The sequence below is a fragment of the Gymnoscopelus microlampas genome (assembly GCF_963454915.1).
Source record: "Gymnoscopelus microlampas genome assembly, chromosome: 6".
Taxonomy (NCBI): Eukaryota; Metazoa; Chordata; class Actinopteri; order Myctophiformes; family Myctophidae; genus Gymnoscopelus; species Gymnoscopelus microlampas.
Genome location: NC_139943.1, coordinates 50,618,754 through 50,762,932, shown reverse-complemented (window position 1 = coordinate 50,762,932; position 144,179 = coordinate 50,618,754). Strand labels below are relative to the sequence as shown.

Sequence of the window (144,179 nt, the reverse complement as noted above, 5' to 3'; positions counted from 1 at the left end):
TCCCCGTCGTGAGAAGCAGGTGAAGCTGACTAACAGGGCTCTGGTAACACTGTGTAGTAATAATAATAGTTATTATTATTAAAGTTACATAACTTTACATTAAGGGTCTAAAACAACAACCAAACATAAAAAAAGTCAAAAAATGTCTAATCGTGAGGGAGGAACGCACCAGAAAAAGAGGAAGAGAGGCAAAAATATAAAAGAGAGACGATACGTGACTTTTCCTCAGTGTGTGTAAAGAAGTGGATCGTATCACTTTAGAAACTAAGTCATAAAGGTAGAAATGGCCGTGGCTTTCCACTCTGGAAACATTGAGATGGAAGAGGAAGATGATCCGATCTATGATAATGTGGACCACCCTCCATCTCAGCCACAGCCACACAAGATACTGCAGCCTGGTAAGATATTAAAACCATCCATATATATGTAGCATTAAATGTGACGTTATGTCATCAACGATGGGATTGATTGATCGCTCGCTTGCTTGATAAACATTTTGTATCGACAAAAGCACATGTGAATACATGTGCATAAACGGTCAAAAGAATAGACAATGTAGTAGTATCGGCCAAGGTATGGACATAAGAAAGCTAATTAAAATGATTTTCGGTTGTCATAACCAAATGGACCCCTTGGCTCATCTTCTCCCACCCCCCCCCTTTTCATCCAGAGGGAACACAGATTCCCTGAGGATACAACAGGCTTTGAGATAAGGAGAGACCTTTATTGCTCAATTGAATGTCTGCAAAGACACACTTCCTAGTTGGTTCTCTCTCTCCCTCGCTCTCTGTCCTGAACCTTCAAGATAAGGATGTAACCTGCAACTTTTATGACCTGGAAGAATGTCTTGGCAAGCGCTCACAATATCATACACACAGACCCACGGAACACACAAGTATCAGTGAGCAAAAGAAATGTGAATAAACTGATTACGTGTTATGTTCTGTGACGTTAAAATATATATAATTATTGTCCTGTATTGTGACCACAACAATAATATGTACTTTGGTGTTTTAAAGGGATGCTTTCCTTGTTAATTACACTTTGATGCTTATCCTGCTTTCTATTTGACGTAAAGCCTTCACGTCTAGTACCTAGACAATTCTAAATTCATCGTGATTTCCAATATCCGGCCGAATGTAGTAGTAGAAGGTCCCCAAGAAAGTTAGCAGAGAAATGTAGTTTTCATACTGTAATAAGGGAAGTGGCCACCCGCACAGCTGCCTCTAACACGCCCCCCCCAATGGGCCAAGAAGGATGGAGACTCCTCCTTCTAACTATAAGAAGCACTGGTCAGCCAGTTCTCTCTCTCTTCCTGCTTCTCCTCGCTGCTACTCCTCAACCCAGGCTGACTTGATCCCAAAGGCCCAGGGGGGGGGGGGGAGAGGGTGAGGGCCGCAGCGCCCGGACACTCTAGCTCTCTCAACGTACCCCTGGCAGACATTGACCGCTCATTGGACTCTGGAAAAAAGACTGTCACAAAAGGACTCCCAGGTCGTATGACTCTGAACACATGACGTTATGGCAAACAATTGATGATAGGCTGTATGTATGTGTCGGTCTCTTTCTTCCTAAAGGGCCCCATGATATGTCATTTTTCCAGGCAGCGTGGTAGTTAATTTCTGTTCAATTCTTTCCTCTCCCACACGATATCCTATGTTACACTTTATCTACTAAAACTTAAGCCCTCATTTCAGTGGGTGAACTAATACTTTGCTTTTGGTTCTAAGTTATCTAACTGGTCCTCTAGTTGACATATATTGATGGAGAAGGTGTTACATACCGGCCTCTCTCAAAATATGGTCTACAATAGGTCTAAGTCATGACCTTTGATGACAGCACCAGCCTGTCATTAAACGTTGAATGAAAGAACACATAGATCACTTAGTTATGACGTACAAGGAAATGCATTGGCATTTTGGATCAATTTTGTGTAGTTATTTACCTTAATAAATTTGGAGACTACGGTTATTAAGAAGGCGTGTGTCATTTCTTATTTCTCTGTTTACAGTAATACTATTGGGATATTTATTGCAAGTCTGACAAGAATTCACGTTACTATTACAGTGACGTAAGTTTCAATATATTATATATATTGTAATAATTCATAAATGATATTTATATGATTTATGGATTATTACGTCCTGTACCATGCTGAAGTTACGACCAGTAAGTAGGCATATTTGCTACAGGTGGTGCCCCGCGGTTCGGCAGACTCTTATCCCAATACTGTAAACACTGAGATATCAAAAATAATATTTTTGATAAAAAAAATAATAATAAAAAAAAAAAAAAAAAAACTTTTTTTTTTCCGGGTAAAAAAAATAATAATAATAGGCCAATTATTGTTGTTGTTTTCCTTTTTTTTTTTCTTTTTTGTTCATAATCAAGTTTAGTGAATTAAGTTGATCATAACTATATCTGTGCTGAAACAATCCGGTCTGCTGTCCCCAGTAGACGGACAGCTGAGTTGAGTAGCATTTAGCAGAAGTAAGAGCCTCAAGATTCCTAAGAACTGTTTTTAAGCAGTTGTTGGAAATATTGAGTTAAACCGCATGCTGATAACATCTGTGTGCAAGTTGATCCGCCCTTTTAAAACTGACGTCACCCACGTTTCGGCAGGAGCGAATGCGAGACACAGTAAAAAGAGTTTTTTTCTCCCCCGGGAAACAAATTAAGTTTTGCTTAATGTGGGTTCAGCACTCTGAAGGTTGTTCAAACTTTTCTAAACTAGCTACTTAGATAAAGAGATCCCTTCTAATCCTGACAAATTTTGTAATGGTTTATAAGCATAACCAAGTGCGAAATTAGGTCTAAACTGAACTGAGTTAATAAACCATAGTAAGCGGGTTGTTAGCTCTAGTAAACCTCTCAAGCTGTTTAATACAGTCTTAAGGGACGGGGAAATTCGAGTGAATCATTATGATAATGCTTAATTATCACTTGGAATCCCAATAATAGCTTACAGATCAGACTGAGTTAATAAATCATAGTAAGCGGTTTTTAGCTCTAGTAAACCTCTTAAGCTGTTTAAATACAGTCTAAAGGGACGGGGAAATTCGAGTGAATCATTATGATAATGCGTAATTCTCACTTGGAATCCCAGTAATAGCTTACAGACCAGAAGGAAAAATAAAAAATAATTAGTTGCTTTATTTTTCCAACTGGCCCGTGATTTCATCTTGACTGGCGGACCAAGTCTACAGGGTGAAATCTCAGTCACATGGGCTCCAATAAGACACCTACTCATTTCCAAACAATTCAAGACAAAGAGTAAACAGCCCTCTTGAATTTTATGGACTAATAGGTAAAGCCCACTGTGATTTAAGCACTTTGGACGGTGAGTGAAGCCCCTACCTTTAATCTGAGGGAATGAAAAGGCTTCCTTCCTCATGAGATGTTGTCCCTCAAAGTGCATTTGTGTAGCAATTACAGGCTACTATTTCCGGAGGTAGGGGGTGTTTGTGTCCCATTCAAAATACCTCTGATGTTTTTCTAACTGAATGCAAAATGGCATCTCCTATGTGAGTAGCAAGAAATGGTGCAAGACCAGCTTGCGAAACTAAAACAGAGTACCAGTCATCAGTCATCCGGGGGGGGGGAAGTTTTACAACTTCATGTGAGTGCTCTGCCACCCAAACCCAAATGTTTATTCAGGCGTGGAAATGAATGACAAGAAACCACCCCTCCTCCTTCCCTGCTTGTGTTTGACATAAGCATGTCTGTTGAATGTCGTGATACTGTGATACTTGTGGCGTAGAGTACTAGGACTGAGACAATCAGTACCGATCAGCTTAAATGTTGTTGACTTACTCCTAAATTGAAGACAAGCATAGGAACTTTGATCATTTATTGAATAAAAGTTTCAAGATGGTTGTAGCCAATCTATTCCCGCAGACAAAACTTCTATTCGAGTTCCCATTTGATCTCAATCAATCTCAGCCTCTGATCCCCAACACAGCTGAGTTAGTAAACGTTGATCAGGACAATCTTTAATTTATACTAGCCTACGGTGGCTACATGGCTTTCAAATGAGCCCAAAATTCTGAAATGAATGACATGCAACTACTGGGTGCGATTGTTTGATTATTCCAAAGTTTACCTTTGAGTTAATTTAATTTGATTTTGAATTCATGGTCGTTATTCTGTCGATCTAAAGCCATGATTTGTTAATTGTTAAGAGAACAACTACATACGATGGTTTAATTATGACAAAGTTCTGACTTAATCGAATTGAGTTTCAACGTGAAGTCATCATTTTATGGGGTTAATTCAAAAATGTGTAGATTTTAAACAATTACATGCTAAATTGCTGTTAACATTTTTAACTTTTCGAATAAGGATTCAAATTGTAATGTACTTTAAGTTCTCTAATTTTTATCCTGATGATTTCAAAGTTGTATTCGTCTATTTAGGAAACAATCTTAGGCTATTAAATGATGAGAGTCTGTTGCCAGACGATTAAAACTAGAGGTTACGTATGTGGCCCCAGTTTCTTATCTTCAAAGTAATATACTTGCATATGGGATAACATATGTAAGTGTATTATGAAGAGGAGACAGAATAACTGGAGGATATATATGTAAGCCCAGTTTTCTTATCTTCGAAGTATTATACTTGCATATGTTATCCCATATGGTAGGTATATTACAAAGAAGAGACAGAATAACTATAAGTACCGGATGTAACCCGGGAGAAATTACAGGCCCTATCATTTAAAAAAAATGTAGGTGACCACTGCTAATTTCACCATGATTTGATGGGAGCCTAAGTATAATTGGTTTAATGTTTCCACCTTAATTCAAATTAAGGACTAAACAATGTTATAGGTCAAACCTTGCCCAAGTCCTGATCAAAATGTGGAGTCGAGATAGAAACTATTTAAAAGTCAGAAGGCAAGGAACGGACAATTGATTTAGAGTAACGCTTGCACTCACGTGTGGTGTTGATTCAATCTGTAGAGTTTTAACACTAATAGTGCTTGTCTGGACTTTTGGAGTAAGCTCGAACATTTTGCCTTTTTCCCTAAGAAACCACGTTTCTCTGAGATTACCATTCTTAACTAGGCCCATAGTCCTAAATTTGTATGAGATGTAGTTCCATGCTGTTGTTTCGGTTATTCCGGGTCTCTGATTCTCTGGGAAGATGAGAGTGAAATTGCATTCCACTTCAACCCTGTTTACTACCAGTTAAATGAGAAAACAATGTCACTGCACACTACTGCATACTCAAAGCCCAAACGTTTCTGAAATATGTTAATAGGAAGTGAAATCTAAGTTCATGATTAACCTATTTCATGTCAACCAGGGCTTAGTTTCTCTAAGTAAAAATAAATTGCTAAAACTATAATTGATCAAACCTCTAACTTTAAGTTTGTTTGTATAAATATAAATAGGGTCTGAGAATGCTTATCTAGGGTAAAGTGATCTCAAACCCAAATTAAATATTTTAATTAACTAAAAGTACTTGGTCGTATGCCACTCGTACGCAATTTTTGCAACCTAGCCATGCTCACCAAGCGCTCAAGTGTTAAAAATCCAGTAACAGTATCACGATCATTCAATAGAATTCCGTATACGCTAGTGTATCCTTTCAGTGATACAGTGTTTACGTTGCCTGCCCATGCAGTAGATTGAGCTATCAATTTTGTTTGTTTTGACCACTCCAAAAAAAAAAAGGAGAGTGCCCAAAACACAGACATTTGTCCAGCACAAGGTGATTAATGCACTGAGAAAAGACTAGGTGAGTTGTATTGAGTAGAGTTGAGAGCCATGACTCCACCACTTCAACAAGGTGTAGATATCAGGTTACTCCAACTGACCTGTACAATTGGAGCTATAATAAGTCCCCTCCTGTCACAAGAGAAATAGAGTCATGCCCTACACTCTGTCACAGCCAGAACAGTTGGTATGGCGATTTTTATAAACAGCCATAGTTCAAGGGACGTAGTTTACCTGTTTTTGGGTATCAGTCAAGAATGACAGTTAGACCACAAACTACCGTGTTGGAAACTGTTGTTCAGTCATTGTCTCCTCTTTGCTTTCCTAATAATGGGGGACAAGCAGTTTTGATCTGCTAGTTTCCCCCGGACAAATGATGATGATAGAGTTGTGGGAGATATATACAGATAGTTTTGTTGTCTCCACCAAAAATCACAACACATTACAAATTTCATAACGGTGACCTACTATACTTTATGAGTGTATGTTGTTTCATATGGTTAGCGCTAACCGTATCTTAGCACCTCCCTACATAGCAGTATAGTCAGATTCCCCAGAATCAAGGTCGCGTCACGGTTTGATAGACAGACCGCACGGAAAACCAATGCGCGTCCTCCCGTGACCCAACACCAAAAATCCTACCCTAGCCAAATGCTTTGAGGGGGGACTCTTAATTCTGTGTACATTCCAAGCAAGCTATGCTAAACAACTTTTGTCTATTCCAAAAGGTCATGCCATGAGACATATGGGCCATGTTTTTGTGTGAGGCGCACAATGCACCCTCTCCATGGGACGCCATGGAAAGAAACCGGTCCTGTCCATGACGCATGACTGGTAGTCATAGCAACCAACGTGAGGTTGACGCTTGTAGTATATTTTCACACAGATGTGACGTTACCGCCCCATGATGGCTATCTAACTAAGACACACCTTTGGGTCAGTTAATGATGTGCATAGTCTTTAAACTCATGTAAGCCACGGCGGCTGAACTGACCATGATCATTGGTGTTGGTTAAACAATTCCTAGTACCTTTTGGTTTATGCAAGTCTATAAGTCTCCCGGACGGAACTTATAAGTGTTGGAATTGTATGATATATTTTTGGGCACTGCCTAAAATTTAAAAAAAAAAAAAAATCAATAACTTATGTGGTCTGCTATATTTTGTGCTTGTAAGGCGGGCATATGGTTTGCACGCGTGGTATGAGAACGCACACTTCGAACGTGTATGAAACCGCCCCATACAAACCAATATAGTGGTCACCCAAAACCCATAGGAGTTAATAAGTTAACTGCTTGATTCAACTTCAGGCCCATGCGGTGTTAAAAGGTCTTTCTTTCTTCTTTAGAACGACACAATAAGTTTGGACTGTTGTAAAAGGCTCTCGGCTAATGGAAGGTTTTTTTTTTTTTTTAATTGCCTGCTCTCCAAGGGAATTTTGCAGACTGATCACGCTTATTCTGTGGTTTCATAATTGATTGAAACACGTTGTAATCCCTATACACCCAAGGTCGTAACAGGGCCCATTGACGCCAAAACAGTGTTTCCCACCTTCCTCACAGCATGAAGGTGGCATTGCTTTTCCAGCCACTTTCTGGCTATCTGTCCCAAAACGCAGCTGTAAGATGTACATTTTGTCTATATTGTTTGCCCCTGGCTGCTTAATCAAAGCTGCTAAGCTGACCATGGTGTTAGTTTAAAACACATGTTTTCTACCTGTTCCTGACTGACAGGCCGAAGGCCACAGTGTGTTTAATCTGAGTGTCTCCCGAACGAAGGGATTGAAACCGAATCTAACAGACAATCTAGTTTAAATAGTACCTCTGCTGCTTGTATAATTTTGATACTGGACTATGATGTGGTGGGAACAGTTTTGAACATTACCTATCATTATTATTATAATCCATTGAATGAAAACATTCAATCAGGTAATGCCATGGACTCTGACTATAAATTGAATTTAAGACATTTTGAATGTCAAATAGTACTATTTCCGCATGTTGTATAATCCAACCAAATTTATCGTTGACTAAAGTTAATACAAATTTATGTGTACAAAAATAAATTTTAAGCAGGATGGAAGTCTATTCTCCTGTTTATTTGTTGTAATCCCAAATGAACAACATTCTTATTATATACAATATATTATACTTTACCAAATATTTATGGTTGGGCTTCCAATTTGAGAATACAATTATGTCAGTCCTAAACAAATTGTCAAAGAATGATCCGGCCAGGATTAATATACTTGCATTCGATTTGTTGAACTTTACATAATTTGATTACAACATTATAGTCAACTATGGTATCTTGGCTTGAGCCAAAATGAATCCTCTATTGTGAGTCGAATTGAACAATTTATGGAATCCAATTCATACCTTCCCATATGCATCTGGTAATGCAACTGTTCAGTATCAATATTATTCAGATTAGGCGCTGTACGATGATACTGATGACCTATGCTAAGGCTAACAGGTTTAATCAAAGTGTTACTATGTCCAATTAAGATTGAACCCATGCATTAGTGCTATATATATTTATTTATTTTTCTTTGTAGCTCCTGTCAATAAAGCTCTTCTCCTTATTGGTCATAAGCTTAATGAATGGTTGAAGCTCAGAATAACTTAAGCACATTTGACATTTTCCACGTGGCATCTTAAGCCCGTGCCATTTGCTATTAGTAACTTAAAATGTGGGCCCTCAGGGGACCAACCACGTCTACACAGACACCCTGACCACTGGTACTCTGTTTCCCACCCATGTAGTCTTCCTAGTGGCTCGCTATGCTAAGCCACTTCACAGACCCCACCCTTTAGGTGATACAAAACTTGGCAATTTCAGGCGTGACATTATAATGCGGCGCTGATAAATCACTCCGTCAGGCCTCCGTGACTCATCAACTCCGCATCAAGGGGGTCAGTCATAAACAATGATATCACCCTAAGATTGCCAACTGTTGACCAAGTCTGTTAGACACAATTCAGGGACAGCAGTGCTGAATGCTGTCACAAGGTGCTCATCTCTGCCTATCTAATGATAGCTTAAGGGACCCCCAGGGTGACCCTAAGACCACGTGTAAGTTATTTTCTAACTAAACCTATTTGACAATGGACCAAGGCTCAACAGCCATAACAGCATGGTGCCCAAATAGACATATTGACTTTAGGTAACTAATTAGAGGTCGCCATGTTTGTAGTTCTTTACTGTAGTATGGTTGCAGTTAACACACTGAAACAAAATCTCCGATCTCTCCCTAAACGAGTGACAATGTGCTATATAAGTAACAGCTACTTAGTGCCCGTGCCCACCTAGGCCATTGGTTAAGACAAACCTGACAAAGGTTGCTGAAACCATAACTTAAGACACCAGTGTCTAAATTAAACCATCGCCACATCACTGTTAGTACTACTCTGGCAGAAATAGCTGAAGGCATGTGTTGATTCAGAAACTGACACGAATCGGATCGGAAACTAACAACATCCTTTAGACATTCAGAGAAGACCACCCTTGCATGGCAAGTCAAGTGTTAGGACTCATTCAATGACTTCAATAATGCTTCGAAGGTTTCTTTTGTTTTGTTTATTTGTTTTGCTTGTCTGTTTTTCTACATAGATCCAAGACAAATACCAATAGGGTATTAAAAACCGAAACTCTCTCCCACACATATTAGGAATGGGATAAGAGCCGTTATGTTTTTGATGGTTTTATTTTTTATTTTCTTTCAAAGAAAAAACTCATTGAAGTAGGCCCACTTTCACAAAAAGCCACTCTGACTGCATGCTACCCCCTGCCCTTTTTCCATAAAAGTCAGGGAAGGTCATTTAGTCCTCTAGTGTAGAAGTTGATAGGCGTAGACATCTGTTTTGCTTCATCCTTCCACTACAAGTTTAATGTTTCTCTCAGAGGCAACACCATAGACACGAGTACTATGCATGCCCCTTTATATGTGTCCCCCCTAGTATAATGTACCATTATCATGGCCCTTGATTCAGCTGCTCCCCACACAAAGAGCAGCCTGTACTCTGAATAAGGAAAGTAGAAAGGTATACAATAGATATTAGGTATAGGTATAGACCCCTAAATTCTAGACATCCTCTTGCTTTTCACCTCTGTGCTTCTCAACCTTGGTATGTGTGACTTTATGTGTGAAGTGTTGCCATAATGACATGTACAGATGATTACGGATCACAGAGGCCGGAAGATCTCTGGGCCGCGTCCCATATTGGGTTTTTGCCCTGCTGCTTTTTCTTTTTCTTTGTCTTCATAGACTGATGAATCCTTGATGATATCACAGATCCAGCAACCATGATGATGGATTTCTGTAGTGATCACAGCAATATCAGACCATCCCAGAATTGGACTTATGCAGAAGGGTGCATGTTTGGATGCTGAAGAGATGTATCGGGCTCCCGCCCCCACACGCTGACACAGCATAAAGACTAGAAGCAAGGCTCAGGACCCCTGTTGACCTCTGATCACAGTGACCGGTTTCACCCCAGCGGTCCCCGGAACACTGAGCCCCCACAGGGCCGTAGAGATAAGGAAGGAATGTCAGCCAGATCTCCTGTTACCAGTCTACTAAAGCTCTCTCCTTCTGCCTCCAGCTTCCCCACTCCTTGGACGTAAATGGGAGGGAGGCCTGTGTTATTCATGACATACAGGAAATGGATGTAAGAGACAGCCATGCCATCTCACACACACCCACACTCTCTCTCTCCCTCTCCTCCCCACTAGGACAATGGGACAAAGACATTGTGAAAATACTATTTCCTTAACCAAATGCCAACAAGCCTAGCCCCAGTTGGGTGAAGAAAGGAACCATTGCATATGTTGTGTGTGTCATCTAGAAATGGGTAATAGAACCCATATCATCATATGTGCTGTGACTTGTCCTCTAACCTTTTATTTTGTGTTATCGAAGGTCGTGACGTCAACGTTTTGTTTCGTCTGAGCTTGATAACAAAGGGGTGTTCTGTAGTAGTATCGGCCAAGGTATGGACATAAGAAAGCTAATTAAAATGATTTTCGGTTGTCATAACCAAATGGACCCCTTGGCTCATCTTCTCCCACCCCCCCCCTTTTCATCCAGAGGGAACACAGATTCCCTGAGGATACAACAGGCTTTGAGATAAGGAGAGACCTTTATTGCTCAATTGAATGTCTGCAAAGACACACTTCCTAGTTGGTTCTCTCTCTCCCTCGCTCTCTGTCCTGAACCTTCAAGATAAGGATGTAACCTGCAACTTTTATGACCTGGAAGAATGTCTTGGCAAGCGCTCACAATATCATACACACAGACCCACGGAACACACAAGTATCAGTGAGCAAAAGAAATGTGAATAAACTGATTACGTGTTATGTTCTGTGACGTTAAAATATATATAATTATTGTCCTGTATTGTGACCACAACAATAATATGTACTTTGGTGTTTTAAAGGGATGCTTTCCTTGTTAATTACACTTTGATGCTTATCCTGCTTTCTATTTGACGTAAAGCCTTCACGTCTAGTACCTAGACAATTCTAAATTCATCGTGATTTCCAATATCCGGCCGAATGTAGTAGTAGAAGGTCCCCAAGAAAGTTAGCAGAGAAATGTAGTTTTCATACTGTAATAAGGGAAGTGGCCACCCGCACAGCTGCCTCTAACACGCCCCCCCCAATGGGCCAAGAAGGATGGAGACTCCTCCTTCTAACTATAAGAAGCACTGGTCAGCCAGTTCTCTCTCTCTTCCTGCTTCTCCTCGCTGCTACTCCTCAACCCAGGCTGACTTGATCCCAAAGGCCCAGGGGGGGGGGGGGGAGAGGGTGAGGGCCGCAGCGCCCGGACACTCTAGCTCTCTCACCGTACCCCTGGCAGACATTGACCGCTCATTGGACTCTGGAAAAAAGACTGTCACAAAAGGACTCCCAGGTCGTATGACTCTGAACACATGACGTTATGGCAAACAATTGATGATAGGCTGTATGTATGTGTCGGTCTCTTTCTTCCTAAAGGGCCCCATGATATGTCATTTTTCCAGGCAGCGTGGTAGTTAATTTCTGTTCAATTCTTTCCTCTCCCACACGATATCCTATGTTACACTTTATCTACTAAAACTTAAGCCCTCATTTCAGTGGGTGAACTAATACTTTGCTTTTGGTTCTAAGTTATCTAACTGGTCCTCTAGTTGACATATATTGATGGAGAAGGTGTTACATACCGGCCTCTCTCAAAATATGGTCTACAATAGGTCTAAGTCATGACCTTTGATGACAGCACCAGCCTGTCATTAAACGTTGAATGAAAGAACACATAGATCACTTAGTTATGACGTACAAGGAAATGCATTGGCATTTTGGATCAATTTTGTGTAGTTATTTACCTTAATAAATTTGGAGACTACGGTTATTAAGAAGGCGTGTGTCATTTCTTATTTCTCTGTTTACAGTAATACTATTGGGATATTTATTGCAAGTCTGACAAGAATTCACGTTACTATTACAGTGACGTAAGTTTCAATATATTATATATATTGTAATAATTCATAAATGATATTTATATGATTTATGGATTATTACGTCCTGTACCATGCTGAAGTTACGACCAGTAAGTAGGCATATTTGCTACAACAAGAAAGTTTGAAAGCTTGTTTCCATTGTGGTTCGTTTGAGGAAAGACTATCCACCATCTTACCTGGCTATTGTTTATGATGCACCTGCTCTATGGGCAGTTTAATGTGTGTCTGTGTTTATGATGTACTTGCTCTATGGGCAGTTTAATGTGTGTCTGTATTTACGATGCACCTGCTCTATGGGCAGTTTAATGTGTGTCTGTGTTTATGAAGCACCTGCTCTATGGGCAGTTTAATGTGTGTCTGTGTTTACGATGCACCTGCTCTATGGGCAGTTTAATGTGTGTCTGTGTTTATGAAGCACCTGCTCTATGGGCAGTTTAATGTGTGTCTGTGTTTATGATGCACCTGCTCTATGGGCAGTTTAATGTGTGTCTGTGTTTACGATGCACCTGCTCTATGGGCAGTTTAATGCGTGTCTGTGTTTATGATGTACCTGCTCTATGGGCAGTTTAATGTGTATCTGTGTTTATGATGTACCTGCTCTATGGGCAGTTTAATGTGTGTCTGTGTTTATGATGTACCTGCTCTATGGACAGTTTAATGTGTGTCTGTGTTTATGATGTACCTGCTCTATGGGCAGTTTGTGTGTCTGTGCAACACATAACTGTTTGGCTGGTATTCATTTACATGTATAGAACAGAGCGTTTTTCAGGCCATGTACATACATGAAGCAGGGACCCCCATTATATTGTATTGTATATATTGTATAAAACCATGTTGTTTTGTTTTTACTTTTAGAGAAAGCCTTCCGTGCAACTTGATAAGAGGCCTCAAAGCAGCTCATCATATTTAACTGATAGCTAATAGCTATAGCTTGGAAGAATGACATGTTTTATTTTAAGTGACTATGAGTTTTATTTTAAGTGACTATGAGTTGAGAGATTTGAGACTATAGTTTGGAAGAATTACATGTTTTATTCTAAGTGACTATGAGTTTTATTTTAAGTGACTATAAGTTGAGAGATTTGAGACTATAGTTTGGAAGAATTACATGTTTTATTTTAAGTGACTATGAGTTGATAGATTTGAGACTATAGTTTGGAAGAATTACATGTTGTATTTTAAGTGACTATGAGTTGAGAGATTTGAGACTATAGTTTGGAAGAATTACATGTTTTATTCTAAGTGACTATGAGTTGAGAGATTTGAGACTATAGTTTGGAAGAATTACATGTTTTATTCTAAGTGACTATGAGTTTTATTTTAAGTGACTATAAGTTGAGAGATTTGAGACTATAGTTTGGAAGAATGACATGTTTTATTCTAAGTGACTATGAGTTGATAGACGTGAGACTATAGTTTGGAAGAATTACAGGTTTTATTTTAAGTGACTATGAGTTTCCTCCACATCATGCTGCAGCTTAGATAGCTTCATAGATCCATGTGACAGCATATCATCAGTGTTGTGGAAATTACATGTTTTTTTTGTTTTTTTTTACACTATATTTTTGCTAATATGTCGGATTCATGGTAATGTGTATTTTCAGACATTCACATTATTATTATTTTAAATAAAAAAAAAGGAATAATAGAACAACGTTTCTATAACAGAAAAACTCTGAGGACCCCTTGGGGGTCCCGGACCCCCTGTTGAAGATTCAATAGAGAACAATGCTGTTACTGCAGTACAGAGCAGCTACACACGCCTCACTTTGGCCGCTTTTCCACCGGGTTTGAACCGGTTCTGTTATTTTTTCCTGCCTAATTTTGAACCAGTTCTACAGGTTAGAAGATGAACCAAAGTGGGCCTGTCACTATTCTACAGGTTAGAAGATGAACCAAAGTGGGCCTGTCACTATTCTACTAGTCTGGGAGGGTTAGCGTCGGATCTTGGACAGCAGGGGCGCGGCCACTGCGTTGTGATTCAAATCAACAGGCAATGAAGAAAAGGGGGCGGGATCCACATGCAGTGGGTGTTGCATCTAAATAGGATCGACGGGAAGCAATTTCCCCTTGAGAAATTTCGGCCGCCATTGTTGTGTACTGCTGTTTGCCTCTCGTCGGACTTTTTAGACGAGTTGCACAGCTCTCAGACCGGTAAGAGGCGTGTCCGCTCAGATTCAGAGCGTAAGGTACATCCCGCCCACAAATACCAGGGCTCTGGCCCAGAAGTTCCTCGCCGAGCCGGCGAAAACTTCTGGGAACTCAGATTACTATTCTACAGGTTAGAAGATGAACCAAAGTGGGCCTGTCACTATTCTACAGGTTAGAAGATGAACCAAAGTGGGCCTGTCACTATTCTACAGGTTAGAAGATGAACCAAAGTGGGCCTGTCACTATTCTACAGGTTAGAAGATTCAGATGATATAAAAAATGACAAAAGCAAGCAAAAAAAAATACATTAAAAAGAAAAGAAAAGGGAATGTGTAACTGATGACGATTGAAAAATTGACATTTTGAATGTCATTTTTGACACATTGCTGGTCTGGCCTGCAATCAAACGTGGGGACTCCTGCCCCTCATTACTATGCTGCTCTAAACTGGTGGAAACACAAGCCGGTTCTGTGAAAGAACCAGGGTTCCAAGACACTAGAACAGAACCAGTTCTAGAACCAAAGTTCTTTTGGTGGAAAAGAGGCCTTTAATGGCATATAGTTGTTTGTTGCTTTGTTTGATTGACATTCAAGCTATTATTATTATTATCATTATTATTATATATTATATATTTAATATGGACAGTTCAGAAACCTGCCTACCAGTGACATCATCAATGTCATTATCCAAGCTAATAGAAACTACAGCCGTTCTCTTCATTGAAAGTTATCATGATGAATTACAAGACATATATATATATATATATATATATATATATATATATATATATATATATATATATATATATATATATATATATATATATATATATATATATATATATATATATATACAATATATTTATTTAAATGTATTTTATTGTCTCCGCCAGTATGGTGGAGAGTATGTTTTCGTCTCCGTTCGTCCGTGTGTGTGTGTCCGTCTCAGCCAAGCTAACATTGGTCAAGCTTCACGTGACACGTGACAACAATATGTTGTCCACAATGCTTTGATTGGCTAGCGAGACGCATGATGAAATAAAAACCTATGAATAGCACCACGCACTTCAAAAAATCATTTATATTTTTTGAAGTGAGCTTCCATCACTGTGATGACCACTGTTGTTTCTAAATATGGGGGGGGTGATTTGGGGTGTGATTTTTTGTCTCCGCCAGGAGAGTTTTACCCACTGTGTGTGTGTCCGTCTCAGCCAAGCTAACATTGGTCAAGTGACACGTGACAATATTAAGACAAGATATCAGGAACAGTACTGGCGGAGACCTGTGCTCCGAGGAGCTAAGATATTATGTTTGGCTTTTTCTGACTTTAGTTGATATCATACAGTAGACTTAGAGGAAATGGGGAGAGAGAGATGGGGAGTGACACACACACACACACACACACACACACACACACACACACACACACACACACACACACACACAGACACACAGACACACAGACACACAGACACACAGACAGACAGACAGACACACAGCTTACTACACTGTGCTTGGTGTCCACAGTCACTTCAGTTTCTCCAGAGAGGAAGTGCAGCTCCAGGCTTCCTGTGGTCGCTGTGGCTCTAGGTCTAGGTCTCCTCCTATTGGCTGGAATCACAGTTGCAGTTCACTGTAAGTATTTAATCACCAATCACCATCAATGTCCTCTGTCTCTGTAACCTGGCAACATGGATCACATCTGTGACATCTGAGGGCCAGTACATAATTGTAACATCCATGGCCATGAGGTCAGCACTTTATGTTTGAAATATGAACGCTTACGTAGATGTACGGACCAAAAAGGGAGAAACACCTTGTTGACGATCATCCATGACTGTCATATAATATATGACAGTAATGTATCAGGGCTACATGTATGTCATCAATGTCCTCTATCTGTAGAACATGGCAACATAACATGTTTATAAGTCATCAATGTCCTCTGTCTGTGGAACCTGGCAACATAACATGTCATATTAGTAGGGTTGGCTAGTGGAGGAAGGTAATTTAAACATATTATATTCAAAATAGATAATGTTTTGAAAATGCAATTTGATCCACATAAGTGTAATTAAATATTTGTTCAACTAAATTAACCACTCGAATATTAGTTATTTTAAAAGTATACTGCATGAGTATTTATGATGATTTAATGCTAATGCTGGGATGATTTCAGCCCTCCTTGCTCAGCGGTCCATCCTAGAAATGAGGCTCAACGACACTGAGAGACACAATGCAGGTATTATAACTTCATGTTTAGTCATTAGATGTTCTAACTTTATCCTTCAATTAACTACTTCTCCTTTGAAGTGAGGAAAATAATAAATAAGTAAGTTTCCCATTGTAGATTATGCTGATATTGTCTATCAGAACGCCACAGATACTCATCTCAAGCCTCTTAATGTATTATGTAGATTTGTACTGAGGTGTCCATACAGAACACATCATTGTTCTTTGTATAGTTGTCTGCAGCCTTAAAGCAAGAAGGAAACTTCACTGATATCTATTCCTTTTAAAATGTGTTTTAACTGTCCTTCTTGTCTTCTGAACTGCCTTCTTGTCCAAGACCTTCAGACTAGACTGGACACTAGTGAGAACCATGTCCAAGACCTTCAGACCAGACTGAACACTAGCGTCAAAGGTAATTAGAACAGAAGGATGTTCAGTGGATGCAGGTACGAGAGGACAGAGTTGAATAATGACATAATTGTACTTAAGTGTTAATTTATGTTAATTACTTAATTTGAGCTCAGAGAATAGTTTTGATGACGTAATGTACTGTATGTTTGATCCATATAATCCACAAGGGAAAACTCTAAGGATTTAGGACAGTGGTTTAGAACAGTGGTTCTAAAAAATAGCAGATGTACAAGCTCACAGCGCTGGGAGCTTGTAGATCTGCCATTTCTGGAAAAGAAAAAATCTAGAAAGTGTTTCAAAATGTTTGAATAATTTTGATTTTTTTTACACAAATTGATTGATTGAATACCTTTTAATGCAGTTTGCAAAAACAAGGCACGGAGGCACAGATTTATACAAAACAATGCTGAAAGGATTAAACTCAGATAGGCCCTCAGGGCTGGTTTCCATTGAGGGCCTGTAAAGAAATTCTTCTCTTCTGGGGGTCCCTGGCACAAAGCATTTTCAGATGGGGGGGGACCTCAGATCATGTGTTAAAATATCACTGATGAGAGTCTGACCAATGAGGTGAATGAAACCTGACCTTTTATTGAAAGTTAAATTGATGTTTTTACCAGTAGATTAAAGTATTACAATATCTGTATACTGGTTCTCCTATCATGACAGTTGAGAGATAACAACTACTTCTATATATGTTTTTTATGTCATTTTTCTCTGCAGTGTCTGTCAAGATGAACACCAGCCAGACCAAGATGGAGGAAGGTAATTTAAACATACTATATATTATATTGAGAATGGATAATGTTTTGAAAATGCAATTTATATTTGATCCACATAAGTGACAAGGGAAAGATTAAAGATTTGTTCAAATAAATTAACCACTCAAATCTATGTTATGTTTAAATGTAAACTGCATGATAATTTATGATTGATTTAATTCTAATGCTGGGATGATTTCAGCCCTCCTTGCTCAACTGTCCATCCTAGAAATGAGGCTCAACGCCACTGAGAGTCAACTGGAGGAGGTCAAGAGAAACAACTCAGGTATTATACAGTAACTTCATGTTTAGTCATTACATGTTCAAACACCTTTTTTTTTTACAACGTACATTATAGGATGAACTATATATTTTTTTATGTTTCACATTTTAACATAACCTTCTCTGTAATATTTGACCGTATTTAGACCTTCAGACCAGACTGAAGAGCAGTGAGACCAACATGGAGGCCTTGAAGAAGGACATTGAAGGTAATTAGAACAGAAGGATGTTCAGTGGAGTGTGACTGACAGTTTGAGGATCCAATGGAGTTAGGAGGTTTAGTCAGAAGCGCTTTTTAATACTTTTCATTGGTTCAATATTTGTAAAACCCACACACAGAGTAAAGGGTGTTCAATAGCACTGATTTATTAAAGAAAATAATTAAAGTTAAATGGAGATAGCTGGTTTCTGCCCGACAGCGACGTATTGACCAGGGTCCCCCAGGGGTCTGTACTTGGCCTCCAAAATGTTTCCCTCCTCAACAAAACTCTTCGCCAAAAATAGCCATTGTAAAAGCTCACAACATGTTGCAATGCAGCGTGTTGTGAAGTTGTAAATCGGCTATTTTCAACCAATATTTGCCGAAAACGTTTGAACTGCTGATTTAGAAGGCATTTGTAGAATGGGCCTCTTAATGGGTTAAAATATCTCTGATTAAAGTCTGACCAATGAGGTGAATGGAACCGCCTGGCCTTTTATTGAAAGTTAAATTGATGTTTTTACAAGTAGATTAAAGCATTACAATGATCTTTATACTGGTTCTCCTATCATGACAGTTGAGAGATAACAACTACTTCTAAATGCTGCAGCTAGACCTTTAGAAAGCTTCCTCTTTTATTTAAACATCAAAACATTCAAAGACAGCTTTGAATGTTCTAGCCTCCTCCTGTACCTCAGAATGTCTGTCCCACTCTAACTGAATTTAGTCAACTAAGATCCTACTGTAGACTTAGTGAATATTCACATCCTCACACCAATACCACTAGGCACTACAATGTTCTATGATGGAGCCACTGTTTACTTTTACCAGTGGTACTCAAATGTTTTACTTAAGTAAAAGTATCAATACTGCAATGTAGAAATACTCTGTTAAAAGTAGAAGCCGGAATTCAAAATTCAATTTGACTTGAGTAAAAGTACAAAAGTATTGGTATCTAAATATACTTAAAGTACAAAGTAAAAGTACTCATTATGCAGAATGTCCCATTTCCAGTTTTAAAAACGTATAAAAAACGTTTGAAAATAGCAGATCTACAAGCTCACAATACGTTGCGATGCGACCCATTGTGAGCTTGTAGATCTGCTATTTTCAAATAGCCAGAATATATATAGGGCTGAAGTGGTTAATGTATGTTTTGAAATAATAATCAAAATCTACAAAGTAACTAGTAACTGAAGTTTTCAAATAATTGTAGTGGAGTAAAAGTATAATATTTGCCTCTGAGATGTAGTGGAGTAGAAGTAAAAGTACTGAAAATTGGAAATACTCCAGTACTTAAATACTTAAATACGTAAATGTACTTAGTTACTTTCCATAACTGAGTGTTACTACTTTGTCTTGTTGAAGCTGATAGTTGGATGTAAGCTGCTGCACTGCAAGACAATATATTCAATACATTTGATTGTTGTATTGAATTAATAGTATAATATATGCTTTTATTAATATTATAAACAATGTGATAATGTTCCTGTGTTGACAGACAAACCAAAGGTGGCCTTTTCTGTTGGTTTGGGTCATGGAGAAGTTGGACCATCTAGTTCTGACACCACTCTGATCTACAAGAAAGTCATCACTAACATCGGCAACGCATACAAACAAACTACAGGTAGGTTATGATTAATTCATGCTAATTCACTTTATAGAATCAATTAGTTTCCTCAACTTACATTTATCAGACATTAAATAAATAATACAGTAATGTACATAAATCTTCAAGGTATGTTTCCTATTTAAACCAATAGACAGGATGAGATGAGAGAAGTTTAATGTCATTGGTTTGAATTATTAATGATAATAATGATTTATCATTAATTAACAATAAAAACTGTTAAAAGTGAAAACCACCATCTTGTTTTCCACAATATGGTGGGATGGTTTATTCACACAGTTGTATTCTGTGTGTGTGTGTGTGTGTGTGTGTGTGTGTGTGTGTGTGTGTGTGTGTGTGTGTGTGTGTGTGTGTGTGTGTGTGTGTGTGTGCGTGCGTGCGTGCGTGCGTGCGTGCGTGCGTGCGTGCGTGCGTGCGTGCGTGCGTGCGTGCGTGCAGGTATCTTTGCAGCACCCGTGAAAGGAGTTTATCACTTCAGATTTACTGCATCTCTCATTTACCAATCAACGTGGCTGCATATCCAGATGTTTAAAAATGAGCAGAGTCTCATTTATAACGATTTATGGAATAGTAACGACGGCGGTCGGGGATATGTATCTAATGGAATGATCGTAGCGCTGGAGCAGGGAGACAGAGTTTACATGAGTTTACCTGCAGGGCACAAGCTCTCTGAAAGCAGAGACCACCAGAACATGTTCAGTGGTTTTCTGCTCTATCCTATGTAACACTGCTACTCAGGCCCGCCGACAGGATTCTTGGGTGGGGGCCTGGGGGACAAGATCGGGGCCCCCCCTTCAATTGGATTCCCCTCAATTTGCGGGATTATTAGGAAGAAAACCCGGTACTTATGTACTTATGCTCCATTGTGAGCTTGTAGATCTGCTATTTTCAAATAACCAAAGTATATATATATAGGGTTGAAGTGGTTAATGTATGTTTTGTTGGCTTTACAATCTATGTAAAGCTATTTGGATAAAAGCGCTATATAAATGCACCATTTACCTTTTTAGTAGAAGTAAAAGTATTGAACATTGGAAATACTCCAGTAAAGTAAAAAATACCTCAAAATTGTACATAAGTACAGTACTTGAGTAAATGTACTTAGTTACTTTACTGTTACTGCTACCATTACATTAAAGAGATGAGTGTTTGTTGGCCTCCATAAAGTTCTTATGCATTCTGTCAATAAACACATATTCAAGCATTTATGTTTGTCTTCTTGTATGTTTTACTGATTATCTTTAAGACTAGAATACATCTAGGTCAACATGCGGCCCGGGGGCCGGACCCCGCCCTTTGACCATCTCAATCCGGCCCTCGAAGTCCTCAAAGAAAAACTAAATGAAACCCAAAAATCTACACGTTAAAAGGCAGCATTATGTTAATGTTTTTTGGGGAACTTAATTTAACTACTTTAACTCCAATTAATTATTAGTAATTAGTATTATTATCTAGTGGTATCGGCACAAGGAACCATCACGCCAGAATGAAATGTTTGGATTTGGATGGTGCAGAGGATCTGGTACAGCGCTCAGGTCCTGGACCTGATGAGACGAAGGAGGAGCCCGGCCAGGAGACAACCCACAGAGCCTAGTCCCTCCACGTGCCAGAGCCTCCCCGAGTTCCGGCAGAGTACTTCCGGAGAAGCGGACTGCCCTGTCTTTCCCTATAGGACTGACCGTGGGTGCTACTGGGACGTAAGTCGGGGCTTGATCAACCCTGGCTGGGTCACCTGGGCGAGGGTGTATGTTGTATGTTGCGAGACCCGAAACACCCTATGACCCCAGGCTACAACACTGATGATACGTCCCAGTTGCATCCATGTGATGTTTTTCTTTATCAGTAATTAATACGTATGTACCATTTGAGTACATACCTGCATTCCATATTCCATCTGTATGTACTCAAATATTAAATGCTTATAATGTGACAATGAAACAATATGCCATGGATCCATATTTATAACATGCAATGGGACCTATTTTGTGCGGCGCCTTATGACTAATCTTATTAGGCTTTTTATTTTATTTTGAAAAACATATAAAAATAGTGAAAATACAGGGGCGTCAACAAGCAGGCAATGGAGTAGGTCTTTTGACAGGCTCCGCTAAAAAACATTTCAGTTTTTTCAAGGCACAACTCGCCCACAAAATAGTGAAAATACAGCTGATCTACTTAAGTAGTCTGTCGTGTCTATCAAATTCATGCAGTTTGAACATAATTCAGCACTATGTGTTTCAACTTTCAATTCAAAAATGTGTGGCCCCTCACTCACTTTATCCAAGTCAGTCGGGCCCCTGGAAAACAATGCTGCCCACCCTGCTCTAGGCCAGTGGGTCTCAAATGTTCTTCATGTCAAGGACGCCCAAAATGATATGTTTTTGGCCGCGGACCCCCATCTGAAAATGATTTCTGCCAGGGACCCCCAGGAGAGAAAATTTGAGTTAATAAAACTACAAATTATTCAACATTTTCCAAACATATTCGAGATTTTTCAAAATGTTTCCAAAAATAGCAGATCCACAAGCTCACAGTGCGGCACGAAGTGACACACTGTGAGCTTGTAGATCTGCTATTTTTGAATTGCCACCGTATAAATGGATGAAGCGGTTAAAATGATTGTGATGCACATTTGGCTGGGGACCCCCTAGAACCCCCTCAAGGACCCCTGGGGGGTCCCTGGACTCCACTTTGAGAACCACTGCTCTGGGTAATTGTAATGATAATGATTTTAATGGTGGGTCATGAGTAATTATACATTCATATCCACTCCATCCCCAGCAGGGGGCGCCACCATCACATAATGTAGGTCACTACAATAAAACATCAGACAATAAATGATGGATTTCAGATCAATAGTCAATGAACAAAGCATTGTTTAAATGAATTGAATACATGGGACCACAATGGAAACAAGTCCCCAGGACCTTTTTTGTGTTATCCTTTTATCCTTAATGTCTGACTGTACCTCATGATGTTTACATTTATGAATAATAAAGTATTCAATCGATCAATGTCCATTTTTTATTCAGTATCAGTCTAGACCCTCCTAATAAAATATACAGAATTCATGAAATATTTTAATATATATTTACAAATGGTCATCTGATACATATTGGCTGCAGAGTTTTTGAATGTATTTTTATTGTACATTTGTGCTGGGATTTATATTATATGAATCACTACTTAAACCAAGTATCAAGTACTAAGTAATCAAGTATCCTCAACATTGAAAATGTGTCCTCAAATATACGTTTTGTGATGTTTAGAATGATTTAAGAACCTTCCTGTTACACAATGTTGCCTTTACTGTGTTTTCTTCTGGTTCCTGTTGTTGAGCTGTCAAACAGGACCTTATCTTCATCATCATCATCATACTTCATTGGCCGGGCTCCCCCAGGGGTCTGTACTTGGTCCCCTCCCTTTTTAACTCACCAAATCTCTTTGCAGAAATTAGACGATCTACAAGCTCACAATGCGCCGCATGTCTTATTAAATGTTCATAATGTTTTTCAATGAACAAAAGCTATAAAAGTAGGTTGTGTTAAATCAGTTTATTACAGAAAAACCTCAGCATTGAGTACAAAAAAAGGCAATTTGATAAGGAACTCACCATTTGAGAGAATATGACATTTATTGTACACTTTTTTTCCCCTTTCAATGAATTTGATCCCTTTTCAATTAAGTTAAGATTGTTATAGAGTCAGCTCTGTTTATTATCATATGGATCTTTATGTAGTAATCTCTATGTTTATTATGAAAATGATCTTTATATAGAGTCATCTCTATGTTTATGATGAAAATGATATTTATATAGTCAGCTCTGTTTATTATCATAATGATCTTTATATAGAGTCATCTCTATGTTTATTATCATATTATGATCTTTATATAGAGTCATCTCTATGTTTATTATCATAATGATCTTTATATAGAGTCATCTCTATGTTCAGGAATTAAAAAATGGAATTAATTCAGCGGCGGTAACGTCAGCGTTTTCTCACCGTCAGTTGATGCTTCATATCCATAAGAGTCAAACCACCGGGTCATTTGTTTAATTCTGGAACACAGTTCTTATATGACGCAATATTAAACACGTCTATGGGGATTCAGAAGGGGAGAAAAAAAACATGTGACCCAGTTAGGATCAATAGGATGTGTAAATTAGGCCAGACCTCGGTGCTCTATACATTCACTCCACAGAGATCGCAGCGCCCCCTCCAGGCTGGGACACAAACAGACTGTGTTTTTCCTGGGTGGTCCTCTGGGGGTCCGTGAGGTAGAAGGCTTCTCTCACCGCCTGTAAGAACGACTCTGCCTTCTCCCTGGTCACCATGGAGACGGCACAGCCCCCCCAACCGGCTCCGGTCAGCCGGGAGCCCAGCGCCCCGGACTGCCTGGAACACAAGGAGTTAATCCAATTAATCAATGAACTCTATTAAGTATCCAACTAATCCATACATGGGCAACTGGCGGCCCGGGGGCCACATGCGGCCCCCTCCTTCACTTAATGCGGCCCGCAGGTTAATATCAGAATACTGATATATTATTGATTTCAGCTGTTACAATTCCAAACATGTAAACATGACCCACTTTAATTACTTCAGTCTATATTAGTAGCTTAATGACTACTATTAACATTCTATCTTTTTTATGTCCAATGTATTTGTATTTAAGTTCATAAAGTTAACTTTTCACTTTTCAGGATTCCAATTCAAAAATAGCCAAAACAAATCAGGATTCCAATTCAAAAATAGCCTTGTAGATCGGCTATTTTTGCTACTTTTGTGTGACATAGAATGGCGAAGTACAGCATTCATTTACGAAAAAAGTAAAAATACGGAGATAAGAGGTGTCTGCCCGACAGTATATGCAATGTGTCCCTCTGGAGTGAGTGTGGAAATATAGTGGCCCTCTGCATCATCGAAGTTGCATCACCGCTGAACTAATCAATGATCAAAGATATTGTCTCTACTACTTACAGACATATGTCCACCAGGCGGTCCAGCTGTGGACAGCTGCACTCGTACAGGTCCCTGCAGGAGGCGTGGCTCTGGTTCATCAGATCTCCAAGCACCGCCAGGCCGTCGCTGCGTCCGGACTCACACACGCTCTTAAAGCGCAGAACCCGCGCCGCCTCGCCGTACACGTGTCTGGCTCTCTGGTACAGCTTGAAGTGAGTGACTGTGTGTCAGGGAGAAGGAACCAGATGAGATCTAATAGTTATGTCACATCTCTGCTGTCAGAAATACACCAACTATGTCCAAAATATTAACTTTTCAGGAAATGAAAAAAAAAACATGTTTTTAACACATTAACTGCCAGAATTTATTCATAATGTACTCATTCCTGTGCCAGCAATTTGCGTTTTATAACCCTTTTCAACTGGTCACAGCATTTTTTCTCGTTTGTTGATCGTTTGTCTGGCTGTGTTTATAAACACACACGACAGATAGAGAAGCACTCAAAGAGTTAAGTATTCTCTCTACGTCTCCATTCTCTCGCTCCCCTCCTCCCAAACAGGCTGCAAACGTCATATCCGGGTCGCTGACGACGTATTTCCGCCCCACTTCCGCTAGGCGGAAATAGCTTAGCTTAGATCTGATCGGGCTTCAGATCGTTGGTATACACAACGACGATAACTGATCATCATCCAGACTGAAGAAAATAGAACCGGAGCTCTCCGTTCGTTTATTATACCGTGTGAAAAAACATGTTTTTCCCTATTTTGGCCTAAAAATCGCATTTTCAAGCTAAAAACCGGAAACCGGAAACGGAAGTCGCTGATTTTTCTTCCGGGTGAGGCAGAGGTGAGTGGAAAACGAAACTGATCTCGGAATGTAAATAAAACAGCGTTATCGTCTATTAAACCTCAATTAATCAATAGATCGCATTAATGCGATCATGGCGGACAAGTGCGCTATTTACTAGATCGCATTTAGGGCAGAGGTTCTGAATTGGCATCCATGGATCTCTCTCTCTCTCTCTCTCTCTCTCTCTCTCTCTCTCTCTCTCTCTCTCTCTCTCTCTCTCTCTCTCTCTCTCTCTCTCTCTCTCTCTCTCTCTCTCTCTCTCTCTCTCTCTCTCTCTCTCTCTCTCTCTCTCTCTCTCTCTCTCTCTCTCTCTCTCTCTCTCTCTCTCTCTCTCTCTCTCACACTCTCTCTCTCTCACACTCTCAATGCTGTGTGGGTGTCTCTCTCTCACTCACCATGCTGTGTGTTGTCAGTGAGCAGCCTATCACAGAGCTCGATGGAGGAGAGCCCCAGGGCCTCACACACCTCCTCTCTGCTGTAGGCCTCAGGGTGCAGCACCTCGTCCACCAGGCCCAGCATCTCCTCCAGGGAGGCGTGGAGCTCCTTCTGCACATCCACCAGCTTCACCAGCCTGGAGGAGTCCAGACCCAGAGCCTGAGCTAGTACCTGCACACACACACACACACACACACACACACACACACACACACACACACACACACACACACACACACACACACACACACACACACACACACACACACACACACACACACACACCTCCCATTGTAAAACATTTTCTCATTTTTTACATTTTGAACAGGCTATTTTGGAAAACAGTAACGTTTATAACGTTTTTGAACAAGCCATTAAAATATTTCTGTAAATAATTGAATTCAAACAATAATACGACAATAAATAAAATAAACAATTTTCTATTTCTATTTTTAGAACCGATAGCAAAACCTATGCAGACTGGTCTGGCCCAAATGCCGTTTTCGTTCCGGCAGTCTGGCAGACCTCCGGCAGAATATCACTCCGGCAAGTGGTATGTGGACCGGATGTGAGCCAGGTCTGGCAATGACGGCACCGGTTACATGATGGCAAGCCGCATATGGGCCGAGTATAGATTGGGTTCATTTGGCCCACATTAGGCATTTTTGTATCTGGCCCACAGGTGTTTTGGGTTAATTTGGCCCACGTTAGGCATTTTTGTATCTGGCCCACACTTGTTTTGGGTTCATTTGGCCCACGTTAGACATTTTTGTATCTGGCACACATGTGTTTTGGGTTCATTTGGCCCACATTGGGCATTTTTGTATCTGGCCCACAGGTGTTTTGGGTTCATTTGGCCCACGTTAGGCATTTTACAATCTGGCCCACAGGTGTTTTGGGTTCATTTGGCCCACGTTAGGCATTTTTGTATCTGGCCCACATGTATTTTGTGTTCATTTGGCCCACATTGGGCATTTTTGTATCTGGTCCACAGGTGTTTTGGGTTCATTTGGCCCACATTAGACATTTTTGTATCTGGCCCACAGGTGTTCTGGGTTCATTTGGCCCACATTGGGCATTTTTGTATCTGGCCCACAGGTGTTTTGGGTTAATTTGGCCCACGTTAGGCATTTTTGTATCTGGCCCACACTTGTTTTGGGTTCATTTGGCCCACGTTAGACATTTTTGTATCTGGCACACATGTGTTTTGGGTTCATTTGGCCCACATTGGGCATTTTTGTATCTGGCCCACAGGTGTTTTGGGTTCATTTGGCCCACGTTAGGCATTTTACAATCTGGCCCACAGGTGTTTTGGGTTCATTTGGCCCACGTTAGGCATTTTTGTATCTGGCCCACATGTATTTTGTGTTCATTTGGCCCACATTGGGCATTTTTGTATCTGGTCCACAGGTGTTTTGGGTTCATTTGGCCCACATTAGACATTTTTGTATCTGGCCCACATGTGTTCTGGGTTCATTTGGCCCACATTGGGCATTTTTGTATCTGGCCCACAGGTGTTTTGGGTTCATTTGGCCCACGTTATGCATTTTTGTATCTGGACCACATGTGTTTTGGGTTCATTTCATTTATCATTTTTGTATCTGGCACACAGGTTATCCTTACTTCTATCTGGCCTGCATGTGTTTATGGGCTTATTTGGCCCAGATTAGCCTTATAATTAACAAGCCCTAAAGGGCGATCTCGCGCACATGGGTGCATGCACATGAGCCCTTGCACATGGGCGTTTTGGCATGTATACCCTTCTGCTGAGCTGGTTGAGTCACACTGTGATGTCAAAACAGGTCAGCTATATCCATATATGGGGTCTCTTTGGCTTGGATGTGTTGAATCCTAAATGGTAAATGGTGCATTTATATGGCACCTTTTTTATCCAAGTCCCTTGGATTAAAAAGGCTGCAAGGCAGCAACCTGCGTACCAGGAGCAATAAGGTTCAGAGTCTTGCTCAAGGACTCTTCGACATGTGGACCTTGAAAGTGTATTCTCCGGGGTGGGTAACCTCTCAGCACCCCACCCACACTGTAAAATAGACTATTTTGAGCAGAAAACAAACCATGCCATGTCGGAACTACCATGTCATGTCGGAACTCAGCACACTACCACTGAAAGTCAATGGGGATGTGCTAAGAGTTCTGACACTTTCCGACATTGAAGGACGCATAAGAACCTTTGTTTATGTGAGTAGCGACGTAGTTTAGTTTATTTTGACTACAGTTTAGCGCCCGTAGCACGGTGCCTCGCACGGTCCGTTTTTTTGTCATGCCGGAACCGGCTTGCCATAAGTGAGCCAGATCTGGGCCAGATCTGTTTGCCAGATTTGGCTGTGTTTTGGATGTGGATGTCTTTGCTCTTCGCACCATGGCAACCTCTTCCACCCCCTCCTGGGGGGCACCCACGATCCTGCCCGCCCCCCCAAACCCTCTGAGCCTTCTGAGTGAAAAGAGCTTGCTCTTTCTTCTGCTGTGCAGTGCATTGGCATCATCGGACCAGTCAAGCGAGCTGTTTAGGTGCACGCCCAGGAATTTGTAGCTGTCCACCAGCTCCACCGACTCTCCTTTGATGATGCTGGGTACTGGTGGGACCTTTCCTGCTTCTTCGGGGATCCACCGGCATCTCCTTAGTCTTGCCGGGGTTGAGTGGGAGGTGGCCCACCTCGCTCCATTGCACAAAGCCGTTCACCACGAATGTAACGTGGATAATGCAGCAAAGTGAATGGCAGTGATGACAAACACTCCTGAAGAAGAAACAGTAGTGCAGACACTCTCCAATGGAACTGTACGTGGAACTGATACTCACATGCACTTGCCAGTATCCTGAACATCAGCTGTACATGAGCTAAGCAACAAAGTCCTTATGAAAATATGTAATTCTTATACTCCAAAACGGCACTGCAACACGGCTGTCTCTGTAAAAAATGACACATGACTCAGAGTTTGAACACCTGTTCCATAACAGGCTTTGAGAACTGTCAACTATGAATAAATCAAAACTCAAAACCCTCCTTTGAGGGGTTTCCACATGGGTCTGTAACTCAGACAGACTCCAGCATGTAATGGTTTGACATCCTGTAATATTGTTTTAAATACCGGGGTCCCACAGGGTGTCTTGCCACATTCTCTTCTCCATAAACACAAACAAAATCACATGCAATAACAATGGACTGTCATTCTTTAAATATGCAGGTGACAAGCGCTCTCTGACCACTTGTGGACATGCATGGTTCTCCCTGAAGCTGAGTGTCAGTATAAGACCCAAAAGCGCATGTTCCTCCTGAGGAGTCTGAATGATTTTAATAACAAGGACAGTTTAACAGTATTGAATCAGTTCTCACATTCAACACATCACAAAAAAAGTTAAAAACAACAACTCACAAGAATCATTAAACAATAAAGCTACCGAAATCACCCACCACACCAATATGTGTCTCTACATGCAGTAAAAAGTAAGGCAGATCATCAAGGACCCTTCAAACTGGGTTGAGGGGGTTCCAGGGGTCCCCAGTTAAATGACATGACAGAGCCTTTTACTCTGTTATAAGTAAAAGGCCTGTGTTCAAATTGTTACTTGAGTAAAAGTACAAAAGTATTGGCATCAAAATACTTAAAGTATCAATAGTAAAAGTACTAAAATGTTTGAAAATAGCAGATCTAGAAGCTCACAACACGGCGCCAATGCAACACGTTGTGAGCTTGTAGATCTGCTATTTTCATTATAATTTATATCTGCAAAGTAACTAAGTATAAAGTTTTCAAATAATTGTAGTGGAGTAAAAGTACATTATTTGTCTCTAAGTTGTAGTGGAGTAGAAGTAAAAGTATTGAGAATGGGAAATACTCCAGTAAAAAAAAATACCTAAAAATGTTACTTTAGTACAGTGAGTAAATACACTTATTAACTTTACACCACTGTGATCTACAAGCTCACAACACATCGCTTTGTGACGCGTTGTGAGCTTGTAGATCTGCTATTTCCAAAGGATTTTATACACATGATAACTTGTAAAATGGGACATTGTGCATAATGAGTACTTTTACTTTGAGTACTGAAGTATATTTTGATGCCAAAAAATGAAAACCCTCCTACTCTATTCCCATTGCCTGAGAGACAAGAGCCTGCGGTGATTGGTCGTGATGGTTTCCCTGACAACCGATAAAACCTGCGCTCATTGGTCGTCCCTCAGAACACACCCCTGTGTCCTGTGCTCTCATTGGTTGCATGACTCCAGCGCATGGGATAACCAGCTCAGCTGGAAAACCAGCGGGCAAATTGATTACTGTCTAATCAGCAGCAGCTGTGACTGAGATTGTCTGTGGGAGACGTCGACAGAACACAGAACAGCAAAAAGAGGTATGTTTATGCATTTATAATTATTTAGATCACGTCTGAACATTAATGGTTGAGAAATAACGTTGTGACTCAACATATGCTGCACATAATGTAAGATTCTGTTGGTTAGTTAGCCTGTAGTGTAACAGGTATTTCCTTGTAAACACAAACCGTTTGTTTGGACGTTTTAAAAGACAACATGCTATTAAAACCAAAGTATCTTGCCTTTTGTATATAGAATACATAGGTGTGTGGCCTTTTCTACTGTTTATCATGAAGTTGCCTCAATAATCTATATTTATTTTACTTATATTGCAGGGCTTTGTAGGCCACGGGGGACTTTTAATAAGCAAGTCAAAGGTAAGGTTCCATTGGTACACTCTTGAGTTACTGACACGTAAGGGTCCATTTGGTTCCATTTGTACACTGTGAGTGTACACATGTAACCAAATGGACCCTGACAGGTCTGTAACTGACAGTATACATGGAACCAAATGGACCCTTACAGGTCTGTAAGAGTTACAGACCTGTACGGGTCCATTTGGTTCCATTTGTACACTCACAGTTACAGATATGTAAGGGTCCATTTGGTTACATGTGTACACAGTTACAGATATGTAAGGGTCCATTTGGTTACATGTGTACACTCACAGTTACAGATATGTAAGGGTCCATTTGGTTCCATTGGTACTCTCAGAGTTAAAGGCCTGTAAGGGTCCATTTGGAATCTTGAGGGTCCCTGCTGAACCCCACCTGAGAACCACTGTACATTTAATGTGTTGGTTCTTAAAGTGGGTTTCTAGAGATGGTTCCTCCAGGTGTAAATACACTTCTCTTGTGGGGTTCCTTGGCGCACAACCTTTTAAAATCTGAAGCCAAATACAATTAACCAAAGAACCACTGATATGATATAGCTACTTATAACTTATTTTAAGGTGAATTGTAATATGACAACTGTAAACATAATTAGAGTTTGAATATACTGTATTGTTAGTTAATCAAACATTTCTTTCCTTGCAGGGCTGTGATTGTCATTGGTTGTATGACTCCAGCGCATGGGAGAAGTTCATTACTGTCTGATCAGCAGCTGTTATTTTCACAGCAAGTAAGTTCAATCTGGTTGATTCTGTTGCATCTCTGCGCTATCTTTTTCCTTGGTGTGCTAATAATCGTTCAAACAAGGCATATATATCATCAAAGACGTATTTGACTATCTGTCAGGACTTATCTAACTTGACTGCGTGACTCATTTACGCTGCACCGCACACACACCGCGTTTAGATGCGAGTGAGCAACAGGCATGCTGTCACTGAAATATGGACCGTGGTGACAAACGCTCTAAAGTGTGGCTTCACTATAGCCTTAGATCAAGACTATCGTATTATGTATTTTATCAAATCTGACTTTTACTTTCGTATCTACGAGAGTCTTAGTGACCACACCCCCAGTTTGCCCTGAAATGTCACCGGTAAAACCTGGAGCTGTATGTCTCCAAACATGTAGAAATGCAAAACATAAGGTGCTTGCCCCAAATGTTAAGTAGGTGTCCAGAGTATTTGTGCAATGTATTAGTTCATATTTTTCAATAAAGAAGTGCTTTAATCCCATCTGTGGCCGAACGCCATTCCCCCCCCTCGTTTACTTCCTATTTACATGTAAATTGTGTAATTCCGGATTTCACTAGATGCGCCACGTCACTACCGCCGATCTACAAGCTCACTGCCTTTTTAAAAAGGAGGAAAAAAATTAAAACGTGCAGCTCACTGTATAATCCACAAATGAATCGACTGTTGGAATAAAGGCGAGGATGTTACTCTATTCATTAAATGTCTTAAATTGACTAAGGCTTAAAAGAATAAAGTTACTTTATTCTTGTGTAAATATGTAGATGCATTGTTGTTTTTTAAAATGTATCTTCTCTCTCTTCCCCTTGCTCCATCTTCTTCCCTTTCTTTATGGAAATACACCCACTGTTTTACACCTGCAAACCTGTGATGTGATAAAGCTTTTCTCATTCTCATAGGTGTTGAACCAAATCTGCTGCCATTAGCTGATACCCAATCCCTAGAAAACCTGGAGGAGCGCCTACAAAATAGCCCCGACCTCAAAATCCAACTGGTAAGAATTTCAGTTCTACTCGGGGAAGACACACACACAAAACCCTTTTTGTTTGTTGTTTAATGCTAACCCTTATCTTAAATTGGCTTCTAACAGCTTTGCTGGGACATACAATATAGAATTGAGAAGCCAATTTAGTCAATCATGAAGGAACACTGCTATTCTATAGCTACTGCTATTTTTTAAAGAATTGTGCAGTAAGTGATTTTGTTTATTAAAAGATAAACATATCTATATTCGGATGGCAATAATTACTATGAAGTGTTCAGTAACAGGGGTCTCCCTGTCTCTCCAGGTGTTTAGTAAACAGAACATGCATGTTATGGTCAGATACCAATGTTATCCAATCAGAGATGACTCATACAGGATAAACAAGTGAAATTGGAAATGATGACACAAAGAAGTGAGCAGTAGCAGTACTCCAAGTCTTTCGGGTGACTGAACTCATTTCGGCTGCTTGTACCTGTGACCTTATGCTTTTGGTCATGACCCACACTTCAGCACAGAGCACATCATCCTTAGTTCCAAATTCTTGTTCTAAACAAAATTGATTTATTTTCCCTTACTGTTTTATTTACCGTTGCACTGAGAATTAAGACACATTACTAAAGAAACATTCTCATGATTGCTTTGATTTCAGGTCTCCAGCGTCAGGTGGAGGTGGGGGCAGAAGAGGCCGAGACAGGGGGTTCTCAAACAGCTCCAATGCAGAGTGAGTCTTGTCTAGAAAGATGGTGTGTTTACATTGATACAGTTCATTCTGGAATAGGGGTCTTGTCTGGCCATTAATAACTGAGCTTAAATTATCTTAAATTCCAAGTTCTTCTTCTAAACAATATGGATTTGTTTTTTCTTTTTTTTCCCTCCAGTTTTCCTTACTGCATTTTATTTTTTATTTTATTTTTTTTACCGTTGCACCGAGAATCAAGCCCCATGACTAAAGAAACATTCTGATGTTTGCTTTGATTTCAGGTCTCCAGCGTCAGGTGGAGGTGGGGGCAGAAGAGACCGAGACAGGGGGTTCTCAAACAGCTCCAATGCAGAGTGAGTCTTGTCTAGAAAGATGGGGTGTTTACGTACAGTCAGTCCGGAAAGTATTCAGAATGCTTCACTTTTCCTACATTTTCTTATGTTACAGCCCTATTGAATAAAGTATTTTTGAATATGTTTCCACAAGTTTGGCTCACATATTTTTGGGTAGTTTTGACCATTCCTTTTTGCAGAACAGCTGCAATATATGCCAGCTTATGTTCAGCTAAACAAAGTAACGTTTTAATTCAAATATCAACTTTAACGATCGGACCAACATCTAGGCTAAACATGTCACGTTTGATCTCTTCGCAGAGCATCAGTAGAATAATGATAAGTGGCTGAGCTCATCAGTATTAGTGTTGGGTCGATAGTCAAACTAGGCTATAGATTTTAAGATATAATGTCAAATGATTGAATAAATCTAAGATAGTCTAATTGATACTGTACAGTATCAGCGGCGCTATAGACAAATTGTTTCAAACAGGCTGTTTTAGAAACAATTTTACATCAAGTTGTGCAGATGTGAAGGCGAAATATATTGAACTTGCAACGAAAATGAGAAAATCAGATTGATCAGAATAAGAGTAATTAGAGGGGTGTGTTCTAAAATAATAGCCTACTCTACACTGAAGGTATGATAATGACTGTGCGTGCATGAGGACTCCAGTCTTTGAGCTCATGACAAAACACAAAGGTTGCATTCGTTCAGAAAATAATGTTTGATACGAGCTGTCCAGAAGGCTCTCATCCACTGCAATGTATTCACTGAACTTCTGGTAGACGTTATGCCACCGAAAGTGTCATGGCGCATCTCTATGGACGCAACCACGTGATGTATGACACTTCCTTATGAGATTTTCCTTGACGGCTACAAGGAAGTAACACGGAAGTATCCATTATTGTTTTACAATGGGCGGCGACACTACAGGCCAATCAAAGCCTTGTTTTTCCAGGGACTTCTGGGGTTGTTTCTTCAGTGCACTCAGGGCATGGTGCTGCAGCACATCAAGCGCACCGTAGATTCTGTCATGTGACGGGAAAGACCCGCGGTGATTGGCCAGTTTCTCCAAGAAACAAAAATGCCGACCATGTATGCTAATTACTGAGAATGTCCATCGGCCATTGCCGGATGAGGCATCTAGGTATTTATATCTATGCTTGTACCTGTGACCTTGTGCTTTTGGTCATGACCACATCTCATCTTTAGTTCCAAATTCTTGTTCTAAACAAAATGGATTTATTTTTCCTTACTGCGGTTTTATTTACCGTTGCACTGATAATTAAGACACATTACTGAAGAAACATTCTTATGATTGCTTTGATTTCAGGGCTTCAGCGTCAGGTGGAGGTGGGGGCAGAAGAGACAGAGACAGGCGCATGTGAAGGAGCTCCAATGCAGAGTGAGTCTTGTCTAGAAAGACATGGTGTGTTTACGTAGATACAGTTAGTTCTGGGATGGGGTCACGGCTCCAGACGTAACTTTTTCACTGGTGCCACTTAACTTTTCAGTAGGTAGCGCCACCAAAAATTACTTACCCCCCCCCCCCCCCCATATAGCCTAGGAATTGTGTTTTAATATACTACTTAAGATGTCTGCCAATATTGATAATATGGTGTACCATCACTAGCTTAAGTTTTTAAGTGCTTTATTTATAAAGTACATACAAAGTTCTTTTTACATAGAAAAATAAATACTCCTGGGAAGAGGAAGAAATCGTTATTTACCCAGGGTTTGGACTAAGTTGCAGTAACTTATTTCTTGCCAGACCCTGCAGGATTGTTAATCACCCGGTGATTTTCATACCTAGTGTCGTGTTGGGGAGTCGAACTGGGAACCTCTCGATAACAAGCCTGACCCTCTTAACCACTAGGTCACCGCATCCCTTGGGTATACAAGCCTAAATAATAAATTAACTTTGATGCTGCGTTTTCCCCCCTCTTTTCTTACACAGGTTTTTATTTATTTACTATTTTACCAATAATTAAGCCACTTGACTAAAGAACAACATTCTTATGTTTGCTTTGATTTCAGGACTCGGATCTCATCAGTTCTGTTCTGGCAATGGCCAGAACAGCATCTACAACAGCCTCGTGGAGGAGGTCTGCCATCTCTGCGTGAACCTTGGTTCTGAGGGAGGTGCGAGCTACGTGGATGAGGGTCTCCTGGTACAGTTCTTTGTGACTCACTGTTGTCACATCGGAAATGTATAATGGACATGATGAGATTTGTTGACTCGGAACGTCAAATTCTGTGAGTTAAATTTTGGCGAGGGAGGACCGTCACTTCAGCAAAAAAGCACTACTTTTTTTTTCAGTTTACAGTTTCTTGTTAACTGCATTGTTCACATATTCCAAATGTTGACTGCATTGTTCATACACGCATTTGCCTCACATGGTTTGCAGTTTAATAATTAAAAAGCAGAAAACTTTTATGCTTGTTTTTATTTTATCTTAGTCAATTATAGCCTGTGTATGGCATTTAGTATGGCTTGATTAAAGGAGAGAGCCTGACTAAAGCACAACCCCCCCTAAATAAGACCTTTGTCACACCCCATCTTAACTTCTACAGTTGACTTTTTTCATAGGTGCTCCTGTTCTGAGATCTTGCCACACCTTCACCCCTAAAATGGGGCATTTGCCCTCCGCTAGTGTGTGCTTAATTCTCGATCTCCAAACTTTTTTTTTTTCCTTCATGGATCATCTATTTACCACTTACTGACATGTTAGGATCTGTTTTTTTGGCCCTTCATACCTGCCATTGATGCAGAATGGATCAGTATTTGCTGCTTTCTACAGGGCGATCCTTCTTCAATCACCGATTATTCTACTGATCCATTCTGCATCAATGGCAGTTCAGTTGGGACAAAAACGGATCCTGACATGTCAGCAGGTGGTAAATAAATGATCTGTGAAGAAAAAAATAAGTTTGGAGAAAGAGAAATAGGCACAATAGCTGATGGCAATTGTCTCATTTTAGGGTTGAAGGTATGGCAAGATCTCAGAACAGGAGCATCTATGAAAAGTCAACTGTAGAATGGGGTGTGACAAAGGTCTAATTTGGGGGGGGGGGGGGGGGTAGTCAGGATCTCTCCTTTAAGGATTGACAGCTTTGGGCCAGAACATTATGTCCACAGCTGGCCCTGTCCTGGCAAATGTATGGGCCAGCTGTGGGCACAGTGTTCTGGCCCTATGCTGGTGACCCATATCTGGGCCAATTATGGACACATTGTTCTGGGCTAGTTCTGGCCAACCATGCCTAGGCCAAGTATGGACACAGTGCTCTGGCCCTGTGCTGGCCAACCATGTCTGGGCCAGCTGTGGAAACACTATTCAGGCCCTGTGCTGGTGACCCATGTCTGGGCCAGCTGTGGAAACACTGTTCAGGCCCTGTTCTGGCGACCCATGTTTGGGCCAGCAGTGGAAACACTGTTCTGGCTCATCACTGGGTCAGCACAGTGTGGCCCTTTACAGCTGGCCCATGCACGGTTCATGTATGTCTGAGCTTCTGGCAAACCGATCTGGCGCCAGACCAGGGGGTATAGACCATTGCTCCGAGTGGGCCATGACAAAGAGCATGATCCGGGCCATAACTTTGCCAGGTCTTTTTTGCTATGTTCTGGCTCATCACTGGGTCAGCACAGTGTGGCCCTTTACAGCTGGCCCATATACGGTTCATGTATGTCTGAGCTTCTGGCAAACCAATCTGGCGCCAGACCAGGGGGTATAGACCATTGCTCCGAGTGGGCCATGACAAACAGCATGATCCGGGCCATAACTTTGCCAGGTCTTTTTTGCTATGTGGGGAGTGGAGCAACGACTCAAAATTCTTTTTTTGGCCCATCCCTATTTTACACAGGTTCAGTTTCCTTGACAGATCGTCCATGTACATATTAAACGGAGATAAAACCTGGTCTGACCCCATTACCAACATAAACATGTTCACTCACAATACTGCCCCACTTCACCTGCATAGTCTGATGTGCACACAAGCTTTTGTGTGTACATGTGTGTAGATGTTGTGTATACATGTGTGTAGACAGAAGTGTGTACCTTGGTGGCTATGCGACACTCCACCACGCGGATGTTGAAGTGGTTGGACGCAGCCTTGTTCATCTCCACACAGCAGTTAGAGATCACAAACACTGCATCGTCAGGGAGGCTGACGTCAGTGGACCGCAAGGGGTTAAACTCAATCAGTTTGGCCTGAGAACACAGAATATAGTGTTTTAGTTTTAAGCATATTTTGATTATGGCGATAATATCGTTAATCACAATTATTTTTGCCACAATAATCGTAACGATTCACTCAACTCACAATACGATTCAATTCACAATACACAATTTTTTAATTTCCAGGGGCACAAAATGTATTTCCAGACAAATGACTGAAAAATCTGTCAATTTTTTTTTTTCTCGTCCTGTATTTTCTTATTTTTTGTCTCATCTCGGTTGCTGCTGTTTGCAATGCGCTACATTTTTTATTAAATCGATTTAAATTGTTTGAATTGATTTTAATGGATTTAAGATACATTGTTTGTATGCCTGGTAATTTTTACAGTGTAAATGCTGAAATGAGTGATTTTTCCAGAACTTACGGTTCCTTTCTCTGCCAGGAATGAGATGGATTGGTCCATGCCGCCGCCCTCCGTACCGATGTAGCGTTCACATTTAGCACAAATCTCTGCTAACTCCACCTGAGTGGAAAATGAAACATTTACTCTGGTGAACATATTGTGGGGCTCGTCATTGAAGGATAAATAAAATAAAAAGCAAAGATTTTCTTTTGTTTCTTCTCAAACTGTGGGTTGGGGTCCCCAGATGATTATCTTAATGTACAACATAGTTTTCTCAGTTCTCACTCAACAGTAAACAAACCAATATAAGTGTATAAAGGGTATCTGCACATTTATAAAGTTACAATGTAGGACTTTTAAGACCTTTTTAGTAGCTCTAAAAAGAAAAAGAAAGCCATCACTGCATCACAAGTAATCAAACTATAATATAAAATGGCCAAATATTGGCCAAATTGTCAAATATCTAAGAAAGAGGCAAATATTTCGAAAATAGCTGATCAACAAGTTCACAGCGCCTTGCAATGCAATGCGTTGTGAACACAATATTTATTGTGAGCACAATATTTATCTGTGGAACCGAGTCAAACTAAATGTAATGCCTCAACTCCTACAATTCCAAATGCTTGTCAGGGTTGGGGGTCTGTAGTTAAATATGATTATTTAGGGGGGTACCTAGTTCAAATATGATTATTTAGGGGGGTACCTAGTTCAAATATGATTATTTTGGGGGGTCCCAGTTCAAATATGATTATTTTGGGGGTCCCAGTTCAAATATGATTATTTTGGGGGGGGGTCACGGCCTGAAACGATTGAGAACCACTGGTCTTAATAATCAAATACACCCCACTTTGAGAACCAAGGACTCCTGGGGGTCCCTGGACCGCACTTTGAGACCCTGGGGTCCGTGGACCCCACATTGAGAAGCACAGCCATAACAGATGGAGTAATACCCAAGAGGGAAATGGCAACAGTCACCATCAGTCACTGTAGGATTTGTGTACTATTTCGCCTCTAGTGGCTCCTATTGAGATCGTGTATCTTCCTATATTAATAATCTTTGGTAATACCTTAGAGAGCATCTTGTGGTTGGCCTCCATGGTAGCCAGTCCTGCACAGCAGACCAGAGCACTGGAGCTGGAGAGACCTGAGCTGGCTGGGATGGATCCGTCTACCATGACCTTCATCCCAGACAGAACACTGAGACCACAATGCTCCTGATAGAGGAGAAACAGGGTTTTGATTGATTGATAGATTGAATACTTTATCAGTCAGAAATGTAAACAGCACTAAGTACAGTCAGACATTAATGCTAAAAGGATAACACAAAAACGTCCTGGGGTCTTGTTTCCATTGTGGTCCTATGGATAACATAGCAAAAAATAACACAAATACATGTCATCAACAATTACAAAACACTATAATGTACAAAGGTAGAAACCATTGTGACATTCTTTTGGACGATTAACTGTCACTCAAATAATTCAGACAAAAATGTAATTGTGTTTCTGTCGTTGGAACATTATGAATGACATTTCTGTGTGGCTTTTTAGGCATCGTAAACTAAAGTTGCACAGGACAGATATGACAAATAACATGATTACGCATCTAATAGCTTTATACTTTCAAAAAAGATGATCCAAAAAGTGATAATCTCTAATAACTGTGAGGAGGCGATGATGCAATAATGGTGAGTGACCTGAACTCACCTCCACTTTATGGTCACATGATCACAGGTTTAACAGCAGGTATAAAAATGTTATTTTATACAAGCTCCCCCCCCCCCCCCCCCCCCCCATCAGTATAACTGAAGGTATTTACCTGAATGCCTTTGACGCCACAGAGGAAATAATAAAACCAGTGTGGATTGTCTCTGTCTATGTGGATGTCAGCAGAACACGACACACTGAAGTCCCTGTAAGATACAACACAACACACGTCATGATGATAATAATAATAATGATAATAAAAATGGAGGGGGGGGGGACAGGGCTTACCAATCAAAATAGAGTGATTAATGGTGTCAAAAGCCTTTTGGAGGTCCAGCATGACCATGCCGCAGAATTTGCCCTGGTCCACCTCTTGTTTGATGTGGTCGTTCAAATAGAGAAGGCATGTGTCAGTGGAGTGGGCCTTTTCTGAAGCCAGATTGGAGTTTGTAAATGAGGTATTTTTTCAGCAAGATACTTTTCAACCTAGTCATAAACTATTTTTTCCATGACTTTCGAGATGGAACTTAGAATAGAAAATAATTTGTTCCTTTTTTGTACAGAGGGGATACTCTCGCCATTTTGAAATCATGGGGAACCCGTCCCTGTTTGATGGAGATGTTTACTATGTGGGTGATGATTGGAGCAATAGAGGCGGAGGGGATTTTGTCGAGGCCAGTGGCCTTGTGTGGTTGAAGTGCGCTCAATGTTTTAAACACCTCATCTGTTGTCACCGTGGTGACAACAGATGATTTAAAATCATCTTTGCGTACACCTAGGTTTTTGTAGAATGCTTTGATGTGCTCTACACCAAAATGCCCAGAGTGGGAGGGCATTTTGTTTACCAGTGTTGTGGCTATGATTGTAAAGAAGATGTTTAAGTGTTTAAGAACTACTGATGTACATCTACTGTGAGTGTTCAGTCTTACTTGTAGAGTGGGTTAGTGTTCAGTCTTGTACAGTGGGTTAGTGTTCAGTCTTGTACAGTGGCTTAGTGTTCAGTCTTGTACAGTGGCTTAGTGTTCAGTCTTGTACAGTGGCTTAGTGTTCAGTCTTGTACAGTGGCTTAGTGTTCAGTCTTGTACAGTGGCTTAGTGTTCAGTCTTGTACAGTGGCTTAGTGTTCAGTCTTGTACAGTGGGTTAGTGTTCAGTCTTACTTGTACAGTGGGTTGGTGTTGGCTAGCTCGATGGTCCCTGATTGGTTGACTGAGACGGCAGCGAGAATACTCTGCTCAATGGCCATGGGAAGAACCGAGTATCCACAGTAATCAATGTGTTCTCCTATAAGTAAAATACATGATAACACACAGTAATCAATGTGTTCTCCTATAAATAAATACATGATAACACACAGTTATCAATGTGTTCTCCTATAAATAAATACATAACACACAGTAATCAATGTGTTCTCCTATAAGTAAATACATGATAACACACAGTAATAAATGTGTTCTACAAATACATAAACACACAGTGATCAATATGTTCTCCTATAAATACATAAACACACAGTAATGAATATATTATGCTATAGTATAAACGAATAACACACTAATAGTCGATGTTTCCCTGTAGGCCTAAATATGAAGATAATGTAAACATTTTTATATCAACAAATCAACACATTAATAAAAAGATAATCTAGTAAAAGGATTAGTGTGATTAACCACGTAAACCACATTTATATACAGTCATACAGCATGTAAACATAGCAGATCTACAAGCGCACAGTGTGTTGAGCTTATATATTGGCTTTTTTCTTTGTTGCTATATTTGAGAATCATTAATTGATTATTTTATTTTACAATGGATTAGTTACTTATATTAACAATTGCATCCATAGGAAACACACAGTAGCCTATTTAATATGCCCAGCCTGTAAAATACATACTAAATAAAAAATAAAAACAGACCGGTAATGTAAATGACATCATGATGGTAATAAGTTAGCCTTATCAAGACCTCCCCAATTTTCCCTGCAATGTTACCAGTAAAGCCCGTATTTCTCCAAACATGTACACAAGTAAAATATAAGGTGCTTACCCGGTTGCCCCAAATGTTAACTAGGTGTCCGAAGTATTTGTCTTATTAGTCTATGTTTATCAATAAAGAAGTGTTTTAATCCCGTTTGTGGCCGAACGCCATTTGCCCTCCTCGTTTATTTCTTGTTTACATTGAGTGTAATTCCAGCTTTCAACAGATGCGCCCCATCAGTACCACCCATTGGGAACTTCCGACAGAATCGGCCACAGACGGGATTGAAACACTTCTTTATTGAAGAATATGAACTAATAGAGTACACAAAGACTCCGGGCACCTAGTTAACATTTGGAGCAAGTGGTTAAGTGCCTTATATTTAGCATTTGTACATGTTTGGAGAAATACGGGCTTTACTGGTGACATTCCAGGGCAAACTGGGGGGGTGGAGCTAAGACTCTCGTAAAAATGTCAAAATTGATACAAAACAATACATCTCGAGAGTCTTGATCTAAGGCTAGTAATAAAGTAACATTATGAATAGATCATTACCTATTAGATTGACTCTTCCTGGGGCAGAAGCATAGAACAGAGGAGATTCTCCAAACTTATTTTCAAACGTATTCTTCAACTTCTGCAGCCTAATAAAATAAAATAATAATAATAATAAACCAAGTGAAATAAAGAGATGTTTATTATCTTATTGTTTAATATTATTATTATAATGTTTAATACTCACCTCTCATCTGCAGAAACCACAGCCTTCAACTTCGGAGGGTTTGTTGCCATGTTTGTAGTTTTTGATTATAAATATAAGTTAAAAAATATAAATGTATGAATGTAATCGTATTGACAGTTAGTCTGTCAGATCTGTTGTTTCCACACAGAATGATCTGATCAGCTGATCTGTCACAAGGAGGACAGGATCCCGGAACTGATCTATAGGATCAGTTCTTTAATAGCTTGTAGATCTGTAGATCTATGTGTGGCTCTATAAACACAATATCTATATCTATATATCTGTGTGTAGATCTATAGATCATCTATACTCAGCAGCCTCTCAGATCACACTTTATTTATTGACGCGTGTCTTCCTCTCGAAGCCCCGCCCCCCCCAGCCGTGCTGCGAATCAAAACAAAGGAGTATATTGAACAAGGAAAGGTAATCTACGTCACGTTCTACAAACACGGGGGAGGCTAGTAGTAGTCCATAGCGTTAGGAGGAAACATGAACTATTACGAGCGTTAGAAGAAAACATGTCTTATTTTATTTGACAAAGGTGCATGTATTATCTATGAAGGTCCCCATCATTCATAAAACAAATACATTGTTTTGTTTATTAGCCTCACGGTGCTCAGAATGTGTCGTATGTGTCCTCTCCTTCTCTACACAGCTTTGAATGAAATGCGGAAGTCTCTAGTAATAATAATGTAACATTTATAAGAATCACCACAGGTTGCCGTTGTAGGGTGGCTGTTACCATGGTTACAGGTTCCTAAAAACACACATAAAATGTACAAATAAATGGGTTTTTGCTTCTAAAAGAAACAAGAGTGTTCTTAAAACTAAAGCCCGTTTGAAGTTAAAACTATTATCTTGTTGACCTTACTGTGGGAAGCCTGGTTTCTATTACCATTCAACCAGTGTGTTCCGGTCTAGAGCCCGCCTACTGTATCCTTGTACCTACAGATTTAAACGCAACAAACGTTTCCGTATCCGGTACCCAAACCCAGACCGGAACAGCAACTTTGCAAAAGCGACTTGATCCCCAGTCTATTGGCTCGTTAGGAGGAGCGCTTCCCTCCCTGGGAGCCAATCACAAGGGCCCCCACTCCGGACATGGGGTCCAGCGGGCCGCCGAGCTACGTGATTGGACGGTAGCCCCCTCCGGCCGATGGGATGGGCCTTTGGCGCTGTCGGCGCGCGCGAGCTTTCAAAAAGGGGAGGGACGTAGTGTGTGTATTTGAGGCTAACGTTAGCATGTAGCTGACCGCTAGTTTAACAACAAGAAGACAACCAACTGTCTTTATTATTATTTACATTATTCACTAGTTGTTTGGTTTAAACGGCTGTTTGTCCGACATGTTTATTGATTATTTATAAACAAACTAACGGCTTATTTTAAACATTCTAAACTATCCTCGCCGTTAAAAAGGTGAGTTTGAGTTGAACCTATTGGTTAGGGTACATATTAGTACATTATTTGTACTTTGTTGTTGTTTTATTATATCATTCAATAATAGATGAATAAGCTGCTAACTTGTAGAGAAGTGTTCTTTACCAACACTACTGTGGAACCTCTTGATCTAACCTTGTTTATTTATTATTATTATTATTATTATTATTATTATTATTATGTTTCCAGTGCATCATCAGGTCAGTTTATTATTATTTATAGTGAAACATCACCTCAAGACTCTCTGTGCTTCACCACAACAAGCCACAACTAAACACTGTAGCATAGAATTGATTGATTGAATACTTTATTTGCAGTTAAAGGATTTTGATGGTACTGTAGAAGAGAGCATTAGTCTATTCTTGAAGTGAATTTCCAGTGCATCATGTCCATGGATATTATGTTTCCAGATCATCATCATGTCCATGGACTTTGATGCCGCCGCCCTTCAGACCCAACATGAAGAGGAAGACGATGATGAAGAGGACTATGAGAGACAACAAGAGGTTAATTACACTCACACACAACACTAATGCACACAATACACTAATACATACACACAATACACTATAATACATACACACAACTCACTGTAGAGACACTAATAAATACACACGGTGCTCTGTAGACAATAAGTGTTATCCTCCTATACAAGGCTTATATTCCATAATACCAGTTGGATCAGAACCTGCTATAATAGAACCACATTACATCTCTTTACATTAAAACACTCATGTTTTGTCTTTAGTCCATCATTTTCAGTCATCAGTGATCAGAGGAAATCACAGGTTTTATGTTTATCTTTTCCAGTGAAGTGCTATAAGCTTGTAGATCTGCTATTTTTTGAATAGAGAAGGAAATCTAAAGTGACACAGATGCGTTCCCGGATTGAATGGGTTAAAATTGTCCATCTCTGGATGCACAATGTGTTTAGGGCCTGTCTGGCACGCTGGGCAAGACCTGGACTGTTGGTTGTCTCGGCGGCAATGGTTGAATTTGGCGGAAGTACCGCCTGTTACCCTCACCCTGTTACTGTTACCCTGTTACTATCACATAACACCGCCCAAGGAAATGACGTTGATGCTTTACAAATCTGTTCACATTTTCCGTGAATGAAACGAGTGCTGTGATTGGTCAAAAAAGATTGTTTCCGGGTGAAACACGTACGACAGAAGTCCTGTCCCTATAGACACTCTCTGCTTCAGGTCGTGACCAGGCTCTTCTCTTGGCAGATGAGTGAGGCTGGGAAAGAGGCTAGTCTGGTCATGACACTTGTTCTTGACACTGTGCTGTCATTGGTCCAGGTTGGGGAAGGTGTGTCACAGTGAAACTGGTCCTGCTGTGTTCTAACTCAATCTCTCATAGTGAATATAATATAATATAATAATCACTTACAGTTCAGTCAGTGATCAGAGCCGTCTGGCAGAGACATCAGAGATGGGAAACTATATCCAGCATTACAGCTATGTAGCATTAGCATCAGTGGTGGAAAAAGTACTCGAATTTTTTACTTAAGTAAAAGTATCAATACTGCAATGTAGAAATACTCTGTTACTACAAGTGAATGTCCGGAATTCTTAATTTACTTGAGTAAAAGTACAAAAGTATTGGTATCAAAATGCACTTAAAGTACCAAAAGTGGAAAGTAGACTACTCATTATGCATAATGTCCCATTTCACAAGTTTTCAAATCTTTTGAAAATAACAGATCTACAAGACGCATTGTGAGCTTGTAGATCTGCTATTTTCAAATGGCCGACATGTATAAAAGGGCTGAAGTGGTTAATGTATGTTTTGTAATAATAATCAAAATTATTGTAACTAGTAACTAAAGTTTTAAAATAAATGTAGTGGAATAAAAAGTACAATATTTGCCCCTGAGATGTAGTGGAGTAGAAGTAAAAGTATAGACACTTGGAAATACTCAGTAAAGTAAAAGTACCTCAAAATGTTATTTAAGTACAGTACTTGAGTAAATGTACTTAGTTACTTTACACCACTGATTAGCATACATAAAGGTCAGTGGTAATTGAAATGTTTCTGCTCCAGTTAACAGCCTTAAACCTTCTGTCTGAACAATCACATTCTTTAGGAGCCATTCATCATGTTTTACATACTGTAGTTCTCACACAAGGTTGTAGTCTGGCAGTGAGAGACAAGAGAGGGGTGTGTGTGTGTGTGTGTGGCATGGAGACATTGAAGGATGTCAGGAATATTCAGCGCTGCTTGTGGGAAGTAAGTGTGTCTTGTTAAATATGTGTTATGATGCAGAAAAAGTGTGTGTGTGTGTGTGTGTGTGTGTGTGTTTGTTTTATAAATAAAATATTGAACCAATGAAAAATTATAACTACAGACAGCTACTATACATCATGAGGCTGTTCACCGAGCTTTATTGACAGCAGACGTGAATCTGTTAAGCCACTTTCAACCTCACTTCCCTACGTTGGGCATGTCATCATTATAGTTGAACATAGTTCAGATCTACAAGCCCACAACGTGTTAACGATGTGTTTTGAGCTCGTAGAATGGCTATTTATAGAAAAGATGTTTGAATAGAGCTTTTAAATTAAAATAATTAAACACAATGACTCAAAGCATTGTAGCTTATATGTGATGTGGGGACCTAAAAAATCGACATCACTGCAATTTCAGATGTTCCTTCCTCCCCCCCCCCCCCCAGGCCATGCTGGTTAAGGATTCTTCTTTGTTTACTGTGTAATAACGTCGCTGCTCAGCAACCGTGGTGACTCATTGCCATGTGTTCATTTTGTGTGACAGTTACACAAGCTGCTGACAGACCTGCCTGATGACATGCTGGAGGACAGCCGAGAATGCTCCTCCCCCGAACCTGAAGAATACCCCGCCCACAGCAGGTAAGCTCCTCCCCCGAACCCGAAGAATACACGGCAGGTAACATTTTTTATACACAATACCATTTTATTTGTGTAATGATCAGTGGTGGAAAAAGTACTCAATTGTTTTACTTAAGTAAAAATATCAGTACTGCAATGTAGAAATACTCTAAAATGACTCGCATGCTTTAAGATGGGTCGGCAATCCTGCTAATGAAGTATTCAATCAGTCAACATTATTCTAATTGTCTTTCACTGATCTTACAGACCTCAGCCTGCGTGGACTCAACAGATGCAGTGGTCTGATCATCATGAAGAGGTAAGATCACTGTAGATCTGTTCCAGGATCACTGTAGACCTGTAGATCTGTTCCAGATCACTGTAGACCTGTAGATCTGTTCCAGGATCACTGTACATCTGTTCCAGATCTCATATCTCTACAGCTTTTTACTAAACACTACATATTATGTTCACGTCAGGATACCGATTTCGTCCAATCAGGAGAGCGAACTCAAGCAGGATAAACAAGTGAATTTGTAAGAGATGAAACGACTGGGTGAGCAGACATTGGAACTGGAACACTATAACATTGAAGCTGATAAATGGGTTCTGTCTCTGGATTGGATGAAATTGGTGACCCACCTGGAAATGTATTTTCTGTTTACTACACAATATAGAGCTTTAAAGGAGAATTGTGGACTAGCCTTGTCCTTACATTTTTATATGATATTATGATATACTAGGACGAGTAGTACAGTAGAACATGTTCTACTGACTCCACCCCGAGTCCACCAAGGCAAAAAAAACAGAGTGTACGGTCCGTGCGCTAGATCACATATTTTTATCGCGATTTTACATATACATTTTTGTTGATATCTGACGTTCATATTGACAGAAAACTGTCCACAGTGTTAGTGTTAGATGCTCCCCTCCCTCCGGAAGTCTCGCAAGACGAGATTTCACCCGTGATATCATCCAAGTCAGCTTGTAAACACTACGGCGGCCCATTTGGGACAAAAACACTGCCTAGGTTTCTGTCAATATGAACGTCGGATATAAAAACATAAAAATAAAATCAATCGCGATCTAGCGCACGGATCTTCCACTCTGGGGTTTTAGCTGTGGTGGACTCAGGATGGAGTTATGAATTCTTTCTACCGTACCACTCTTCCTAGGATATAATGTAATATCATATAAAGGTAAGAAAAAGGCTAGTCCGGAATTCTCCTTTAACCTTTTATCAAACTTTTTTTAAACAAAACCTTATATCACCTTCCCATTAAGACCTGGGACGCATCTGTGTCATTTTTTGATTTGAGCTAAAAAGCATTATTTTACACCTTGGCTATTCAAAAATAGCAGATATACAAGCTCATAGCGCGGCACCGAGTGCAGCGCTACGAGCTTGTAGATCTGCTATTTTTGAAAAATCGAGAAAATGTGTGCAAATTAATATTTATATTCTTTTAAAGCGAACATTTTTAACTAAAATCTTTGCTTCTGGTGGTCCCTGGAACTAAATATTTTGAGATTGCGGTCCGCGGGCAAATTGATACAGTTTTGGGGGTCCTTGACATGACAAAGTTTGACCATCACTGACATGAAATGTACGTTTTTCAGAAAACTGTTAGGATTTAGAAGACATTAATAAGAATCGGCCTCAGGTCTTAATGGGTTGATATTGAATAAATCTCTGCGTGTGTCTTTTTGAAGAACTACAAAGATGTCTCTGATCGTGGTGGTCAGTTCTCTGTCCCTGGCTCCCAGTCCCAGCCCTGGGAGCAGCAGTCTGTGGACGGCCAGTACAGCCAGCAGGAAGGGTATTCCTATGCCAGCGTGGGCACAGAGGAGGCCAACCACCAGGGCACAGAGCTGGGGTACCCGCACGGCACCCATAACCCGGGCACAGAGCTGGGGTACCCGCACGGCACCCATAACCCGGGCACAGAGCTGGGGTACCCGCACGGCACCCATAACCCAGTGGAATACGCTTCGGACGGACAAGAAGGAGACCAACATCACCGGAGAAACCATGACCATGTGAGTAGTGATTTAAAGCTGTGTTTTTCAACCTTTTTCATGCCAAGGAGTAAGGACCCCTAAATTGATATACATTTGGCCGCGGACCCCCACCTGAAAATGTTGTGCCAGGGACCCCCAGAAGCAAAGATTTGAGTTAAAAATGTTTTCTTTAAAAAAATATGCACACATTTTCAAGATTTTTCAAAAATAGCAGATGAGCTTGTAGATCTGCTATTTTTGAATAGCCAAAGCTAAGTGGTTAAAATGATTGTGACGCTGTGTTAACTCATTTTGCTGGGGACCCCCTGGAACCCCCTCAAGGACCACTGGTGGTCCCCGTACCACTGGTTGAGAACCACTGATTTAAAGGGATAGTTCACCTCCAATATGATGAGAATTTGATGACCAGCGGACCGGTAGGCAGCGGTTCCGGTAGGAGACACAAAGGTTGTGTCTCCTAACGGAACCGCTGCCGGTCATGAAATTATTGGCTTAGGAATCAGACAAAAACTAAAAAAATATCCATGAGTTCAAGTCTCCATGGGGTGACTAATCCATAGAAAAAAAGTCATTTCGGGGGTGAACTATCCCTTTAACTGCAGACCTGCAGGATGGCATAGTGGGTTCAGTTCAGCTCTAACATTATGATTATTTGATTTGATTTATTAGACGTCATGGTTAAAAGAGAAACACACGCTACATGCTTGTAGATTATGTTATTAATACAATATAAGTAACATCTGTATGGTAGATTATGTTATTAATGCAATATAACTAACATCTGTACGGTAGATTATGTTATTAATACAATATAACTGGTACATGTGCAGTGGTTGGTCGTTGGTCTTTCTGCTCTTCCACTGAGAAATGTAGATCCTGTGGTCTGGTAGGACACCTACTGGCTGACAAGAGGTACTGCCTGAATGTCAACATTGAAAGAAAGCAGCCATGCTCTACTGTGTAAAACAATCAAAGTTCTTGCAGCACAACCCAAAGTTATAGTCTCTTTAGCCCTAAATGTATATATATATATATATATATTAGGGCTGGGACTCGATTAAAAAAAATAATCTTCTAATTAATTAGAGGCTTTGTAATTAATTTATCGCAATTAATCGCATTTTAATCGCATATCAATATTTGACCTGAGAACAGTGAAAAGCATTTTTTTCAAATGGATTTTGGCATACGTCTTTAAGTACATGTACTCAAGAACTGTACTTTTGAGGTATTTGCATTGACTTGAGTATTTCCAATTTCTAATAGTTTTACTTCTACTCCAGTAACTCCACTATATCTCAGAGGCAAATATTGTACTTTTACTCCACTACAATTATTTGAAAACTTTAGTTACTAGTTACTTTGTAGATTTCGATTATTATTATAAAACTTTACAGTAGCCATGTGAAAATAGCAGATCTACAAGCGCAAGGCATTGTGAGCTTGTAGATCAGCTATTTTCCACCACTGGAGGCTGGTAGAGTGTTGTTACTGTTGTTTTATAGTAGATTCATTAATTATTATGATTATGAATAAAAATCGCGCGCATGTGATCCGCACCGCATCGTGGAACCCCCCCACCAGCGCACCCCCCCCCCCCCCCCCCCCAAACGGGACAAACGCGCGCGTAGGCGGGGGCTTCCATTACAGATTCTGACTTGCCCAGGCAACATTATCAAGCAGGCATCATGTTTTCATGCACTGTGCTGTCTGCAGTAGACTTTGTTGTTGTCTGTCATGCCTGAGAAGTGAGAATTACCGTCTGTTGGTGCACTGCAACTCGTCCAGTGAGAAACGTTCCGCGGTGCAAAAATAGGTGCGATTTAAAATGCGTTAATTTTTTTAACGCGATAATTTTTCTGTAATTAATTGATCTAAATTAACGCGATAAAGTCCCGGCCCTAATATATATATATATATTATGATTGAGAGGAAAAACTCTGGACTATTAAAATACAGACTAATTTATGAAAAACACACATCCCCATCTTAGACAGAGTCCAGTGACTCTGATTGGTCCAGGGCTGAACATGTATGAACTTTAAACTCGGTACTTTATACTGATATTCCATGGACTTAACTTAAAATCATTGTTTTAATTGATGGCCTTCCTGCCCTGGCATTTAGCCTTTTGCCCTCAAAATGTACAACAACGAAGGCCAAGTGACCCTGACCCTTAAATGAGGAAATTTCAGGCTTGATTGGGGGTAGATATTGGTGGGGGTATGTATATACAGTTGGGTGGGTATATATTGAGGGAATATATTGGGCTGTTAACACCTGTTTTTAATCCCAGTTAGCAGTTAGGACATCAGAGTTATGGATTGCAGCTACAACCAGTTTAGTGAAAGTGTAGTGTCAAGCTGTACTTTGTCTTGGTGTTCCTCAGGGTGTAGTGTTAAGCTGTACTTTGTCTTGGTGTTCCTCAGGGTTTAGTGTTAAAGTTGTGCCTGTGTTCCTCATAGTGTAGTGTTAAGTTGTACCTGTGTTCCTTATAGTGTAGTGTTAAGTTGTACCTGTGTTCCTCATAGTGTAGTGTTAAGTTGTACCTGTGTTCCTCAGGGTTTAGTGTTAAAGTTGTGCCTGTGTTCCTCATAGTGTAGTGTTAAGTTGTACCTGTGTTCCTCAGGGTTTAGTGTTAAAGTTGTACCTGTATTCCTCATAGTGTAGTGTTAAAGTTGTCTTGGTGTTCCTCAGAGTGTTAAAGTTGTACCTGTGTTCTTCAGGGTGTTGTGTTTAAGCTGTTCCTCAGAGTGTTAAAGTTGTACCTGTGTTCCTCAGAGTTTTAAAGTTGTACCTGTGTTCCTCAGAGGTCAGAGGGTCCTGGAGCAGAGCAGAAGAGGACGGACCACCTCCACCACGTCAACTACAACCCTCAGCAGACACACATGTTCTCCTCCCAAAGCCAGAGCCCTCCTCCTCCAGAGGGTCCTCTGGACGTCCTCCAGAGACACTTCCTCCATTCAACACAGAGTCAGTGTTCATCACTTCATCTAACGTCTAATACACTGGGGGGGTGGGGTCCGGGGACCCCCAGGGGTCCTTGAGGGGCTTCCTGGGGGTCCCTACATGATAAATAGTTACTTAGTGGTTCCTAACTAAGTGCATTAACAGGGGTGCACATAACTTTTTAGGTCTGGTACGCAGAAGAGCACCTGGACATGTGACTTGGTGCGCATGGCGCCCGTCCCGTTTTGTCAACGGGGGGGGGGGGGGTTCAGCCCGGACAGTTTTGTCAACGGGGGGGGGGGGAGAGAAAAAAAGGACGCTCTACTTCTAAATTCCGCCGATTTTCGCCGTTTTTTCTTTCTCACGCTGTTAGATAAAGCCCCCAAGGTTGGTGCCCTGTGCTGCTGCGCTGATTTTATCCGCCAGATTGGGACGTTCATGGCATATTTTGCACCATTACATTACGGTGCGTTCATCATCGGTGACGAGTGCCTCTAACAGCCGCTGCTGGCTGCGTGCACGCAGCGAGGCAATGCGAGGCGATGCGAGGCGACGCGAGTCATATCTCTACCCCTGTGCCTAATGGCTGTACATGGGGGCGACGGGTGCTTTAGAGTGATTGTGTGAGTGTAGCTTCAGGAAGTAAATTCCTAGCCTCGATCTCCAGGCTTTTATTTTTTATTTTTGCTAAAAAATAAAAGCTTGGAAATTCCTGTCCCAGCTGTTGGTGCGCAAAAGCGCCTCGCGTCGCCTGATGTGGTGCGCATTTTTTATTTTGGGTGCGCATGCGCACCTGCGCACCAGTTATGTGCACCCCTGTGCATTAACTCAAGTACTGTACTTAAGTACAATTTTGAGGTATTTGTTACTTTACTGGAGTATTTCCAATTTTCAGTACCTTTTACTTCTACTCCACTACATCTCAGAGGCATATATTGTGCTTTTACTCCACTACAATTATTTGAAAAATGTAGTTATTAGTTACTTTGCAGATATACATCATTATATTATAAAACATACATTAACCACTTTAGCTCTATTTTATACACAGGCTATTTTCCAAACATTTTAGTACTTTTACTTTTGGTATATTTTGATGCCAATACTTACATATGTGATTTTACTCAAGTAACATTTTGAGCACAGGCCGTTTACCTGTAACAGAGTATTTTCATATTGTGGTATTGCTACTTTTACTTAAGAAAAGTATCTGAGTACTTCTTCCACCACTGGGAACCACATGGACCCTGACATGTGAGTGAGTCATGTGAGTACACATGGAACCAAACGGATCCATTTGGTTCCTAATTCCTACACTCTTCAGAGTTCTGGGGTCCGTGGACCAACGCTTAGTGATCTGGGAGTTCTTGAAATTAAAAAAGTTTGAGATTCCCTTATCTAATGTGTACTCAGAGGTCTAATGTGTACTCTGAGGTGTAATTTGTACTCAGAGGTGTATTTTGTACTCCGTAGAAAGACGGAGTCGCTTAAGATTATTTATCATAATCTCAGTGTGTGTATTAGTGTAATGACTGTGTATTAGTGTAACTAGAAGCTCAAGGGCGGCCGAGCGTCTAGCCCTTCGGGTTGCCGAGGGTCTAGTCGGGGACCGGCCTACACAGGAACGATGTAAATAGGGAATGAATGCTCCACCCTTTAAATCAAACCCCATTATACCTGTTGTCATAGGACCCGTTTTGGCCATCTGTTTGCCTGTGTCCATTTATGCCCATCTGTGTGTGCATTTATGCCCATATATGGAGCTATCTGTGTCTGTGATATATGGACATCTCTGTATGTGTCTGGGTGTGTCCCTTTTATGCCCGTATATGGAGATCTCTGTGTCTGTCTGTGTCCATTTATGCCCATTATCCTAAAGGAGTTCGCTATAAACAATGTTGTCAGTAATGCCCTTGTCATTATCCACAATGACAACTTTTACAGCGCTGGCTCTCTTTCCTCTAGAGAAGGCTGTGTAGAGTTGGCCATGAGCGAACACAGGTTTAGGCAAGTAGATGCCAACTCGTTCATTCTCTTGGCCCTGACCCTTATTGATTGGTATGCTAAGCGGATAGGGAACTGTCGTCTAATGAAGGTGAAGGGAAGCTCACCTCTGTCATAGTGAGGTATTCTTGGTAGGAAGATTGTTTCACCCCTGTTTGTGCCTACTGCAATCTCACACTCAATGACTCTGTCCATCATTTGCATTACCACCATTCTGGTGCCATTCTTGAGAGTGCGGTCAGGACCTGATTGCAGGTTTCTAAGCAGCTTGACTGGTGCGCCTACTTTCAATTTGAGGTTATGATCAGGGATTCAACATAACACTGGCATTGATGAATCTGGAGATCTCATCCCTGTCTTCAATATCGAGAGTGCCAACATCAACTCCTTTGTGGACGTATTTGTACAGGTACTTGATGGTACGGAAGGAGCCAACAAATTCAACATTGATGTGGCATTTATATTTAAGTAGGACCCAAGCGTTGTAAGGAACGACCCACCTGCTGTCAAACAGAAAGTCATTCTTCTTATGGGTGTGACCGACAATGGGCCGTCTGTACTCTGGGTAGCCATGACCATCATGAGGCAGTCGTGTGTTGGCACAGAAGTTTTTAGGGAATTTCTTAGTACAGATACCATTGACCATGCAGGGGCTGTTAGGGTAGGCCGGGCCACAGGGTCCATGTAGCATGAATCGACACACCAGCTCATACAGCTCTGGCTCCTTTTGTTTGTCAGGTATGTCTGCTCTAATTATTTGATCAATGTCATCGACAGTCAAAATCTCATGTAGGAGTAGCAGTATGTGGGCATGTTTCAGTCCTCTCATCTGTCCTTCAATAGTGTGTATTCTAGCCTTCATCTTCCCAAAGACGCCGAGCTTTGTGTCGTGGAGGAGCTCATCCAAACTCCTTTTGAAAACTTTGTTAACAATGTCTGGTCTGTCAGTGGGCTGCTGTCCTGGAAAGATGTTACTCAGTACACCTTCACTCCTTGCGTTTGACGTCATGGTAATGAAGAGGTCAAACCTTCTATATCTGGCTGCTATGGCAAGGGCATCTTGAAAGCGCTTGAATTGGTATCTGGGGCTACCAGTGTGTGAGCCTGGAAGAATTATCTGTTGACCAATCCTGGTGGCCTCAGTCTGTCCTGGCTGTGCTTGCTGTGCAGTTAGGGCGGGAGGCATGCGTTAATCCGACAGACCTTTTCTCCGACTATGTGGCATCCGCGTGCGGTTAGGGTTAGGGTGCGGGTTTGGTTCGGGTTTACTGTTTAATGTCGGAGCACTGCGCTGTCGGAGGAATGCGCTGTCGGACTAACATATTGCACCCGTTAGGGCATCATCCAGACCTGAATACTGGTGGGCCCTGTACTTGTCTTGTTGTTCCCTACTCCTGTAGAATTTCATCCGGCAACTTTCAATTTTGGAGTATTGATCACAGAAGTATTCTTGAGTAAGTCTCCCTGACTTCAGAAGGGTGTTGAAAGAATTAGTTCTTTGTTGTAGATGGAATCTGAAGAACTCCTGAAGAGTGACTTTGCCTCTGGCTGAATTTGCATTAACCTTGAGGATGGGATTGTCGATGCTGAAGCCAGCATCTCCATATGGCAAGATCAAGGGATAGGCTGCTGGGTCATACATAGGGTGGAGTGAATTGATATGTGTAGTTTGTCTGTGATTAGGTGCATCAGCTGGAGTTCTGTACAGAACAATGTCTCGAGGTTGTGTCTGGTCTCCTGGTGCAAAAATAACAACGTCAGGGACATCAGGAACACTGTCTCCTCCTCCGTCTGCTCCTCCTGTCTGGCCAGCAGATGTTGACTGTCCCATCTGATCCCCTGTCATAGTTTTATGCCCATATATGGAGATCTCTGTATCTGGTTGTCTGTGTCCCTTTATGCCCATAATGGAGATCTCTGTATCTGTCTGTGCCTTCGACTGTGTTGCAGACACAGTGCCGGTTCCCCCTTTAATGCAAACCCCATTATACCTGTTGTCATTGGACCCGCTTTGTTGCTCTTTTCTTTTTTGTAGCGGGAGAGTTCAGCTTGAGTTTTTTTGGAGAACTTGTTTTTTGTTGGTCTTGTGCTGAAGTACCAAGTTGTTACGAATTATTTCTCCTTCACCGGGGTTTAGCTTTGGTAGCTTTTCTGGAGTACTCATTTTTTTGAGAGCTGCTTATAGACTATATGCAGAGGTCTGTCAAGAGTGCTGGACTTAGCTTAGAAGCCGGCTTATATACTTTCATCTGACACGTATGCCACGTGATGTCAGAGCCCTTTATGGTGTGATGTCACAATGAGTCAGCGCTTGCGCGAGAAGTGATTGGCAGGTGAGATTGACCACCCGGAAGTAAATTTGTCATATGGAGATTCCGAACCTTTCGCGTTGGTTCCGGAAAACCCTGAAGTACCAAGTTGTTACGAATTATTTCTCCTTCACCGGGGTTTAGCTTTGGTAGCTTTTCTGGAGTACTCATTTTTTTGAGAGCTGCTTATAGACTATATGCAGAGGTCTGTCAAGAGTGCTGGACTTAGCTTAGAAGCCGGCTTATATACTTTCATCTGACACGTATGCCACGTGATGTCAGAGCCCTTTATGGTGTGATGTCACAATGAGTCAGCGCTTGCGCGAGAAGTGATTGGCAGGTGAGATTGACCACCCGGAAGTAAATTTGTCATATGGAGATTCCGAACCTTTCGCGTTGGTTCCGGAAAACCGCATATCGGGTCGGGTCGAGGCCTAGCTAAGATCGTAGGCAAAGGTCTGAGCTAGGCCTAGTCTTGACGACCTTGTCTTATGCAAAGATTAAAATCTAATTTAGATAGGATGTTATGTAGACAGATGCCAGGTTCATTTGTAGATCTGGCATCCTATAGTGTGTATAGCTTCTATGTACAGATTATACATGTTTTTATATTGTACTGTTTAGATTGATGATAGGTTCTTGGTTTACCCTAGATTACTATTGCTATGCATCGATGCATTTGATGTATTACCTGGTGTTTACCTTGCTTACTGTAAATCACTCTGGATTAAGAGTGTCTGCTAAATGCCTACATTGTAACATTGTGTAAATATTCTCTATGCTGTGAGATGATTTCTCTTATTCTAATGTTGTGATTCAGTTTTTGATCTTTGATGAAATTGTGTTTTTAGATGTTTCATTGCTGTTGTTTTTTTCCAGACGGTGCTGACAGCCAGCAGCTGGTCCAGCTCCAGATTTTACACCAAGCCCAGCAGAGACAGATGGAAGACCTGGAGAAGAAGCTGGAGGATTCACAGAGGAACATGAGATGTCTTCACCATCAGTTTGCCATCGTCAAAGGTTTGCTGAGCAGAGACATGTTTTCATTCTGTCCAGAGTAGGAGCTGTGATCCAACATTAACCACATGAACCCCAGCATCTATATTCAGGGGGGAACCTCAAAATAAAATAGTTGACGCTTTGTCGGCTTGTGGAGTTCAGTTTGGTGTAGATGGAAAAAAGCGATCCAAGTATAGTTGTAACTCAGATCTTGGTCACTAAGTCTATAAGGGTTTAAGTGGTTAATTTAATCCAACTTCAGCATCATGTGTGTGATTTATTACAGTAGAATATATTGTTTATTTGATGTGATGATGTTTTCCATGAACACACTTCATCATCAGATGAAAAGGACGGCCTGGCTGTGAGCCTGAAGGAATCCAGCAGAATGATTGAAGAGGCTAAAGGCAGAGAGCTTCACCTGAAGAACAGCGTCCAGAGTCTGGAGCAGCAGGTCCACAGTCTGACTGACCGAGAGCACCAGGTAAGTGATACCTTTTATTATTATTATTAAAGATCTTTTGGGGATAGCCTTAACTCATTCACAGCCATTTTTTATTTTTTTATTTTAAATTTTGCACACAGAACCAGGAGATAACGTGTTCCAAAGATTTACTGCTCCATTCACTTCCGTTCGCGCTACAGTTTCCCCTAGATCTTAATTATTAGATCAGAGACTTTTTTTTTACTTTTTCTATGCTAGTGTTTTTAATGCGTTTATTATTTCTGTTCATGTGTAGTATTTTTGTTCATGTTTAGTATTTCTGTTCATGTGTAGTATTTCCTGATACTGTGTTTTTTTCTTCGGTTGTGATGTGTACAGAGACTCCTCGGGGGGGACCATGCACCATAAACTAATAACATTGAATTAAAATGGTGTGTGTGTGCGCGTGCGTCTGTGTGTGTGTGTAGAACCTCCAGAAGCTGCAGGCAGCAGAGGCCTCTATGGACAGCATGAAGCTTCAGATCACAGATATGTGCGGTTCAGAGACTCTGTCTCGCGCCCGTCAGCAACACGACCACCAGCTGACTGCCATGAAGGAGCAACACGATGCCAAGGTGTTGGCACTGAGCCAGAGGGTCGATGCCACCTCACAGGCTCTGAAGGAACAGGTACCGTTTTTATGTTTATCTTCAACTCATTCACTGCCAGGAATTAATTAATTAATTTGTCTCCGGTTCCCTTGCCAGCGAAAACGCCGTTTTTACTGTACCTTTTGAAAAAGTCATAAAATATTCTCTGTGTCCTCCTTCCTCACGGACATCGGTTCGTTACACGCACAGGGTCCGGTAGCGTCGGGTAAAACAAATTGGCCGGCCGCCATCCTCCATTCCTCCACTCCATTTGACTTTTATAAATCATTTAACATGGAAGATGCCTAGTTTTTTTTGCTGTGATCACGTGATCTGTGGGTGTACTCTTCTTCGGTTGTGCTTGGATCATTCACAGTCTGCAGCACCCCCCCACCCCACCCCACCAAAAAAAAAAGAAGCTGTCATAAGTCGCCCTTAGCAGCAAATGAGTTAACATGTTCTCAAACAGAGAGGAACCAGAGTTTTGTTTTTGTCCTTTTTCAGACAGAGGTCAGTCAGAGGTTCAGAGACCACGTTCATCAGTTGGAGCTGCAGAGAGAAGAGGAGCGAGTGGAGAGGTCAAAGGTCATCAACACCCTCAACCAGCGCCTTGAGGAGAGCCAGAGGCAGTGTGCCAACCTGCTGCAGTCAGGTGACTCCCTCTATATGACACCCTCTGGGTGACTCCCTCTAAATGACACCGCGCTGCGTCCAGCCAGGGAACCTCCCCCCTGTCAGGTGACAAGAAGGTCAGTTGGCTCTCATTGAAGGAGGCATGAGCTCGGCTCTGGCCTCCCTAGGCTGGCGGGGGGAGTGTAGCGCCCAGGATCACTTTGACATATAATTGGCACCGGCCGCAAAAAAGCGTTGGGATAAAAAACGTTTAAAAGAAAAAAAGAGTGAAGGGTTACACTGTGACAAGAGGAGTCAGTTCTTTATGTCTCCATGAGCCTTAACACAAGAAACACAAACAAACCTTTCTGCTATCCAGCCACAACACTGATGAGGGCTGGCCGGCCCAAAGGTTTGATTCTGTTTGTTGCGTAAGAGGGTTATAGAGACATAAATAACTGACTGATCTTGTCAGGGTTATGGAGACATAAAGAACTGACTGATCTTGTCAGGGTTATGGAGACATAAAGAACTGACTGATCTTGTCAGAATCACTCTGAGGAAGACCTTTCACTCTCTGCCAACTGGAACACTATAACATTGAAACTGATCAATTATCTTTGAGGGGTTTAGTTCTCTCACCTGTGAACTAGTTGTGGTTTGATTGGTTGGTTGATAGATGATGTTGTTTGTTCTCTTCAGGTTCTGTTCAGGAGATGAACCAGATGCAGGCCAAGCTACACCAAGCACAGAAAGACAAGACTCTGAGTGACAACATGTCCCTCTCATTACAGGTACCAGTTCTACCAGTTCTAATTATTATATCATTACAGGTACCAATTCTATGTGCCAGAACATTACATGATATTACAGATCATGTGACAGACAGACAGACACGACGCACGTTGTGAGGTTGTAGATCAGGTATTCTCGGCATGCCACACTACAGCTCAACTAAGTACAATTCAGACATTACAGATCTCCAAGTAGAGTTATCTAAGGGGACCCTCTGATTCTAGGAGGGCTTTTAGATCTTTTTAGCCTTGTTTATGAAATTATATTTCACTTTCAGTTACCTGGCAAATTGTCATTCAAATCTAAACATTCCTCCATAATTAAGCTAACTAATTTGACATAATTAAGTGTGGGAATAGGTATTATAGGTAAATACCATAATATCCCAAACCTTTTGTACAATTTTCATTTAGGGAAGATTCCAAATAATGATGAATTACACATTAATAAAAGGAAACATATTGACATACTGTACTGTACACACGTGGGCTGCATCTCCCATCTCTCTGATAACTGCTATGTTTACATTTAATACGCATGGATTTCCATATTATAATAATAATAATACACTTTATTTGTAAACTCACTTTATATTTGAACCAAATCTCAATGTGCCATATGTTTACACCTTTGAATATTCCTGTGAATATTCCCGAAATGTTGCAACGCTAACTTGTCAATATAATGAATATCTATCTGCTGTAATGAACCTCTTTCTTCCATTTGATTATTATTATGACTCAGTCCTACTCAGGATTCTCGCCACAAGGTGGTGCTGTTGTGTAACTCTGTAGCATTGGAACACCCTTTTTTTTTTTTTTTAATACTTTTTTGAAATCACGTTCGAAGTCTCGTCTCGCGATACTTCCGCCCTCCAGGCTCCAGAATGGTGGGCGGTAGTATCGCGAGACGAGACTTCAAACGTGATTTCATTCCATGCGGTTTGGGGGGTTCCCGAAATGGAGAACTTCGCTCGCTATGAACTGGGGGTCCCGGACCACTATCATCATGACTTAACAACCTCAAATCAAAGTAGGAAAACGCTTAGGGCAAAATTCTCCTTTTAAATGAAAAAGGTTTCAGAAGTGTTGTTCTAAATGTGTTTCTACAGGAGGATCTGTGTGAGCTGAAGGATCACTCTGTTCTAAAGTATTAAAAGGGGTTTCTACAGGAGGATCTGTGTGAGCTGAAGGATCAGATCACTCTGTTCTAAAGTATTCCATGTGTTTCTCCAGGAGGATCTCTCTGAGCTGAAGGAGCAGATCACTCTGTTCTAAAGTATTAAATGTGTTTCTACAGGAGGATCTGTGTGAGCTGAAGGAGCAGATCACGCTGTATGAATCTGCTATGAAGATGGGGGTTCTGTCTCTGGAGCTGAACGGAGGAGACTGGGAGAAGCAGCTCTCAGAGTCCTATGTGGATCTAGGGATCAAGAAGAGCAACTGGAAGAACAACACCATCCACAGGTATGTCTGTCTGGAGCTCATAGTCCTTGTAGCTGAAGAACAACACCATCCACAGGTACGTCTCCTCATAGAGCGTTTTAACGTATATGTGTCCACCTTTATGATTAACGTTGTGTTTCACCTGCATGCGTGTATAGAGTCTTAGGTGTCGGTAGAAAGAGAGAGCTCTATATTATAATGTTATCTTCAACATACAGTAATTGATAAATATCTTGACTCAACTTTGTTCTACTTGTGTGAACAAATACAATTTTAACTTTTTCTTTAAACTCATAGAAATAAAAATAAAAAATAGGTTATGAATTCCATAACCGATTAACACAATGTTAATCATAAAGGTGGACACATGTACGTTAAAACGCTCTATGAGGAGACGGTCTATGCCACCATTGCTCTGTAATGAACTGTTCTTTGTTTAACATTGGTTCTACATGACGGGAACAAGAACCCACCCTCTGATGACTGCCGAGTAAAATAATGATGTGTGTCTGAGAACAATGATACATTGTTATAGATCATTTCTGGGGTTTTAGTTATGATAATGTTTTTTTTACAAAACCAGTAGTGAATAATGCAATGCCTACTTTTTACATTTAACCAAACTAAATGATTGTTGTACTTACTACTTACTATCTTGTGGAAGAACCATGCGAGCTGCTTTGCTCTGGGCCTGTAATCTGTTAAAATTACTTCCTGTTGAGTCGGACCAAATCACTGATCAATAATCTAAATGTGATAAAGCACTGATGCTTGTACTAATTGTTTGGTTACGTATTCATGTTTTGCAATGCTTTATAGCACCCATACCTCCATAACTGTCTAACTGGTGGTGATTATAATTCTAATAAACTACACTGTTCTTGTCAACCGGTCGGGATGTGCGGAGTGATTTATATTTCGTGTGTGTGTGTGTGTGTGTGTGTGTGTGTGTCAGTGCGGCGCTGGCAGACCTGTCAGAGGACAGTGTGAAGGAGCTCAGGGCAGAGCTACAGCGCTGCCTGGTGTGTCTGAAGGGGAAGAGACAGAAGATCTCACAGCTTCAGGACCAGCTGCACCACTCTGAAGCCAGGGTCAGCCAGCTGCAGACCACTGTGGATGATACGACGGTAAGAACCTTACCATTACGCTAGACATCCTATAATTCTACAAAGCTCAGTGGCTCTGTGCGTGCATGCCCAAAATATCTTCTGCCCGGTTCTCCTCAGTGCCTGAAGCAATTGATCTGTATTTGCACACAGCCATTGACCATCAGCATGTGCACGGACGGAACACCGACGCCCGTTTTTCACTTTACCCAAATTCGAGCCGTTTAACAGCCTTTTTCCGAACCTCTGTTTAACTCTACGGCCGGTCTTTTCGACGTTACTGGGCATGCGTGGCTAAGTGCGCATGCACGCGCAGCCACGTACGTGTGCATGCACGTTTGTGGTCGCTGGCGACCGGGTTGCCAAATCATGTGCGTGAAACAAGCGTGTGTGTGTCCAAAATCATACTTTGGGTGCTCATATCCTCCGACCGGTATGGTCTAGTTATTATTAATTATCACCATTACCATGGACTATCTGCCATTAGTTTTGTGTACCTAACACGTGGAATTATCTTCAGCGACATCCTCCGGATCGTAGCAGTAGTAGTTTTAGATGAAAGAGAGGAGGAGGAGGGTGATATTGGTCGTTGCACAGACTCCTACAGGCTGGGGGGCGGCACTTGTCAGCAGGGAGTGTTGGGCGGGAGGAGTAGTCCTCCCGGTGGGGGCTCCTCACTGACAGAGATGTGTGTGTGAGGAGGAATTGGCATAACGACTACATTGGGGAGAAAAAGGGATAAAAAGTATTGTCTACTCTAAATTAAAAACGAACGAGAAGAAATGAGACCGTGGCGACGTGCGAGCTCCCCGGCTTTTCCCACATTTACTGGTTTCGCACATGAATTGTAACATACTGTATTCAACACAGTGTCTCCTTTTGTCTTCTCCAGATGAAGGAAAGCAGCCAGTCTCACTCTAACATACTGTATTCAACACAATGTGTCTCTTTTTGTCTTCTCCAGATGAAGGAAAGCAGCCAGTCTCACTGTAACATACTGTATTCAACACAATGTGTCTCTTTCTGTCTTCTCCAGATGAAGGAAAGCAGCCAGCCTCACTCTAACATACTGTGTCTCTTTTTGTCTTCTCCAGATGAAGGAAAGCAGCCAGCCTCAGCATCTAGATGTGTCTGTAGCATCAAAGAAAGAACTGATGAGACTCCAGCAGGACAAGCAGCACTTACAGGAACAAGTAGAGGTCTGTTAGCTCTTTATTATCTAATCTATTAACTAGTAGGTATGCAGGAACAAATGCCACCCTTTTAATATTGCCCTATTATAGCGCCACCAGGAGGACAATTTTTGCAACATTCTTTTTTTTATATCAATCCTACACATTTTGTACAAACATCACGCTAATCGGGAAAACATTATCTCTGTAGTCATGTGATCAAGACGGATCCGTCCGATTTTTCATATTCCATCCTGATTGGCAAATTCCGAACATTGCCGGCCCACAATAACCTACCTGACCTGGCAGAGACATGTGCTCCGAGGAGCACTTTATATAGTTATTATTAATAAAATGTATTATTATTATTATTATTAAGGAGCTGAAACAGAGTGAGGAGAACCTGAAGAGTGTGAATGCTGAGCTGTGCTCCAAGATGAGACAGATGATCCAGGAGCTGGACCAGGAGAAACAGGAGGATGCTGAGAGGTAGGAGAACATGGATAAAGAGCATTGATATGAGCTGTACCAGTGGTTCAGAGGTAGGAGAACATGGATAGAGAGCATTGATATGAGCTGTACCAGTGGTTCAGAAGTAGGAGAACATGGATAGAGAACATTGATATGAGCTATACCAGTGGTTGAGAGAAGTGGTGGAAAGTAACTAGGTACATGTGCTCAAGTACTGTACTTAAGTACATTTTGAGGTATTTGTACTTGACTATTTCCAATTTCCAATACTTTGACTTCTACTGCACTACATCTCGGATCCAAATATTGCACTTTTACTCCACTACAATTATTTTAAAACTTTAGTTAATAGTTACTTTGCAGATATACATTATTACATTTTAAAGCATGCATTAACCACTAGTCCTATTTTATACATAGGCTATTTGAAAATAGCAGATCTACAAGCTCACAACGCTTCACATCGAGACCTTAATTGTTTCCAGACAGTTTTAGCTCCTACATTAAATTCTAGGTGTCAGTAGGCAGAAAGCCCCGATCATCTGGCTAAGATATGACTATTCTGGGTATGATACATTGAGTGCATTCAACATAGGTAGGGAACGAAACTACTAATCACCAGTCTTAAGTCTTAAGTGCATTCTCTTCTAAAACAAGCAACTAAGAGTATATCTAGCGCCAAGGTAAAAGTGCAATATATCAGCTATACCTACTTTCTTAAACAGATGAGACAAATAGGAAAATCAAATGAGCAAGAGCTAAAACAAATAAGTGAATCGAATAAACAAGAACCAATAAGACAAGAGCTTTTACAAATAATTGACAACGTAGGCAAGGCTAAGAGGAAGGGTATGGAGGAAGGGTGTTTCCTGAAGAGGTCGGTTTTCAGCCTGCGGTGAAAGATGGGCAGTGACTCTGCTGTCCTGACATCAGTGGGGAGTTCATTCCACCACTGTAGGGGCCAGAACAGAAAAAAGCTGTGACCGTGTAGATCGTCCAGAAGGACCACTAAGCGATACAATAAAATCTGTGTTTATTCCATGTATGATGTCACGTATAATGTGTGTTTCTCCAGGTCTGAGCGGACCCAGCAGCAGTACAGGAACGACGTTGTAAACCGGATCAGAACCCAGCTGGTATCCGAACATAAAGGTCACGTTGACGAGATGACCTCTACGCACCAGCAGCACATCTACAAGCTGCAGTTAAGACCTCCACAATCTGTCCTTCTACATTATCTACAGTTCTGTTAGGACAACTCATGAAGGATAAGATATTTAGGACAGAATATTGAATATAAAATGAGCAATAAATGTATTATGGTTTGGTTTGGCAATGAATTGGATCTGCTTTTAGGTTCTATAATAAAGCACATCTCCCAACCATAGGGACTCCCAATCCCTGCATAGTACATAAACAGATCCTAAACCACAGGTGGTAGCTGGGGTGGTGAAGGTTGAGACGGGTGGTAGCTGGGGCGGTGGAGGGTGAGGCAGGTGGTAGCTGGGGTGGTGGAGGGAGGGTGAACAGCATTCAGCATCTATGAAGTGTGATTGGATGAGTGGATGTGAAGCTGGAGCTGAGGCGGAGCTGAGTTCCCTGACAGAACTTGCTCTGCTTATGTCTGTGCTAAGTGCAATGCTCATTTAAGACCTCCACAATCTGTCTCTCTACGTGTTTACTGATCTGGTTATATTAGTGCATTAACAGCTTGTTCTCTAGTGGTCTAATAGTTGCTGTTATCAGTGCATTAACAGGTTGTTCTCTCCACAGGACTGAACTCTCAGAGGCCAGTGATAGGCTGACTGCCACTCAGGAGGATTACGTGTCGGTCTGTAAGGAGAAAGATCAACTGGAGGCAAGAAAATCACTTCTCACATACTAACATGCATTTCACAGATTATAACACAGATTATAAAGTACATGATCATTTTATCCATGGTGTATAGAGCTTCCATTAAACGAGTTAGACCACAGTTGGAATCCTACTGGAAGTAAGTAAGTCAGTCAGCCAGAGCGCTAGACCTTTGGGAGAACTGCTGAGGTGGAGCGCAACACCTACCATCAGCTCCCAGTACTTGGGACTGCCTCTTTCTTTGGTCTTTCTCCCAGGTGGGCGTGGTTATATGCCTAAACCTAACCCTAACCTCACAGAAAATAGGCCTTAATAACACAGTGCTCCCAAACGTGTTTTGGTCCTCACCCAAAAGAGACATTTGATGTCTTCCCGGGACCCAAACTAGTGAAAATAGCCGATCTACAAGCTTTGCGAGTTGCGACGCGTTGTGAGCTTGTAGATCTGCTATTTTCACTAGTTCTAAAAAATGTTTTAATTTGTTATGTTATGCTTTTTTTTTTTAAAGAAAATCTCATATTTATGTACGAGATATTTACCTACGACACAAAATATGGTCCGCGACCCACTGTTTGGAAACCACTGCCTTAACCTAACCTCAAGCCACGCCCACCCTGGGTGAAACACCTGGGAAAGAGTGAGTCCCCCCAGGACTTGCGCATACGCTGAGTTAGTGAACCCATGACCTTGCGGTGGAAGGGCGAGTTCTCTACCGACTGAGCTACACCGACCCGGAGTCCATCAAATACTGGATTTCTAGGGCCGATACTGGTATTGGGGAGTAAAAAAAACATTCTGATATCGATATAATATCCAATGCTCGTGATATGTATAGGAGGCAGGATATTTTAAATGACCCCAAGCATGTTTTTCTGCGTTGTGTTCTGTTAACCAATATATGGAAAAGGATCTATTCAAAATGACCATGTTATAGTCTAGATGAACCAGGACTATATATTGTACAATGACCATGTTATAGTCTAGATGAACCAGGACTATATACTGTACAATGACCATGTTATAGTCTATATATATATATATATATATATATATATATATATATATATATATATATATATATATATATATATATATATATATATATATATATATAGACATAAAACATATATATATATATATATATATATATATATATATATATATATATATATATATATATATATATATATATATATATATATATATATAGACATAAAACATTTAGAGAACCACATATTATAGCAGGATTTAGAAGACATTTGTGAAGACTTGCACAAATTTCCATGATTTTTCAAAAATAGCAGATCTACAAGCTCATAGTGTGTAGTATATAGTCCTGGTTCATCTAGACTCTAGATGAACCAGGACTATATACTGTACAATGACCATGTTATAGTCTAGATGAACCAGGACTATATATTGTACAATGACCATGTTATAGTCTAGATGAACCAGGACTATATATTGTACAATGACCATGTTATAGTCTAGATGAACCAGGACTATATACTGTACAATGACCATGTTATAGTCTAGATGAACCAGGACTATATACTGTACAATGACCATGTTATAGTCTAGATGAACCAGGACTATATATTGTACAATGACCATGTTATAGTCTAGATGAACCAGGACTATATATTGTACAATGACCATGTTAGTCTAGATGAACCAGGACTATATATTGTACAATGACCATGTTATAGTCTAGATGAACCAGGACTATATATTGTACAATGACCATGTTATAGTCTAGATGAACCAGGACTATATATTGTACAATGACCATGTTATAGTCTAGATGAACCAGGACTATATACTGTACAATGACCATGTTATAGTCTAGATGAACCAGGACTATATACTGTACAATGACCATGTTATAGTCTAGATGAACCAGGACTATATACTGTACAATGACCATGTTATAGTCTAGATGAACCAGGACTATATACTGTACAATGACCATGTTATAGTCTAGATGAACCAGGACTATTGAGTCATTCAAATATTTAATTTAATTTGTTCCAATTATTGTTTGAATATTTAATTGGGGGGATTTTTAAAGGTTCAAGCAATACAAAACACGCCAAATGTATGACACACACAAAAAAGCAAAAGTCGTTTCCATTGTGGTCCATTAAACATTCAACACTCTGGTATATCAAATATAGAAAATCTAAATATACAGTTTAAATTCAGATGTGAGATATTTACATAGGTGCCTTTTGTGTGTAGTGTTTGTCGTTGAACAAGGATGTTATTGTTCTGTATTCTGTGTGTTCCCAGATGAAGCTGAGGAATGAGAAGATCTCAGCTGTCCAGAAGCTGAGATCAGAGCTGGAAGCAGAACATCAGACCAACATGCAGCACCATGTAGCTTCAGCCAGGACCGTATGGGAGGAGGAACACATGAAGGTCAGTAGTCTGGATCTGGAGACGGGATATAGCTTTTATGTCCAGGCCAGAGTAGAGGGAGTTCCAGCAATTCAATTGTGATGAAATGAAGCCATGGAGGACTGTTATACGGTCTGCAGTGGACAGAAATTATTACATTTTGTCGATGTTCCCAATCTGATATAACAGATGTTTGCTTGTTCATGTTCATTGAATAATTGAAGTGTGATATGTAATTTAAAACTTGTATCTATCAAAAAGGTATTGTTTTTTGCTTATAGCTTTGCGTATGTGTTTGCTTATAATTTACATACACTCAAATAGAAACTTTAATCAAATGTCTTTTTTGTCTCCGCCAGGAGACTATGTTTTCACTTTCCGTCCCCCCCCTCTCGGCCAAGCTAACATTGGTCAAGCCTCACGTGACACGTGACAATACGTTGAAAGAGTGTACCTTTCTGTGTGGAGTTTGCATGTTCTCCCCGTGTTCCCTAGGGTAGGTACCCTCACAAAAACATGCAGTAATCCTGGTCACTATACTGCCTCCCCCTGGCCAGCCGGGGCGCCTGATGGAGGGGAAGGGAACTGGTTAGAATAACGTGTTCCTTCCACGCGCTACGTCCAACCAGGGAAACTCTCCCCTGTCAGGTGACAAGAAGGTCAGTTGGCTCTCATGCACTGAAGGAGGCATGAGCTCGGCCCTGGCCTCCCTAGGTTGGCAGAGGGAAGGTAGTGCCCAGGATTACAGCTTAGGCATTGGCACTGGGTGTAAAAATATAGGGGTTACAAAATCGTGGGATAAAAATTTAGATTAAAAAAAAAAAAAAAGAGTGTGCTCGGATTGGCTAGTGAGACGCATGACGTATAGCGGCCTATAAATATATGTGTCACTTTGAAAGAGTCTTGGTCTCTTTCAAAGTGAGGCAAGACAGAAATAATCACGAAATGGCTGAGAAATGGCGGAGCAATACATTATGTAGACACACTGGTGTCATCACAATACGTAATATAAATAGCTTAGACAGGATTAATCAAGAACAGTACATTCCAGTACAAACTGATATCACAGTTGATGACAGTTGATAGTACGGTTCTGCTGGCGGAGACTTGTGCTCCGAGGAGCACATTTTCTAGTTTTTTTTTAATTGATTACCGGTAGTATTGATTTTGTTTCTTTAAAAATAACAATAATATCACTCTCAAAACATGGGTCTCTATAGTCTAGACCACTGAGGTCCTCTGAAGTCTACAATCTAGATCAGCGGTGATGCAACTTTGATGATGGAGAGGGCCGCTATATTTCCACACTCACTCCAGAGGGACACATTGCATATACTGTCGGGCAGACACCTCTTATCTCCATATTTTAACTTTTTTCGTAAAATTAATGCCGTACTATACCATTCTATGTCACACTAAAGTAGCAAAAATAGCAGATCTACAAGCTCAAAATGCGTGTAATGCATGTAGAAAAAGTGTAGATCTGCTATTTTTTTATTGGAATCCTGAAAAGTAACATTTCTATTTATTTCAAATGCATTTAGTTATACTGATGTTAACTTTATGAACTTAAATATAAATACATTGGACATAAAAAAGACAATAGAATTGTAATACTAGTCATTAAGCTACTAATATAGACTGAAGTAATTAAAGCGGGTCATATATAATATATCAGTATTCTGATATTAACCTCCGGGCCTCATTAAGTGAAGGTGGGGGGCCTGGGGCCGCATGTAGCCCCTGGGCCGCCAGTTGCCCATGTGTGATCTAGACTCTCTGAAATCAGGATCGGCATCGAACCCACACATCAGGCATGGCTCTGGTCTACGGCCCCCTTTCTCTACCAAAGATCTGACATCATTAAACTGTGTGTGTGTGCAGGCGGAGAGGACCTCGGTACAGACGGAGACACAGACGGAGACCACAGAGACACTGGAGGGGGCCTCTCAGACGAGTGGAGGTGTTTCTTCATGTTCGGAGGCCTCTCAGACGGGTGGAGGTGTTTCTTCATGTTCGGAGGCCTCTCAGACGGGTGGAGGTGTTTCTTCGCGGGAGGAAGCATCTCAGACGGTTGGAGGTGTTTCTCCAGAGGATCTGGCCTCCACACTGGGTGTCCAGAAACGGCATCTGCTGCTGGAAGCAGAGAAGAAGCAGTTCAGGGCTGTAGAAGATGCCAGGATGGAAACCAGGAGAGAACTGCAACAGAAATACCTGGATGACATGACCACACAGGTTAGGCTGTTTACCGTTGCTGTATATACAGTACTATGACGAAAAGAATGAAGCTACTGGAGCAACTCGGATAGTTGAAGTCTTTTTATTTATTTTAGGGTGCAAGTAACGGGTAACGTTTTGATGTCAATGCATCTTTATATATATATATATATACTGCTCAAAGAAATGTGGTGTGTGTGTGTGTGTGTGTGTGTGTGTGTGTGTGTATATATATATATATAGATATATATACATATACATATACACACACACACACACACACACACACACACACACACACACACACACACACACACACACACACACACACACACACACACACACACACACACACGAAGATTTGCAAAATCATGATTTTTCAAAGAAAATAGCAGATCTACAAGCTCATAGTGCCGCGCTGTGAGCTTCTAGATCTGCTATTTTTTAATAGCCAAATACATCTTAAAATGCCACACAGATGCGTTCCCGGTCTTAGTGGATTAAGTTGCACACGAAAACCTTCATTATTGTCGCTTCATGTGTGTCCTGCTTCTGTGATGCAGCGGACCAGCCTGAAGCTGGAACACCCTTTCACAGATATACAGATTACATCACGCCAGCCTTTATTAGACCTAGGTAAGAGGTTGATCTTGGTGATGTTTTGAACCGCTGCAGGTGGAGGGAGCGTTAACCCGGGCGTACAGCCGCTGGCTGGAGGACCTGACGTCTCTACCAGAATATAAAGAACATCTGCAGCGAGAGAAGGAGCAGTGGACAGAGCAACACCAGAGACACCTGCAGCAACAGGTAGGGATTAAATTAAACGTGTGGTTCTCAATGTGGGCTCTGTAGTTATCCCCCTTTTTACTGTGTAAATCCCATAGACGCCTTATCAGACAACGTCACACTGATGAGAACCACTCCACTCATAGATGTAATGGAGAAGCGGTCACAGCGCTCACTCGCAAGTAAAGGTGCATTCCATCAAACTTTCAGTTTGCAGTTGTCCTCCAAACCCCGCCTCCTGTCACCGTCATTAGAAGTGTGTGTGTGTGTGTGTGTGTGTGTGTGTGTGTGTGTGAGAGAGAGAATAATTTAGTAACTATCCAATATTTACTCAGCTATTATTCTAGCGATTCTTTCGATGAATCTAATAATCTTGAAAGCGTGTTTATAATTTGTCTTATTTTTTACATCAACGAATCGACACAAATTAATTCTAGTTGATGTTTTATCTATTATATCAATTAGTCTGATATATTTTCTTGTCTTTCCATCAATACTTTCCTGTATTTAATGTGTTAGTAGTATGTGTTAGAACGGAGGGAGCGCTCTATTTAGTGTGTGTGTGTGTGTGTGTGTGTGTGTGTGTGTCAGGTGTCTGAGGCCCGCAGCGAGGCTGAGGAGCAGTGTCAGAGGAGGCTCCGGGTTCGGGTGGAGGAGAAGAGAGAGGAGGAGGAGCGTGCGGGCTCCCAGCGGGAGGAGGAGGAGCTCCGGCACCACATGGACAGACTGCGGGCGGAGCAGGAGGTGCTGACGAAGGCTCAGCTGGCCGAGGCCAGAGCCTCCTGGAACAGGGAGCGGTCCTCTCTGCAGGAGGAGCAGCAGGAGGCCCTGAGGCTCCGGGAGGAGCAGTGGAGGAGGCAGGAGCAGAGGAGCAGGGAGCGCTTCCTCCTGGAGCTTCAGAAGGAGCTGTCTGAGCTGCAGAAGGAGAAGGAGGAGCAGAGATCAGAGCCCAGCAGGAGGTGCTCTATCTCCTCCATCCTCCAGGCGGCCTACAGAGAGCTCCTCCAGAAGGAGGTGGTCCAGGCCCAGAGACAGTGGAGGACGGTGAGTTCTACTGTATTATGTACTATGAACATGTTTAGTGTATGTATTATGTACTATGAACATGTTTAGTGTATGTATTATGTACTATGAACATGTTTAGTGTATGTATGATGTACTATGGACATGTTTAGTGTGTGTATTATGTATGCACTATGAGTATGAACATGTGTACTGTGTGTTTCTACAGGTCAGTGAGGACAGACTCAGTCGTGTGTTGAAGGAAACCCAGGAACAGCATGAGAGTGAGATCAGGAGAATTCAAAGTATGTTCATTATGTAATATTTCGTATCAATAATCATGTTAACACCACTTATATAACATGTTACTGAGTGGAGCTGTCTGTATGTCTGTCTGTAGGCACTGTATCCCAGAGACAGGAAGCTGTCTGTGGGCAGAGGTGTGCTGAGAGCACCGGGAAACTCCAGCAGAAGATCCAGGATCTCCAGAGACACCTGGAGAAGGCCTGTCGACAGCTACAGCTCTCTGTCCGACAGAACAAGGCTGCTGTGCAGCGTCTGAAAGGTACATCAGGTACAACAGTGTCTAAAGGTACATCACTGTTACACAGAACAGTGTCTAAAGGTACATCACTGTTAGACAGAACAGTGTCTAAAGGTACATCACTGTTACACAGAACAGTGTCTAAAGGTACATCACTGTTAGACAGAACAGTGTCTAAAGGTACATCACTGTTACACAGAACAGTGTCTAAAGGTACATCACTGTTAGACAGAACAGTGTCTAAAGGTACATCACTGTAGACAGAACAGTGTCTAAAGGTACATCACTGTTACACAGAACAGTGTCTAAAGGTACATCACTGTTAGACAGAACAGTGTCTAAAGGTACATCACTGTTACACAGAACAGTGTCTAAAGGTACATCACTGTTAGACAGAACAGTGTCTAAAGGTACATCACTGTAGACAGAACAGTGTCTAAAGGTACATCACTGTAGACAGAACAGTGTCTAAAGGTACATCACTGTTAGACAGAACAGTGTCTAAAGGTACATCACTGTAGACAGAACAGTGTCTAAAGGTACATCACTGTTACACAGAACAGTGTCTAAAGGTACATCACTGTTACACAGAACAGTGTCTAAAGGTACATCACTGTTACACAGAACAGTGTCTAAAGGTACATCACTGTTAGACAGAACAGTGTCTAAAGGTACATCACTGTTAGACAGAACAGTGTCTAAAGGTACATCACTGTTAGACAGAACAAGGCTGCTGTGCAGCATCTCATACTGTAGGTACAGAACACTATTGAGCTCTTTAACTACAAGAGGAACCCTAGAGCCACTATTCTGAGAACATTTATGCCATCATTGGAGAACATTCAGTGAAAATAGCAGATCTACAAGCTTGCAGCAATTGTTGGCGAAGAAATTGGGTGTAAAAGGGAAGGGGCCAAGGATAGACCCCAGGGAGACCTTGGTCAACAACGTGTGTGTGTGTGTGTGTGTGTGTGTGTGTGTGTGTGTGTGTGTGTGTGTGTGTGTGTGTGTGTGTGTGTGTGTGTGTGTGTGTGTGTGTGTGTGTGTGTGTGTGTGTGTGTGTGTGTGTGTGTGTGTGTGTGTTAATGATGGGCTGTACCTGTGTGTTCATACAGATGATCATGAGGAGAGTCTACAGAAACTAAAGCAGAATCACCTCCTACAGCTGGATGAAGTGAAGAACAACAATGAACTGTGAGTATTAAACCTTGTACAGTATGTCCAGAACTGTTACTTTTCAGAACATGTAAAAAACAACCTGTTCTAATGGATCCAATGGAGACATTATTTAGACACAATATTGTGTTAATACTTTTCATAGGTTCAATATTTATAAAACCCAAAGATCGACTGAACCACTTTCGATGTGTCTTTAAAATGTTTGAAAGATAGCAGATACAGTATACAAGCTTGTAGATCTATTTTCTCTACTTTTGCTCAACGCACGACAAAGTACAGCATCAACTTAAAAAACATAGAAATATCGAGATACAGATTCTTCCCGACAGTGATGATATGTTACTGAATGATGAGGTTTATAATGACTAGTTCTATATAGATACTGAATGATGAGGTTTATAATGACTAGTTCTATATAGATACTGAATGATGAGGTTTATAATAACTAGTTCTATATAGATACTGAATGATGAGGTTTATAATGACTAGTTCTATATAGATACTGAATGATGAGGTTTATGAAAGATTAGTTCCATATAAATAAGTGAATGGTGGTAATGTGTTGTAGGAGGATGGCTATGGTCTAGTATAATTAAGTGAACTAGACCATACCCGGTCGGCGCAGCGCATCCATGGGGGGATATGCGCACATGATCTGGCAACCCGGGAGGCAGTTCGTCCCATAGCTGGGCAGGCCCGTAACCATGGCGACATTGTTTGACACATAAACGCTAATAAGAAGCTGGGATTTGATGAAATTGAAAAACGGGCTTCACAGTTGCGTTCAGATGGTAATGGTCAATGGCTGTGTGCAAAATCAGAGCAATTGCTCCAGCCACTGAGGAGAACCGGGTAGCTTCACCTACTCACTCACTCACCACTACAGACAGAGGTTACTAGAATTATAGTAGGATGGTGGTAATGTGTTGTAGGAGGATGGGTATGGTCTAGTATAAATAAGTGAATGGTGATAATGTGTTGTAGGAGGATGGGTATGGTCTAGTATAATTAAGTGAATGGTGATAATGTGTTGTAGGAGGATGGGTATGGTCTAGTATAAATAAGTGAATGGTGGTAATGTGTTGTAGGAGGATGGGTATGGTCTAGTATAATTAAGTGAATGGTGATAATGTGTTGTAGGAGGATGGGTATGGTCTAGTATAAATAAGTGAATGGTGGTAATGTGTTGTAGGAGGATGGGTATGGTCTAGTATAATTAAGTGAATGGTGGTAATGTGTTGTAGGAGGATGGGTATGGTCTAGTATAATTAAGTGAATGGTGATAATGTGTTGTAGGAGTCAGAAGCAGAACCTGGAGCGAGGTCTGGAGGAGATGAAAGTACAGTATCACAACGCTGTAGAGAAGATACGAGGTGAGTAGCATCCTGATTACTGTACACTGGTCTGTATGATCTGATTACTGTACACTGCTGGTCTGTGTGATCTACTGTACACTGCTGGTGTTGAATACAATGTGCAAGCATGTAAATTACAAATGGATGAACCTTGAATCTTGTGTATGAACTGATGTGTGTTGTTCCATGTTATCAGTTTGTACGGGAACTGGGGTTATCTTAACTATTGTCCTATTGATTACTTTTCCTAGTAATCGGCTAATCGAGAAGCACTTTAAAAATATATTTAGATATTGATTTGCTTTTTTTATTAACTTATCAGCAGTAAAACATTCTAATATATTTTTTTGTATAATCAACTAAACCGATTAGTCCGATTAACCCCTTGAGGCCTGTTTTGTATGCCGTTGTGCAAAAGTAAGCAGTAATCCAGCAGAAAATGAGGAAATAAAGTTTTTAGGTCTACTTTTCTTTGGTGTGAACTGTGAAGAACGATGTGGATTTATCTATAGATAATGTTATTAATCTATAGATAACAATGTATTATTATTCTATAGGGGACATGCTGCAGTACCTCCATGACAGTAATAATAATAATAATAATAATAATAATAATATTCTATAGGGGACATGATGCAGTACCTCCAGGACAGTAATAATAATAATATTCTATAGGGGACATGTTGCAGTACCTCCAGGACAGTAAGCAGAAAGCAGCCCAGATGATCAGGATGGAGGTCCAGAAAGAGAGACAGGTCACAGCCAGGAAGATGAGACATTATTACCTGAGCTGTCTGCAGGATCTACTGGATGATGGGGGACAGAGTACTGGGTAAACTGTTTATTTACCCCCTAAACATACCCCTTTACCCCTTTAAACCTAACCCTTTACCCATAAACCTACCCCTTTACCCATAAAACTAACCCTAAACCTGACCCTTAGGTTTAACCCTTTACCCCTAAACCTAACCCTTTACCCCTAACACTAAGCTGTCTGCAGGAGCTGCTGGATGATGGAGGACAGAGTACTGGGTAAACTGTTTCAATGGTTTATCGAGTAAAAAGTCTAATAATGGCCGATGTTTTGGCCAAACCGATGTGACGACTGGGATCTAGTTCCCAGTAACCTACTGTATGCTGTGCTTCATGTTGACATAGTTACCGTACATTACATTACATTACAGTCATTTAGCAGACGCTTTTATCCAAAGCGACTTACAATAAGTGCAATCAACAAAGGTAGGGAACGAAAGCTACTAATCACCAGAGGTTATAAGTGCATTTTCTGCAATAACAAGCAACCAAGAGCATACCTAGCGCTAAGGTAAAAGTGCAATATATCAGCTACTTATTTCCTTAAACAGATGAGACAAAGTAGTCAAATGAGCAGGAGCTAAAAACAAATAATTGTATTGACTAAACAAGATCCAATAAACAATTCAACAATAAAACAAGCATTCGTACAACTAGTTAACAACAAGTAGGCCAGGCAAAGAGGAAGGGTAGTGTTTCCTGAAGAGGTGGGTTTTCAGCATGCGGCGAAAGATGGGCAGTGACTCTGCTGTCCTGACATCAGTGGGAAGTTCATTCCACCACTGTGGGGCCAGAACAGAAAAAAGTCGTGACCGTGTCGATCGACCAGAAGGACCGTTGAGTGGCGGGGGAGTCAGTCGCCCCTTGGTGGCCGACCGGAGTGGTCGGGAAGGGTTGTGGGCATTGACCAATACCCGGAGGTAAGAGGAAGCTGTTCCTTTCGCTGCCCTATAGGCTAGCACCAGGGTTTTAAACTGAATGCGAGCCGCTACGGGGAGCCAGTGCAGGGAACGGAGAAGGATAGTTGTGTGAGAGAACTTGGGGCGGTTGAACACCAGACGAGCCGCAGCTTTCTGAACAAGCTCCAGGGGTCTGATGGCAGATGCCGGAGCGCCAGCCAGGAGGGAGTTGCAGTAGTCCAGGCGGGAGATGACAAGAGCCTGGATGAGCACCTGGGCTGCCTTCTCCGTGAGGAAGGGCCGAATTCTCCTGATGTTGTAGAGGAGGAATCTGCAGGACCGTGTCACTGATGCGATGTTAGCCGAGAACGACAGTTGATCGTCCAGGGTCACACCCAGATTCTTCGCAGTCCGAGTTGACGTCACCACAGCGTTCTCAATGGTGATGGCCATGTCTCGGTGAGGACAGCCCTTCCCCGGGATGAACATCAGCTCGTCTTGTCCAGGTTGAGCTTCAGGTGGTTCGTCGACATCCACTCCGAGATGTCAGCCAGACAAGCAGCAATGCGTGCCTCCACGTGTGTGTCAGAGGGGGGGAATGAGAGGATCAGCTGGGTGTCATCGGCATAGCAGTGGTAGGAAAAGCCATGGGAGCGGATGACAGCACCAAGAGATGTAGTGTAGAGAGAGAAGAGAAGAGGACCCAGAACCGAGCCTTGGGGAACCCCAGTAGTGAGCCTGTGTGGTTCTGACACAGACCCTCCCAGCTTCACCTGGTAGGAGCGACCCGTCAGGTAGGATGCAAACAGGGAGAGTGCAGAGCCTGAGACACCCATCCCCTCGAGGGTGGAGAGGAGGATCTGATGGTTCACTGTGTCGAACGCTGCAGACAGGTCCAGGAGTATCAGGACAGAGGAGAGAGAGTTCGCTCTAGCGGCATGGAGTGACTCCGCCACTGCCAGGAGGGCAGTCTCTGTCGAGTGACCCACTTTGAACCCAGACTGGTTGGAGTCCAGGAGGTTGTTCTGGTGGAGATACGAGGACAGTTGTTTGAACACAGCACGTTCGAGAGTTTTAGATAGGAAGGATAGAAGGGAAACCGGCCTGTAGTTCTTGACTTCAGAGGGGTCAAGTGTCGGTTTCTTGAGGAGGGGGGTGACTCTGGCAGTCTTGAAAGTAGAGGGAAAGTAACCAGATGTCAGAGAGGTGTTAATAAGGTGGGTTAAGAAGGGAAGAAGTTCAGGTGCAGTGGACTGCAGCAGAGGGGATGGGACAGGGTCCAGAGAGCATGAGGTGGGGCGGCTAGAGGTAACAAGGAGAAGGACCTCGTTAGGAGAAAGGGGAGAAAAGTGGGATAGAGAGGTGGAGGGGGGGGAGAGAGGAGTAGATGAAGCTAGAGAGGGGAGGGTGGAAGAGGGACCGTACACGTATGTTTGGAAGTTTGTGAAGGTAAAGCTGTTCTTTCACCTTCTGTAGTTAGTAGTCTGAAGACTCACCTCTTCACACTCCACCTCAGCCTGTAGCACTAGACCTAGCCTTGACCACCATGAAGGCTTATGCAAAGGTTGAAATGTCATTTAGATATCATGTTATGTACTTATGTAGACTGATGTCAGGTTCATTTGTTGACCTAGAATCCTATAGTTTCAATGTACAGATTTGGACTTTTTTGACATTCTACTGTTTTCACTGATGATAGGTTCTTGATTTACCTATGATCCTAGATTACTATTTCTATGCATTTGATGTATTACCTGGTGTTTACCTTGCTTACTACTGTACATCGCTCTGGATTAAGAATGTCTCTAAATGCCTACATTGTAAATTGTTATTAAAGCTGTTCTTTCACCGTCTGTAGGGCTGAGAAGAAAATAATGAACGCTGCCAGCAAACTGGCGTCTATGGCCAGAGTCCTGGAGACCCCCGTCAAGAGAAAACCTGGGAAGAGCCACAGCTTAGAGGGTGAGTGATCCTATACAAACCACTATGATATCATATAACATGATAATCAAATGATATTGTCGCTGTTGGGTAGAAACCTTGTACTGTATGTCCAAAACTGTACAACTTTTCAGGAAATGATAAAAAATAACCTGTGTTCCAATGGATCCAATGTAGTTATTATTTTAGTGACAAGCTTTGTTAATCCCTTTCATACTGTAGGTTCAATCCTATATTCAAATTGCCTAGAGGGTCGACCGCTGGTGGACGACACAAACGTACTGTAACATGTGGACTTGCAAGGGTGCACCGATGTTCCCATCCGCTCCAACACTGGTCAGGGGTCTAGTCACACCAAAAAAAAACTAAATTGCACACATATGGGGAACTACAGCAGTGTTACATCAGTGTCTAATAGCTGGGAGCGAATTCGCCAAAATAATCAAGATGGTGCACTTGGTGACCCGTTTTTTGGCATGGTTTAGGTCTGGGCATAAGGTTTTCAAAAACCATCGCAGGCAAATTGGGATCGCCCCCCCCTAGTGGTCTGTTTGCAATGATTCTAATATTAGATGGGTCAGTATATGGTTGAAACCCCAAATAATTGATAGAATAGAAATTGTTTTCAATGGATTCTGTTACTATTGGGCATGCTAAATAACATACAAAAGATTTAGGAAAATCAAATGTCTGGAAACTAAAAATGGCTTTCAAAGTTTGCAGGAGTGCTCCGTTTTGAACAAAATGCCTCAAATCATGAATTTTGCACACACATTCCCACTATGCCGAGGAAGAAATGCCACTTGATTGTTTTCAAATCAGCCTCATGGTGGCGCTATAACAGGCCGATTTGTGTTTTTACCTATAACTGCACCGATCTGTGTAAAACTTTGTATGCGCACTCCCTAGAGGTCAAGGAAAAACCTTTGCTCTGCATTTTTCACATCTGCCTTTTTTAGCGCTACCAGGAGACTTATGTAAAACATTTTTTTTCATATTAAGCCTTCCGATTTTATCCAAATTTCACACAAATCGGTACACATGATCTCTATAGGTCATGTGATCAAGACGCATCTGTTTTATTTTTCATATTCCATCCTGATAGGCTAAGATTCACATCTTAAGTTTGCAGTAGTGGCTTGTTTTTAACAAAATGCCGCAAATCATGAACACAGCGTCCGATTGCGGTTAAACTTTGCACACACACTCACACTATGTTGAGAAACAAATGCCACCCTTTTAACATTGGCCTGTTACAGCGCCACCAGCAGCTCTAATTTAGCAAAACACATTTTTGGAACAAAATGCCTCAAATCATGAATGCAGTGTCCGATTGCCGTGCAAGGCCTAAGAAGAAATGCCACCGTTTTTACATTGGCCTATTATCGCGCCACCAGGAGGCCACAATAACTTACCTGACCTGGCGGAGACCTGTGCTCCGAGGAGCACTTTTTCTAGTTGTAGCTACTTCTGCACAATGCTGTCATCATACATAATATGATACACAATATGATAATGATACTATAGAATAAATATACAATATGATATCATGATAATGATACATATAATAAATCAATAATATATTATAAATAATAAGTACACAAGTTGTGTTTATTGAAGTGATGTGTTATGGTGTTGTGGTTTCACAGTGATCCAGGTCTCTGAGTCTTCCACAGTCTCAGACCACCAGAGCAGTAAGACCCACCAGGACACCCCGACTCCCTCTGGGAAGAACCCACCCCCCTGCAGACCCTCCCCATCCCCCTGCAGACCCTCCCCATCCCCCCATGTCACCGTGGTGTCGGTGAGTAGAAGGTCCAGGGATGAGAGTGACGGTAAAGCCCTCATGCCGCAGGAAGCTCCGGTCAGAGACCAGGGCAAGAGTGAGCGTTCCTCCAGGGCTCCAAACACCTCATCATCACACCACCAGGGGTCCTTTCAACACCCCACCCTCCTCCTCCCCTCCTCCTCGGAGAGGAGAGCTTTATCTCCGTTCTCCGGCTCTCTGGAGGACTCTGCAGCGTTTGGAGGTCTGACGCCCGACAGCTCTGACTTCACCGTTTATAACCAGATCATCACCAACGTGCCCTCCTCTCACCGAGACCTCCAACAGGTCCAACGCACCTAAGACCCCCCATAGAGCCTGCCCCCCCCCCCCCCCCCCCCCCCCCCCCCCACACACACACACAGAGCAACTCACTCTCACTCCCCAAACAGACTATCGGGGGGACGTCTTGGGACAAATGTGACCAAACGTTTGACTGGAAGGGGACAGATATACCCTTCCAGTCAAACGGTGCCGTCCCGGCCTCTTCCACACTCCAGGAATGTGGAACAGCCATTCTCCAAACCCAAGACATGAAAGGGTGACCGCTAAAAAACGGTTAAAACGACAGAGGTGCTTCAGCCGTCTAAAGCGGACTTGAGCCTCGAGAGGCACCGCCAAGCCAGACGTTAGGGCGAGCCAGACGTTAGGGCGTGCCAAACGTTAGGGTGAGCCAGACGTTAGGGCGAGACAGACGCTAGGGCGTGCCAGACGTTAGGGCGAGACAGACGCTAGGGCGTGCCAAACGTTAGGGCGAGACAGACGTTAGGGCGCGCCAGACGTTAGGGCGAGACAGACGCTAGGGCGTGCCAAACGTTAGGGCGTGCCAAACGTTGGGACGAGACGGACGTTGGGGCGAGACAGAAGCTAGGGCGAGCCAGACGTTAGGGCGAGCCAGACGTTAGGGCGAGCGGGTCGCCCACTTCAGCCGACTCAGCACCGTTTGAGTTAATGTAATTCTGTCCGATAGTGACAGAATGGTAAGTCTTATTCCCTCCTAGTCAACATGTCCCGTCCAGGGTACTGTACCCCCTTCCTGTACAACCTTGGACGTTTGGTCAACTCCGTCTTTTTCGATTTTGTAGTGAGAATGTGTTGCCTCTGTCCCTGACTGGGACGTACAGGACATTCTGTCCCTGACTGGGACGTCCAGGACCCCCAGTATGACCCCCCCCCCCCCCCCCCCCCCGAGAGCCTGTCCCGGCCTGACGGGACGTCCAGGATAATGTAATGTCTGATATTTGACATAATAGTTTACAGTTAACCCATTAAATCCAGGAACTCATACTGGGTAATTTTAGATTTTAGCTGTAACCATTATTTTATACTTTGGCTATTCAACAATATCAGATCTACAAGCTCATAGGGCGGCACCGAGTGCCACGCTATGAGCTTGCTATGAGAATTTGTGCAAATCTTTGTATATATATATATATTTTTTTTTAAACAACATTTTTAACTCAAATCTTTGCTTCTCAAAATATTTAGATATGGGGGTCCGTGGCCAAATATATATAGTTTTGGGTGGTCCTTGACATGAACAAGTTTTAGAACCACTGATATAAAATCTGTTGTTCCAGGGACCCCCCCCAGAAGCAAAGATTTGAGTTGCAAATGTACGCTTTAATAATATTCAAATATTTGCACACATTTTCACGATTTTAAGAAAATTAGCAGATCTACAAGCTCCGAGTGCCGTGCTATGAGCTTGTAGATCTGCTATTTTTGAATAGTCAAAGTATAAAATAATGATTATAGCTCAAATCTGAAATGACACGTATGCATTCCTGGATTGAATGGGTTAATATCAAGTTTACATTTTGACTGAGTGTTTACATTGTATTGTGGTTAATTTCTCTCAGATTGAGACTTATCTATTGTTTTGTGTGTTTAATACATTCAGCGTTTTACTTTTTGTGACTCCGTTTTATACATTTTATAAAGTTTATTTATGTAAAGTTTATTTTAAAATCAAGCTACTGAGCTGTTTAATAAATCCTTTTTTTCAATGAATTGTGTGAATTTTTATTTTCTAAGGATGTCGTTTAGACGTTTAGTTGACGCTCGTGTCTAAATTTAGACAGACGCCAGGTCCATTTTGTTGACCTGGTGTCCTATAGTGTGTATAGTTTAATTCAGTGCCTTTGACGTGGTTTTTCCCAAAGGCCCTGGGTGCCAATGATGTGTTTGACGTGTTTTTTTTTTGTTTTTTTTTCATGTATAACTAACGAACGGGAGGTCGCAATGCCTTTTTTTCCTTTTTTACGGAAGCACAGTGAAACCCTCCGTGATCAGCAACTATCAGGGGATCGATCATACTGGAGATAAATATTCTGTGACCACTTGAAAAGGTAAGAAAATTGAAAAGGCGCTGGCACTATGGGCAATATTTTTTTTATTTACTACATTTAACTCACACGTGAGTTAAATGTACAGATTATTATTGTGATATTATATTTTTCAGACTGATACTGGGTTCATGGTTTACCTGTGATCCTACTTTACTGAGACACTACACTGTCTCTCTGTATTCTATGATCCTATAGTTTACTGAGACACTACACTGTCTGTGTATTCTATGATCCTATAGTTTACTGAGACACTACACTGTCTGTCTGTATTCTATGATCCTATAGTTTACTGAGACACTACACTGTCTCTGTATTCTATGATCCTATAGTTTACTGACTGAGACTGTTTACTGTGAGTCACTCTGGATAAAGAGCGTCTGATAAATGAATAAATTGTAAATTGCTCCAGAATGACAAATAGAAGGTTGTAAGATCAATGCGTTCAAACTGAGCCAGAGTCAACCAACAACAGTTAAAGGGATAGTTCACCCCCCCAAAATGACTTTTTTTCCCCTATGGATTAGTCACCCTAGAGAGAATTTGATGACCGGCAGCGGTTCCGGTAGGAGACACAAAGAGTCTCTTTTGTGTCTCCTACCGGAACCGCTGACTACCGGTCCGCTGGTCATCATATTATTGTCTTAGGAATGAGACAAAAACAAAACAATATCCATGAATTCAAGTCTCCCTGGGGTGACTAATCCATAGAAAAGCAAAGATTTGAGTACAAAATGTTTGCTTTAAAAAACATATATATTCAAAGATCAGGGTGGTGGTCCCTCCCCCTGTTAGGAGATCAAACTGAGGTGACAAACACAAAAAGAAGAAAAGAAACGGTACAAAGTCCTCTAAAAACAGAAGGTATAAAGTCCATCATAGTATCTTTATCTTTACTGCTCCCTCTGTCACATGACACACACACACACACACACACACACACACACACACACACACACACACACACACACACACACACACACACACACACGTAATTGTAAACCTATAACTCTAAACATAATGTTTCAATCATAAAAAAACATTTCTCTTCCTCAAAATGTCTATTTCTCATATTCTACTATAGCTGTGGAGACATACAGTATATCTGGTCCTCACACACTGATAGTAATACAAAGATACACACACACACACACATTACCATGTCATAACATGTCAGAAAGAATCTGCCTGATTCACACGTTGGTTGCGCGCCCGGTGTGTAGCAGACCTACAAATAGCAGACCTACAAGCTCACAACGCCTCGCGGCAGCGAGGCGTTGTGAGCTTGCTTGTAGATCTGCTATTTTCTCGCAGCATAATAAATCACCCATTAGATAATATAGATTCTCACACAGAGGAGCTGTTGAAAGAGTATTCTGGAGTGTTGCAACTCTCTCTCAATGGCTCTGGCTTGCCCCGCCCACATTCTCCATGCTGTGGACCTTCATGTCAGACTGAAGTTCTTCACATACAGAAGAAGAAGGAGCTATAGAATAGAAACATGTATTTTTGGATAGTGCTCCTGGCTGTTCTGCTGGTGGTTTTAATCCGCTGCTATCCTTACTTCCTGCCAGATGTCCTGTACATGGTCAGGCTGCTGGCCATCGGCAGGAGGCTCGCTGCGTTCAGGGAGGAGAACTACACGCTCCTGGACCGCTTCCTGGAGGCCGTGAAGGCTCATCCTCACAAAGCCTTCATCAGGTTTAATGAAGAGACTCTGTCCTACCTGGAGACAGACGTTAGGAGCAACCAGGTGGCCAGGGTTCTGCTGGAGAGCGGTCTGCTAAAGGTACACTGTGTGTGTGTGTGTGTGACTGACTGTGTGTGTGTGTGTGTGTGTGTGTGTGTGTGTGTGTGTGTGTGTGTGTGTGTGTGTGTGTGTGTGTGTGTGTGTGTGTGTGTGTAAGTAATAATATATTATATTATCTTAAAGGAGGGCCAGACGGTGGCGCTGTTCCTGGGAAATGAACCCTGGTTCCTGTACCTGTGGCTGGGTCTGGTGAAGATGGGATGCTCTGCTGCCTTGCTCAACTACAACATGAGGTCCAAGTCTCTACTGCACTGCTTTGAGCGTAGTGGAGCGAGCATCCTGATCGCTGCTAAAGGTATGTTTTATATCAGTTATATATCAGTGTATTATATTAGCTGTCATAGTCATGCATTCATTCTTTTTTAGGCTAATCATGTTATTATATAACTCCATATCCATTATTTAATTAGTGTTTATTCTATCCATTACATTTTCGATTAATGGAATAATAAAGAAGCGAGTGTTTTACAACAAATAAAATAGATGTATCAACAAAAAAAGTCTTACAGTTTTTTTTATATAATCAACTAAACAGATTCGTCTGATGAACCATTTAAGCCCTTTTTATACCAAGCTTCTATATAGATCTACAGTGTGTTTGCTATTATTTTAATCGATTAGTAAAATCGTTTTAGTTTAATGAACTGTTTGCTCCTCTGTTGTGTCCTATGTTCCAGAACTAAAGGAGGCCGTGGAGGAGGTTCTACCAGCCCTGTTGGAACAGAATGTGAAGGTTTTCATCCTGGCTGATGAATGCACAACATCTGGAATGGACACGTTCAGTGATAAAGTCAGCCTGGCCTCTAAGGAGCCTCTACCGGCTGATCTGAGGTCACATGTTACTGTCCACAGTCCTGCTGTCTACATCTACACATCTGGAACTACAGGTTAGATACTATATGTACATCTACACATCTGGGACTACTGGTTAGATACTATATACATCTACACATCTGGAACTACTGGTTAGATACTATGTAGGGCTGCAGTGGCTCAGGGTAGAGTGGCCGGGTAGAGTGAACTGGAAAACCGCAAGGTTCCCAGTTCGATCCCGGGCTGGGGCGCTCCCCTAGAGTTAGTGTCGAAGTGTCCTTGAGCAAGACGCTGAACCCCTAATTGCTCCCGATGAGCAGGTTGGTGCCTTGCATGGTTTCCTCCGCCATCGGTGTATGAATGGGTTAATGGCACAATCAATGTAAAGCGCTTCGGATAGAAGCGCTATATAAATGCACCATTTTATTACCATTTATATACATCTACACATCTGGAACTACAGGTTAGATACTATATACATCTACACATCTGGAACTACAGGTAGTTAGACACTATATACATCTACACATCTGGAACTACAGGTTAGATATCTATGTGTTTACATCTACACATCGGGAACTACAGGTTAGATATACTAAACTGCCCTCAAAAAGTTCGGAAACTTAACTTTGGTCTATTATTTCTCCCCTTTAATAATGCCAATTGGTATTGTGTTTTATATCATTTTATTGTTGATTAGTCACGTTTACAACGAGGTACAGCTTGTAAGGATCGGACATTCGTGGAATGAGCAACACAGCTAAACGTGTGGGTAGCGTCCCCCAAAAATATGCTCCAAGCAGCAACACTGCCCTCGTGGAAAGATGCCACGTTTGTTCCTTCATGATAAGGCCCGTGCAATAGGGCAAGGGAAGCTGGTGTTACATAGATTACACATTATCTGATGTCAGCCCTGGTATCATTTGCAGGCAGGTGTGTGCCATTCACAGGTGTGTGACTGGCACCTGAACATGGGTCCTGCAACTTTGGCATCTGTCTTTGGTACCGTTGTGCAAATCTTGCCTGTAAATCTCTGGAAGAAAACCTATGGTTCCTCAGTGAAGCAAGGGTGAGGAACCGGTCTTCTTGGGTTGTTATCTTCCTTTGACTTCACCAGTCTCACAGAACTTGGTCCTAAGTTTGTAAATGGTACCAGGGCTGACACCACATAATGCTGCCACTCTGCATGCAACAGAACAGCAGCTTCACTTGCCCTGTTACACCACAGGCCTTATCCTGAAGGGACAAACGTGGCATCTTTCCATGGGGGCAGTGTTACTGCTTGGAGCATCAACACAAACTCAACAAAGTTGCAAGACCCATACTCAGGTGCCAGCATGTGCTGGCAGGTCGCTCAAAACAAGAGCGATTGACAACAGAAGCATATTGGGGGATTTTGGCAATTTGTTGGGGGACGCTACCCACACGTTTAGCTGTGTTGCTCATTCCACGAATGCCCGATCCTTACAAGCGGTACCTCGTTGTAAAGGTGACTAATCAACGATAAAAAATGATATAAAACACAATGCCAATTTGTGTTATTAAAGGGGAGAAATAATCGACCAAAGTTAAGTTTCCAAACTTTTTGTGGGAAGTTTACATCTGGAACTACAGGTAAGATATCTGTCTACATCTACACATCTGGTTCTCCTCTTCTAAAGGTCTTCCTAAAGCAGCCATGGTGAGCCACCTGAAGCTGTGGGCGATGTCGTTTCTTCAGAGAGCTGTGGGGGTGAAATCTGACGATGTGATTTATGTCAACCTGCCTCTGTATCACACCGCTGGCTTTATGGCCTGTACTGGAGCTATAGAGAGAGGTATGTCGTTATAATAATAATTATTTAATATGATTCTATATGTAGTACTGCAGCTATAGAGAGAGGTATGTAGTTAGAATAATAATTATTATTTCATATGATTCTACTGCAGCTATAGAATGTTTTTTTTTTCATTCCATCTGTGTGTGTGTGTGTGTGTGTGTGTGTGTGTGTGTGTGTGTGTGTGTGTGTGTGTGTGTGTGTGTGTGTGTGTGTGTGTGTGTGTGTGTGTGTGTGTGTGTGTGTGTGTGTGTGTGTGTGTGTGTGTGTGTGTGTGTGTGTGTGTGTGTGTGTGTGTGTAATCTATGCATAATCTATGTATAACTGTGTTTTCTACAGGTATCACCATTGTTTTGAAAAGTAAATTTTCTGCATCAAGCTTCTGGGACGACTGCAGAAAGTTCAACGTTACTGTCATTCAGTACATCGGTGAAACTATGAGATATCTCTGCAACACCACAAAGGTATTTACTTATACTTATAGGTATTTATGTATAGTTACTGTCATTCACTACATCGGTGAAACTATGAGATATCTCTGCAACACCACAAAGGTATTTACTTATAGTTATAGGTATTTATTTATAGTTACTGTCATTCAGTACATCGGTGAAACTATGAGATATCTCTGCAACACCACAAAGGTATTGTTACCATTACATAGTCTATTTATTACATTTTATTATCTCTATATTCTTACCTGTCCTGTGGTTCATGTTTACTGCCTATGACCTACTATATGACCCCTGAATTTACCCACAATCTTATCTTGTCTCATATTCTGACCCTGTCCTGGCCTATAGTAATGATACTGTACTGTTTCTAAATACAGATCGGATGATTTTACACAAAACATAACAAATTAAAAACAGTCAAATGCCACAGTAACACCACTAATAGAATAAGATGAAACGCTAAATGGTGAGAAAGTACAAGAGATTTTGAAATGAAACCAAAGCTATAAAATAATCAAAGCTGTGTCTTACTACATACACTAGGGTGCACATTTTACAATTACAATTTACAAAATAATATAAACACATTAAAAAGCACAATGGGACAGAACAGAGCAAATAAAAAAGGAAGACAAAAGAGAACAGCATATACTCCCACCTTTCAATTTAACAAATACAATTTTAACCTTTAAAAACAACACAGTTTAAGTAAAGACAAGTTTATTTTAGCTTTGACTTAAAAATGACCAGAGTTTTGGCTTGTCTTATATAATAATCAGTGAGGTTATTCCGGGTGTGAGGTGCATGGTAACAACATGCTAACAAGATGCTGCTTCACCCTGGTTTGTTCTAAATGGAACCAAATTATTTTGGTTCCATTTGTACACTGTCAGAGTTACAGACATGACTCACATGTAAGTCTATGTGGTTCCTAACTATCTATCATCTAGGGACCCCCTGGAACCCCCCCCCCCCCCCCCAAGGATCCCTGGGGGTCCCTGGACCCTACTTTGAGAACCACCATCCCAGATGGTTCATAATAATGATGGCACAAACATTCCTGGGATGTATTTGAGCCCAGAACCACAGATTGATTTGTAGACAAAAAGTATCCGTATCTGACTTGACTCTTAGTTATGAGAGAAACATACATGGACTCGAGGTCAGAACTGACTTTCTGTCTCTGTAAATAAACGGTATCTCTATTTAGCTGGAGAAAATGTAGCCTCATCCAATCATTGATTTGACACAGACAGGACCATATAGTCAGCTGGAGGAAGTGATAAGATGTAGATTTGCATGTCCTTTGCACGTGTGTGTGTGTGTGTGTGTGTGTGTGTGTGTGTGTGTGTGTGTGTGTGTGTGTGTGTGTGTGTGTGTGTGTGTGTGTGTGTGTGTGTGTGTGTGTGTGTGTGTGTGTGTGTGTGTGTGTGTGTGTGTGTGTGTGTGTGTGTGTGTGTGTGGTCTTACACAGCTGTACAGATGGGTGTGACACTTTGCCCCACACTCGCAGTAGGCCAAGGAGGAAGCTTTAACTCTTATGGCATAATGGTTATAGGACATTACTGTAGTCCTTATGCACATTACTGTAGTCCTTATGCACATTACTGTAGTCCTTATGCACATTAATGTAGTCCTAATGCGCATTACTGTAGTCCTTATGCACATTACTGTAGTCCTTATGCACATTACTGTAGTCCTTATGCACATTAATGTAGTCCTAATGCGCATTACTGTAGTCCTTATGCACATTACTGTAGTCCTTATGCACATTACTGTAGTCCTTATGCACATTAATGTAGTCCTAATGCGCATTACTGTAGTCCTTATGCACATTACTGTTGTCCTAATGCACATTACTGTTGTCCTTATGCACATTACTGTAGTCCTTATGCACATTACTGTAGTCCTAATGCACATTACTGTAGTCCTTATGCACATTACTGTAGTCCTTATGCACATTACTGTTGTCCTAATGCACATTACTGTTGTCCTTATACACATTACTGTAGTTCTTCTGCACATTACTGTAGTCCTAATGCACATTACTGTAGTCCTTATGCACATTACTGTAGTCCTAATGCACATTACTGTTGTCCTTATACACATTACTGTAGTCCTTATGCACATTTCCACCTGACACCATTTTGCATTTCCTTCAAAACACACTTTTTGCTACAACTCTAATCTGAGTTCCCAGAACTACAACTCCTGCTGAGTTTGTCCACAACTCACACAAATGGCTACATGTTATCGCTGGGGTCATGTGATCAAGATGTATCAGTCACATGTTTCATTTGGCTACGATTGGCTTCCAATAATTTTTCCCACATTTCTCCACAGAAACCCAACGAGCAGGTACACTCAGTAAGGATAGCGATCGGTAACGGCATCAGAGCAGACGTGTGGAGAGAGTTCTTAAACCGATTTGGAGACGTTCAGATCAACGAACTCTACGCCTCGACGGAGGGAAACATCAGTCTGATCAATTATATCGGCAAGGTTGGAGCTGTTGGTCGAGTCAACTTCTTTCACAGGGTAACTTTATCATCTGACAACATTAAATAACTCTTCTTTTACAGGGTAAACGTCTGTTTATCATCTGATCTGACAACATTAAATACAACATTATATTAACCACTTAAACCCTATAATACTTCATTGACTGGGGTCCCCCAGGGGTCTGTACTTGGATCCATAATTGTTTCCCTCTATACCAAATCCCGTCACACTTTACACACAGATGGTGTTTCCTTATGAACCTTTACCTTATGTTTACATACAGATGGTGTTTCCTTATGCATCATTACCTTATGTTTACATACAGATGGTGTTTCCTTATGAATCCTTACCTTATGTTTACATACAGATGGTGTTTCCTTATGAATCTGTACCGTATGTTTACATACAGATGGTGTTTCCTTATGAATCTTTACCTTATGTTTACATACAGATGGTGTTTCCTTATGAATCTGTACCGTGTGTTTACATACAGATGGTGTTTCCTTATGAATCTGTACCGTGTGTTTACATACAGATGGTGTTTCCTTATGAATCTGTACCGTATGTTTACATACAGATGGTGTTTCCTTATGAATCTGTACCGTATGTTTACATACAGATGGTGTTTCCTTATGAATCTGTACCTTGTGTTTACATACAGATGGTGTTTCCTTATGAATATTTACCTTATGTTTACATACAGATGGTGTTTCCTTATGAATCTTTACCTTATGTTTACATACAGATGGTGTTTCCTTATCAATCTTTACCTTATGTTTACATACAGATGGTGTTTCCTTATGAATCTGTACCGTATGTTTACATACAGATGGTGTTTCCTTATGAATATTTACCTTATGTTTACATACAGATGGTGTTTCCTTATGAATCTGTACCTTGTGTTTACATACAGATGGTGTTTCCTTATGAATATTTACCTTATGTTAACATACAGATGGTGTTTCCTTATGAATCCTTACCTTATGTTTACATACAGATGGTGTTTCCTTATGAATCTGTACCTTGTGTTTACATACAGATGGTGTTTCCTTATGACTCTTTACCTTATGTTTGCATACAGATGGTGTTTCCTTACGCTGTGATCAAATACGATGCAGAGAAAGAAGAACCTGTAAGAGACTCAACAACAGGTCTCTGCATTGAAGCTGATAAAGGTACCTGAACATCTACACATAGTTAACTTGTAGATCTACAAACTAGTTAACTTTTAGATCTACAAGCTTGCAGATGTACAGACTAGCTTGTTGATCTACAAGCTGACTAGCTTGTAGATTGACAGGCTAGTTAGCTTGTCGATCTGCAAGCTAGTTAACTTGTAGATCAAGTTATGTATTTTAGAATGTTTAGAAAATCTTCATGTGGTGAAGGATTCTGTCACCAAATCAATGATATCTCATGTATCTATACTGAAACAAATGTGCATTGCTTACAAATCTAATCAATGATGGACAAAACAACTATCTCCACATTAATGGTCAAAAACCTCCTAACTCCACTTGAGCTGTATTTGGGTAAAGTGATGATAATATAATGTATTTAATATAATAATAATATAATGTATTTGGGTAAAGTGATGATAATATAATGTATTTAATATAATAATAATATAATATCATGTATGTGGGTAAAGTGATGATAATATAAAGACACACTCAAGTATCTGACAATGTATAAAGTCACTATATAACTCTGATGAGTATTGTGTTGTTTTAAATACATGTTTTTTTATTTCCTGAAAAGTACATATTTTGGACATAGCTGGTTTCTGCCCGACAACAGAGATATGACATCCTATTAGCAAGCATTAATTAACGGTTAATACAATACTTATAAGGCCTTATAAGATGCTTATTAACCTTATTATTTAATATTAAAGGCTATAAACGATATTTAATGTAATGATCTTATAATGCCCCTGAAGGCGAGGCGGGCCTGATGGTCTCTAAGATCACGTTGAAGACTCCGTTCAGCGGCTACGCTGGAGACCTGGAGCAGACCGAGAAGAAGAGACTCCGGGACGTCTTCCAGAGAGGGGACGTCTTCTTCAACACCGGAGACCTTCTGCTCATCGACCAGGACAACTTCATCTACTTCCAGGACCGCATCGGAGACACCTTCAGGTCAATAGGTCATTTATTTATTCATTAGAGACACCTTCAGGCCGTAGGTCATTATTTATTCATTAGAGACACCTTCAGGTCAATAGGTCATTATTTATTCATTAGACACCTTCAGGTCATTATGTATTCATTAGAGACACCTTCAGGTCATTATTTATTCATTAGAGACACCTTCAGGTCATTATATATTCATTAGAGACACCTTCAGGTCATTATTTATTCATTAGAGACACCTTCAGGTCAATAGGTCACTTATTTATTCATTAGAGACACCTTCAGGTCAATATTTATTCATTAGAAACACCTTCAGGTCAATATTTATTCATTAGAGACACCTTCAGGTCATCATTTATTTATTAGAGGTCATAAGGTCATGTGTTGACCAGGGGTCCCCTCCTTTATTCTCTCTATACCAAGGGGTCTTCAACAGGGGGTCAAGACCCCTAAGGGGTCCTCAGAGTCACTACAGGGGCTCCCCTGTAGTTCCTACATATCATATTCTCCAAAGGTCAAGTTTAAGTATTGAGGGTTTAAGTGGTTAAATGTCTGAAAATACACATTAACACGAATCCAACACTGATTACAGTGTCTGTCAAACAAGCCTATGAAGCTATCTATGAAATATATGAGAGTTTAATCTGCAACACTGTTATATGTAGTGGTTCATCTACATCTCTCTCAGCTAAGGGGTCCCTGCTTCATCTCTCTCTCAGCTAAGGGGTCCCTGCTTCATCTCTCTCTCAGCTAAGGGGTCCCTGCTTCATCTCTCTCTCAGCTAAGGGGTCACTGCTTCATCTCTCTCTCAGCTAAGGGATTTTTGCTTCATCTCTCTCTCAGCTAAGGGGTCCCTGCTCATCTCATCTGTCTCTCAGCTAAGGGGTCCCTGCTTCATCTCTCTCAGCTAAGGGGTCCCTGCTTCATCTCTCTCAGCTAAGGGGTCCCTGCTTCATCTCTCTCTCAGCTAAGGGGTCCCTGCTTCATCTCTCTCTCAGCTAAGGGGTCCCTGCTTCATCTCTCTCTCAGCTAAGGGATTTTTGCTTCATCTCTCTCTCAGCTAAGGGATTTTTGCTTCATCTCTCTCTCAGCTAAGGGGTCCCTGCTCATCTCATCTGTCTCTCAGCTAAGGGGTCCCTGCTTCATCTCTCTCTCAGCTAAGGGGTCCCTGCTTCATCTCTCTCTCTCAGCTAAGGGGTCCTTGGCCTGAAAAACATTGAAGACCCCTGCTCTACACTAAGGGCCCTACCTATGCCTAATCATCTTAGGCCGTTTTTAGCGGCACTAGCCGCTCTATACCTTTAGGTATAGAGCGGATATTAGCCCTCTATACCTGGCTTTTGCGTCAACGTTCTGATTGGTCAGGCTCGCCAAGGTTCTGATTGGTCAGGCTCGCCAAGGTTCTGATTGGTCAGGTCCGTCAACGTTCTGATTGGTCAGGCCCGCCAAGGTTCTGATTGGTCAGGTCCGTCAACGTTCTGATTGGTCAGGCCCGTCAAGGTTCTGATTGGTCAGGTCCGTCAACGTTCTGATTGGTCAGGCCCGTCGAGGTTCTGATTGGTCAGGTCCGTCAACGTTCTGATTGGTCAGGGAAGGGAACTATTCATGACATCAATATTATATCATGAATACAAAATTAGATGGTTTATATAAACTGTAAAAGTCCGGAACATAAACACTCTGGGTATGGCTTATAAATTGTATAGATTATTTCATAACACATACATATCTTTCTGGTACCACATGTATACACACGGACACACAAAGTTTATTTTTTAGGTACCCACTCTATCAGCTATGACAGATCAGTTTTTGCCACTTACCTTGGAATGCATTTGGTGATTCGCTTCCAATGGCACTATTTAGTGCCACTGGAAGCCTTGAAATAAATTTACAGAGATTTAATATTGTTTCTCTAGTATTTCTCTGTGTGTACGTATGTCCGTGTCTATGTCCAGGTGTATGTCCATCCTTATGTTCGTCCTCTGTATTCTTATTAACTGGGGTATAAACTGATATTGATATTATATATTAGATATTAATATTGAAACACATATCTATGACAAAATGTATCAAAGGCGCCGCTACCTTCACACAGGTGTGATTTTTAATACTTTGAAAAACATTTAAGCTAGAGCGTATAGTGAAGTTATCCCTAAACCAAGCTCTGATATAAATACATATATGAAAATATTGCAATAGCCTCACAGTGGTTCAAAATTGATGTTGGTTTATTGAAAGCATGTCTGTGTTCACATCATTTTATTGTGTTCTGGATTTGAACTATTTTTCAACTTTTAACTCCATTCTACAAGCAGCGCGTCGCCCTGAGACACGCTGCGAGTTTGTAGAATGGCTATTTCACCTATTATATGATAATTATATGATTATGATGAGAATAGGAACACTAGGCCTTCATGTGGATAATGTAGATTCAATTACTGAGAGACTGAAACGTGTCATTTTATGTTTAGGTGGAAAGGAGAGAATGTTTCTACCAATGAGGTTTCTGATGTTCTGACCAGCGCCCCCTCTGTCAGGGAGGCTAACGTCTATGGAGTTAAAGTACCAGGTAATGTAATTAAAGAACCCGGTAATGTAGTTAAAGTACCAGGTAATGTAATTAAAGTACCAGGTAATGTAACGTCTATAGAGTTAAAGTACCAGGTAATATTTTAGGTTCACCTTAACCTTCTAATGACACAGATATACTCACAGTCACACTTTAACCTTCTAGTTTTTCTGATGACTCAAATGTGTGTTTAAAATGTGGCCCTTAGACATTATAATATGAACGATTAAAGCCAGCATTATAATGTGTTTAAAATGTGGCCCCTTAGACATTATAATATGAATGATTAAAGCCATCATTATACAACAATGTAATGTACAGTAGAATGTACAGTAGAACTGGATCCAGTCCCAGACACAAGCTCAGTGAGCTGAACTATAACATGGACATGACACAACCCCTACTGGTGAACAAGGGTCATTACACTAACAAGCTGCCTTTCAAATTACAACCTGCCTGTTCCAATCCAGATGTTAATAAACTCTGTGCACAGCTGTATAATCCAGATGTTAAGCTCTGTGCACAGCTGTATAGTCCAGATGTTAATAAACTCTGTGCACAGCTGTATAATCCAGATGTTAAGCTCTGTGCACAGCTGTATAGTCCAGATGTTAATAAACTCTGTGCACAGCTGTATAGTCCAGATGTTAATAAGCTCTGTGCACAGCTGTATAGTCCAGGTGTGTTCCTATAGGTCAGGAGGGCAGAGGTCACTCTAAGACTGTGTTCCTGTGTTCCTATAGGTCAGGAGGTCACTCTAACACTGTGTTCCTGTGTTCCTATAGGTCAGGAGGGCAGAGGTCACTCTAACACTGTGTTCCTGTGTTCCTATAGGTCAGGAGGGCAGAGGTCACTCTAACACTGTGTTTCTGTGTTCCTATAGGTCAGGAGGGCACTTTAACACTGTGTTTCTGTGTTCCTATAGGCCAGGAGGGCAGAGGTCACTTTAACACTGTGTTTCTGTGTTCCTATAGGTCAGGAGGGCAGGGCAGGGATGGCTGCGGTCACTCTAACAGAAGGAGACAAACTGGACTGTGTTGGATTATTCAAACATGTAGACAACTTCCTTCCTGTCTACGCAAGACCTCGCTTCATTAGAGTTAAGGTAAAGCATTGTGTGTGTGTGTGTGTGTGTGTGTGTGTGTGTGTGTGTGTGTGTGTGTGTGTGTGTGTGTGTGTGTGTGTGTGTGTGTGTGTGTGTGTGTGTGTGTGTGTGTGTGTGTGTGTGTGTGTGTGTGTGCGTGTGCTTGTGCGTGCGTGCGTGTGTTTTAAGATAGATCATTTAGTAACTATCCAATATTTACTCAGCTATTATTCTAGCATTTACTATTTCGATGAATCTAATAATCTTGAAAGCGCGCGTTCATAATTTGTCTTATTTTTTACATCAACGAATCGACACAAATAAATTCTAGTTGATGTTTTATCTATTATATCAATTAGTCTGATACATTTTCTTGTCTTTCCATCAATACTTTCCTGTATTTAATGTGTTAGGCTGTTGATGTCCATGTTCTAATCTTGGTTACGTTTACGCCAATGTCAAATTATTTCAAGTTTTTGTTGTATGAAACAGTTTTTTGTTGTATGAAACTCATTCTGTCAGAATGAGTGGTAGTGGTTGTACAGTAGTAGGACAGCTTGGAAGTCATAGTCACATTTTATTACAGCCCAACACTACAATAATGTTCCAAAGGGCATCACATAAAAACACAACAGTATAAAAATTAAATAATTCAAATCAAGGGGTGCAAAGTTCAACTATATCAAATATACAACCACACATAATAATTAACAGTAAGTTAACATGAGTGCAATGTAAATTATATACATACATAGGCTACACACACGCACATGTGCATATAAATACCATAACACAGATATACTCACATGCACTCACCCATAAAACACTGTAAACAAAATATGAAAGTGTACAGTAAAACCTGGTTCAGAATAAATGATGTCACATGCTGATGTGTGTTTTGAGTCTGCGTTTAAATAGGTCAACCGAGTTACACTCTCCAATATAGACCGGGGGCTCGGTAAGAGAATGCCCTTCCACCCGCTGATATTTGATTTATTTTGGGGGGAGATCTTGTGGGTCTAATATAGAATTACTAGAGGTGATACTGTAGTATTTTATAAGTTTACAGTAGAATCGGTTACATGGTGACATCATGTTTGTGCTTGTAGGATTGGAGGTGACAGTTATACAATGATGCTAAAAAACACAATGTTTCCATTGTGGCCCTCACAATGTTTCCATTGTGGCCCTATCTATGGCAGTGTGTTTTTTTCCTGTAGGATTGGAGGTGACAGAGTGCCATTGTGTTTTTTCTTGTAGGATTGCCTGGACGTTACGGGAACATTCAAACAGATGAAAGTGAAGCTGATGCAGGAAGGATTCGACCCGGACGACATCGCCGAGCCGCTCTACTTCCTGTCTGAGAGAGACAGAACGTACATTCCATTTACGAAGGATGAATTCAACTCAGTTATATCAGGGACGATCAAATTTTAAAGCCACATGGATATGGATCAGATCTTTGGTTCTGAATTACACAGATTACAAGAGAGGCAATTTTGTGGAGGAGTTTATGCTTTGACAGCTGATTGATCAAACCTTTTAGAAGTGAATGACAGCATAACTCTGTTTGATTGATTGAATACTTTATTTAGAAAAGACTTGGAAACAGTACATGGAAGTACAATTCACAATACAAGGTCCTCTAAACTGGATCGCTCATAAAAGCACAATATTTAAAATGAGATTCCCACGCACTCAAATCATGATGACATTTAAGAAAACAGACAGATATACACTACTATGCAGAACGTCATACAATCAGCTTACAGGTTACTGGTATGAAAAACAAGAAATATGTACAATAGACAGTTTGAGGAGGAAGGGGGGGAGGGGTAGGTTAAGACTTTGACAGGGGCCAGTTTGGAATTGCAGCCTCCTGAAGGTGTTTCTTCAGGGCAGTTTTGAAAGTGAGTAGGGTTTTACACTCCTTTACCCCTTTAGGTAGGGCATTCCACATTTTTGTTGTATAGCATGAGAAAGAGTTCATTCCCTTGTTTGTGCCAAATATATGTTGAACATGATGATCAGTGGAGCTGCCTCTGGTGTTATGATTATGGACTTCATTTACGTTTGTGAAATATTTTGACAGGTACATGGGTATCCCAATGTCGTGGTGTATCTTGTAGACCAGGCCCATTGTGAGTTGCTGCACTCTGTCCTCAACCCTGAGCCATCCAACACTAGCAAAATGAGCAGGGGTTAGATGGGTTGTGTGTTTGAGGCCAAGAAGTAGCCTTACCAGTTTGTTTTGGGATGTCTGGAGCCTTGTTTTTAAGGCCTTAGTGGTGTTGTGATACCATGAGAAGCATGCATAGTCAAAATGACCTTGGATGAGGGCTCCTGTGAGAATCCTCAAGGTATTCTTACTGACTAGAGAGTTGATCCTATACAGAAAACGTGTTCTTTGATTGACCTTTTTGATGAATCTTTCTGCCATTTTATCACCGGAGAGGTTTGCCTCCAAGATGGAACTGTCTACCTTAATGTGATAGTTTCTGACCAGGTGCACAGTCTGTCTACCTTAATGTGATAGTTTCTTACCAGGTGCACAGACTGTCTACCTTAATGTGATAGTTTCTTACCACACAGTCTGTCTACCTTAATGTGATAGTTTCTTACCACACAGTCTGTCTACCTTAATGTGATAGTTTCTATCCAGGTGCACAGTCTGGAAGAAATGCTTTACATTCAGTAAATACCAGCATTCAAACTAATGTCCTGAAGGCACTTTATTGAGTAACTTGACACAGGAAGAATGCAGGCATGCTGCCTGGGTGACATAAATAAACCTGCCTTAAAGGACGAGACCGGGAACGCATCTGTGTGTCATTTTTAGATTTCTTTGGGCTATTTCAAAAATAGCAGATCTACAAGCTCATAGCGTGGCACAGAGTGCCGCGCTACGAGCTCAGATACACTTCATTTACTCTTTTCTTTTTTTCCCCTGTCTACTTTCTATCGCCCCCCCTGGCCTCCACTTTGAAAACCACTGGTCTAGAGCAGTGGTTCTCAACCTGTGGGTCGGGACCCCCAGGGGGATCCCCACGTGATTTTGGGGGTGCCCAGATGACAGTGAAGTGACGATTTAAGGACCTTTAAGAGCTAAAAAATATATACAATTTCAGCATCAAAAGTAATCAACTATAAAAACTTGTCAAACATTGACCACATTGTCAAATAATATAAGAAAGAGGCAAAACATTTGAAAATAGCTTATCTACAAGCTCAATGCCTCGCAACGTGAGGCGTTGTGAGCTTGTAGATATGCTATTTTCACAATATTTATTTGGGGGGTTCAAATATGACTATTTTGGGGGGTCACGGCCTGAAAAGGTGGAGAACCACTGGTCATAGCAAGTTGCTGTGCCGAACGTTGCGAAGTTCCCTTGAGCCGACTCAGCGCTGTTCGAGTTATGTGATAGGGACAGAATAGTAAATCATGTTTTGGCGAGAGCAGTTGCCCCAACTGCCACTCAAACTGGCTATTGGCCAATCACAGAGTGTCCTTGCACAAGCATATTGGCCAATCACAGCGTGTCCTTGCACAAGTGGTATAGGTTTTGGGATCACGCTGTCTTGGAGTCACGTGGAACTCCATTTTTGGGGAAATGACGTCATATTTGATGAGTGGACATTTGAGGAGCTGGATTTAAAGGCTGATTCCACACAGTGTGACGACATCAGTGAAAGAGAAGCAGACCCTTATTGAAACCATTAGAGCACCGAGTGGAAGTCAAAGCTGACCATTCCTGGATAGCAATGTCACTGTTTGGGTTCTTGGACGTCTCTGGGACAGTTCTAGACAGCTGGAGAAGACACTTAGTCAAGAGATGGAAAACAAGCTGTGTGATGCTGAGATGAGGCGGATTCAGCAATATGAGGTGGATGTGACTCTGGACCCTGATACAGAAAACCCCAAACTAATCCTGTCTGAGGATGGAAAACAAGTGCATTGTGGAAACGTAATGAAGAGTCTCCCAGACAACACAGAGAGATTCTCTTATTGTGCCGGTGTCTTAGGAAAACAAAGCTTCTCCTCTGGAAGGGTTTACAATGAGGTTCAAAATCTATCTGGGCCCTGATAAAGGTTACTGGACTATAGTGTTGAGGAATGGAAATGAGTACACGGCTCTTGTTGGTCCTGACCCTAATGTCCTCCTCCCTGTAAGAGAGGAGGTCCAGAAAGTGGGAGTGTTTGTGGATTATGAGGAGGGTCTGGTCTCCTTTTATGATGTGGAGACCAGAGTTCATCTCTACTCTTTCACTGGCTGCACCTTCGCTGAGAGACTCTTTCCATTCTTCAGTCCATGTTGTAACCGTAATGGTACAAACTCTGCTCCTCTGATCATCTCTCCTGTCAATCACACTGTTTGAATCCTTACATTTTACAATGATGGTTGCATTTACAATAGAATGTGTAAATTACACAGTATAATTGTAACTCTTAACAAACCTGGACGCTTCATCCAGTTCAAAACACTGGTGACGACCTACAAGGCAGTCAAGGTCACGTCACCTCCTGACCTTCAGGACATGATCCACCCCTACACACCTTCACAAACACTTTGCATCAGATGTCACTTTTTTCTTTCTTTTTTACCAAATTATGTAGAAATGGTGTGGTGGGTCATGTGACAATGAGCAACAGGGTTCTGATACTCCATACTGTTTGACCAGTGGTGTGTGTGTTCTAGGTTTTTTGGAGGGTATACAATCAATCCAATCAACCCCAAATTACAATCACATATTTATGTATAGCATCACATACCACACACACACGCACGCACGCACGCAGCGAGAGAGAGAGAATCACATGCAACACACACACATATATATGTGCTATCGAAGACGAGACTTTTTATTTTATTTTGGGTCATTTAAACTCAAATAATATTTTCTATTCAATATATATATAATAATATATGTGTATATGAATGAATGAATGCATGTCTGAACAGAGCAGGGAACATTGTGGAGGACAGTGACAGTAGACTGACTCACACCAGAATCATCACCTGTTCCACCTGATGCCCTGTGGGGGGCGCCACTGGTGTATCAAACGGAGCTTTTTCCCCAGAGCCATCATTGTATTAAATGCAACCTATTTGATGAGGCAGTATTGTGTTGTTCTAAAAATATGGTTTTCTTTCACTTCCTGAAAAGTTAATCTTTTGTACATTGGTTCAGGCAGAAATGTCTGCCTGACAGCAGAGATATGTATTATTATTAGTAGTATTATTAGCACTGCAATGCATTATGCATTTTATACCTCAGCTACACTCAGATCTTTATGTTGTTGTTGTTTATTAATGCAGTATTTGCCATGGTTCACATGACGCTCGACGGCTCGTCTGTCACAAGCGTCATGGAACCACTTGTTCCTGGTTTGCAAATGTTTTACATTTACAACCCGTACATCTACATAAACGTTCACATTTCAAATATAAAGTGCTGACCCCACGGCCACGGATGTAACAAGTTAAAGTGCACCGGTCTAAGTAGCCGTATCTTCTGTATTGTTCAATAAAAATCTTTTAAATCCAATCGCCGGCCATTTTCTTCATTTTTTTCCCCACGTTTTTCAACACCGCGACCCTATCGGTTAGGAGGTGTATTGCACTCTGATACATTACAAACTAAATAAAAAATAAATAGAACATGGCCGCCAATCGGATTAAAATGCTTTTTATTGAACAATACGGAAGATACGGGTACTTAGACCCATACGCTTTAACTTGTTACATCCTTGGCTTGGGGGTCAGCACTGTATATTTGAAATGTGAACGTTTATGTAGATGTGGCAGTTGTAAATGTAAACATTTCGCAAACCAGGAACAAGTGGTTCCATTCCATTACTGTCATGGAATGACGGTTATGTTTCAGGGCTACTACAGTATGTGGTTCTGCACTTTAAAGCTGAGTAAGTTGTTACATTAAGTCCTTTCCTGTGTTTTGGTGTTTTCACTGTTTGTTTGTTTGTTTGTTTGTTTGTTTTGTTTTCTCTGTTTTTCTCTGTTTTTTTTTTTTTTTTTCTCTATCTGCCAAAACAAACAGTGAAAACACACAGAGGGCAACGTTTCAGCAGATCTAAACAAACAGTCAGGGAGAAAATAAATACAATGTTATGTAAACACAGGGAAAAGTTACTTATGAATCAAACATGAAATTGTTATGGGGTGTCCCGAGTTCAAATATGATCATTTTGGGGGATCCCAAGACAGTTCAAACATGATTTTGAGGGGTTCCCCCGTTCAAATATGATTATTATTCAGTCCCGGACTGAAAAGGTTGAGAACCACTTAGCCTTAGATTATATATGTATTCAATTTTGAAATGTGGGGTTCGAACACAGACGGGATTAAAACACTTTTATTGTAAAATATGGACTAATACATTACACAACGACTCCGGACACCTAGTTAACATTTTGGGAAAGCGGGTAAGCATCTTATATTTTATATTTGTACATGTTTGGAGAAATACGGGCTTTACTGGTGACATTTCAGGGAAACCTGGGGAGGTGGAGTTAAGACTCTCGTAAAAGTAAAAGTCAGACTCGATTAAATACAATCTACGATAGTCTTGATCTCTAAGGCTAGAGAAACACTGAACTGGATGAGGGAGAAAGTGAATGAAGTGTGTAATAAATGAATGAAATCAACACAATGTGGAGAGAAAGAGAGAGAGAGAGAGAGAGAAAGGAGGAGGAGAATAACAAACCCCGCCCCCTCAGTTGAACTTTGTCACACATTCAGATTCAGCCTCAAAAACAACTCGTTTCTTTTAGGGAGAAAAAACACCCCAAAAACCCCCAAAAGTTTAGTTTAAAAAAAAAACTCCACCATGTCCGTGTGGTTGCCCTCCTCTCTGACCTCCCTGACCTCCCTGACCTCTCTGCTGGTGGCTCTGGCCGTGGTTCTAACGGTGTTCCTCAGAGCTGTAAACCCTCATCTTGGAGCAGATGTCTCCTACATGCTGAGGACCCTGCGCCTGGGTCTGAGGCTCACCTCCTACAAGAAGCTCAGACCCTTCTACAGCCTGCTGGACAGGTTTCTGGACCGGGCCGGGAGACACCCGGACAAGACCTTCGTCCACTTCGAGGGCCAGCAGATCTCCTATGGATCCATGGACCGACGGAGCAACAGGCTGGCCAGATGTCTGCAGAGACACGCCGGGCTGAGGGAAGGCGACGCGGTGGCTCTGTTCCTGGGTCTGTATCTATTATGATGAGTCTCGGTCTCTATAACCGCCTAATAGTCACTGGACATCCGCGCGGAAAGCCCGTACTTCTCCTTACATTGTACACATTCAACATATAAAGTGCTGATCCTGTAGCGACGGATGTTAACTAGACATTAAAAACCTGTGTTTAATGTATTAGTCCTTATTTTTCAACGTAAGTGTGTTTTAATCCCGTCTGTGTCCGATTCTGTCGTAAATTCCCTGTATTCCTAGGTGGTAGTGGCGGGGCGCAGCAGGTGAAAGCCGGTATTACACAATGTAAACAGGAAGTAAACGAGGGGAAATGTAGCGTTCAGCAACAGACGGGATTAAAACACATATTTATTGAAACATAGGGACTAATACAGTAAACTAAGAGCCCGAATGCCGAGTTAACATCCGGGGCAACCGAGTCAGCACCTCATATTTTTCATTTGTACATGTTCGGAGAAATACGGACTTTACTGGTGAAAGTTCAGGACGTTCTGGGGGGTGCAGCCCAAGTCTATCGAAAATCGATTTAAAAAAATGGATCTCTGATAGTCTTGATCCAAGGCTATAAGTCTGTCGATGCTTTTCAACATAGAACTGAACACCTTCCTTCATAACAGTTTTATGAAAACAACTTGCTTGTGGTTCTCAAACTTTTTCATGTCAAGGGACCCCTAAAAATATGTATTTGGCGGACCCCCATTTCTAAATATGTTGTTCCAGGGACCCCCCAGAAGCAAAGATTTGAGTAAAACTTTTTTTATATATATACAATGATTTGCACACATTTTCACAATTTTTCAAAACTAGCAGATCTACAAGCTCATAGCGTTATGAGCTTGTAGATCTGCTATTTTTGAATGGCGAAGGTATACAATAATGGTTAAAGTGGTTGCAATCTAAAGTGACACAGATGCTTTCCAGTTTTAATGGGTTAATAAAGCTGTGTTTTAAATGTTTTTGAACCCCCCCTTTTTTAGATTGTTTTTATGCAAATGTTATTTTTTTATTCTGTACTGTAGAACTTTGAGAAATGTAAAGTGCAATATAAATAAAACATATCGTTATTATTATTATTATTAGGGAACGAGCCGAGCTACATCTGGACCTGGCTGGCTCTGGCCAAACTTGGCTGTCCTGCTGCCTTGCTCAACTTCAACATCAGGTCCAAGTCTCTGGTTCACTGTTTCTCCTGTTCTGGAGCCAAGACGCTTATAGCATCTGAAGGTAATACTATAATATAACTAGTCTCTATATAATAATATCACTAGTCTCTATTTAATAATATCACTAGTCTCTATATAATAATATAACTAGTCTCTGGTCCACTGCTTCTCATGCTCCGGAGCCAAAACATTTTAAATATACAAATCTTGTATAGGGGTCGTTGCGACAGTCATCACACTGGGGATGAGTGTTCTTGATGATCGTCTCACACTGTTTCTCGTACATTCCCAGTAGACAGGGGAGCTTCACTTCCGACGACGCTATGGGCCGCCCGGCGTCCCCATCACCCTCTGTAGCGCCTGTTGAGGCCTGCAGCTCCCATACACCACCCTCTGTAGCGCCCGTTGAGGCCTGCAGCTCCCATACACCACCCTCTGTAGCGCCGTTAGGCCGGTGGTGCAGCTCCCATACACCACCCTCAAAATATATAATAATAATATATATATATATTATTTCCAACTGATTTTTATAGGCTATACATAACAACCTTTTTTTTTTTTCTCTTCTTTAGAAATATTTTCTTTCACATCAGGATGTAATAATCATTAGACTCAGATTAATAACCCACCTATCTCCCACACTCCCTCCCAGTCAGAGAGAATTTGAATGATAAATTCATTATCTTTGGAAACAAAAAAGTACATGCACCAGTCAAATTAACTATTAACAGTATGGAAATTGAACAAACAACCCATATAAAATTCCTAGGAATGATCATAGACAACAAACTTACCTGGAAACCCCATATTGACAACGTTAAAACAAAAATATCTAAAATAATTGCAATCTTATATAAAATTAAATACATCCTAAATAAAAAATCACTCCAGACACTGTACAATTCTCTACTCTTGCCATACCTAACATACTGTGTTGAAATCTGGGGAAACACCTACAAAACTATAATGCAACCTATTTTCATTTTACAAAAAAAAAGCAATAAGAATTGTCAACCAGACAGACTACTATGCATCAACAGACCCACTATTCTATACCAACCGAACCTTGAAAATAGAAGATCTAGCTAAACTCAACATCGGGGCAATAATGTACAAAGCACACCACAGGTCTCTTCCTTTCCGAATGCAGGAGTTGTTTGAGCGGAGAAAGAGCAAATACGAACTGAGGGGTACTGCCATATTTAAAAATTCATTTGCTAGAATAAATGCCAAAGAAAGATCCTTATCGGTCACTGCAGTAAATGTATGGAATAAATTAGATGCTGTACTTAAAAACTGTAACTCCTTAAAACAATTTAAGAGAATATTTAAAGAAAAGTTGCTTGATAAATATAGAGAAATAATATAATGATCCAGCTATACATACTTATAAACATAGTGTGTATACATCATTATGTTCTCTATACTACATTAAGATGTGAAACCACACAAATGCAACAAAGATTGTATGTTCACACTGTATGTGAAGTAACCACTTCATATATAGTAAACATTTAAATGTGAAAGTGTGTGTGTGTGTGTGTGTGTGTGTGTGTGTGTGTGTGTGTGTGTGTGTGTGTGTGTGTGCGTGTGCGTGCGCTTGTGTGGGTGTGCGTGTGTGCGTGTGCGTGTGTTTTGACGGGCACGTCAATGCAAACTAAAAGAAAAAGAGTGTCTTCTAAAGAAATAGACACAAAGTCAAAGCTGTTTACAAACACGTTTATCTGTATTTTACCCAGTTTGTTTCATTTTGTTTAGTATTTCTCTGTGAGAAATGTAACACTCTGCAATGCTTCAGTTATTTTGATTTTTGTTTCTTTACCAAACTTATAATTTGTTTACATTATTAGTAGGGTGGGCATAATAAGCTTCGGCTTCAGCCCTCACCTTTTCGGTCTATGAACAATGTCTTGTATTCTATGCTGTAATGTATATGTTTTTCTGAATGACCGAGATGAAATAAACTAACAAACTAACTAATTTGCATATAGATGTGAGTGGACTTAATTTAAAAGAAAAAACCTCTCTCACACTTATGCCAGTGATCATTGATTGATTGGTTGATTGATTGAATATTTTATTATGCAAAAAATGTAAACAGCACAATTACATTAATAATACTTTGTCTAAAAGGTCTGTCCAAAAAAGTCCTTGCGGTCTTGTTTCATCATCCTCCCCTGGGCCAATGTATTAGCCCTGTATTATACGCACGCACGCACACAGTTTTAGTGTTGCTCTGTGGCACAGTGAGAGAAAAGACCATTGTAGCAATTGTCATTATGAAATTTAGTGGAACAATGAAACGTCTTTCTGCACTGAAGTGGCCCTGATGTTTTCACTGGAATTTAGATTATTAGTTCTCTGAAGGCAACCGATTCAACGGTGATGATTTCGCCATTGTGTGTTGGTGGCGGCCGTGTTGCCGAGTTTGTGTGTGTGTGTGTGTGTGTGTGTGTGTGTGTGTGTGTGTGTGTGTGTGTGTGTGTGTGTGTGTGTGTGTGTGTGTGTGTGTGTGTGTGTGTGTGTGTGTGTGTGTGTGTGTGTGTGTGTGTGTGTGTGTGTGTGTGTGTTTGCCTGCATTGGTGTGTGTATATTTTCCCCAAAAGGCAAGACCCGCCCAACTTGGTCTCTGATTGGCTTGTCCTGAAAGTTTACCCTTCGTTAACCAATCATCACTCCTCTCTGTCACTTTCCCTTTCTCATGGTAGAGTGAGAGAGCACATCGCCTGTAAGTTAGATGACAGATGAGGGACAGACTGGGGGAATCTGTTCAGTTGGATCACATACATTAGTTACCGCAAAAAGTAGTTGCGTTACGTAAATAACACTGGACGGCACCCACGGAGACCATTTGTATGCCATTTGTGAACCATTTCGCCCCTAGTGGCTACAATTTGATGGCAGTTCTTCTTAAATATCCACCATCTTTGGTAACAGTAAAGATGATGATGTTGATGATGATGATGATGAGAGGGTGTCTGTTTGTCTCAGATCTCAGGGAGGCCGTGGAGGAGGTTCTACCCACGCTCAGAGAACAGGGCATCTCCGTGTTCCTCCTATCGGAGAGCAGCAGTGTGGAGGGCATCACCTCGCTGTCCGACAAGATCAGCCAAGAGTCTGACCAGCCTCTGTCCCGTCAACTCAGAGCCAACGTCACCGTGAGGAGCATCGCTCTGTACATCTACACCTCAGGAACCACAGGTAACTATAGCTCTGTACATCTACACCTCAGGAACCACAGGTAACGCACTGCTCTGTACATCTACACCTCAGGAACCACAGGTAACTCACTGCCACTTTGACTATGCTTGCATCCTCTTGGTTCTCCAACATCTCCATGCCACTAAAAACTATAAGCTTCAGACCTCCCAAAAGAAACCGGTTCGGCTACTTAGCCCATGGCCCAGCTAATTACAACACGTTTTGCTAGTCTGGGATGGCTCAGGGTGAGGCTCAGATGGCAAATGGGATTGGCATTTAACTCTTTCACTGCCAGGAATTAATTAACACATGGGGTGCCAAAACCGGTTTTGCAAATAATTACACGGAGTGCCAAAACCGAAGGGTATTCGGTTTTGCTGTCTTTTTTTTTTTTTTTTTCGTTTTTCTCCACACGGGCGGGGCTGGAGCAGCTCTGGGAGTACCCATTGTGATCCTGGGAAGGATAGGCCAAATGGATCACCGGAAACAAAAACATGGCTCCCATCCGCTTCCTGTCTATTTCCTTCTTTAAAAAGCCTATATCTCGATGCGCGATCCCCCCCGTTGTAACTTGCGAGTGAAATGTTATCGTTCCAGGCTGTGGCCAGGGTCCTCGCGCTACATGAATGGATGCTTTTTTTTAACGTGGATTTGCTCGTCGTGGAGTCTAGAGCTTTAAACAGCAAAGCGCAGTCAATGGGGAGAATGCTGGCACCCACGGTAAGTTGTTATGAAAAAATGCTGGCACCCAATGTGTTAATTCATTCATTCATCAGTCTATCGTCCTCTTGCCAGCGAAAACAGCGTTTTTACTGAACCTTTGAAAAATCATGGAATATTCTCCGTGACCACCGTCCTCACGGAGATCGACTCATTATACGCACAGGGGTCCGGTAGAATTGAAAAATATCAAATTGGCCGGCCGCGATCCTCCATTCCAGAGCTATGGCCGTTTGAATGTGGCTTGTTTTTTGAAAAACAAGCAGAAAACAACAGAAATCCAAGAACATTTTACTTTTGTGAATCCTTTAAGATAGTCAAAGGGGCAGAGCCCTCAAAAGCCACCGTGATTCAATACACACCAAGTGAATTATCAACGTCTAAGGCTTGCAAAGTGTGGAAAACAACAGCTTTTCCACGCAAAACCCATTTTCTCTTTGTATATATATACTCACCAAAGAACAAACCCACCCGACCGTATACTGGGGTTCAAACACTGTAACCCAACACACGCAGCCGTCTAACAGCCCTCAGCCGTAAACGGGGTGTTCAGAACAAAGGTTACGCATGCAACCTGGTTAAACACTGCAAATCAACACGCTCGCCCGATCATTGCGAACACGGAAGGAGGCGCCAAGTGGAGCATACTATGACACTCGGCTCGGCTTGTGTGTCTGTCTGTCTGTGTGCAGTATGTGTGCAGCCGCGCCCCCATGTCACTCACGCTCTCATTGGCTGCCCCCATGTGACTCACGCTCTCATTGCCTGCATGCACTACAGTGTGGCTGAAATTCGCCTGTGCCCCTGCGTGACTAATTACACTCCTCTGAGAAAAATATAGCAGCGACAGTCAAAAATAACACATCTACAAGCATCTACACGAGTTCATCTATTGGGATATCTAAGAATTCCATGTCATTTGTGCATATTTCAGGCCGGATGGCAAGTAATTGCTCATTCCTTTCTATTCTTCTTATTGTTATTTTCGAGCTGCGTTCGCTTCCAGCGTTCGCGCGTCTTACTTGTAATAATAATAATAAAACTGTATTTATATAGCACCTCTCAAAACTGGGTAACAAAGTGCTTCACAAAGAAAACAGCAAAAGAAGAGGTACACAAAACAAAAAACAATATAAAGATTAAAAACAATGCAGAAAACAAAGCAGAGATGGACATGAACTAGACTATGGCTGGGCATTAAAAGCTAATCTATAGAAGTGGGTTTTAAGGAGAGATTTAAACCGGGGGACAGACTCTGTGGGCCTGATCTCTAGGGGCAGGGCATTCCAAAGGGTAGGGGCTCTGAAAGTGAAGGCCATGCGACCTTTTGCATTTAACAGACCCTTTGGAATGTCCACGAGTGCTTGGTTGGAGGATCTAAGACTGCGTGTAGGCACATATGGGGGGAGTAGGTCCAAGATATAGGCTGGGGCAAGACCTAGCCTGGCCTTATGAGTAGTGAGTAGGATTTTGTAATTAATTCTAAATTCAACTGGGAGCCAATGGAGGGATGCTAGAATGGGAGTGATATGATCACATTTTTTTGTACCAGTTAAGAGACGGGCCGCAGCATTTTGAACCAGCTGAAGGCTGTGGATGGATTTTTTGGAGAGGCAGGTGTAGAGGGAATTACAGTAGTCTAACCGCGAGAAGATGAAGGCATGAACAACTTTTTGTAGGTCAGCGATGGACAGGAATGATTTAATTTTTGCTATATTTCGAAAATGATGATTGAACGACTGTGAGGAGCATAGCTCCTCACAGTGAGAGCTTAGCTGCATACGGGGCAAAAGACAGAACCGTGCGTAGGTTACCCACACACCTGCTGTTTTCATCATTTATCGAGAAAAGACCCACTGTATAGCCGAGCTGATATGGGGGTCTGAACACTGTGACTCAACACACACGCCCCAACACAAGCTCTCAGCTGTATTCAGGGCAAAGACAGAACCATGTGTAGGCTTCCTACACCTGATGCATATACTGTCACTCACTCACTCACTCACCTATGTATTATTAGCCTGTGGTCGCATACAGGGAGGATAAAACAGTGTATATTCCTCTTATACTTACCAAGCCCCCCTACAAAGCTTTGCTTAGCTGAAAAATACCGTCATGCTTATATAGAGCTACATAACCACAGGTAACTCCACACTTGTACACACCTGTACAACTCATATTTGTTTACAGGTTTACCTGAAGCATCCTTGGTGACTGTTTGTTTGTTTGTTTGTTTGTTGGTTTGTTTGTTTGTATCCAGGGTTACCTAAAGCATCCTTGGTGACTGTTTGTTTGTTTGTGTGTTTGTTTGTTTGTTTGTTTCCAGGGTTACCTAAAGCAGCCCTGGTGACTCATGAGAGGGTTTGGGCCGCCTCCTTCATCCAGGCCTCAACAGGAGTGACAGCAGACGATGTTTTCTACATCAACCTGCCTCTGTACCACAGTGCTGGCTTCCTCATCGGCATGGCTGGGTGTATAGAGAGAGGTAATAGTACTACCTCTGTACCACAGTGCTGGCTTCCTCATCGGCAAGGCTGGGTGTATAGAGAGAGGTAATAGTAATAATAATAATAATAATAATAATAATAATACCTCTGTACCACAGTGCTGGGTTCCTTATCGGCATGGCTTGGTGTATAGAGAGAGGTAATAATAATACTAAATAAAGCTGCAAGCAGCAACGCGGGGAGTTCAAGCAATGCAAAATGCAAAAAGCAGTATGCAATATGCGCAAAGGCATAGAAACATAATAGACTGAACTTGAGAGAGAGAGAAGACCATGCAATTAACACATTAGAATTGAAAACAGCTGAGCAGAGTTCTGTGGATTGTGGATATTAAAATACATTATCTTTATTATGTTGCTTGCTTGTAATGGCAGATTTATTTTTCAAATGCAGTTATCAAGAAGTTTGCCAGTTTCTGCCGCGTCTTCTACACACTAATTGTAGTATTCTAATCAGGCTATAGCTTTTCATCACTATTTCTGGCCAGTCTGTTTAGCTGGGGCCCGGAATCAAACCTGTGACTGTGACCTTCTGTTCACCAGGCGTACTCTCTTCACAATCAGCTGAAACTTCACTGCTTGTTTACACTTTGACACAGTTGATGAAATCGCTGCTTGGTTACACTTTGACACAGTTGATGAAATCTAAAAAAAACAGTTTAAATTTGGGGCAAAGGTCTTTGTCACTCTCTTCATATGATGCCAAAGGTTAATGGTGTGTTCACACACACATACAGAGGTTTCATCATTTTATAGTAGGATGACCGTGTCTATAGTACATTTGGAGCTGTCATTGTTTGGTACATAACGTTAATTCACGATTCACATTAACCCATTGAGACCTGAAGCCGATTCTACATGTCTCCTAAATCTCAACAGTTTTCTGAAAAACGTATGTTTCTATATCAGTGGTGCTCAAACCTTTTCATGTCAAGGACCCCCAAAATGATATGTATTTGGCCGCGGACCCCCATCAAAATATTTTGTTCCAGGGACCCCCAGAAGCAAAGATTTGAGTTAAAAACGGTTCACTTTAAAAATATATATATTCAAAGATTTGCACACATTTTCAAGATTTTTCAAAAACCGAGTGCCGCGCTACGAGCTTGTAGATCTGCTATTTTTGAATAGCCAAAGTGTAAAATAATGCTTTTTAGCTCAAATCTAAAAATGACACAGTTCCAGGTCTCAATGGGTTAATCTGTAATTATTCATTATACAACTCAATGTTTTAGTTAGCTCTTACGTCTCACTTGGTATGGACCGGTTTCAGCCAGCTTCAATCTAATATGTGACTGAGGTGATCTTAACAGATCAGTCTGTTGTGAGTGAGTTGGGTTTATAATGATATTGAAGAGTTTAAAGTAGTTTTCTGCACTAAACTATCGTGTGTCACCCTAAAGCCTGCATGACACATTTGATGTACTCACTCAGTATTGAAGTAAAGTATTATTGTTTTGTTTTTACTACAGTTATAGTTCTGATGTGCTTATATTACAGGTAATACCATAGCTCTGATGTGCTTATATTACAGGTAATACCATAGTTCTGATGTGCTTATATTACAGGTAATACCATAGTTCTGATGTTCTTATATTACAGGTAATACCATAGTTCTGATGTGCTTATATTACAGGTAATACCATAGTTCTGAGGAGGAAGTTCTCAGCCTCTCAGTTCTGGGACGACTGCAGGAAGTTCAACGTGACGGTGATGCAATACATCGGAGAAACCATGCGCTACCTGTGTAGTACAGCTAAGGTAATAGATTACATTATCTTAGTTATAAATTACAGAAACCACATGCTTACGTGCTAAGCACACATAAGGTATTAAACTCATCCTATGTAATCTTACAACAGTGGTTTTCAAGTGTTTTGTGTTTTTTTTTTGTGGGCAAGAAATCCAAAATAATTTCTCCATTGACAAGAAATGGATTGAGTTACATTGTATGGTGAAGAGGCTCTAGAGGAGCTCTTTTAAGCCCATAAACGAACGCAAACAAGTTGATTCTGACAGTATAGAACATCGCCAAACCCAGTATCGTTTTTATTTTTTAGATAAATATGTCAACTTCCTATTGATTTTTCTATTTTTATTTGGAAGAAAACCCGGACTGGATCTGCGGATCTGGATCCGGATCTTCAAATAGCAAAATCAACAGGAAGTTGACATTTCTATGAATAAAAAGAACAGTACTGGGTTTTATGATGTTCTATGGTCAGAATCAGCTTTGTTTGCGTTCGTTTACGTGCTTAAACAACCTCCTCCAGGGCGGTTTTGCCGTGCAATGCGAGTCAATGAGGAGTATATTTTGAATTATCAATTTCTAGTCAATGGAGAATTGTTTTGATTTCTTGCCCACCTTTGGAGTTACATCATGGCAAGGAAACTACCCAACCCAAACCTCTACCAATGTGGTCTTGTCCTTTAAGGGAGACTGCAAGGATAAAAGGCCTTCACTGTAATCTGCTGCATGAGACTGTTCCTGGAAAAAAATCTGCAATATTCTGAACTTGTTTGTTCGTCTTTTGGAGCCGTGGCCATTCGGTCAACCTTTTACATATGTATATAATAATGTGTGGTTGTTACAGAAAGTCTCAGTTAAACCCTTGTACTTCTGGTCTTTTAGCAGCATGCTCACCCCAGAATAGAGATGCTAGCCTAGGGTTCAAGTGGTTAAAGATGGAAAGACACCTTGAACACATGGTGTCTTATAATCAGGGACGTGCAGAGGGATTCTGAGAGGCAGGGGCTGGAATTTGCACTTATTTTGCTGGCCGGACCGAGGCTCGGCCTCAATTACCATACTTTTAGGCCCCAAAAAAAGGTACTTAATGTCCTGAAAGTCACGCATCCCCAACCAAATTTTCAATTGCCGATTTTCGATTGAGTTTTGGCCATTATCGCCCGTTTTTCTTTAATAACACGGGCTAGGAAGGTCTGACGGCAACAAACTAGATACCTGAGTAAAGTTCACTTTGAGTTGCATCCAACACATCCACTGCCATTTCCTTCGGCCTTACCGTTAGGCCGCTAGGGCAGTTAAAATTTATTTTTTGGGTGTAAAATATATATATATATTCTTTCCTAGTCTGGAGAGGACACTTTTTACCGACTGGTAAAGTGGCGTACATACTAGACAGAGATGGGGATTGACGTACGTCGGGGGTGAGGAACTGGTACGTTCTTTACGTCAGTGCATTCAGTGCATTCATAGTTTGACACGTTTCTTATGCGTGATTAGGGCCAAGAGGCTATTCATCCTCCAGAGGGAAGCAGTGAACGTACGTCAGGTACTCTGAGCTCTGAGCTCAACCTGACGGATGACATAATCGACGGACAAACCCCCCATCCTCCCTCCCTTTTTGGTCTCCCCCTCCGTTCCTTATGCTTACTTAAGGGTCTTACGTCGAGTATGAATAGGCCTTAAAAGGGCAGGGGCTCAAGCCCCCTTTCATGTCTATGTGTGCACGTGCCTGCTTATAATCATGTTTGAGGTGATCGTGGAGAAAAAACTAAATCTGTCGTTCTTGGTGTTTTCAGAAAGAAAACGAGAAGGATCACAAGGTCCGGATCGCCATCGGAAACGGCGTGCGGTCAGACATCTGGACGGAGTTCCTGAGTCGTTTCGGGGACATCAAAGTGAGGGAGCTGTACGCGGCCACCGAAGGAAACATCGGCTTCATCAATTACACAGGAAAGATTGGCGCCGTGGGCAGAGTCAACTTCCTGCACTCGGTGGGGGTACACACACACACACACACACACACACACACACACACACACACACACACACTAACCCAACCCATACTGCTCCCGTGTGCCGTCTACATTCCGGCTGTCAACCGTCTCTCCGGTGGTGGAGTTATTCCCCTACACGTTGATACAGTTAAATATTTAATATTCCACAAAGGTTCTACACACTGATACAGTGTAATATTTAATATTCCACAGAGGTTCTACACACTGATACAGTTTAATATTTAATATTCCACAGAGGTTCTACACACTGATACAGTTTAATATTTAATATTCCACAGAGGTTCTACACACTGATACAGTTTAATATTTGATATTCCACAGAGGTTCTACACACTGATACAGTTTAATATTTAATAATATGTAATATTTCACAGAGGTTCTTCCCCTACACGCTGATTAAATTCGATGTGGAGAAAGAGGAACCGGTGAGGAACTCTCAGGGTCTCTGCATTCCAGCAGACAGAGGTGAGAATTAACCTTATGTTGTTGTTGTTACTATTATTATCATTATTATTATTATAGTATGTGTCTCTCATTCATATGACCTTTATGTGTTTCTCAATCAACTATGATGAGGCAGTATTGTTTTTCATTTCTTTAATTTAAATTAAAGGGGCCACACCATGAATTAAACAAATATATATTATATATAAATATTGCCCCCTAATACGTTTTAAACAGGTTGTAAGCCTAAAAAACATCCAGATATTTTTTCTCACAATCTGACTGTCTGTCATTCCAAGCTTTTTCAGCTGCAATACCAAAACGTCCTTTTGGGCAGAGGGGTGCTACTGAGCAATTCTGTCTGGCCATCATCAATGCAATGGCAATGCAAGTGATGTCACTTGCATTGCCATTCTGAAATGACCTGTTCAGACACGCCCATTCTGAAAATCTCTGAAATGAGAATGAATGACTGAATGTTAAAACAATATATTTTTTGGGCTACAAGAGACACTGGGGAGCCCAAAAAATACCCCTCCCCCCCAAAAAAAATGAAATTCATGGTGTGGCCCCTTTAAATTACAATTTTGGACATAGCTGGTTTCTGCCGACAACAGAGATAATATGTTCTAATAATAATGTTGTTCATGTTTGAGTTTCTTCACGTCATTGAAGACCATTTTGTGTCCATACTATACTATCTTGTTGTTGTCTTTAAGGTGAGACTGGACTGTTGGTTGTGTCCATACTATACTATCTTGTTGATGTCTTTAAGGTGAGACTGGACTGTTGGTTGGAAAGATCACTAAAATCTCTCCGTTCGTCGGCTACGCGGGGAACACTCAGCAGACAGAGAAGAAGCGTCTCTTTGACGTGGTGAGGAAAGGAGACCAGTACTTCAACACAGGAGATCTGCTCTGGATCGACCAGGAGAACTTTGTGTATTTTAAGGATCGAGTCGGTGACACTTTCAGGTGAATTTCTCTCTCGGCCTCTAAACTCCACCATAATCACTATCATCGTTTTATCATGGTGAAAAAAAAGACGCTCACAATAATCGTTTTGCAGAGATTTTAATTCATGGTGAAATCGTCCTTGGTCATAAACTGCGATCAAATAGCTTTTTTTTTTACTATTTTCAAAAACATTTTAAAATAGTTCAAATAGCTGATCTACAAGCTCACAACGTGTCGATGTAGATCGGCTAGTTGAACTATTTTAAAATGTTTTTAAAAATAGTAGAAAATGGCTAATAAGTTTAGGGATAAGGGGTAAGGCGGCGCCCAAGATAGGGCCCCAAATGTTTTTGCCAAAAATAGCAGATCTACAAGCTCAGAATGTGAGTTGTTGTGAGCTTGTACATCTGCTATTTTTGTCACCCCCCCCCCCCCCCAGAATAGGAACGCTAGGGTTCATGTGGTCATTTGTTTTGGGAGAGAATGTGGCCCCATCTGAGGTTATTACTGTGTGTGTGTGTGTGTGTGTGTGTGTGTGTGTGTGTGTGTGTGTGTGTGTGTGTGTGTGTGTGTGTGTGTGTGTGTGTGTGTGTGTGTGTGTGTGTGTGTGTGTGTGTGTGTGTGTGTGTGTGTGTGTGTGTGTGTGTGTGTGTGTGTGTGTTGTGTCAGGTGGAAGGGAGAGAATGTTGCCACGTCTGAGGTTGCAGACATTCTCACCATGGTGGACTGTATCGCTGAGGCAAACGTTTACGGGGTCAAAGTTGAAGGTAAATCCATAGATCCATAGATCTGAAAAGAGGTACAGTATGGTAATATAATAGGATGTATGGATATGAGGTACAATTGACTATATACAGTATAGTAATTGATCAGACACTCTTTATCCAGAGTGACTTACAGTGAACAAGGTAAACACATAGAATACAGAGAGACAGTGTAGTGTCTCAGTAAACTATAGGATCATAGAATACAGAGAGACAGTGTAGTGTCTCAGTAAACTATAGGATCATAGAATACAGAGAGACAGTGTAGTGTCTCAGTAAACTATAGGATCATAGAATACAGAGAGACAGTGTAGTGTCTCAGTAAACTATAGGATCATAGAATACAGAGACAGTGTAGTGTCTCAGTAAACTATAGGATCATAGAATACAGAGAGACAGTGTAGTGTCTCAGTAAACTATAGTCACATTTTCTACATCAAAAGTAACCAACAAACTGTACTAATTTCAAACATTGGCCAAATTGCAAATATTACCTAAGAAAGAGTAAAGAATTGAGGATCGGTATGGCTGCCATCACGTTGACAGAAGTATACATCTAGTATATATTATTATATTATATATATATTATATATTATACAGGTCATGAGGGGAGGATCGGTATGGCTGCCATCACGTTGACAGAAGGGTCGGACTGGAACGCTGGTGAAACCTTTAAACTAGTCAGCAGCTACCTGCCTTCCTACGCAAGACCTCGCTTCATCAGGATCCAGGTACACTTACTCCATAAGTCATGTTTTACAATGTTTACTGTGTGTGTGTGTGTGTGTGTGTGTGTGTGTGTGTGTGTGTGTGTGTGTGTGTGTGTGTGTGTGTGTGTGTGTGTGCATGCTTCTTGACTCCATTTTTTGTTACATCAACCCCCTGATATTAATTTTTCAAGTTTAAACTTGAACAAATGATGTATTCACTTAGAACAAATGATTGTATAAGACATTTCCCTTCTGCAAATGGTCTTATTTATTTTCTTAATCGTTATTTAAACAATATAAAACCAATTAAATAATTTTTTTTTATTCAAAACCTTTTTAATATTTGCAATAGTTAATACAATATTGTTAAAACTTCTCTTAAATGAGATATTCATCCAGATTAAAGGTCATTCAGCATAGTTTGAGTAGCAAAGAAATAATAAAACATATGAATAGTGATTAATATTAGGATAATTGTCTCAATTACCCTGGGGCATTTGGTTCATTTTACACCACAGCCACCATTTTAGACTAAATTGGCTAGAATAATTCTTCAGACAATTGCTTTGCTAAATTATTAGCATGTTTTTATCCATTGGCAAATCACCAACATGTATGATATACATTTTTAGACCTGGGTAAATTTGCTTTGATGCAACAGTCATTCTAACCTGACATGTGGAAATCTTACTTTGACCGGCAAAAACAAAAGAGTAAAATAATGTTTTGTACTTTCCCCAGGTGCTTCCCAATTTCACAGCCAGGTGTAAATGATGGATGTTTAGTAGATTTAAGGTCACATCACATGACAACACAGTTTTCTAGTTTTCTAGATAAAGGGGGTTTAGTTTACCCACTGGCTCATCTTACCCCGTTCTCCCCTACAAGTATTTTCATCAGTGGGATTATAATGTTTTGCTGGATGGTAGATAATGTTGAGCTAAACCCCAAAAATGTGCGGCTTAAACAGCGTGGGCCTTCGGTTCACCCCTGGTCTGTTTGCATGCCTATTATTGTGTCGTACTGTTGTTTTATATTAATGTGTTGTACTGTTCCTTTACAGAGCTGTTTGGAGCCTTAATGTGTTGTATTGTTCCTTTACAGAGCTGTTTGGAGCCTTAATGTGTTGTATTGTTCCTTTACAGTGCTGTTTGGAGCCTTAATGTGTTGTATTGTTCCTTACCGAGCTGTTTGGAGCCTTAACGTGTTGTACTGTTCATTTACAGAGCTGTTAATGTGTTGTACTGTTCCTTTACAGAGCTGTTTGGAGCCTTAATGTGTTGTACTGTTCCTTTACAGAGCTGTTAACTCATTCACTGCCACTGACGTAAAAAACTTATTTTTTTCCAATTACCAAATCTGCCACTGACGTAAAAAACGTAATTTTGCAAATTAAATTGATTTTAAAAGATCTCACCGTCCTTCATCTCTCGCAGTGACACATTTCATTGTCGCACACCAGGATATACGTCAAATCGAAGATTTTCGGTTCCGTCCGCTTCCCGTTTAGGTCCCCCTCTAAAACGGTCTTTTCTCAGCTATGTTTTTCTCCCCTGTGTAACGCTGTTTAGAAACTGCTACTACTTCAAAATGGAATGTCGCCGATTGAAAATGTATTCTCTGGGCCACTCACACAACTACCCTGTGTGTCTACAATCAGTTGAACACGCGATCATAAGGGATTTAGCGAGGTCTGTGGCGAGGTGAAAAAAGTAAGTGATTCGACCGTTCACATGGCGATACATGGGTTTTTAACAGTGGGCTGAAGGAGAGAGACTCCGCCTCGGTCGGAATGTTTGTTGTCTGAGCGACGTGCACGGATCGCGGGTGTGTTTAGAAACGTTTGGACTTGCGATCATAATGAAAAAAAGAAATTGTGAATTTTTTAAAGTTATAAAAAACACTAAATCGCTGGCATTGGGCAAACACAGCCAGAAATAAGTCTGGCAGGGAATGAGTTAATGTGTTGTACTGTTCCTTTACAGAGCTGTTTGGAGATGACCGGGACGTTTAAGATGAAGAAGGTGTTTCATATTAATGTGTTACAGAGCTGTTTGGAGCCTTAATGTGTTAATATGTGTTATAGAGCTGTCTTGAGATGACCGGGACGTTTAAGATGAAGAAGGTGAGGTTGGTGGAGGAAGGTTTTGACCCGGACCAGATCTCAGATCCACTTTACTTCCTGGATCCGGAGCAGAAGACCTACGTTCTCCTGACCGAGCAGATCTACAAGTCCATCGCTTCACGGAACATCAAGCTCTAACACCAGTTAAAATAACGGCGGCTCCTTTTTGTTGGAACGTTCATTAGATTTTTTTGAATCAGTCCCTTTAAAAAAATCATCCGCCTGTTTGTTGTGGCTGACCAAACAACAGGGTTTCCAGGGCCAAACAACAGGGTTTCCAGGGCAGTGTGCTGTAGAGCGGTCTGGATACCAGCGGTTCAACCCCGTCCAGAAATCTCTCTGAGGTTTCCAGCGTCTCTCTTCTGGAGCATGTCAGAACAGGCCAATATTCTGTGAAAACAACACTCTACACTCTCTGAAATTAATCAACATATAAGCTCACAACGCCATTATAGATCGGCTATTTTCGGGGGAAGAGATAAGATTTGGTGTAGAGAGAACAAAGGAGGGGACCCCTGCTTGGGGACCCCTGTGCTCTAAGAATGCTCCGAAAAAGTTCAGATTCAGATTGCTACCAATACCAGTCGGCTACCAATTTGAATAATAACTTACTAATTGTACTAATCTCAGGGACAGACTGTAATTAACTGTACTGTACATGGCTACATTTATAATTAACTGTACTGTGCATGGCTACATTTATAATTAACTGTACTGTACATGGCTACATTTATGATTAACTGTACTGTACATAGCTACATTTATGATTAACTGTACTGTACATAGCTACATTTATGATTAACTGTACTGTACATGGCTACATTTATAATTAACTGTACTGTACATAGCTACATTTATAATTAACTGTACTGTACATAGCTACATTTATAATTAACTGTACTGTACATGGCTACAGCTTGGATTATGTACTGTTTAAGGTAAATGTACTTTTTCATTAAAACATTGATTACCAGCTGTTGTTTAGTTTTTAAATTAGTTAGTGTGGTATCTGTACTGAGCTGTGGGTTATTAGTGTGGTATCTGTACTGAGCTGTGGGTTATTAGTGTGGTATCTGTACTGAGCTGTGGGTTATTATATACCAGGGCCCTATTTCACAAAAGCAGGATTAGGGGTTAAACCTGGATTTAACACCTATCCTGGCTTAATTTAGCCAGGATTAGCGATGAATCGGTTTCATGAAAGCTGAATTATCTTGACAGATTAGCAGTATCTATGGACACATGATGGAATCAATATGAATTTGTATTATTAATAGTATTGGTTCTCAAAGTGGGGTCCGTGGAGGTAAGCCCAGGCAAGGATAACTTTTATTGCTGTGTGTAAAAGTGACAGATCATGCTCATTGTCTGATGTGACTTTACTGTTGAAATGTAAGTCAGTGTGAATGCTAATGTGCACTTCATTATCATCATCAATGTATGATTATTTGTCTAATTGTTTGTTTTTAATGTCACCTTTTCTTCAATGAAGCACTGCCAACTACATCACGTGGCCTGTTCCTTGGAGGAGTTGATGCAAAAAGGGGTTTAGTTAGTATATATAGTATAGTATAAGACAGGGGTCTTCAACAGGGGGTCTGGGACCCCTAGGGGGTCCTCAGAGTTACTACAGGGGGTCCGCCAAATCTTTGTGTGATATGATTCTTTTTTTACCTTAACCACTTGAACCCTAGCATCCCTTTTCTGAGGTGAACTTTAGCCAAAAATAGCAGATCTACAAACTGACATTGTGAACTTGTAGATCGGCTATTTTTGGCAAAGAGATAGGTGTAGAGGGAAAAATCACACCTGTGTGAAGGTAGCGGCGCCTTTGATACATTTTGTCACCGATATGTGTTTATAATGTGTTTATAGCCATGTGTCACGTGAAGCTTGACCAATCACTTTGTCCCGTACTCAACATAAGCATCCATGCGGAGTTTGTGTTGTCATCGATATTAGTTTATAGCCCAGTTAATAAGAATACAGAGGACGGACATACGGATGGACATACACCTGGACATAGACACGGACATACATACACACGGAGAAACACTAGAGAAACAATATTAATTATCTGTCTTTGAATGTCTACGTCTTTGAATGTTTATATAGCCCTCTCATTTTGTATTCATGATATAATAGTGATGTCATGAATAGTCCCCTTGCCTGACCAATCAGAACGTTGACGGGCCTGACCAATCAGAATGTTGACGGGCCTGACCAATCAGAACTTTGACGGGCCTGACCAATCAGAACTTTGACGGGCCTGACCAATCAGAACGTTGACGGGCCTGACCAATCAGAACTTTGACGGGCCTGACCAATCAGAACGTTGACGGACCTGACCAATCAGAACTTTGACGGGCCTGACCAATCAGAACTTTGACGGGCCTGACCAATCAGAACTTTGACGGGCCTGACCAATCAGAACGTTGACGGACCTGACCAATCAGAACCTTGGCGAGCCTGACCAATCAGAACGTTGACGCAAAAGCCAGGTATAGAGGGCTAATATCCGCTCTATACCTAAAGGTATAGAGCGGCTAGCGCCGCTAAAAAAGAGCAGACCAAGTAAACAATCAAGTTTAATCTGAAACACAATTTTACACAATATGTAGAGGGGGTCCCTGCTTCATCTCTGTCTCAGCTAAGGGGTCCTTGCCTTGAAAAGGTTGAAGACCCCTGGTATAAGAAATCAACTGTGTCATAAAAAATGAAGTCATACAATACTTTAGTTTAAACAAAATGCCATACAGTCCTGTTGTTAAAAAAAAAGAAAGCTATTCAATGCCATAATACTCTGTTCTTGTCAGCCTAAATTGTTTACAGCACAGCTATCTATTTTTATATTTAATTCTTGTGACAATCCTGGAGGTTGTCAGGGTAACTGGTGTGGTTGTCATGGTTACTAACCATGTGTCATGTGTTTCAGAATGATTGGAGGGCGGAGTGTGTCATCAGTGGAGATCTGGCCCACCTGGATTGTCCTCTATAAAGTAGGTGGCTGGACTTCACTCTTGTGCTCTCTCTCACCATGAAGCTCATTGGAAGCACTCCAGCCTTTTGGATTTTGGTTGTTAGAGGACAAGACCACTTTGGTAGAGGTTTGGGTTGTGTAGTTACTTACCTTGCCATGATGTAACTCCAAAGGTGAACAAGAAATTTAAAATAATTGCGCCATTGAATAGAAATTGATCATTCAAAATATGCCTACATTGTACGGTAAAACAGCTTTCAAAGTCACGCTTTTAGCACATAAACGAACACAAAGCGATTCAGTCAATATAGAACATCACCCAACCGAATTAAATAAAAATGTCAACTTCCTGCTGATTTTACTATTTGAAGATCCGAATCCTGGTCTGCGGCTCCAGTCCGGGTTTCTTTTTAATAAAAATGGCAAAATCAACAGGATGTTAGCCTTATTTCAAAAACAAACGGTACTGGGTTTGGTGATTTTATATTGTCTGAATCAACTTTATTTGCGTTCGTTTGTGCTAAAAGAGTGACTTTGAGAGCTGTTTCAGCGTACAATGTAATTCAATGAGCAAAATTGGAATTATCAATGGAGCAATTATTTTAGATTTCTTGCCCACCTTTGGAGATGCATCATGGCAAGGTAACCACACAACCCAAACGTCTACCAAGTGGTCTTTCCCTTTAAGCACTGTTAACCACCCCTGTATCCGTACTGTGGGGATAGCTTTGGCAGAAAATAGCCGATCGACAAGCTCACTACGACACGTTGTGAGCTTGTCGATCGGCTATTTTCAGCCAAAGCTTTCCCCACAATAACACAAAACAGAAAATACACTAGTATTGAGCCCTGAGGGACACCGGTTACCCACATGGGGTTAAGTTAGTTTTAATAAAATCATTTAAACATTCTTTGTTTGTGTGAGTTTCCTCATTTTGTTACAAACTCTTGGTTGGTTGTTGCAATAAATACATTACATTTAAGTGGTTGGATTCAATTTACGTAATTTGTTATCCTTGAGTCACTAGAATACCTCAAAACGAAGTATGGAGCTCGGCCTATAATTGATCATTGATTTGATTGATATGCTGCATGCCATGCGTGCAAAGTGGTGTTTTATAAACTTAATTCAGCTAATCAAAGAGGATCTCTGTGGTCATAACACAGCACTGTTTGAGGAACTATAGTTGAACACTTTACAGACATATTTTTTAATGTCCAGTCCAAAGTGAGAACAATGTAGCCTACTTGATTTAACATCAAAACTGCTATAGTTTTGATTATCTGAAACTAAGGAATTTATAAATGACAAAAAGGGTATGAATTTTTATGACATTACGAAACATCTCTGTTTCCTTTCAATGAAAGTGTAAATCTTGGTTCAGACTCAGCCAGAGTAAACATTTTCTAACAGATGGTTTTAAACAACCTAAATCTCAGTCGTGTCATAATGAACCCTTTCCCTGATCATCAGAGGGTGTATCTAGTAGATCCAGTCATTCTGTCAGGGGTAGAGGTGTTTGCTGTGGATTTTCATCTTTTGACCTGTCACCTCTTGCTTTAACTTTAAATATAACCTCAAAATCCTAATTAATGTGAAAGGCCTGGTGGTGCAAGAGTAAAGCATAGGCTTCACAAGCGGATGGCTGTGGGTTTGAATCTTGGTCAGGGAAGATCTAAATTTTCGGTCTTTTTAAGGCGAGAACCATGGATGAAGCCCGCCTCCCTCCTCACGCCCTCTTTTAGCTCCGGTAGGAGAGGGAGGAGCATGGAGGGAGCCCACCTCCAGGGGGAGGAGCTTAATAAATGTACATATTAATTAAAGATTTTTATTTTAGTATTTTTTTGTGATTTTATGGCCACTGTTTTTTTTCACATGAATTTGTTTGAGACATTGTTTTTACTGTTTTTTTTCATCACCAGTTTGTATTGACCACAGCTCCATTTTTTTTGTATTACCCTTTTAGTTTTTATTTAGTAGTTGTTTTGAGTGAGCTTTGAACCTCGAACCTTTTGTTTGTGAACCTTTGATTTATCTTTTAAGCCACGCTGGCATGGAAGGTACAATTGGGAACGTCATCCTTAACCCGCCTTTTAGAATTTAGATGGACAGTGTGAAAATATTCTTCATGAGCCTTGAACCCCAAACCTTCTGCTTTCAGACCCTGTGTTTAACTCTTAAGCCACGCTGGCATGGAGGTTACAATTGGGAACGTCATCCTTAACCCGCCTTTTAGAATTTAGATGGACAGTGAAAATGTTCTTCAGGAGCCTTGAACCCCAAACCTTCTGCTTTCAGACCCTGTGTTTATCTCTTGAGCCACGTTGGCATGGAAGTTACAATTGGGAATGTCATCCTTCACCCCCCTTTTAGAATTTAGATGGCCAGTGAAAATGTTCTTCAGGAGCTTTGAACCCCAAACCTTCTACTTTCAAACCCTGTGTTTAACTCTTGAGCCACGCTGGCATGGAAAATACAATTGGGAACGTCATCCTTAACTTAACCCGCCTTTTAGAATTTAGATAGACAGTGAAAATGTTCTTCAGGAGCCTTGAACCCCAAACCTTCTGCTTTCAGACCCTGTGTTTATCTCTTGAGCCACGTTGGCATGGAAGTTAAAATTGGGAACGTCATCCTTAACCCGCCTTTTAGAATTTAGATGGCCAGTGAAAATGTTCTTCAGGAGCTTTGAACCCCAAACCTTCTGCTTTCAGACACTGTGTTTATCTCTTGAGCCACACAGGTATGGATAATACAAAAGAGAACGTAATACTTAAACCACCTTTTAGAAGTTAGATGGACAGTGAAAATGTGCTCCAGGAGTTTCGAACCTTAAACCTTCGGTTTATAAACCCCAGAGTTTTCTCTTGAGCCATGGTGGCATGAACCATGCAACTGAGAACATAATACTTAAACCACCTTTTCAGGATTGAGATGGACAATGAAAATGTTCTTTAGGAGCTTTGAACCTTAAACTCTTTGGTTCATAAACAGTGACACATCTCTTGAGCCACAGAGACATGAAACATCCAGATGAGAAGGAAATACTTATCCTTTTAGTATTTAGATGCACAGTGTATTTCTACATTAAAACTTCACCACTTAAACCCTCTATTCTTAGTAAAGTTGCAACTTTACTTTCCCACTTGCCTTGTTACCATCTACACCAAATCTTTTCACAAAGAATTGTCAATCTACAAGCTCACAACACCTCGACACATTGTAAATCTTGACAAATGTTTGCCGCCAGAATAGGGATGCTGGGCCTTACTTCTCCCACCACTGCTGAAGAGCACACAAGACATTAGACAACTAAGAAACCCAGTGGTGCAGTTAGAGCATACATGGGCAACTGGCGGCCCGGGGGCCACACGCGGCCCCCACCCTCACTTAAAGCGGCCCGCAGGTTAATATCAGAATACTGATATATTATTGATTTCAGCTGTTACAATTCCAAACATGCAAACATGACCCGCTTTAATTACTTCAGTATATATTAGTAGCTTGATGACTAGTATTACAATTCTATTGTCTTTTTATGTCCAATGTATTTGTAATTAAATTCATAAGGTTAATATAAGTATAACTAAATGCATTTCAAATTAAATACGAATGTTACTTTTCAGGATCCCTATTCAAAAGTAAAAAAAAAAAATCAGGATTCCAATTTAAAAAATAGCTAAAATAGCCGATCTACAAGCTCAAAACGCGTCGCAACTTTTGTGTGACATAGAATGGCATAGTGAGTGTGGAAATATAGTGGCCCTCTCCATTATCAGAGTTGCCCACCCCTGAGCTAGAGATATGTTGCTTCTCAAACCAGAGGTTAGGGGTTCAAACCCAAACTCAAAATATTGAGCCTAGCTCACCCCCATTCTCTCACTGAATGCCAGGCTGCCCAAACACACACCTCACCTGACATAAACTAAAGGTGATGAGGGGACACACAGCAGGAGCTAATCAATCAATTAGGACGTGGGACATCGAAACAAAGCGTGGGAAAAAACAAACAAAAATAAGATCAACAAGCAAAATATACCTATAAATGGTGAAAAAATAAATGTACTAAGTCCAGAGCTCGATGAATGTTAGGGACCAAAAAAAAAGTCACTACAAAGTACTACCAATCAACTCTAAATTGCCTGAAACGTACTCCTAACAGGTTTTTAGGGGGACGATTTTGGCCTCCACAGTTAGTGATTTTTTCGGATTTAACTTTCGTTTCGGTAGTGACCAACTTTCGTTTCGGTAAATGGTGAAAAAATAAATTTACTAAGTCCAGAGCTCGATGAATGTTAGGGACCAAAAAAAAAGTCACTACAAAGTACTACCAATCAACTCTAAATTGCCTCAAAGCTTTCCTCATAATAACACAAAAGAGAAACTACACTAGTATTGAGCCCTGAGGGACACAGGTTACCCATATGGGGTTAAGTTAGTTTTAATAAAATAATATAAATGTTCTTTGTTTGTGAGGTTCCTCATTTAGTTACAAACTCAGCCTTTTGCAACACTCATGGTTGGTTGTTGCAATATATTACATTTCAGTGGTTGGATTCAATTTACGTAATTTGTTATCCCTGAGTCACTAGAATACCTCAAAACTAAGTATGGGGCTCGGCCTATAATTGATCATTGATTTGATTGATATGCTGCATGTCATGAGTGCAAAGTGGTATTTTCTTAAAATAATTATTTATTTATTTTCTACAGTAGACTGCCAGACTTTTTCAATGAAAAAATAAAAGTACAGGAGCCGAGATACAGAATTTTTAAGTTTTAAGTTAACAAGGAAGTGGATGGGAGTCTAAATCTTCGAAAAATCATATCTCCTTGGTCTTTGGGTCAAATCTAAAAAAAAAAATATATATATATATATATATTTTTTTTAATCTTTTTAATAGAACGCAGATCTGCGTCTTTGGCAGCCTGCGTTCTAAGGACTCAATAGAACGCAGATCTGCGTTTTTGGCAGCCAATGTGCTTAATTCAGCTAATCAAAGAGGATCTGTGGTCATAATACAGCACTGTTTGAGGAACTATAGTTGGACACTTTACAGACATAGTTTTTAATGTCCAGTCCAAAGTGAGAACAATGTAGCCTACTTGATTTAACACCAAAACTGCTATAGTTTTGACCATCTGAAACTTATGACATTACGAAACATCTCTCTGTTTTCTTTCAATGAAGGTGTAAATCTGGGTTCAGACTCAGTCAGAGTAAAAGTTTTCTAACAGATGGTTTTAAACAACCTAAATCTCAGTTGTGTCATAATGAACCCTTTCCCTGATCATCAGAGGGTGTATCTAGTAGATTCAGTCATTCTGTCAGGGGTAGAGGTGTTTGCTGTGGATTTTCATCTTTTGACCTGTCACCTCTCGCTTTAACTTTAAATATAACCTCAAAATCCTGATTGAAGTGAAAGGCCTGGTGGTGCAAGAGAAAAGCATAGGCTTCAGGAGTGGATGGTTATGGGTTTGAATCTTGGTCAGGGAAGATCTCAATTTTCGAAGCATGGATGAAGCCCGCCTCCCTCCTCACGCCCTCTTTCGGTAGGAGAGGGAGGAGCATGGAGGGAGCCCACCCCCAGGGGGAGGAGCGTAAGAAATTTACATATTATGCAAAGTTTTTTTTTTTGTTGTGATTTTATGTTTTTTTTTTTTGTGATTTTAGGATTTTTTCTCATTAATTTGATTGAGGTCTTTTTTTTTACATTCAGTGTTTTTTTCCATCACCAGTTTGTATTGACCAGTTTCATTTTGGTTGTTTTATCCTTTCAGTTTTTATTTAGTAGTTGTTTGAGTCGTTTTGAGTGAGATTTGAACCAGGAATCCTGGGTTTATGAACCACGTATTTATCTTTTAAGCCACGCTGGCATGGAAGTTACAATTGGGAACGTCATACTTAACGCACCTTTTAGAATATAGATGGACAGTGAAAATGTTCTTCAGGAGGTTTGATCTTTAAACCTTCTGCTTTCAGACCCTGCATTTATCTCTTGAGCCACACAGGTATGGACACTACAAATGAGAACGTAATACTTAAACCACCTTTTAGAATTTAGATGGACAGTGAAAATGTGCTCCAGGAGTTTCGAACCTTAGACCTTCGGTTTATAAACCCCAGAGTTTTCTCTTGAGCCATGGTGGCATGAAAGATACAACTGAGAACATAATAGTAGAATTTAGACATACAATGAAAATGTTCTGTGGGAGCTTTGAATCCTAAATTTTACGTTTATAAATCGAGAGACAATAAAGGGTTTTGGACAAACAGTAATGATATGCAATTCTTATAGCAATCTTATTCTTCATACATGTTTGAATCGTGCATATTTAATGAGAGAATTTACATATTTTAATAAATAGTCTATTTAAAAGCAGTATCTATGGACACATGATGGAATCAATATGAACTTATATTATTAATAGTATTGGTTCTCAAAGTGGGGTCCGTGTGGGGTCCATGGAGTCCCCAGCCAAATTGTTTAAATTACACCAATAACCCACAAGTAAACATTTTACTTCCTCGTATGATTCCGGGGAGACATCAAATTTCTCTTTTGGGTCTTGAGTCAAGACGCCAGGCTCCCGGGGAGACAGCTCATAGCGCGTACTCATTACAGTCTGGGATCAAACAGAGAACCTTGCAGTTTCCAGTTCACTCTACCCGGTGACTCTACCCCTGAGCCACTGTCGCCCCCATGGTAGATGCAATTTCCTGTATTCTAGTGAATTCTCCTGGATTCTCTAATCCAGGAGATTGTCAGGAGAAGGAGAATCCTGCAGGATCCAGGAGTGTTGGCAGTCCTGCTTTAACGGTTGTTCTTAATCGATGCATGGGTCTGTGCTCCTGAAAAATACTTTGTTTAGCAGTTTGCAAAGAAATTAATGAGTCTAACATTCATTAGAAAGACAATATCGGTTATATCAGGGAGCTTCACGATTCCAGCCCTCATCAGTATGTCAAGTCTCCCTTAGCCAGATACTTAACTGCCCTCTGAGCAGCCTTCAGCTGGGTGAAGCTGAAAACTGAGATTCCCTCATGGGATGTGATAGGTATCTAAGAAATACCAAATCCCAAACTACGGTATATAATCACTAATATAGTCTCTGCAGAAAATAGCTGATCTACAAGTTCACAATGCTTCACGTTGTGAACTTGCAGATTTTCTTTTTGGCAGAATAAATAAATAAGGGTTCATGTGGTTAAACAAAATATCTTTTTTTGACGTTTCTATTCTGCAAAAAGGATATTTATGAATAAACATAACCTCACACAGGATATTTATGAATAAACATAACCTCACACAGAATCATTACTTTAAAAATGAATTTTATTTATTAATACAGTGGTATACTTAGAAATGTGTTGCAAAATAAAAATAAACATTGGTTGGAGGGGGGGGGGAATAAATAAAAAGAATGTGAGCCACACAGGAAACTAAAAGGTTGTTGGATTGAAGCAGTCGTCATATCAAAAGAAAACAGTACCGATGTGCCATAATAAATCGTCTATTAGTACAAAAATACATTTCAGGGCACACAATACAGCATATCCAGTATCACAAATAAAGTTAGGAGAGTCAGTCCTCCTCAAGTAGTACGTCTTTTAAAATCATTTAAAACCAAGCACTTTTCTATTTTTGTAAATAAGAATAAAAAGTCTGTTTTTTATTTTCTTCTTCTGAATGTTAAAAACGCCTTCAGTTTGTGTTTTAATAATATTATGTTGGTAGAAAAGTTGGATGAATTTTTACTGCTTACGTTTTAGATCCAAGGCTCAGGGTTTTTTTTAACCACAATACAAACAGAACCAATGCAACTCCATTATATCTCTCTCTCTCTCTCTTTTTTTTTTTAAAACAAACATTATTTTCTCTCTTTTATACAAAATAACAAAGATGTACAAAAGTTAATTTACAGAGAACCAAGGCCATATGCTAGCATTATGTACAGCCGACCGTTTCAACCTCGTCCTCACACTTCAGATGCATAGCAGTTCAAACAAAGCATTCCGTTCATAATCCTCTCAGTGTGCTAAGAACCAAACATCTCCATCTGTGTTGAAATGAACAATCTGAGATTTCCTTTATTTTATTTTTTTATACGTTGCACTGAAAGGTGAATCTGCTGATATTATAACTTGTATTATAATGTATTATAAGGCATCACTGCTCGCAGTGGGAGGGAAACGAACTTACATGACCTGAGTCATAGCATGCATAGATCTCTAGACAGCAGGAGGTTGTAAAAATCAAGTCAGTATATTTAATCTATACGTTTAAAACAGAGCTACAAAACATCAGTTCTAAAGAGACAGACAGACAGACAGACAGACAGACAAACAGACAGACAGACAGACAAACAGAGAGGAAGATAAGGAAACAGACAGGGAGAGAGACAGTCAGATAGACAGACAGACAGACAGACAGACAGACAGACAGACAGACAGACAGACAGACAGACAGACAGACAGGGGGAGGGACAGACAGAGGGACAGACAGACAGACAGACAGACAGACAGACAGACAGACAGACAGACAGACAGACAGGGAGAGAGCCCATTTGGAACAAACAGGCGACTGATGCTAATACTTAACCTTCATTCAGAATAATAGTTTATTAGATTTATTAATCTTCTACATCTTCAGGCTCTGAGACCTTTCATGAGCTCACAAACCGTTAAAGTTTTGCATATATACCAACTTTTCTATGTGTGAGTGCACTACAAGTATGAAAACAAGACATTGCAATTATAAATTAATTTCCTAATATTTTCCCCCTTTTTGACCTTCATTTTTTTTCCTTTAGAAAATGATCTATAAATGTCAAAATGAGATTATTCAGTCTGCTCATGCATTCCAACAACACTTCCATTTTCATATTGGTTATTCATTTATTTTTTTTGCAAGCCGTGAAAGCACCAAATAAAAACACTATGTTTAGAGCCTTCAGGTGGGTCCGCTCCGGTCCGCTCCGGTTCAGTTCGGTCCATTCAGGTAGACTGGTCCAGTCTGGTCCGGTCCAGTCCTTTAATGTGAGCCGGTTCGGTCCGGTCCTGTCATGTGGTTTGGTCTGGTCCATTCAGGTGGGCCGGTCCAGTGCAGTCCGGTCCAGCGTGGTGCAGTCCGGTCCAGGGCGGTGCAGTCCGGTCCAGGGCGGTGCAGTCCGGGCCAGTGCGGTGCAGTCCGGGCCAGTGCGGTCCATTCAGATGTAGTGGTTCCAGTAAACAGCAGAAGAAGCAGACAGGAACATTCAGTAACAGACCAGCTGTCTTTACACTGTCGTCTTCAGTAGTGGACTTTATTTACGCTGTCTTCAGTCGTGGACTTTATGTTGTCGTCTTCAGTAGTGGACTTTATTTACGTTGTCTTCAGTAGTGGACCTTAATTACGTTGTCTTCAGTAGTGGACTTTATTTACACTGTCTTCAGTAGTGGACTTTATGTTGTCGTCTTCAGTAGTGGACTTTGTTTACGTTGTCGTCTTCAGTAGTGGACTATATTTACGTTGTCGTCTTCAGTACTGGACTGTATGCTGTCGTCTTCAGTTGTGGACTTTATGTTGTCGTCTTCAGTAGTGGTCTTTATACTGTCATTTTCAGTAGTGGACTTTATGCTGTCTTCAGTAGTGGACTTCAGACTGTGGTCTTCAGAAGTGGACTTTATGCTGTCTTCAGCAGTGGTCTTTATACTGTCGTCTTCAGTAGTGGACTTTATGCTGTCTTCAGTAGTGGACTTTATGCTGTCTTCAGTAGTGGACCTTATGCTGTCTTCAGTAGTGGACTTTATTTACGATGTCGTCTTCAGTAGTTGACTTTACATTGTGGTCTTCAGAAGTGGACTTTACGCTGTCTTCATTAGTGGACTTTATTTATGTGGTCGTCTTCAGTAGTGGACTTTATTTACGTTGTCGTCTACAGAAGTGGACTTTACGCAGTGGTCTTCAGAAGTGGACTTTATGCTGTCTTCAGTAGCGGACTTTACTTATGTTGTCGTCCTCAGAAGTGGACTTTACACTGTGGTCTTCAGAAGTGGACTTTACACTGTGGTCTTCAGAAGTGGACTTTACACTGTGGTCTTCAGAAGAGGACTTAACGCTGTGGTCTTCAAAAGAGGACTTAACACTGTGGTCTTCAGAAGAGGACTTAACGCTGTGGTCTTCAGAAGAAGTCGTAACGATGTGGTCTTCAGAAGAGGACTTAACGCTGTGGTCTTCAGAAGTGGTCGATCAGCACAGACACACAGTTGGCTCCCACCAGATAGTTGGGGTCTCCAGGGAGAGACTTGTTCTGCCAGGTCTTTGGGTCGCCTGAGGTCAAACAAACACAGGATGAAAGAATGACTTCAAACAAACTGAACTTTAACGTATTAGTATCAGTATAACAAATTAATGTATTAGTATCAGTATAACTCATTAACTAATAGTAGTATAAAGTCAACTCTATACAGTAAGAACATTCATCAGAGAGGTTTAACAATACATTCCAAACATTTTGCTAATATTGACATTCAATGTTAGATTTGTTCCATGCTCTGTGGTGACTAGAGTTGTATTTAGTAAATAGTAATTTACAACTGTTTAGAAATATTTCTGTTTGAGGTTAACCTATCCTGAATAACGCAAATGACAAGACTGCAAATATGATTGTTCTATACATTATAAACACGTTTTTGGTAAAGGATAACCATAGATAGACCAATTATATAATCAGGTGTTCAGGTTGGATCACATGGTGCAGGTGAACCACTTTGACTTAACCCATTAAAGCCGGGAAAGCATCTGCGTAACCACTTTGACCATTATTTTATACTTTTGGCTATTCAAAAATAGCAGACCTACAAGCTCTTAGAGAGCTTGTAGATTTGCTTTTTTTTTTAAATCATGAAAATGCGTGCAAAGATTTGCACGCATGTATGTATGAATGTATATATACTTTTGAAGAGAGCATTTTTAACTCAAATCTTTGCTTCTGGGTGGGGTCCCTGGAACAACATTTTGGGTGGTCCTTTACATGAAAGAAGTTTGAGAACCACTGATATTATAGCAACATAATAAAAAAAATAATGATTTAGAAGGCATTTGTAGAATCCCACCAGAAGCAAAGATTTGAGTTACAAATGTTAAAAGTAAAAATATATATATTCAAAGATTTGAACACATTTTTCAAAAATAGCAGATCATAGCGAGGCACTCGGTGCCGAGCTTGTAGATCTGCTATTTTTTAAATATTTATATGTATATAATGTATAATGTAACAGCTGTGTTAGTGACATTCTAATCTACTATAAGGACAATAAACACACAGAGAAAGACGACACAATGCACATATATTCATGACAACCTTCAGACTGAAACACAACATACAGAGCAGAAATTAAAGGTAGAGTAAGTGATCATTTATTTTGTTGATATAGTAACAGTGTTAAATAGCTCTATATTCTGATAGTACTCATTGCTATAGAGTGTTTGTTCAGTAACAGTGTTAAATTGCTCTATATTGTGATAGTACTCATTACTATACAGTGTGTGTTCACACAGGAATTTGGAAGTGACGACACAAAGAAATGAGCAGACAAATTTAGAACTGGAACACTATAAAATTCCTGATTGGCTGACGATTTTCAACCCACCTGAACATTTATTTTCTGTTTATTAAAGAGCTGGAGAAAAAATATCACGTACCCTACCTTTAAATGTGTACAGAAGATGGAGTTTACTCTAACGGCAAATTCACACCAGCAGCGGTATTTGGCTGCAGAGTTTGGAGAAAGCAACGAGTTTCAACACATTGTCTGTGGCTTTCCCCACCGTGGCAGGACAGTACAACACATGTACACGGTGTACGCACTCCACACCATAGAAACGGACTACTGTTATGTATAATGGAAGTAGCGAATAATATTGATAACAATGTTTAAAATGTGCAGTTGTGGGTGTGGAGATTGACCAACTCCATGGCCTGTGTCTTACCTAAAACGTGTGAATCATTTTCAATCGAAGTGTTGTAGTGATTTCAATCGAACTGTATTAGTAATTTGTCTTTTTGCATTTAACGTTTTATTGCATTTTTGCAAATGACGCACTACTAGGGTAGGTACCCTCACAAAAAACATGCAGTAATCCTGGTCTCTAAACTGCCTGCCTCCCCCTGGTCAGCCGGGGCGCCTGATGGAGGGGAAAGGAACTGGTTGGAATAACGTGTTGCTTCCAAAAAATGGATTACAAAAATCGTGGGGATAAAAACATTTAGAATAAAAAACATTGTCCTGCTCTACGGACATCTTTACTCGCAGTTGCTGCCGGTGTGAATTGGCCGTAAACATCACTAAGTGTGAAAGAGAAATCAAAGAGAGGCAGAAAACTAGCCTGGGATCCAGCCTGATTCACCACATTTTTTTTTCTCACTTCGCTTCTCAGTCTGGAAAGGCTCCTATTTGACTCGTTTTGTGGAACTACACTGGAACTACCTATGTTACGCAGGCAACGTCGTTGCTGATTGGATGTTGTTCCAACGAATCACAACGATCACACTGGTGTTTTTGTCCCGCCCCGCACCACAGACCAATCAGAAGCCACGGGTCGTTTTCAGTCGTATGGCATGTCCCGCCTCCCTTGGAGATAGGAGCCTTTCCAGACCGAGAAGCCAAGTGAGAAACGTAGTGAATCAGGTTGAATCCCAGGCTAGCAGAAAACAGGAGGTGAGGGATTTAAAAAGGGGGGAGGGGTGGGGGGGTGAAGACAGAGAGGACAGCGAGGACAGAGAGGACAGCGTACCCGACGATGAGTCGGAGGATTTTAGAGCAAAAGACCAACCATCGGGGGTCATGGAGGCGCAGTGAGGAAGCCTCAGCTCCACGGGCTTCAGGAACTTCAGTCCATGAGGTCCACACATCACCAAGGGGCTCAGCAGGGTCTCTCCTACACACACACACACACACAGACACGCGCACACACACGCACACACACACACACACACACACACACACACACACACACACACACACACACACACACACACACACACACACACACACACACACACACACACACCCACACACACACACACACACACACACACACACACACACACATTATCAAACTATTATCAAGCCCCCCTTAAGTCAAATGTATACTCTGTAGTACTAGGGTGTCGCTCACTGACAAGAACAGATCTACAAGCTAACAACGGGTCACATCTCTTCTTGTCACAGGGCTCCCACATGATGTTAACACATTGTGTGCAAAAAACGGTCCGGACCGATTTTGAGAAGCTGTGCGTTATGTGCCATAAACGGTCCGGACCGTTTTTGGCTCATTTCTTTTTTTATATATTTTTCCCACGTGGGGCGCTCTAACGAAACTTTGGGATCATCCAAGGAGTCTCTAAGAAGGAGAGGCCGGATGTGGACCCACGTCAAAAATGCTTCCGTTCGTCCGCTCCAATGTCAACTCCTTGACTAAAAGCTTAATATCTCCTATTTCTTTTTAACGTGGTGGAAGTGAGCCGTTTTCGATCGGCGATCACTCTGCAATGGAGGATCGCGTTAGAAACATTATTGTTCCAGGCGTTAGTCGGGACCCTCCGCCGTCTCGCACGCAGCCTTTGTTTACATGCACGTCCTCGACGGGGCTTCTACAGCACGAAACATATCAGCGTATCAAGTGGATGGAAGCTATGCTGGCGCTGGATGTACCCTATTTTAATAAACCTCTGGCACACGATGTGTTAACAACGAATGTTCAAAAACCTTTCCATAACTTTTACAAAGTATTTCACCTCTTTTCCGGGCCTATAGCAACCATACAGTGCAACAATGCCTCTAGACAGACTTGAGTGAAGGTGTCATGTGACAAAAATAACCGATCTACAAGCAAACAACGTATCACGATGCATCGTGTTGTCAGCTTGTAGATCTATGTAAACATCCTGTATAAAGGAGTCCGCACTCATGCAGCTTGTGCAGTGCAGCATTACATTTTAACGTTACATATCGTCACTGTTGGGCAATGAAAAGTATTAAAAAGCACTTCTGACTAAACCTCCTAACTCCATTGGATCCTCAAACTGTCAGTCAAACCTCATTCATCATTCAAATCCAGGGGTCTTCAACAGGGGGTCCGGGACCCCTAGGGGGTCCTCAGAGTTACTACAGGGGGTCCGCCAAATCTTTGTGTGATGTGATTTATTTTTTTTACCTTAACCACTTGACCCCTAGCATCCCTTTTTCTGACGAGAACTTTCGCCAAAAATAGCCGATCTACAAGCTCACAACGCCTCGCGCTTGTGAGCTTGTAGATCGGCTTTTCTTGGCAAAGAGGTATATAGGTGTAGAGGGAAAAAAAGAGCAGACCAAGTAAACAAAAAAAAGGTGAAAATAAAGTGATGATAATATATTGTATATAGAGTGTTACACTCTTGGCGTCTGCCACACGCACACACAGAGTGGGTGGCGGCCCACCGCGACAGGGCGTGGGATAACCACACGTTTGCAACTACTTTCGCCTGCGCTCTTCACCGGTATGGACTAGTACAGGGGTCGGCAATAGGCGGCCCGCGGGCCGAAATTGGCCCCCCAGAAATAATATCTGGCCCGTGAGATAATTTTGAGAAAAAATTTTTTTTGAAAAAAAAAAAAAAAATTTTTTAGAAAAATATGTTTTGATTTTGAACCCACTTTTGAAATCATGCACTCATAAACACGATGCATTTTAAAGGATTTATAACATTTTATAGCTAGATTAGAGGAAAATGGAGAAGAAAAAAAAAATCACCAGAAAAATCGCCTGTGCTGATATTTAAACCGGAAAAAATGTTGATTTATATTGGTCAAACAGAACCGAATTAGACCCAAATTAGACCCGAATTAGACCGAGTTAGACCCGAATTAGACCCGAAAAATTTTGCGCTTCGCGCGCGGGCGCGTGTTGTGCACGCACATGCACGCGCGCGTTCGCGGGGAGGCCCGGCCCGCGATGGAATGTCTGGGAGTGATATTGGCCCTAGGCTTATCTCAATTGCCTACCCCTGGACTAGTAGTTATAAGTAACAAACCTGTGAATGTTACATAGTTTTAAGTAACAAACATGTGAATGTTATAAAGTTATAAGTACTAACACAGAGTTTAAAGTAACAAACATGTGAATGTTATATAGGTATAAGTACTAACACAGAGTTTAAAGTAACAAACATGTTAATGTTATATAGTTGTAAGTACTAACACAGAGTTATAAGTAGCAAACACAGAGTTTAAAGTAACAAACCTTTCTCCTTGTCCAGTGGAGGCAGGATGCTGTTGTCTCGACAGACCTTAAAGTAGACTTCCTGTTCCAGGCTGTCTGGGATGGCGCCCTGAGGGATGATGATACTGACCCCGGTCTCTATGGAGCTCAGCACGCCTCCGTTACTGTTGAAGATTCCCCTCGCCGTGGCAACCACCGTGTGGCCTTCATCCTCATCATCATCCTCCAGCACACTGGGGCTACACACACACACACACACACACACGTTTATAGTATTCTATCGAATTGTATTCTTCTAGATCAGGGTGTTTCAAAGTGGGGCACCCTAGGGTGCCATGACGCAAGTCCAGGGGTGTCGCAGAATACTTTGCAAATATTTGGAATTCATCAATATCACTTGAACCACTTGGAGTCTATACTTAGTAAAACAATGGACCCGAGTTACACTGCACTCGGTGCGTTCTTTTTCAATCTACACCATCTCCAAGCTCACAACACGGCACAATGTGACATGTTGTTGGTTTAAGGGCAAAACATAGTTTTAGTCATCATAGCTTAGTTTTTATTAGTCGACCAACTTTGTTCATCATTTTTTCATGGTAGTTTTAGAGGACAAAATGAACAGGTCGGGAAAAATGAAGGTCCATGTCCGACCTCTGAGCTCTGAGCTCACCTGACAGGGACGGCCTTGGTGATGGCGTTGATGTTGTTGTGGGTCAGGTACTTGGGTCTGTTGTCCAGGGTGCGAGTGAAGGTGTCCAGCCCGCTGTCGTGGTCCAGGGGCTGGGGGGACAGCTTGGAGTCGTTGGGCAGCAGGTTGTGGTTGAACTTGGGGCTCTCGAACTTTCTCTCGAAGGGCCGGGCGGAGCTGGTGTAGGGCTTGGGTACGTAGCGGGTGTAGGAGGTCGGGGCTTTGGGCGGAGGAGCGTCGGTGCCGTTGACGGGGGACTTGTCGGGTTGGCCCCCCCTGGGGGACAGGTAGCTCCCCTGGGGGGCGTCCTCCCTGCTGGGGGGCCTCAGAGAGAGCCCAGGGTTGGGGGACGTCATGGGCTCCGGTACGGAGTTCACTGTAAAACACAGAGTAGGATCATATGAGCACCACGTTTCATATGAGCCACTTTAACCATGATTTTATACTTTGGGCTATTTAGAAATAGCAGATCATAGCTTGAGCTTGTAGATCTGCTATTTTTTGAAAAATGGCCCCAGACCCCCCCATCTCAATATATGTTGTGGAGAGGTGGGGACGGTGGGGAGGGTGGAGTAGGGTGGAGAGGTGGGGAGGGTGGGGAGGTGGGTACGGTGGGTACTAGTGATGCGCGGGTTGACCCGTAACCCGCGGGTCAACCCGCGGATCAACCCGCGGCGCGGGTGGGTCGAGTCAGAATTTCGGAGAAAATTCTGCGGGCTGCGGGTGAGCGGGTCACGCGCTCTCACACGCAAAAAAAATAAAAATAATAACATGCTCTTGTTTTGTTTTTTCCTAATAAGAATAAGAATAATAACAATAAAACAGTTTGAATACACTTGGGGATTATTTTCTAACCATGATTTTACAGAATTAAAAAAAAATCGCGGGTCGCGGGGCGGGTTGAGCCGTAGATTTATATATGGGTTCGCGGGGCGGGTTGAGGCGGGTTGGGTTGAGGCGGGTTGGGTTCCGTCGCGGGGCGGGGCGGGGCGGGTCATGAAAAAACCCGACCCGCGCATCACTAGTGGGTACAGTGGGGAGGGTGAAGTGACAGACAGATGGCTAGTGTGAGAGTAGAAGTCGGATCATAATCCTCTGAAGTTGTCGGCTCTTTTCACATAAAGTAATGAGTAACGCGGTCATTAAAAAAAATAACATGTTACATTACAAGTTACCACAAAAGGTAGTTGTGTTACAGTAACGTGTTACTTTGTAAGGCGTTAGTCCCAACACTGGTCATCATGTATAGGTATCAGAACACTGGCCATCATGTATAGAATCAGAACAGGGTCTTACCCTCATTGGGACTCAGTTTTGGCAGCGAATTGGGTGGGATGGGGGGGATGGAAGGTCCATACTGGGACGAGGGGCTGATCATCTGAGGCAGCCCGTCATATCTCCTCTCCACTGGACTGACCTTCTCCACAGACTCAGCCCTACAGACAAACACACACAGTCCATACAATAACAATGTAGGCATTTATCAGACGCTCTTAATCCAGAACGACTTAGAGTAATCAAGGACAACACAAGTTAATGCATCAAATGCATAGACATAGTAATCTAGGATCATAGGTAAACCAAGAACCTATCATCCATCACTTGTCTAAACAGTATAATATCCAAAAAATAAATAATCGGTACATTGAAACTATACACACTATAGGACGCCTGGTCAACAAATGAACCTGGCATCTGTCTACATAACATGCTATCTACATTACATTTTAACCTTTGCATAAGCCTGCAAGATCGTCAAGGCTAGGGCAAGTGCTACGGGCTGAGGTGGAGTCTGAAGAGGTGCCTCTTCAGATTACAGCGGAACATTAGGAGTGAGTCTGCAGTTCTAACTGCAAAGGGGAGTTCGTTCCACAGTTTGGGAGCCAGAAGGGAGAAGGGTCTAGGACGTGTGGAGCGTTGTCCAGGGTGTTTTAGAGAAGAGAGAAGAGTCTAGGATGTGTGGAGTGTTGTCCAGGGTGTTTTAGAGAAGAGAGAAGAGTCTAGGATGTGTGGAGCGTTGTCCAGGGTGTTTTAGAGAAGAGAGAAGAGTCTAGGATGTGTGGAGTGTTGTCCAGGGTGTTTTAGAGAAGGGAGAAGAGTCTAGGACGTGTGGAGCATTGTCCAGGGTGTTTTAGAGAAGAGAGAAGAGTCTAGGTTAGGGTCTATTGGTTCTATGTGGGCTATGCGGGCCTGCAAGGTTCCACCATGCAGGCTTGGTTAGGGTTAGGGGTAGGGTCTATTGGTTAGGGTTAGTGTTACCTGTTGTAAGCGTAGGGTTAGGTTCTATTGGTTAGGGTCTATAGGTTAGGGTAGGGTTACCTGTTGTAAGGGTAGGACAGCTGGGTTAGGGTAGGGGTAGGTTACCTGTTGTAAGGGTAGGACAGCTGGGTTAGGGTATAGGGGTAGGTTACCTGTTGTAAGGGTAGGACAGCTGGGCTGGCTTGGTGAGCTCGTGGAAGCGGTTGAGTCCGGCGGCCGGCTGGCTCATGGCCTTGCTGTCGAAGCTCCGCCGGTCGAAGTAGGACAGCTGCTTCCTGTAGAACTCCTCGTCCTCGTCGGGGTCGTAGTGGTTGGAGCGAAGACCCTCCTCCGGGGGTTTGGACCCGGCTTTCTGGGGCTCTGGAGCCCTGCAGTGAGGGGCAGAGGCACGCCTGAGCACATTAGAACACATTACATGTATTTGACCGTATGTGATTTGATTTATTTCATTGCTCAAAGAAGGTTAAAAAGACAATTTGAGGATTAAAAAACACAGTAAAGTCATAGACTTATTTCCTCTGTGGTCCTCTTACAAAAATCGACAGATACTGACAAACATAAACAACACCTAAAGATGTGGTTCGTGTCTGGGGCAATCTACTGCCTAAATTACATTTAAAATGTAATTAAATTACATTTAAAATATAATTTAGGCCACTTCAAATGGCCATACTTCGGTGACCATTGCTCTTATCAGCGCAACATAGGACTAGGTTTGAAGGCCGAAAATCTAGTGTATTTACATCTATACATTTTCACGTAACAAAATCAATCAATCAGTCGTCGATCTCCAAACATTGCAAATAAATATCTATAAAGGGAGCAACAATGTTTTTCTGCTCGTGGTACCGACAGTCTATTTTCCCCAAAAAGGTTTTGATCAAATATAATGCAACAATTATGTAAAGTTATAATAATAACCAGGTCTAATTTAGCCATAGTTACAACTAAACTACTGTACTTAGATGTGACTATATCCCATATGTTTCTCCCCTTTTCTATATTTATTTTAGTAAACATCTCAAGGGCAAGTGCTCTGAATTAGTGTGTGGTTTCAATGTGACTAGTGTGGTGTTTGGCCACTAGGGGGAGCACAGACAACAGTAAATACATGCAGAGAGAGAGAGAGAGAGAGAATTGTGCAGAGAAACACTAGAATGATCCTTCTTTATATGAAGCAGCTCATTATAGTTCTGTCTACATACCTGTATAGACTCATTGTAGTTCTGTATATACTCATTGTAGTTCTGTATAGACTCATTGGAGTTCTGTATAGACTCATTGTAGTTCTGTATAGACTCATTGTAGTTCTGTATACACTCATTGTAGTTCTGTATAGACTCATTGTAGTTCTGTATACACTCATTGGAGTTCTGTATAGACTCATTGTAGTTCTATAAAGACTCGTTGTAGTTCTGTCTACATACCTGTAGGTGGCCTTCTCCTGCTCCAGGTTACTCAGGGAGTTGGCTTTAGATACAGGACCTGGTGCTGTCACTGGTTTAGGAATATCTGCAGGCTGAACACACACATCATTATGAACGTTATTACCACTGTATCACACACTCTACCACACACTGTACCACACACACACACACACACACACACACACACACACACACACACACACACACACACACACACACACACACACACACACACACACACACACACACACACACACACACACACTCTACCACAAACGCTGTCATAGACCTCTAATTCCTCTCTGTGCCACACCGTCATTTATAGATATTTTTATAGATGTTAATTTTGGAGAAGTGGTCATTCCATCTTTTGTAGCAGAGATAATACCTTTACCATGACAATAAGGGTTATTTGTCTCCGCCAGGAGACTATGTTTTCACTTTGCGTCCCCCCCCCTCGGCCAAGCTAACATTGGTCAAGCCTCACGTGACACGTGACAATACGTTGAAAGAGTGTGCTCTGATTGGCTAGTGAGACGCATGACGCATAGCGGCCTATAAATAGATATGTCACTTTGAAAGAGTCTTGGTCTCTTTCAAAGTGAGGTAAGACAGGAATAATCACGAAATGGCTGAGAAATGGCGGAGCAATACATTATGTAGACACACTGGTGTCATCACAATACGTAATATAAATAGCTTAGACAGGATTAATCAAGAACAGTACTTTCCAGTCACAGTTGATGACACAGTGCAACTAACTCTTATTATGCAAACTGAAGAAGCTAATCATTGTCTGCAAACTGATGAAGAAGCAAAGGCGCAACGCCTATCATCAAAGTTCCAATCTTGGAATAAATTCCAATATTTGCTGGCGGAGACTTGTGCTCCGAGGAGCACATTTTCTAGTTTATACTAGATCTGCTATAATCAAGCACAAAGACCTTAAGGGTTATTTATACTAGATCTGCTATAATCAAGCACAAAGACCTTAAGGGTTATTTATACTAGATCTGCTATAATCAAGCACAAAGACCTTAAGGGTTATTCATACTAGATCTGCTATAATCCTTACCCTGGGCGTAGCGGCGTCGGCTCCATCCTTGGCTCGGTCCACAGACACAGACCTCTTGTTCTCAAACATCTTGACCCTGTTGAGCACCGACTGGGGCTTCATGGCCGGGTCGTCCTCCGGGTGGTCCCGGGGGTCCCGAAGAGGAGGAGGAAGAGCTTTGGAGGCCGGGGCGAGGCCCGGCTCGCCGGGGGAAGGCAGCGACTCCGGTTTAGGAGACAGAAGAGGAGGGTCCGAGTTCCCGGCGGCCTCGTGCATCCCCGACTTGTAGCCCCTCGCGGGAGGAGCCAGCCCGGGGTTGTAGGCGGGCCTCAGAGTGGCCGAGTCGGCGTAATACTGCTTGGGCGGGTCCGGCGAGCGCGGCGAGCTCACGGGGAAGCCGTGCGGCTCCGTCTCGTACGGGGAGCGGGCGTCGTAGCCGCCGCCCGCGGGCAGCGGGGGCTCGTCGTACCGTATCGGCCCCGGTTTGCCGAGGCGCGGCCTGCCCTCGTAGCCCAGCGGCTCGTCGTAGCGGGGCTGCGTGGGGCTGTAGTCTCTGCCCGGCCCGTCCTCGTAGGGGGAGCGGGGGGCGTTGTAGCCCCCGGGAGGCTGCTGGTAGCCCCCTCCCGGGGCAGGAGGCTGCTGGGGCTGGGGCTGCGAGCTCTGCTGGTCGTAGGGCGGCCACTGCTCGCTGTAGTGCGGCGTGCGGCCGTCGTAGTGCGGGTGAGGAGA

General features: G+C 41.4%; 6 protein-coding genes and 1 long non-coding RNA gene across 11 annotated transcripts in view; 5 read left to right on the top strand and 2 right to left on the bottom strand.

Annotated features, from left to right (window-relative positions):
• Positions 1-23,420: 23,420 nt before the first annotated feature.
• Positions 23,421-42,978, bottom strand: galk2 (galactokinase 2). Of its 2 annotated transcripts, XR_014600943.1 has the most exons (11): positions 42,622-42,978; positions 42,435-42,523; positions 41,063-41,186; positions 40,017-40,110; positions 39,266-39,412; positions 38,220-38,318; positions 37,675-37,827; positions 26,090-26,300; positions 24,864-25,065; positions 23,949-24,278; positions 23,421-23,824 (listed from the first exon to the last, which is right to left on the bottom strand). XR_014600943.1 is itself a non-coding variant. In XM_084059828.1 (10 exons), the coding sequence occupies exons 1-10, from the start codon at positions 42,669-42,671 to the stop codon at positions 24,074-24,076; spliced, it is 1,374 nt and encodes a 457-aa protein (XP_083915954.1). In that variant the 5' UTR covers positions 42,672-42,978; the 3' UTR covers positions 23,421-24,073. The 2 variants fall into 2 exon arrangements, 1 of the variants encoding a protein (XP_083915954.1); XM_084059828.1 differs by having other exon boundaries at positions 23,421-24,278.
• LOC311047189 lies at positions 30,810-32,550 on the top strand. The gene is made up of 3 exons (XR_014600944.1): positions 30,810-30,834; positions 31,495-31,579; positions 32,498-32,550. It is a non-coding gene; the product is annotated as an uncharacterized lncRNA (long non-coding RNA).
• LOC311047888 (uncharacterized protein) lies at positions 32,983-37,125 on the top strand (the record flags this gene model as incomplete). The annotated part of the gene is made up of 6 exons (XM_084060837.1): positions 32,983-32,995; positions 33,233-33,304; positions 33,565-33,636; positions 34,953-35,024; positions 35,657-35,790; positions 36,940-37,125. 6 exons carry the CDS (start codon positions 32,983-32,985, stop codon positions 37,123-37,125), a joined length of 549 nt encoding a protein of 182 aa, XP_083916963.1.
• Positions 42,979-43,869: 891 nt separating the features above from the next.
• Positions 43,870-82,698, top strand: cep152 (centrosomal protein 152). The gene is made up of 28 exons (XM_084059623.1): positions 43,870-44,038; positions 44,470-44,565; positions 46,838-46,932; positions 47,179-47,230; positions 48,625-48,951; positions 51,744-51,906; positions 57,075-57,215; positions 57,539-57,678; positions 58,107-58,307; positions 58,773-58,920; positions 59,583-59,674; positions 60,975-61,141; positions 62,076-62,247; positions 63,321-63,425; positions 63,778-63,887; positions 64,945-65,073; positions 65,643-65,727; positions 68,017-68,145; positions 70,009-70,359; positions 71,017-71,148; positions 71,719-72,171; positions 72,359-72,434; positions 72,530-72,721; positions 73,789-73,867; positions 75,149-75,225; positions 75,883-76,039; positions 78,778-78,881; positions 80,510-82,698. The coding sequence occupies exons 2-28, from the start codon at positions 44,479-44,481 to the stop codon at positions 80,986-80,988; spliced, it is 4,443 nt and encodes a 1,480-aa protein (XP_083915749.1). The 5' UTR covers positions 43,870-44,038; positions 44,470-44,478; the 3' UTR covers positions 80,989-82,698.
• A 1,836-nt stretch (positions 82,699-84,534) lies between these two features.
• Positions 84,535-98,549, top strand: LOC311047039 (long-chain fatty acid transport protein 2-like; the record flags this gene model as incomplete). Its single annotated transcript, XM_084059622.1, has 11 exons — positions 84,535-84,822; positions 84,967-85,138; positions 85,521-85,730; positions 87,318-87,473; positions 87,813-87,937; positions 90,272-90,466; positions 91,512-91,605; positions 92,373-92,571; positions 95,040-95,137; positions 96,112-96,242; positions 97,482-98,549. The coding sequence occupies 11 exons, from the start codon at positions 84,535-84,537 to the stop codon at positions 97,656-97,658; spliced, it is 1,845 nt and encodes a 614-aa protein (XP_083915748.1). The 3' UTR covers positions 97,659-98,549.
• A 4,443-nt stretch (positions 98,550-102,992) lies between these two features.
• slc27a2 (solute carrier family 27 member 2) lies at positions 102,993-120,702 on the top strand. 2 transcript variants are annotated; one of them, XM_084059173.1, is made up of 12 exons: positions 102,993-103,434; positions 104,520-104,663; positions 107,594-107,803; positions 110,850-111,008; positions 112,666-112,790; positions 114,576-114,770; positions 115,169-115,259; positions 116,014-116,212; positions 116,864-116,961; positions 117,559-117,689; positions 119,654-119,692; positions 119,794-120,702. In XM_084059173.1, the coding sequence occupies exons 1-12, from the start codon at positions 103,068-103,070 to the stop codon at positions 119,929-119,931; spliced, it is 1,896 nt and encodes a 631-aa protein (XP_083915299.1). In that variant the 5' UTR covers positions 102,993-103,067; the 3' UTR covers positions 119,932-120,702. The 2 variants fall into 2 exon arrangements, with proteins under 2 accessions (XP_083915299.1, XP_083915298.1); XM_084059172.1 differs by lacking the exon at positions 119,654-119,692 and having other exon boundaries at positions 119,755-120,702.
• A 9,433-nt stretch (positions 120,703-130,135) lies between these two features.
• Positions 130,136-144,179, bottom strand: part of tjp1b (tight junction protein 1b) — a 60,774-nt gene continuing 46,730 nt past the window's right edge. For 2 of the 3 annotated variants that reach the window (XM_084059277.1, XM_084059276.1), the window contains exons 20-27: positions 143,472-144,179; positions 142,397-142,488; positions 141,122-141,361; positions 140,007-140,146; positions 138,693-139,086; positions 138,041-138,258; positions 135,593-135,697; positions 130,136-133,087 (exon numbers count right to left, since the gene is read on the bottom strand). The exon at positions 143,472-144,179 is cut by the window's right edge and continues 174 nt beyond it. In XM_084059277.1, coding sequence (XP_083915403.1) covers positions 132,993-133,087; positions 135,593-135,697; positions 138,041-138,258; positions 138,693-139,086; positions 140,007-140,146; positions 141,122-141,361; positions 142,397-142,488; positions 143,472-144,179 — 1,992 coding nt within the window. In that variant the 3' untranslated portion in view covers positions 130,136-132,992. The remainder of the gene's footprint in view (positions 133,088-135,592; positions 135,698-138,040; positions 138,259-138,692; positions 139,087-140,006; positions 140,147-141,121; positions 141,362-142,396; positions 142,489-143,471) is intronic. The other variant, XM_084059278.1, reaches the window with a different exon arrangement.

What these genes read in the sequence shown, in the direction of transcription:
- cep152 (XM_084059623.1), top strand. Translation starts at nt 44,479, where the DNA reads ATGTCCATGGACTTTGATGCCGCCGCCCTTCAGACCCAACATGAAGAG. An exon ending in TCAGTTTGCCATCGTCAAAG is followed by an intron (nt 57,216 to 57,538) that starts GTTTGCTGAGCA and finishes CTTCATCATCAG; the next exon opens with ATGAAAAGGACGGCCTGGCT. An exon ending in AAACAGGAGGATGCTGAGAG is followed by an intron (nt 63,888 to 64,944) that starts GTAGGAGAACAT and finishes GTGTTTCTCCAG; the next exon opens with GTCTGAGCGGACCCAGCAGC.
- galk2 (XM_084059828.1), bottom strand. Translation starts at nt 42,671, where the DNA reads ATGGCAACAAACCCTCCGAAGTTGAAGGCTGTGGTTTCTGCAGATGAG. An exon ending in GTGGCGTCAAAGGCATTCAG is followed by an intron (nt 39,413 to 40,016) that starts GTAAATACCTTC and finishes CTCCTCTATCAG; the next exon opens with GAGCATTGTGGTCTCAGTGT. An exon ending in TCCTGGCAGAGAAAGGAACC is followed by an intron (nt 37,828 to 38,219) that starts GTAAGTTCTGGA and finishes CTGTGTTCTCAG; the next exon opens with GCCAAACTGATTGAGTTTAA.
- slc27a2 (XM_084059172.1), top strand. Translation starts at nt 103,068, where the DNA reads ATGTCCGTGTGGTTGCCCTCCTCTCTGACCTCCCTGACCTCCCTGACC. An exon ending in CGCGGTGGCTCTGTTCCTGG is followed by an intron (nt 103,435 to 104,519) that starts GTCTGTATCTAT and finishes TATTATTATTAG; the next exon opens with GGAACGAGCCGAGCTACATC. An exon ending in TTACGGGGTCAAAGTTGAAG is followed by an intron (nt 116,962 to 117,558) that starts GTAAATCCATAG and finishes TATATTATACAG; the next exon opens with GTCATGAGGGGAGGATCGGT.